This window comes from Ostrinia furnacalis, unplaced genomic scaffold (genome assembly GCF_004193835.3).
Source record: "Ostrinia furnacalis isolate ACB-3 unplaced genomic scaffold, ASM419383v2 OfSCF5257, whole genome shotgun sequence".
NCBI lineage: Eukaryota > Metazoa > Arthropoda > Insecta > Lepidoptera > Crambidae > Ostrinia > Ostrinia furnacalis.
In genome coordinates this window covers 33,596-177,774 of record NW_021135496.1, presented here as the reverse complement: position 1 = coordinate 177,774, position 144,179 = coordinate 33,596, and the positions used below count along the sequence as shown (strand labels likewise).

Genomic DNA, 144,179 nt, shown 5'->3' with positions numbered 1-144,179 from the left:
AGAAAGTAGAGAACCTTGGGCCTATGGCGGGAGACAAAAATGTGTAGTGCTCTTCTAAAAGCTGATGATTATGAAATTATGATGATGATTAGAATTAGATTATGGTAATGCCACGATGGGATAAAAAGGGGGTGTTTGGTAGAGTCCCAAAGATTTTTTTTAATGAAATAAAATGTATGTCTCAAGCAGTAGGCGGTCTGGTCGTAGGTTTTAGACCATTGACCACCCAACCTAACAGTGACGTCACCCCCATTGACTCCAAGGCGGAAACCATCAGTATTCTGCCCACACGGCCAGTTTTGGACGGAGGAAGTGTACTAGCATAGTATGCACGTCTGGTCTAGACACAATGCAGGCAGATTGTTATCACTGTCGTAGCTATAAAAGTAGGCAAATTTTAGTGACAGATAAATCTAAGCAATCAGACTGTAAATTTTGTAAATACGACTTTTTTCTGGGATATTGATTGATTTTGATTGATTGGCAATATGATTGATTCATTTTCAAAAATAATGTGTTTAGTTAAATTTGAATGAAAAATTATTGTAAGTACCTAATTTACCACTTAGGCTGAGTTCCACCAACTTACTTTGAACGTAACTTTAACAACGACCGGTACTTTTTTATGAAGTTTGACAGATATTTGGCGTTTGTTAAAGTCAAAATAAGATGGTGCAACTCAGCCTTAGTGTTCGTAAACGTGCATGAGTGTAAGCAAATGAAACAAAACAGTACATTACGTCTTCATATAAATAAATAAATAAAATCATTTATTTGCCAGAATACGGTTACAAATGGTTATAGAGAAAGAAGTGCATATTCTCTAATGTCCTCGTGTGTCAGCAAAATGCCACACATTTACTAAAACTAAAGAACATCTGTTATTTATTGTATTATTTGAATTCATTACATTATTCAATCTAATGAAGCCAATCAAAATATCAATTACCTTTTAAAGGTTTCATATTTTTTTTACTAATTTTGTATCGTCCTCAAACCAGCCTACTTTCAAATATGGAATCTCCGTTACGTGAAAATTAACCCTAAAACGCGGACGGCGGGTAAGAAATACCCGAACCCGTCAGATCCAGCGAGTGCGCCAGACGGGGGTGACAAGCGTGAACCCATCTCCACTAATGAGTTGTATGGGAATAGACCGAGAGGGATTTGAATTATTTATAGAGGGAAGCCAATAGAACATAATTATTCGCTTTGTTACAACGCTTCCGCAATTATTATGATAGATTGCAGATTCTTATAAAATGGCATCTCTCGCTGTGTCAGTACTGTACTTTGTGGCGGATATGATATAGTAAATCGCTAATTAAAACTTCCCATTCTTAATTAACATAACTAACTAANCGGAATCCAATTGGGCCAACTCCAATTCCGCTTTGGCAACTTCCAGTTCCTGGCGGGCCACTCTTAACTTGGCCTCTAATTCTGCCCTTCTTCTTGATGAGCGGACGGAGCGCGTGTCTTGATTCACTCTTGACAGTCGCGGCGTTTGTCTATGCACTTGCGGCGTGGGCGGCGCGTACTGTCCTTCAACATTCAGCACGGTGGTCACCGTAGTCGCGGGAGTCGCAGCCGCAGCGGTGGCGGCAGCGACGGAGGCGGCGGCCACATTGGCCGCGGTGGGCGTGGAGGCGGCGGCGGCGGCGGCTGCGGCGGCGGCGGCACATCTCTTCTCTGCTTCCGCGATACGGGCCCTTAGTGCTTCGTGTGGCTTCGTGACGTCGGCGGTTATCTCCTCTGTGTAGGAGCGCGGTGCTAGTTCCCCTCTTCCTAAATGCACGCCGGGCTCTCCCATAACCCGGGTGCTAACAGCCGGCGCGGCGTGGTCCCTGGCGATGCGCGGTGAGGACGCGCCCCCGGCGGGATACGGGGTCAGCGTTGATGAAGTATCCGTGGTTTCCATCGGAGTACTTCCTCCATGAACCGGCGGCGACGTAATTTTCCCTGCGGCGGCGGCGTTAGCCNTACGGACTAGATAACGGCGGCGGCCGGGTGGCGGGGAGCGCGCAGCGGTATAAAAGCACGTGAGTCTTTTAACCAATCAACGTGCACCTTGCCTTTGTCGGATGATTTAACGGCAAGACGCCGTAAATTAATCAACTTACTAAAATACATACGTTAAATAGTACATTTCAAATGCCGTTTATTATTTTCCGAGAGTTGATCAACTACCTAGAAAATTGATCAACTTACGAGTCTTGTTATTTTCCGGTGACACATACATTACATAGGAAGATGTACCGGTATTTAGTATTAATTTATTGCTTAAGGGCTAACATGCGCTTGCGACTGCACTACCACTGCTGTAAGTATGTCATGTTTATTGTTATTTAAATATTTTAAGCAACGGTCAAAGAAAAAAAAAGAAAAAAAAGGAAAAAAGAATAAAAAAAATTGTGAATACGCCTGAAAAGGCAGAATTTGGAGCGTTTCTATAATTAAGCCATGTATCTGCTATTGTTTACCTGAATTCACATTCACAATAAAGTTCATTTCATCATTTCATTTCATGTTTAATAATTGTTGTAATGCCACTGTTATAAGTAAGTCATGTTTATAGGTACCTATTTAAATGTTTTAAACAACGGTCAAATAAAAAAAAGTTAAAAAAATGTGTTGGCATTTTTTCGATTGTATGTACTCGTTGCTATGTGAAAAGAAGATAATAAATAACTTTTGAGTAAGGATTTTATGTTTCCACGCAATTACGTTTACCTCGATACAAGTAATTATATGGAACACGTAGCAAAGAAATAATAAGCCTTGTCTTTGGTTAATTACTCGACAGCGAAAAAGAGGGGGAATATTTTTTTATTCAAATAATTGTTGATAAGAAATCAATGCGTTGGATGCTTTTTATTTGACCTAGAATTGGAGAAGATTAAACATAATTATTTTAAATTAGATAACATGCCTTTTTATATTTTAAGTTGTCTCATAACATCACAGAAGATCTCGTAAAAATTGATAACTATCAATAACACAGTCAAAAAAGCAAATAATAATAAATTACCACAATTATTGAACATTATGGATGCAAATTAAATATTGTAAAAATTATTTAAATATTGTAAACCACACAAAACATTTAGCATAAATGATTTTACAAATCAAGCTGATTTGGTATGTATTCGAAACCCCAGGTGGCGGATGCGGAGTATAATATAAATCAAAAAATGACATTAGCTAACTGTATAATAGCTGTATAAGTATAATAGCGCTTGTATTAACTTGATTTGATTGAACTTAAACTTTGTGTAAGTGACGCCTTTTACAGGTTGCTCTGCTTTATTAGTTTACACGTGCCCAACTTTTTGAGACAACTTTGGTAAAAGTTCTCTTAGTTATTCGTTGGTGGCATTTAACGTGTTAATAATTATTTGATAAACTGCTATTACGAAAATTGGTTGTCGAAATCATCATCGTTAATAACTTATTATTGTTTATTTGGATAAATTTTTCACCAGAATTAATCTGCATGTTTTAAATTAAAATAAATCTTCTTATTTATCAACTACACACATTTCACACATGTTCCATTATCATAATTACTCAACACGTTCTCAAAATTTTCATCATCATCATCTCAGCCATAAGACTTCCACTGCTGAACATAGGCCTCCCCCAATGCTTTCCATGTTGCCCGGTTGGTAGTGGCCTGCGTCCAAAATTTTACCATCCAAAAAGTCTCAGCTATCTTCTGGAGGTCTTCGGTCCATCAAGCAAAGGAACACTTTTTTAGTTCTAGCTACGTGTAGGACAGCCTGTATAGGTAAAAATATAAACAGACAAACATGTATTTTTCTGAGGTCACGACCTCAAGTTAGTTTGACAAATAGATGACATAAATGTCAGAGAGTCGCATAAATCCGATGCAAATTGCGTTAACAATCCGTTAATGGGAATCGTTGAGCTTTATAAATAATCTTTATATGATGTAAGAAATGTTATAATAGGAAATAATAATAAATAATGAGGTTTCGTCTGTTTATGGACACAATGGCTATTGGGAAACACGTTTAGACGAATTCGTCTTCAAACTCTCACATATTAAGGCCGAGTTGCACCACCTAACTTTAACCGTAACTATAACGATAACCGGTGCTTTTTGTATGGAGTTTGATAGATTTTTGACGTTTGTCAAAGTTAAAGTAAAAGGGTGCAACCCAGCCTAAATATTACTGGGGATCACAAATAAAGTTTCTGTCAGATTGTGTCATTCTATCAAGACTTTAAAAACTGTCTTTTACAAATAAATATTGCAAAAAATTCTTCAATGTTCTCTACATTTTGTTGCATATTAGCACCTGTTAAGTATTATTAATAGATGTCTCAGTGCCTAACTAGATTTATTGTCTGTATCTAACCTCACTTTGACCGTCTGTCTAAGAAACGAGTGAATAGATATTTACTGAGTACCTAAGTGTGCTACTTAGACCTCAAACTCAGTTACAATTCCTCATCCCGACTTTGTGGCGTGGCGTGGATTTTATCGATGTAAGAAATCTAGATCTTCAAGCATTTGAGAAAAAAGTAATAAGGAATAGCATTAGTTTTGGATCTTCAGTTACTTTCTGGACTAAGTCTCCAGAAAACACAATTCAGCAACTGCTAGCTAGGATTTTTTTCGTCCTCTGGATGCATACTCAACCTTCACTGGTTGGTTTCCGGCAACTGTAGATCCTGGCTATACAGGAGTTGCACTGGTGGGAAGAAGAGGTGAGATTAGTCATGTTAGGACCTCAAAAAGAGAAACATGACTAAGAGCCAAATATGCATAAGATCAAACTCATAAAGGTAACCCTTAAGCATGTTTGACTTTTGAGATATGGACCTTATGCTAGTAATTTCTTCGTGGTTCCATCAAGCAGGTGTCGTCTTACACAACGTTTCGTGGTCTCTACGAAAAGTCGAGAACTGATGTCGTCAAATTTCGTGCTTATAAAAAGGATACTAAGTACCTTATAAGTGACGGTAGTATGTTTCGGAAGCGCCAAATCGATATTTAAATTAATTACTTGGCGACAATGGGTCTGCCAGCTACCATTCAATGATGTGCTTAGTATAGATTATGGAATATTAAATCGTATAGACTAGTTGTTTGTCGTTATTTTGATTGTCTCATGAATGCTTTTCAGCAGGCATTGCAGAAAAATAGATTTGTACTGTTGTTAGGTCAAGTAAAAGTTGCAATTGGGCTTGATGAAATCTGGTGGACTGATGACCTGATAAAGGTTGCGAGAAGCTGCTGGACGTAAGAACTAGAGTCGCTTGGTGTAGAGAGAAATAATATGTGCCTCGCTTAATGTGGCGTGTGAAAGACAAAATAATGTGCCTTTTAAAAGCTAATGATTAGCATTATCATCATCATTTCAGCCATAGGACGTCCACTGCTGAACATAGGCCTCCCCCAAAGATTTCCATGTTGACCGGTTGTTAGCTACCTGCGTCCAGCGCCTTCCTGCTACCTTTATGATGTCGTCGGTCCACCTTGTGGGTAGATGATTATTAGAATTGGATTTATTTCATTGGATTTATGTCACATGTCTATTACATCGATTATTGTAATGACCTTAGGTTTTAGACCATTGACCACCCAACCTAACAGTGACGTCACCCCATTGACTCCAAGGCGGAAACCATCAGTATTCTGCCCACACGGCCAGTTTTGGACGGAGGAAGTGTACTAGCATAGTATGCACGTCTGGTCTAGACACAATGCAGGCAGATTGTTATCACTGTCGTAGCTATAAAAGTAGTGACAGATAAATCTAAGCAATCAGACTGTAAATTTTTCAAATACGACTTTTTTCTGGTATATTATTGATTGATTTTGATTAATTGACAATATAATTGATTCATTTTCAAAAATAATGTGTTTCGTTGAATTTTAATATGAATTGTAAGTAATTTACTACTTAGGCTGGGTTGCACCATCTTACTTTAACTTTGACAAACGTCAAAAATCTGTCAAACTCCATACAAAAAACACCCGTTATCGTTATAGTTATGGTCAAAGTTAGGTGGTGCAACTCAGCATAAGTGTTCGTGAATGTGCATGAGTGTAGGAAAATGACACAAAACAGTGTAACGTAGTGTCAGTGAAGTTGGTGAAGTGCTATAAATCTTTACTGAAATTCCACCAATTATTCATCTAAAATATTGTTCGAATAGTTTCAAAAGATTTTCATAATTTTTTACTAATTTTGTATCGTCCTCAAACCAGCTTATTTCCAAATTTTGGAACGTCAGTTTTTACGTGAAAATTAACCCTAAAACGCGGACGGCGGGCAAGAAATACCCGAACCCGTCAGATCCAGCGAGTGCGCCAGACGGGGGTGACAAGCGTGAACCCATCTTCACTAATGAGTTGTATGGGAATAGACCGAGAGGGATTTGAATTATTTATAGAGGGAAGCCAATAGAACATAATTATTCGCTTTGTTACAACGCTTCCGCAATTATTATGATAGATTGCAGATTCTTATAAAATGGCATCTCTCGCTGTGTCAGTACTGTACTTTATGGCGGATATGATATAGTAAATCGCTAATTAAAACTTCTCATTCTTAATTAACATANCTAACTAACTTTAGAGGCTAACTAATAATTCTATTTAGTTTATTTATAAAGTTTAGTTGTTAATTAATTTAAAGTTTTTGAATTTCTTATAAGTAATATAGTTCATCCTAATAAATACTCTATTTTACTTTATATTGAGACATAAATTGTGTGCGAATTGATAAAACGTGTTTTGTGCAAGAAAAAAGTCATTACCATTATCAGTTTTATTTTAAGACATTTTTATTGCCTTACTGCACGAAATATTAGTGTCCACGTGGACTTAATGCCGCATATTGAATAATACATAGAACGAAAGGCGAACTCATTCCACTAACATATTCCTACTAATTGCTAAAATCATGTCTTACCTTATCACCATCGTTAATGTTTCAAAATTGACAAATGGACGCATCAGCCCTAATTTAAAACAGCACGAGCGAAATTCACAACACAAAAACTTGTCGTGCAACATTTTAAGCGTGCGAAACTAAACTAAAACTAGGGTCTTCACCCTCACCTGAAGATGTCGCGTGCGTGCTTTAACGGGGAATGCATTTTTTATCACTCGAACCACTGCCCCTGACACTGACATGAACCGGTGAGCTTTCTGAATGAGACGTCAAAAAGGGCAATTTGGTTGTTACATGAATTTTATTAAGCGTTTCATATTTGGGGCGGTATTCGAGGGTTATGTGAGAATTTATGGGTTGATTGCCAGTCGATTAGTTTGGGGTTTGGGAGTGCGATTCGTTTGAAATGATTTGCATTTTGAAGATAATTAAAAAAATATCTACAGTGAAAAAGTTAATGGTCACTTTTACACTCAAAGCATCAAGAAGGTTCATTTTTTGTTAGACAGTTTAATTCCGTTTTATCCCTATTCTTTATGTTATTTTCTTTATTAAAATTTTAGTTACCTATCTAAATTGTTGTCCTCGTTTACGTTCAGTTTCAAGATTTTTGATGCTGACTATCCAATGTCATAACTCGTTAAAACCACCGAACCGCATATTTTCAATCAACCATTTTAAACCGTGCTATTACTGAGCCACTAATCATTAATATCATTGTCTTACATCCAATCAAGTGGCGCGTTTCATTCCATTGTGCGGCTCTAATGGCGCCAAATAGAATTGCGCCCGACAGATGGCCCACCGTGGCCCGCGGACCGATGACAAATTCGCGATATTACATGCGGATTAATGTCGCTGCCATTTTTTAGGGTTAAATTGTCTTTTGAGAATCACCCTTCAAACTTCGCTATCCACCTACAAACCAATTTCAACTTAGCACTCATAAATTTAAAGTCCAAAATGTTTATTGTCGGGAGAAGAGTAATTCTCTTTTGTTTCGAGCGCGATGTCGAGATCGCAAGGGTGATTCCCCAGCTAGATGCCATCCGATGGTTATCATAATCCCTGCATTGACATGATGTGATGACACATGTCGTGTAGTCGTGCTCTAAAATGTCTTTTTAAAATGTTACCAAATGCCAGTGACGTCGCCCTTGTGTTTAAAAAAATAAAGCCCATTTTTGAAGTGTGTATTTCCAAAAGGACTTTTAGGCCCTGGGAAGGCGTAGTATGGCCAGTTCACAATGCAGATCGCTGTTTGAATATGAAGATCAGTGTAGACTCATCATGGGTGTATTTGTTTATCTGTATTTGTGCAAACGTCAAGAGCGAATTTGTTGTGCCAGGCGTAGAACGTAATTGATTTTTTATTTGCGTTAGTGATGCTAGCGAAAAATAATAATTTTAAGACAAAATGTGACCTGAAGGTGAACTAAATTAAAAATAATTTGAATAAAAAATACAATAACGTAGTTTATTTCTGTTTAAACATTTTAGATTATGCACAGTGGACCACCAACTAATTGTAAGAAAAAAAATCTCGATAGAAATTTAAAAAATCGATAACTACACACGAGCATTGATTAAAAAAACGCCAACAAAAGAGAATTCCAAATTAATATTCTCTGCGTAATTACGATAAACAGGGGCAAACTGCAGAATCATAGAAAATTACAGGACTCAAACAAATGGCACAATGGCACCCCTCTGGCAGGAATACCTAGTCGAAACTAATGGGGACAAATTTTTAATATGGGGTGCATTCATGGATTTACAACACAAGTGGATTGATGTGTGTTTGCTCTGACATTACTTTTTATAAGTAAATAATTTTAGTTTCAAAAAAATAATGTTTTTGGAAATAAAAAAGAAAATATTTCGGTAGCAATAAGTTCGCTCATCCACTGCGCATACAATTTGACACACAGTGCACAAAAAGTCAAAAGATCTTAACAATCTTCCACTATCACGGGCGAACATTCATACAAAGAACCATTTCATAATTCGAGGACATTCACGTACCTACTGCACAGTGGATCGCTACACGACCGTAAAAAATATAAAAAGTAAAATAATCGTACGCGAAGCCCTTGCGACAAATGAACATCGGAGCTTGGAGAGGTCATTAAAATGAGGCTCGATCTAAAAATGAGGGGGCAGGGAGGGACTTTTGAGAACTCCGTAATTGGACCAGGGAGGGATTCAAATCGTATTCGAACCAGTACAGGCGGAAAGACGGCTGAACCGAGCATAATTAACAACAAATATGGGTGAATCGATTTTTTTCCACGCTCCCGAGTACCGACCGTTAGGTTATTTCGCGATGTAAGCAATTACCCATACAATAACCATTAAAATATTAACGTGCAAACTCCCATTTTTGTGGGAAAACTTAGCTTGTTTAACAACTGCGCGGGGGTAATCGTGTGTTGTTTTCTTTCACATTTACAATGTTCGAGCGTCGCTTTTTATTTTCTTTGCCTTGTGTACGTAATTGAGTATTTTGCGAGCAAACGAATGGGGGTTGTAATCGTTTCTGGAATTTCTTTTGGTATAAAAATGTTTTTGTTGTCATTTCGATGTCAATAGCATTATGAAGTTTGTTGCCGGTAAAAATGATTATACGACTAATACTGTTTCACGTCGTGACATAATTTCTTGAAACCAGTCATCGGTTCGTCGAACAAAAAAGTTGACGAGAGACCACACAGTGCGTCAGAGGCGTGAAAAAAAGTAATAGACAAAAACCTAAACAAGGGAATCGCGTAACCACATTATGTTAATAGACGAGATATGACAACATCGGGAGTAATCCGCTTTGTCCGGAGGACATTAGTGTCCACTGGGACTTTGGGAGCCTTTGATTTTGGATTCGATGGAAATTAATACACTCGCCGATGTACCTAAGGGTACATATTTAATGGTATATTGGTACAGGATGGACGAAACGGGATATTCTGAAATAACGATTTTTCTACAGACGCATTAATATGTATGATTAATAGATACGCTCAAGCCGCTCAACGGCTTTTCAAGGTAAAAGCTAGTTTTTATTATGCATAACAAGGCAGGTATTTGACCACAATCGCACCTGATGTTAAGTGGGATGCAGTCTAGGATGGTACATCTTTATGTAGTAGTAGTATCTTATGAAGGTATTGTTAAAGGTGCTATTGCATCAAAATGTGTAATTTTATGAGCAGTCAACTGTACATAATTATGAAATTAATTGATTATGTTTATATCTGCAGCTGACTCTTTAAAAAGTATAATATGTATGATTTTCATTGACCCCATTAAACAATGCATTCATTAATACAAACTGAAGCGGAAATAACTTTACTCTCAGTTACATTCACGTCATTATCGTTTAAATTACTTTAAATCAATTTAAAACAAATATCATGAACCAATTACGCATAAAATAAATCAGCATATCCAAAAACCGCATCAAACATCGAGCCACTGGTTAATCAGTGCAATCATTATAATTCGCTGCCAGGTAAACACTAAACAAACATTATAAAAGCGCCATTATAGCAAGATGGCGCGTAATTATAGGCTATCTCATTGTTGCCGCACGCGATTCGAAAAGGCGTCAAATTGCTCGTTAGGGCCCCTCACAAATAGAAATATTCCATAACATAATCCCCGTTTATAATAGATTTAACCTGCCATAAAATCATATTCATTTTTTTCCAAGCAAATAAGCGGGGTGGCTCACTGTGCGTATTTATAACCGTCCTCGATTAGCGGCGCACAATGGGCAAGAGGTTATAATAGTTATAATTCGTGTTATTTTTCGAGAGGATAATCGGGGTTTCGAGTGTGGGGTAGTTTGTAAATTGGATTTAATATTTTCATTTTTGGCAACACTTGGTGTGAAATTGAACGCTCATTTAAGGGTTATTGGATAGGGTTAATCCGGCTTTAGTGGGTAGGGTTATGCTTATTGGTAGTGCAATTGCTTTATAAGTGCCCATTTTAAATATTCAATACACTTAGCGGTTGTTTGTTGGATTTTAGATATATACTTTTCGAATAAGAGCTATTTATTTTTTTAACAGTTCTTTAATTTATAGCGTTCTGAGTGGTTTCAAAAGTTAGACGCGGAAAAAATGTACCATCGAAAAAAATAAAACCGTTGATTGTGGTGATTAATTATATTAATTATTTACACATAATTAATCTATAGTTTATAGTCGACATATTACAAGCTCTTCTGTTTAGTTTGGAGCCCGTTAATTGGTGTGCTAATTACTACAAATGCATTTATTTACAAATCTTATAATGGCATGTATATCGCTGTTATTCGAATAGTGAAAAAAAAATCGTAAATCATACGAATATTTATTTTTAACATTTCTCTACTTAAACTAGCAACACATCACTACGTCCAATGACGTCCGCGCCAGTATAATAATCTTGTTAATAATACGGCCGAATAGCAGTAATAATAAAGAAGTTTTTGGTAACAAAAAATAATGATACAAGAACTGGAACATAGCTCTACATATTCGAAGATTTTTTTTATCATAATTCGTAATTATCTTATTTACAAAACATTTTAAATCTATTGGCTGGCACGAATTAATATACAATATGTACCTATCTGTATAATAACTATCTGTGTCTGTATCATAACTATTATGTAACTTTTTTAATTAAGTATGAGAAGTTGATCAAAAAAGTAACTTACATAAAATCGAATTTTGAGTAATTAATTACTCTTTTATTTATCAATATTTTTTTTTAACAAAATTGGCCCATGATCTCCTTTTAGTAACAAATTGTGACTAAGATAATAAATTTTGAGATTGGGCCAATTTTGTTAAAAAAGAAAAAATAAATGTATTTTTAAATAAAAATCCGAATTTCAAAATTTAAAACAAAAGAACATCCCTGAGTCTTCTTTCAGCATTTTCCGCTATTTCATCCCGTATAGGACCAACTGCATACTCCCAACTAGATTAGGTCTCGAATAACATCTCGAATCTAGAGCAGACGGGGCGAAATGGGACAGGGGGGCGAATGGGAAAGGGGGCGGACGGGACAGGGGGGAGAATGGGACTTCTAGGCAATTACCAGCCGGCGAGATGCGGCGTTGCGATGACGTTGGATTGAAGGAACTAATATTCCGGTAGTATACACGGAGAAAAAGTTATATTATGATTATTTTACGTTACGTTGGGTTCAATGTATTTATTAAAACAATTTTAATAATGTATGTACCAATTAATTGGACAATATGTGGTGACACGTGTATTTTTAACAAACTTCAGTAAATATTTGTTTTAATAAATGCATATTATTAATCAATCTCCACACTAACTATGCAGAAGTTAGCTGAATATCGGGTATTTAGACAGTGCCTACCTGGAAAAGGTGTTTTATGAATAAAAACTAGAATTTCGGTTGATCGATGTAAAAATCTAAATTATTATTCTCTGTTAAGAAATACTAGGGACATCATTGAAAAACTCTTAAATTGTCTCTACATTACAAGTCATAGTATTCAAATGATTAAAATAAGGCTGTTTGTTTCTATAATAAAGATAAATAAATTAAATATGTAAATGATCTTTTAAGGCTTTTTTTCAAATGAAACCGTCACCCAAAATTTTGCTTGTCGACTGTACTTACAAGAGATAGCCGAGGGGTGCCAACGCTTTTAAAAGTATTACGACCACCCCCACCCGTGACAACCCTTGCACACTTTGATTTTAACTCACTTTTGCTATTCTCAGATATGTCAGTGATATAGCATACTCATCTTTTATCACGTTGATAAAACATGGGTCAGTGGCATGCCTTAGCCTTATTTAGTGGTAGGCAAATTAAATAGGTATCCATAATTCCATACTAGAAATATAAAATATCGGACACGTATTTTTTTAATTTTTATTTGTCAATCATACAAGTAATTACGAAGTTATGATGCGTTGAAGTTCCGCGTGACGTCACAAAGTGATACACTTTTAAGCACGCCTTGACGTCACGGGCCTTTTTTTTAACTTTGGCGCGCTTTATTTCTTTCAATTTCCATTAGCCTAGGCGCAGACCACCGATTTTTAGTCGGCCGATAGTTGGGCCCGATTCTAATCTGTATAAAGAATCAATCTGTGTAATGTACGCACTTCCATAGCCTTTTTTTTTCGCACTTCCATAGCCTAGGCTTATATTGAAAAAGTGAAAAATACGTGTCGAGTATTTTTTGATAAGTTAACTGACGGATTACAAGAATTCAAACTATTGCTTTTTTACCCAGGAAACATCCCATTGTCTGTTACCTTTTTACTCTTAAACCACTACTGAGACTATCAGACAAAACTTGGTACTAGAGAGAGCTTGGGACATAGGGAAAAACATAGGGTAGTTTTCCGAACTTCAAGCAAACAAAACCGCAAGTAAAGCTAGTCGCTTATATTGTCGTTTTCTATAGGTCTTTAAGTCTAAACTAGATGAAAAAGAACGTAAGTACGAACATTTCCATCGCTTTACTAAATTAAGGGGGTCTTTTGTCTACACCCCAGCGCTGGGGTGTACCTTGCGGATTGATTTTGTGATTCTCTTTAGGCATCTCAAAAAAATGCATTCGTTTTGTTTTCAATTTGTCTGGGGCTTAAATAAAATGTAGAGATGGACTTTCACGATCCAAAGGTCTTAGGTTCAATTCCCTGATGGGACACAAGATCTGAAAAATAACTTTATAATGTCCGTTATTGATTCCATGCTTCAGAAGGCATGTAAAGCTAGAAATATCTATGGTATTTTATAGACCTACGACAGGATTTCTACGGCAGTTATCTCGGTAGAGTCATATTTTATTCAATAGAAATGTAATATTTGTAGAAAGCTAAGTATTATTAGATGTAATTAATTTACAATTTGGTCCTGTCCGGGAATATCAATGCCTAAGGATTCAAAGGCATTGATCATCTTAATTGAATATCAACAAATACGTCCCATTGTCAAAACTAAACAGTCTAAAGTATACTAAAACCTGCCTAAAAAGTATACTTTATTAGATTGTTTAGTTTAACAAACAGTTACAAGCTACTTAACCTTTAGTCTAAAGGTTAGGTAGCTTTATTTAATAAACAATTCTATAGTTTATAATAACTCGTCGCCATTAAAAACACATAAACAATACGATAGCGATCGCGGCGCGCGCAAAGCCACTACGTGCTCCAACTAAATGAGCCGACAAAGGCTTGGTATGTAATTCATACTTCCGATTTGGTGGCTGGTGGGAGCAAGGCATGGGAGGTAGCGGGAGCGGGCGCGGAATCGGTAGTTTATACGACCAGTCAACTGCCATACTTAATAAGCTGTCAAAAAGCAATCTCTTCAGTGTGCCTACCATGAGTTTACGTTAGGTGTGCTCGCTAGCGACTGCGTAAAAAAATGACATTTAAATGTATGACATATTGTGCAGCGCCCCTAGCGGCTACTTTCAAGAAATAAAATCTTCATAAAATTTTTTGACGTATTCGCTAGCGAGCTCACCTAACGTAAACTCATGGTAGGCACACTGAACCCTACACAAAGTAACATTCATGACAGTTTTAACTCTGAATTCGCTTCATAGAAACGAATAACGCCGAAGCGATTTCGGATTCGTACCTTTGTGATGATTATTTAAATTCTCCAACTTAAAAAACTACCTATTAAAAACTAATATTAAATAACAATGCAAAATTTATTAGGTATTCAGGGCTAAATCCGGGTAGAAACGAGTGTTACAAAAGGAAGAGTCAAAATCAAGACTTGTAAAATTGTTCAAGGTAATCTCATCTGTTTTTCATCAAGCTATACTCAGTGGTATTTTATGTAGTTGTGATAGATAGAGTATTTACATCAAAACTGTAGTTAAATACGGCTGAAGTACTTCACAAAGACGTACATACAAAACGCTACCTCTTCTCCCAACTAAAAACGCTCTCGTTTATAACTCGCGGTAGCAACACCACACATTGTTCGGTTCAAGGACAGCCAAACCCGGAGAGTGTGGCCTAGCTTCCGCAGGATTTGACAGCTCTGATCGGAATACTTATTTATGGATACAATAGCTTTTTGAATTTCCGAGAAATGTAACATATACAATGCCTTTTAATATACGATTTTGAAATTTTTAACTAATTTTTAGGGTTCCGTTGCCAAAGGGTACGGGACCCTATTACTAAGACTTCGCTGTCTGTCACCAGCCTGTCGCCCGTATTTACAAACATACACAAACCATTCCCAGAGCTCTATTCAACGCTGTGCGTTCGATTTGCTGCTTCACTTAAGCAAGCATCGTTTGTGAATACGGGTGTGTATCTCATGAACTGTGATAGCTTGATAGTTGTTGTCCATAGCTAGGGATTTATATATACTATAGAGTGACTACTATATCAGGTATTGATAGAGCTAGTAATGGTGTAGAGTTCTCATAAGATCTCATGAGATTCTTCAGACTTTACTAAAGGAGCTTTCCCAAAAAAGTCACAGAATCTAGGCACAGAACTTGTACAGTTACCAAAAGATAGGCTACCTATAATACTTATTATCCAATTTCTTTACACTAGGTACGCTGTTATTTTAGTTACTATCCATATCTATTGCTCGAGTTACTTTAGTTTTTTAAGTTTGTGGATCGACAAAGTAATATGTACCTATATTCTTCGCTTTTGTCCTAAAACNCCTAAAATAGATTGAAATATCTTACCTAATCTCATAAAGTGAAACCTAGACAAATATCAAACGAACCAATTCATTTAGAAGCTTCACAAAACGACCAATCAGCTGGAAACTCAAAAAGAACAATCCGAGTCGACTTCACAATGCGAAAATCCACCGCCATATTACAACGGATAAAAAGTATATCCCCGAAAATGCGGACTACTTCATACAAAATACTTTAAGCGGAAACCCTACACGCACCAAGACTCAACAATAGACGTATCTCAGTAATAAAACGAGCCCACATTAAAATCTTATCCCTTTCTTAAATAAAAAATTCACGAAAATATAAGAGGGGGAAAATCTACCTATTATACTGAAAAGCCCCACCTTATACTCCGCAAGGCTCACAATGAAGCCCGCTCGGAAAACCTTCTGCAATCGAAACTAAACTTTTGGCGTTGGTAATAGAGTTGCTGTTTGGGGTGTAGGCTAATGTATCGGTTGAGGAAAAGAAAGCCGTATTTTGATGAAGTTAGACCAGCTTTTCCATCGACGTTCTAACGGTCAGCGTTATGCGATAGGGAGCGAACGGCATTTGAAAATGAGATGCAATGGGAGGCAGGGGGATGGTGGCACTCGAAATCCGAATTACCGAGCCGTGTGTAATGATTTTCCCGGAATTATGGCCATTGGAGACGGGATGGTCTTTTTGGGATTATTGGCTACAGTATGAAGAACTTGCTAATGATGCCTCAATTTTCAGTATTTTTCATTTTCTTGCTACATACTTAATAAATTCGGATTTTCTGCTCATCATTATTTTGAATTGTTAGTGGTTATGATTGTATTGTGTCGTCCCTATTGTGATAATGTACAGTCACTCGCACATACTACTACATTATGAAGTATAATTTTGTTGGAAAATAATACTTACTTATTATATGTAATTAATATGCCAGTGTTAAGCTTTTTGTGTCGTCGTCGTTACAAGTTTTTCTTCTTTCAGAATACAATTATAGTCTCACACCATTGCTTTCATAGATTGTTTTTTTTAGAATCTATAACAAAAGTTCTGGTTCAATGTTTGTATGTATCAAGATTATCTTGCAACGCCACCTATGGAATGGTCCTGTTAGTATCTTGAAGCTTTTTCTTTGGACAAGTGACTTTTTGAAAGATTGCCTTTTATAGTCCAACGATTTTGAAACGTCAAGTGGCAAAATCAAAAACTAACAACCCAGTATTGATATTAGCGCCCTCCGGTAATGTCATATTATATGGCAATAGTCGGAACTAATAATCCAGCATAGATAGCAGCGCCCTGCTGACAATTTCATAGCTGGTACGGTTCAGTGTAAGGTCATCTACAGTGAATAACACTGGCCATATTTCCGTGACGTCAACTTGTATTTTAAACTTTTGAATAAAGAACTTGTCAAAACTCATTCTTAATTCAAAAAGTCCCAACAACCGTTACAACATACAGGGTGCGCGTGCGCTCGATACGTCGTGAGATAAACTACATCAAGATAGACGGGACGTTTTTATTTTTTTGTTTCCGTATCGCGATTGTTTTCGGCCAGTTTTTTTGGAAAATCTTGTCTTTTTCTGTTCTAAGTTGTGGCACGCGAAGTTATTATTAAACTTTGTGCTATTTTTTTACAGTAGAAATATGACAAACATGATTAAAAGATTTCTTACTTATAAATCACTTTATTCATCTTATAATAGCATAACGATTCCTAAACGGAAGTCAGAAACTGTTATTAATTTGATAAATGTCAAAACTTAATGAGCAATATCAACTTCATGACAGCCTGTCTACACATCTAGACTTATTTGGGCGTAAACTATAAATTAGTCGATTTCTTCAGTCACTCTGTCTGATCCAGCATTTCGCAATTACCAAGATTTGGCACTGAAAGACGAAGATGAATCGACCATTAAATATAATTAGTTCATTATAATTTACGATCGCATAATAAAACAGTGTGGGTAAACAAAACGATAAAATTATGATAGAAATTCTTAAGAAAATCCAATACGTACGAGTACTTTTTGCAAAAAACTACTTATTCTATCTTATTAATAACATTCAAACGCAATCGCCATAAAACGTGCGCTATTTCTGTCCAGTGATTTATAAATAACTTGATTATAATTAAATACATGTATAATAATTATGTATAATACTGCACAGTGCACACTAATGGGAAATTGTTTTATTACAACGCCGATAGCGCACTTGACAATAACAATCGTTCAATTAATTAACCTTATCAAATACCACACAGCTGCAAGTGCAAATGTTTTGTAAACATTATTATAAAAGCAAAATTCAGTAAGTAAACTTATCCCAAAAGAAAGATACTTTCCAAAAATTCTAAGGCTTTATATTCACATCGCCTTCGCCTCAATAATAAAAGAAAATTTGTCTCATCTAAAAGCGTTACTTTTAAAAATAAAGCATTCGATTTTCAAATCCCGAGACGGAACGCAAGCGACCCCGAAATTGCTGGCCGCATTCACCCAGACAAAAGCCCTAAAACACACCCCGCGAGCAAAAAGAAAAGCATTTCCATCGTATCCCCTCCTTCATTTAAATTTCCCGCCCTACAGCGGGGGCGGCGACGTAGGGGCGGCTTCCGCAGAACAGAGACGAAACTTAAAACCTCGTAGAAAAGAATGAGACGGTCGTATGTCCACCTGTTGCGTTTAGTGGCATATTTTCGCGGCGGGTTCTTTTTTCGTTTCTTACCGCGTTCCAAAGGATTTGAATGGCGCGCGCCGTGCATGCGTACTGGCTTAGGTATTGAACGTATCGATGCGACGGCGTTCGATTTTCAACTGCTCGTTCTAAATTCAAATTCGGCAGGGGACTTTTTAAATTAATCCTCGAGTTCTTTTTTTAAAATGGCAGTTCCGCGTATATTGCCAGCCAGTATTTTTTCTTACAACAATGTCTTCTTTATCCATGGTTGGTAGCATTGCGTATTGATTGAAGTAATTTTACTCCAACATTGAATCTTATTGAAAATAGAATAGAACTTACAATCAAACGGGATTAAGTTAGGCGATGCGTTAAGAAAATGTACAATTTAATTACTGAACCCCTGTAAGGTTGCAGACGTAGGGTGGTGTTTACTTCTGTCGACGCAAACATTTTAGAATATTGCAAGCAATCTTTTTTAGACGATGCCTATCTACAGTTGTATTCTATAAAGTTAAGTAAAAACAAAGAGGTTCAAAAGTTCCTTGTATCATTATTCAGCTATTTTTAGTGTTCCGTAGTCCTGACAAGGAACCCTTATTTTAACTTGAGTTATTCGGGTGTTTGAGCCAAAGCTTGACTTTTTGAAAAGTTGTCAACTACAGTAGAGACAATAATTCAAATATTATTTTTTTTATACATGCAGATATTTTTCAAATGAACACACTTTTCTACAAGGAGTCTTCTAATGACTTGGCTCACTTTTAGCTTGGTCCACGGGCCAAGTCGCTGGTTTGAATTTTTAAATAGTTCCAGTAACCCAGTCACTGGAAGTAAAAAAATTTAAAAATGCCTCTAACATTAACCCAACCATCATTCCTCTAAGACAGTGGTTCTTAACCTTTAAGTCATGAGGGACAATTTCACCAAATTTCTGTCTTGTCAGGGACCACCTCATAATCGGTCAAAACCAGTTTGACTGCAAAAATCAGTTAAAAGTGGTTTTGACCAAGGTGTGCAAGTGCACTTCGTGGATCACTTGGAATGCCTCCAGGGACCACCAGTGGTCCGCGGACCACCGGTTAAAAACAACTGCTCTAAGACAATCCCACCTCTAAGATTGAAGAGTAGATTTTGGTTGATCTGGTGTATAATTTATTAATAAAACATTGAAAGTTCACTGGAAGAAAAACTATTTAAAAATTCGAACCACCGACTTGGCCCGTGGACCAAGCTAAAAGTGGGCCAAGTCACTGAAAAACTATTTACAAGTTTAACATATTTAAAAACAGATACAACTAACATATTGATACCACCTCAACCATAAACAAAATTAATGATACCAAAATCAAATTCAAATCCGTTCAATCCACACATCATCGGATGCAGGATGAAGACAAAAATAAAAAGTGTTTATGTTCCCGTTTCCGGTGCGGGTTCGAATCCCGGCGCCGACACGTGGGGTTATTACGGGGAAATGTACCAATAAAAATAGTATCTCGCTAGATTGGAATACGAGTGTGACCAGTTGACTTCGGTATGTATAGATAGAGATTCAAATCAAATCAAAATCTTTATTATGAAGGCCATCTTCAAGGCACTTATGAGTACGTCTCAAATATAGCTTTATCATGTTTTCATCCTCCTCACAAAGTCAAAGTCAAAATTTCTTTATTTGTTTAGACTAATAAATAGTTCTTACAAATCTTCATTTTGCTCTTATGGAGCCTCTACATGTCTCATAATCTTTTTACCCTACCAGCGCTTCGAGACCAACATTTGGCAAGTGCTGAGAAGAAGCGCCGCAACAAACTCAGTCACCACTGTCTGCCGGTTAATATAAATAAATAGAAATAGCAGTACTAGTAGGTACATTCGATTCAGGAGCAGTTCACTGAATACTTTCACATAAAATGATGCTTTTGTATTCGTTTAAAGTTACTAAACTTTAACAAGCATTGAATATGGGTAGCGATTGAGCTCTCACTACCACACTAGTCAGGGATTCGATTCCTAAAACATTTGGAAATATTTACAAGTTTTCAAATAGGTATAATATCTATTATTGTCTTAGAAGGCCTACGTTACAAGTTTTGGATTGGTACTAATTTAAAATTAAGAAACTTCGAAAAGCACTACAATTCAATCGTCACATTAAAATTGTAATAACTAAATCATAGGACGTTATTATGTCATCATAATATTATTTATTTTTCATAGCATCATAAATACTTATCTGGTTGACTTTATTTATGACGAACATCATTAAAATTTTATTTTTCAGCGAACTTTCAATAAAATTCGTAGATTCCTATTTATTTCTTTGCATTAGTTTTTATAGACCAATAGATTATGATACAGAACTGCCATAAACCGAATCAGTAATTTTTTTCTCTTTCATGTCAGTCAGAGGTTTTTACTATTAACCCCTTTTTTCCTCATTAGAAGCAAATATAAAGGAAAGCGCAGCGTAGGACGTCCATAAGATGGACTGACGACCTCATAAAGGTAGCAGGAAGGCGCTGGCTGGATGCAGGCCGCTACCAACCGACCAGGAAATCATTGGGGGAGGCCTATGTTCAGCAGTGGACGTCCTGTAGCTGCAATGATGATGATGAAATAATGGTTATAACTTATAAGAATTCCCATTTAAGAATTGAACCCTGAACCGCAAGTCATACTCTCTAACCTTATATTTATTTTACCAATGGTCCGTGACCCTCACTCGGCATGGGGCACACTGAAAACCAGGGCCGTGGCCTTCGTCACCGTGGGCCACGGCATAATATGCTGAGTGGGGTCCCGTTGCAGTGGGCATCTTGTTGGTGAAAGGGTGGCACTGCTCAGTTTACTCTTGTTTTTATTATTTTTTTCTTATCCCATTAATATGTGTCACTGTCATGTCTATGTTCGTTCGTTCGTTTCAGCCAAATGACGTCCACTGCTGGACAAAGGCCTTCCCCAATTATGCCTATGTAATTGCCTGTATTTGTGTGATGCCCATTGTAATAAATGTATCTTTCTTTCTTTCTAACCACTGAACTAAAACTTTAACTAAAATAATTTTAATACCCTACACGAGTCTATTTCTTAATCTAAATCTATGACTTACTAAAATCAGTAACAGTACAAGCAAAATTATACGTCGATCACACTTCTACTGATAAGTTATCTGTCAGATATCTTTAGATAACGGTAATCTTTGCCACAATCTGGTTCAAAGATATTGAGTGAAGTTCTGACAGAATGTATGTCGTTTTTGACGTTTTGATGATCTAACAAACCTTAGCTATTTTTGGCAGTTCGTAGATTTATGATTGGGCTAAAGTGTAGTTTCAACAGTTAGCAAGGAAGCGCTGGACGCAGGCCGCTACCGATCGATCAACATGGAAAGCATTGGGGGAGGCCTATGTTCAGCAGTGGACGTCCTATGGCTGAAATGATGATGATGATGAAAGTGTAGTTAGTATATGCGAACATCAAGCCTTCTTATACCTGTCCGGACAAATAGAAAAATTAGGTCGAATCCTCTATGCATCATGTCATTTGGTCTCCACTGCACAGGAGCAACCCTCTCTAATTTACCAGAGGCAAACAGAGGATTTGGCCTACACTCTCCACCCTGGCAAGACGGGTTGAAGAGACCTGATGTTTCCATATTTGTCCCTTAGTCGCCGTTACGACCTCAACGGGAAGAGTGACAGGGACTATTCCCACCTCTCGTTACCTCCTAACTCTTCCCAAATCTAGTCCCCACCTTTGCAACATATGTGTAGCTGTGTATGCATAGTGTGAGCTTGGCAGTCACTAAAATCAGGGGAGTAGCAGCAAAATTCATCATCATCATTTCAGCCAAAGGGCGTCCACTGATGAACATCGGCCTCCCCCAATGGTTTCCATATTAACCGGTTGGTAGTGGTAGCAATCCCGTCAGTAATAATAAAATTACGGTTGGTAGCGGTCAGCATCCATCGCCTTTTTGCTACCTACTACTCGTCTGTCCACCTTGTGTGAAGTTAGATAAAGATGAATACTTACCATTGAGACGGGGAGTGGATGGGCCCCACCGTTGGGGTAAGGGTAGGGAGCCATCAGGTAGCCCATGTTGAAACTTGCCGCTGGGTGTGGCTCGAATTTACCTGGAGACAGAGAAAATTAATTAGAACATACAACATATTAGAAGCAAAAGGTGTGTACGTCGTCGATAAAACGGTATGTTCTTTCTAAGCTAGTCTAGTTGTTGGGCATGGTACTGCCCATAAGAATTTGATTCGTTGATTCATGTTCAGAATTATGTCAAAATATTATAAACTAGCTTTTGCCCGCGGCTTCACCCGCGCGAAATTTCGTTTGTCACAGATCGTCATAAATTATAGCCTATAGCCCTATATGTTATTCCGGGTTATAAACAACTAGCTGACCCGGCGAACTTTGTTCCGCCCTAATGGCAATAAATAAACAGACTTTTTTTTAAANGGTACATTCGATTCAGGAGCAGTTCACTGAATACTTTCACATAAAATGATGCTTTTGTATTAGTTTAAAGTTACTAAACTTTAACAAGCATTGAATATGGGTAGCGATTGAGCTCTCACTACCACACTAGTCAGGGATTCGATTCCTAAAACATTTGGAAATATTTACAAGTTTTCAAATAGGTAGGTACAATATCTTTTATTGTCTTAGAAGGCCTACGTTACAAGTTTTGGTTTTTTTTATGTGATAGGAGGCAAACGAGCAGACGGATCATCGGTTTGGGACTAATTTAAAATTAAGAAACTTCGAAAAGCACCACAATTCAATCGTCACGTTAAAATTGTAACTAAATCATAGGTACGTTAATATGTCATCATAATATTATTTATTTTTCATAGCATCATAAATACTTATCTGGTTGACTTTATTTATGACGAACATCATTAAAATTTTATTTTTCAGCGAACTTTCAATAGAATTCGTAGATTCCTATTTATTTCTTTGCATTAGCTTTTATAGACCAATAGATTATGTTACAGAACTGCTATAAACCGAATCAGTTCTTTTTTCTCTTTCGTGTCAGAGGTATTTACTATTGACCCCTCTTTTCCTCATTAGAAGCAAATACATAACGGAAACCGCAGTGTAGGACGTCCACCCACAAGATGGACTGACGACCTCATAAAGGTAGCAGGAAGGCGCTGGATGCAGGCCGCTACCAACCGGCCATTGTGGAAATCATTGGGGGAGGCCTATGTTCAGAAGTAAACGTCCTATGGCTGAAATGATGATGATGAAATAATGGTTATTAAATATTACTCTCCAACTGCTGAACTAAAACGATTTTAATACCCTACACGAGTCTATTTTGTAATCTAAATCTATGACTTACTAAAATCAGTAACAGTACAAGCAAAATTATACGTCGATCACACTTCTACTGATAAGCAGTTATCTGCCAGATATCTTTAGATAACGCTAATCTTTGTCACAATCTGGTACAAAGATATTGTAGTGAAGTTCTGACAGAAAGAATGTAGTTTTTGACGTTTTGATGATTATGCTAAGGTTTGTCCTTAGCTATTTTTGGCAGTTCGTAGATTTATGATTAGACTAAAGTCTAGTATATGCGAATATCAAGCCTTCCTTATATTTTAAAGACTGAGTTTCTTGCGCTGCTTCTTCTCAGCACCGGCCCATTTCTTGTCCCAGTGAGCAGTGGTAGGGTTAATACTGGGACGTGTTAAAGTGCTTTTTAAAAGTATATTTGCAAATAAATGAGTTTTATGACTTTTTTTATGAGTTCTTAACTTATACCTCTGACTAAAGAGAAGAATTACGGTCAGATCCTCTTTTCATCAAGTCATTTGGTCTCCACTGCAAGAGCAACCCTCTAAATCAAACCAGACAGGTTTGAAGAGACCTGATGTCTACGTATTATTTGTCCCTTAATCGCCTCTTATGATCTACGGGAAGCACAGGGACTATTCCCATCTTTGCAACATGAGCAACATCTGTGTAGCCAGGATCTACAGCTTGACTGCCAATAAAACTAGGGGCAGTAAAGAGTCATCATCATTTCAGCCAAAGGACGTCCACTGTTGAAGATAGGCCTCCCCCAATGGTTTCCATATTAACAAGTTGGTAGCGGCCTGCATCCAGCACCTTTACGAAGCCGTCTGTCCGCCTTATGTGAAGTTAGATAAAGATAAACACTTACCATTGAGACGGGGAGTGGATGGGCCCCACCGTTGGGGTAAGGGTAGGGAGCCATCAGGTAGCCCATGTTGAAACTTGCCGCTGGGTGTGGCTCGAATTTACCTGGAGACAGAGAAAATTAATTAGAACATACAACATATTAGAAGCAAAAGGTGTGTACGTCGTCGATAAAACGGTATGTTCTTTCTAAGCTAGTCTAGTTGTTGAGCATGGTACTGCCCATAAGAATTTGATTCGTTGATTCATGTTCAGAATTATGTCAAAATATTATAAACTAGCTTTTGCCCGCGGCTTCACCCGCGCGAAATTTCGTTTGTCACAGATCGTCATAAATTATAGCCTATAGCCCTATATGTTATTCCGGGTTATAAACAACTAGCTGACCCGGCGAACTTTGTTCCGCCCTAATGGCAATAAATAAACAGACTTTTTTTTTAATTTCGAACGGGATAAAAAGTATCCTATGTCCTTCTCCTGGCTCTAAACTACCTCCCTGACAATTTTCAGCTAAATCGGTTCAGCCGTTCTTGAGTTATAAGCGAAGTAACTAACACGACTTTCTTTTATATATACAGGGTGTCCCGTAATGTAACGTCAAGCCGGAACTGGGTGTTGAGGCAAGTTGTGCTGGTTATCAGAAAAATATAAAAAAAAATCTATGTGGCATATTTTCAAAATAATAGGCATTTAAAAAAAAACTAAAAATTCTACTCCAGGTGACGGTCCTTTTACTCGTGTTGTCACAAATCTTCACTTTTTCCAAATTTTTTTTTTGTTATGTAACCCTGAATAATGCTTCTCTAAATTGTTATCAAAATTACAAAACCAGCTGCTCCAGCTTGGATGAAAAAAATACATGATTCCCAAAAAAATTTTCAAAATAAAAATTTTGCCTAGTTTAAACTGACTGTACTGAAAAAAAAATGTACTACGCGAATGTGGCAAGTGACGTCATAATTTGGCGCATTTAGTAAGGATTCCAAAATGGTATAACACTTGGTAAATTTTTGCTGTAATTGTCGACAATTTTTGGTTTTTTGGAAATAGTCCCGTTTTTAACTTTATTTACCTTGGTTAAAAATTATTATTCTAATGTTCCCAAAATTCAAGTTTCTGTGACTGACTACCGTACAGTCAGTCACAGAAACTTTTGTCACCATGACAGTAATTAGTAGTTGACATACTGTGACAAAAGTCACCCGTGCGCGCCCGCCTTTACTACCTGCTCTGCCTGCACTTGTACTTGGTAACAGGGATAATAAGGATATGAAGTTTCGGTTAAGGATACGGTTACGGATATTAGAATAATATTATACCGGTTTCGGTTACGGTCACGGATATGAAATCATTTCAGATTATCCGAACGTTTCGGATAATTTCGGTTACGGAATTATTAGAATTTCAAAAATGTAGGTAATACAAATAGCAAGATGCTGCGTGAGCGTGACCCACATAGCTACTTTATGTACCAACTAAGACGACACCTATGTATGATAAAGGTAAAACAGGCTGGCATAATAGATGGTGCCAGCGAATGCCAGACAAGTTGGTAACAAATATTAAGATTTAAGGTACAATTCCAAGACGGGGACGCAGACCGCAAACTGCAAAACTATGAAATCGGCAGCGCGTCATTGCAGTTGCGGCGTGTATACTGCAGATTTCATAGAGTTTTGCAGTTTGGAATTGGACCCTTAGACTCCGCCTTTATCCGAAACTATCCGTAACTTTTGAAAAAATCCGTTTCGGTTACGGTTATGGATCTTTTTTTATTTCGGATATCCGATAGTTTCGGTTACGGTTACGGATATCCATAACATCCCTGCTTTGAAGATTGCCCTCTCCGTCCCGCTCATACCTTTTAAAATGGCTTCTCCACCTCACTTAAGCCAGAAACTTGAATTTTGGGCACATTGGAATAATATTTTTAACCAAGGTAGATAAAGTTAAAAACGGGATTATTTCCAAAAAACAAAAATTGTCTACAATTACAGCAAAAATTTACCAAGTGTTATACCATTTTGGAATCCTTACTAAATGCGCCAAATTATGACGTCACTTGCCACACTCGCGTGGTACATTTTATTTTCAGTACAGTCAGTTTAATCTAGGCAAAATTTTTATTTTGAAAATTTTTTTGGGAATCATGTATTTTTTTCATCCAAGCTGGAGCAGCTGGTTTTGTAATTTTGATAACAATTTAGAGAAGCATTATTCAGGGTTACATAACAAAAAAAAAATTTGGAAAAAGTGAAGATTTGTGGCAACACGAGTAAAAGGACCGTCACCTGGAGTAGAATTTTTAGATTTTTTTTAAATGCCTATTATTTTGAAAATATGCCACATAGATTTTTTTAAATATTTTTCTGATAACCAGCACAATTTGCCTCAACACCCAGTTCCGGCTTGACGTTACATTACGGGACACCCTGTATAGATAATACTGTAAAGTTTCATCAAAATCCGTTCAGCAGTTTTTGCGTGAAAGAGTAACAAACATCCAGACATCCAAACTTTCGCATTTATAATATTAGTAGGATTAGTAGGACTAAGCATGAACATTCATTATTCATATCACGTAAAAAGTTGAAGCAACATTTTGACGGTTGAACCTAAAAGATACTAACTTTAAACCAATTTTACTTTGAATCAACGTTAAAAAGTTTGTTTTTAATACCTACGTAACAATCTACTTAAAAAAAAGGAAATACTTTAAAAATCAGTAGCTATCAGTCAGTTTTCATAACGACCTATTTCAAAATCTAATTGTTTACCTTTATTAAGTGCAAAATCACGGAGATTATCGGATTACAAAAATCGATCAATCTGTTTACAAATTTTCCAATCGATAATGGTGTCCTTCAGTAAATTTGTCGATTAGATTGCTAATTGTAAAGAAATGGTAATTAATTAAGGTCAAATTAGTTTTGTTGGTGCTTTTAAAGTCTGGTTAAGTTTTCAACAGGCTGTCAATTTTAGAGGACGCTAGTTAGATTAGACGCTAACAGAAGTATAATTTACGTATTTAACTTAGCTCGAGAGAAGACTTCGTCTAAAAACATCCACCTGAATTCTTTTAAAATCTGTAGCAAACAGACGATTCTTTATAAAATAAAGAATAATTTCAATTTCAATAGTAATCATTAGAAAAGTTCTCGAGTGGCGACCACGAGCCGGAAGATGTAGTGTGGGCAGGCCTCCCACTAGGTGGACCGACGATCTGGTGAAGGTCGCGGGAGGTGCCTGGATGCGGGCAGCGCAGGACCGGTATTTGTGGAAATCCTTGGGGGAGGCCTTTGTCCAGCAGTGGACGTCTTTCGGCTGAAACGAAAGAACGAAGTAATAATTAATTTCAATTGAAATACACAGTGCCACCTGACAGTAAGTGATCGCCACCACAATTTGACAGAACCAAAAATAATAAAGTGCTTGTGACAAAAAGTACAGTCGGAGTAATAAATCGCTCTGATTTCTCGAAGTACTAAAGTACAGTCGGGATAGGAGACGGAGGAGGGGCGCAGACGAGAAAATTATACCGGAGCGAGTCATTTGCTAGCGTAATTGCGCGCGGTAGTCACTGCCACAGTACGAGGGATAACGGCCAGCTCATTTTAATTGAAGTGAAGGTGACGGAGGTGATCAAAATTAAAAGATTTTGTGTTTTTGACGGGTGTAGAAAATAGATGTTTTGATTATTTTTTGTTATTAAAACGACACTGAGTTACATCCAGGTTTTATTATCATTATCCCACCATAAAATAAAATTTACTTGATAGACATTTAGATAATTTCTCGTAAGTTATTGCAGGAAGCAGGATACAACATACACGAAAGAGAACCTGATTTTTTTGATTAATTTTCGTCTTGATGTAAATAAACTTCCTACCAAATAAAAGGGATAACTCAACAAACATTTTTAAATTATTTTCTGTTAATACTTATCAATTAGTAAATTTTTATTAAGTCTAGTTCATTCATACTCGATACTTTTCTGTTTTGTGCTTTGAGTATGAACTACTAGACTCAAGAAAGCTGGCTGATCTATTCGGAGTGTGACCGAACTGTCGAATACGTCTATCGAGGGTTGATGAACTTCATTCAACGAAAGGGTAAGATTTACATGCTTTGTGTTTTTCATGGGGAGGCAATACGCTAAGCATGCCAATTTGATACCCACTACTGCCTCGATTGACAGTTAAAAAATACCTAAAGGTATACTATACAAAATTAAACGGATTAAGCTTTTGACCATAATTCTCATCCGAAAACAAACCAACATCACCATCAAAAATGCTTCTTACTAAACATGTAAATAAGTATTATTATATTTGAAATGTTTTTTCCCTTTCACACCTTTGCTCTTTGCGTTTCACACAATCTTTTCCTATACTTTACTTATTTGATACATAATTCATACGGTCTTCTTTTATTGCCAATAGAAACTTTCATAGGCTCTATAATAAACCTTAAAATAAAGAACAGAACAGAACAGAACGTATTTCAGTATTTCATATCAGAACGAGAACGAATTTTACGCGGGCGAAGCTAGTCTAGTAGATGTTTTAACAAATCACCGGATCCACAGCTCCTAGAGTAAATAACGTGACATGTGACGTCTGCCGATAACTTGTGTGCTATTATGTAGACAAGATGGTCGTCTGTTATCTTGGTCGTCAGGTAACTGGATTAGGGCTGGCGATTATGTTTTGAGGGTAATTTTATTATTTCCTATCCTGAGATCGTTCTACATCGTTCTAGATTAAAGAAGAATTCCTGGAAGATACTTTCATTGTCATTAAAAAAAAAACAATGTCTACACCAAAAATATGCGGTGTGACAATGAAAAAGATCTCTGAAAATAAAAATAAAATCGAAAAACTTGCTCAACATAGTTTCACGAAAATTAATAAATAAATAAATCTAACCTGTACTGTACATAGCGTTGTTTTGCGCTATGCAATGTTAAAAAAAATATTTTGACTAACAACCGACACGCAAAAAACATTCATATTTAATGAGAGGTGACAGCCCTAGCTATCCAAACAACACTGACAGCATCGATAAAACCTGTGATAAAACCTTTAAATATTCGCGAAGGTCGATAATCTCGATGTTATTGTCACACTCGATGCGTGGGACCGGCTACGGGTTACATATTTCATGGATTATTTTGGGCTTAAACATACGGATTTTGATTTAAGCATCTTCAATTTAAGGCAATTTGTCATCTTCGGACGCAGATTGGCCGTGGTAAGGACAATCTGGTCAGGTGGGGATTCTTGGACGGCTTAAACATGGAGTGCAGGTGCGGTTTTGTTCCCCAGTCGATGAAGCACCTGATGTCGTCGTGCCCTGAGTGCCCAAGCAACTGCACTAGGAGGATTTGATGAGTGCTACTGACAACGCCACTCTTGTGGCGGAGTTTTGGGCTGACACTGTGTAGGTTTGTTGTCGACACGAAAAGCAGAAGAAGAAGAAGGTAATTTGTTAAAATTACGATTAGGCTTTCTAGCTAAATGAATATTTTCACCTTCACCGTTCAGCTATCGTGGCTTCAAATTATAATTCGATTGACAGTGGCAATCATAGCTATATTTGCTACAGAACCGATGAAAAGTCGAGAAAAAGAGTGAAGAACTGAAGATTACGTCTACGTCCCGAGATTTCAAGTTGCGACTGCGACATCTTCATGATCGTCATCGCTCCTTTGGGGAGAGACGGCCAATAGTGGGCTACCATTGGGTGACGATATAATATAGAAATGATAACGACGTATACGAGGTAGCTCGTTTAGGAACATACAACATACGTGTGATGAATTGTCCGACTGACTAAAAAAAACCCCAAATTTCACCTATAAACTGTCTCTATTCACTCAACTGGAGTCTTATCTCTCGATATAATTAAATTATGTTCCATAGCATAGCTACATCAACAGTAAAACAAAACCTGTAGACTCCAAAGTATTACAATATCCTCAAGACAATCTGCCTATCCTTAATACAGTCTCAAAGGCGCGGGAGCGATTTCAATTTGTCCGCAATTTGGTCGGAGGGAAATTATTGAGCGGACGCCGCCCGCCGTAATGGGTTTGCACTTTGTTTTAGCGATTACACGGTTATTGTAAACAACACTATTTTTTGCCTTTACTCATAGAAGGTCATTTTGATAGGGTTAATTTGATTTACCAATAAACATGATGTTTAAGAAAGTTTACAAGTCTTGCGTCTGCATAATCACTGATATACTATGGCCTATATTGTCAAAGTATCATAGATTAAATCCAGCCACTGCAAGCTATCTTCATGAGGTCGTCGGTCTATCGAGCAGGGCGTCCTACACTATGTATATTTGCAGAGATGTCTTGGCCCGCTGACTACACCTAAGTGAGCAATGCAATATTACACCTGTGACCAAAATAAATAAAATAAAACAAATTACATACTGATATTCTTTAAAAAATACATAAAAGGGTGGATACTCAGGCTGATTTTTAAAAGATATAAAAACCAAAGGTATTCCAAAACCCATCGCTACAGTTATCTAAGTCCGCTGATATTGCACTAATTTCGCTGGCGTCAGTTATTATCGTATACTAATAAATTCTCTAATTACCTTATCAATAAGCTTATCAGACCAAACAAGAGCTACTGGACACTTATCTCGTTTAGCTTAATTAAAAATATTATAGCAGAAACTAATAATAACAAAAATGAGTTTAATTTTATCACAAACAAAACGACTTACAGTTTGCATATAAAAATATGAGTTACAACGAAAATGGTATGTAGATATTTGTTAGATGATGACCTGACCACTCTACATTAGCTTTTACTATGATTCTACTCCGTATAACTACCATTTTCGAATTTCCTAATAAAGTTTAAACTATTGTTGTGTAGTACGCAGAACTGACGGCCGATGTGGCAGCAAGGTTCTGGAGTAGAGGCCGCGTACTGGAAAACTCAACGTGGGATGTCCAACCATAAGGTGGAACGACGACATCGTAAAGGTAGCAGGAAGACGCTGGACGCAGGCCGCTACCAATCAATCAACATGGAAATCATTGGGGGAGGCCTATGTTCAGCAGTGGACGTCCTATGGCTGAAATGATAATGATGAATTTGTGATAGATGCTAATGTTGGAGGCATAAAGTAAGTATTAGAAGAATAAGAATATAGGAAATAAACTTTTAAAAAAATATGCCGTATTACTCATACAAAACATTATTTTTGATTCCAATTAAACCCAACACCTTTTCGGAATTTTAATTTGGGGATGTCAATCAACGGTTTTTTCTAAATTGTCAGTTATCTAAAAGTTAATGGTAGTTTTTGTTCTTCAGATAATTAATCATATTGATTGTGGAATTGCTTTTCGAAGGAATTTGGGATAAATATACAATGTATTGTTTTTTCTTGAAATAATAATCCAAAGTTTGAACTGCGAAATTTAAATTAAGTTAATGAACAACGAAATGGTTTCAATTTAATTAAACAGAATGTTATTTCAATTCCTTTATGATAAAATGGATAACATTATTTAATACAAAGGCTTTGAAATGTGTAGTAGGTACACGTAGTATTTAGAGATAGGTATTTCAACTAATACTCTTTTAATTTACTTTGTGTAGGAATTTTGTGACTTTATTTGTATGTAGTAAATTGAAATTTGTCTGTATACAAATCTATATTAAGTAAAAGTAATTCTGAAATTATATCCTCAGCAGTATTAGCTATTAAAAAAACTATTTTTTGCATTGAATGTATTAGGCTGGGTTGCACCATCTTAATTTGACTGTAACAAACGTCAAAAATTTGTCAAACTCCATACAAAAAACGCCGGTTATCATTACAGTTAAGGTCAAAATTAGGCGGTGCAACCCAGCCTCAATCTTTCTATTCTAATATTTCTAATTATCCTGAAGCTTAACATTGGTTTAAATAAGACGTAGACCTTTTTAAAAGCTTAATTTTAAAATGACTTTATAAGTAATAATAATAATAATAAAATAATAAAAACGTTTATTTGAACCAAAAGTTACATTATGCATGTATTACTATGCAAAAGTTACAAAAAGTGGCATGATAATCGGGGGTCCCATGACTACTAAACTAGGTTACAACCTGTATCTTAGTAGCCAGTGACTTTTATTTAATACAAAGGCTTTGAAATGTGTAGTAGGTACACGTAGTATTTAGAGATAGGTATTTCAACTAATACTCTTTTAATTTACTTTGTGTAGGAATTTTGTGATTTTATTTGTATGTAGTAAATTGAAATTTGTCTGTATACAAATCTATATTAAGTAAAAGTAATTCTGAAATTATATCCTCAGCAGTATTAGCTATTAAAAAAACTATTTTTTGCATTGAATGTATTAGGCTGGGTTGCACCATCTTAATTTGACTGTAACAAACGTCAAAAATTTGTCAAACTCCATACAAAAAACGCCGGTTATCATTACAGTTAAGGTCAAAATTAGGTGGTGCAACCCAGCCTTAATCTTTCTATTCTAATATTTCTAATTATCCTGAAGCTTAACATTGGTTTAAATAAGACGTAGACCTTTTTAAAAGCTTAATTTTAAAATGACTTTATAAGTAATAATAATAAAATAATAAAAACGTTTATTTGAACCAAAAGTTACATTATGCATGTATTACTATGCAAAAGTTACAAAAAGTGGCATGATAATCGGGGGTCCCATGACTACTAAACTAGGTTACAACCTGTATCTTAGTAGCCAGTGACTTTATGTAGAAGATTGTTAGGTATTCTGATTCATCTAACCAAAGATCTTTATTGGACATAGGCCTGTTTATATGTTTTTATTTTTGCATAATAATATTAGTTTCTCTACGTAATTTCTAGTATGTTATTATAGATAATAAAACCACCCAGGGTCGAAGAATTCCTCAAAGCCCCAAGAACCATTTCTGGGAACACCTCCACGGTGGGCCGAGTGACCTTAACAAATATTGACTTAACACAATCCAGGGGAGCTAGGGTTGCCACATATAGGGCTCTGTCTAGGCGGAAAATGAAAAAAAAGTATTAATATATTTGAATCTGTGGGTTTCACATTATAAACAAGTACTTATCAAATACAAAAGTAACAGAAAATATGATTTTAAAGAATTCTTAAGCTTAGGCTTTTCTTAGGCATAAAGGCCAACTCCCTTATCACATAATTTTGTCATTGTTCTTGTATAAGTATTTTATTTAATAATGTTGTTAAGGATATCTCACAGTCAGTTCTACTCCAATACATATTTAAATAATTTACATTTTTAATAATCTTTTTCCTATAAGTTTGAGGTTGTCAGTCATAATAAAGTTTGTTAGCAATGCAAATTAAAAACCAAAAATAAACTTAGTTATACGCTGCTACATTGCGAATGTACATCATTTATGCGAATTTGTGTCCAATACCTAACAATATAGAACAGACAGGTCAAAAATAGATTATTAAGACCATTGTGAATTCTAAAGTTGTCTAGGTGAGGTGGCAACCCTACTGCCCCCATGTATGGACAAACATTTTGTGTGTATGGCCGTGTATGAGTGAAAGTTACACGACAGAACGCTACCCGTTTTTGTAATTAACGATTGTTATGCTCAATTTAATTAGTGATGAATGTAAGGAATGCCAGCGATTTAATTGTCTACGGTGGGTTTAATTTAAACTTGTATTTTCTCGTTCATTTATATTATTAAAGGATGCGTATAGGCAACAGCACATGAGAGTATACAGTTTTGTTGCGAAATAGCATCTATTTCAACTACATAAGATATCACTGTTTTACAGCGAAGGTCGTTCTCTTATAATGGAGATTTAAATAAAGTAGACGAAATGGGGGTGACATATGAAAAGGCTCTTAAAGGTACCTACCGGGAAGGCGCTGGATGCATGCCGCCACCAACCGGCCATTGTTATCGATTTTTCGCGATAAACCCATACAATTATCGTCTAAAACCATCATAGAGGCGATGCGGAAATAACGAAATCTGATTAGTAATTCCAAACATATCTCATCTCCTTTCCGCTTTGGAAACCAGGTCTAATCTGATGATGATGCCGTTACGACCTCAACGGGAAGAGTGACAGGGACTATTCCCACCTCTCGTTACCTCCTAACTCTTCCCAAATCTAGTCCCCACCTTTGCAACATATGTGTAGCTGTGTATGCATAGTGTGAGCTTGGCAGTCACTAAAATCAGGGGAGTAGCAGCAAAATTCATCATCATCATTTCAGCCAAAGGGCGTCCACTGATGAACATCGGCCTCCCCCAATGGTTTCCATATTAACCGGTTGGTAGTGGTAGCAATCCCGTCAGTAATAATAAAATTACGGTTGGTAGCGGTCAGCATCCATCGCCTTTTTGCTACCTACTACTCGTCTGTCCACCTTGTGTGAAGTTAGATAAAGATGAATACTTACCATTGAGACGGGGAGTGGATGGGCCCCACCGTTGGGGTAAGGGTAGGGAGCCATCAGGTAGCCCATGTTGAAACTTGCCGCTGGGTGTGGCTCGAATTTACCTGGAGACAGAGAAAATTAATTAGAACATACAACATATTAGAAGCAAAAGGTGTGTACGTCGTCGATAAAACGGTATGTTCTTTCTAAGCTAGTCTAGTTGTTGGGCATGGTACTGCCCATAAGAATTTGATTCGTTGATTCATGTTCAGAATTATGTCAAAATATTATAAACTAGCTTTTGCCCGCGGCTTCACCCGCGCGAAATTTCGTTTGTCACAGATCGTCATAAATTATAGCCTATAGCCCTATATGTTATTCCGGGTTATAAACAACTAGCTGACCCGGCGAACTTTGTTCCGCCCTAATGGCAATAAATAAACAGACTTTTTTTTAAATTTCGAACGGGATAAAAAGTATCCTATGTCCTTCTCCTGGCTCTAAACTACCTCCCTGACAATTTTCAGCTAAATCGGTTCAGCCGTTCTTGAGTTATAAGTGGTGTAACTAACACGACTTTCTTTTATATAAACAATAATACTGTAAAGTTTCGTCAAAATCCGTTCAGTAGTTTTTGCGTGAAAGAGTAACAAACATCCAGACATCCAAACTTTCGCATTTATAATATTAGTAGGATTAGTAGGACTAAGCATGAACATTCATTATTCATATCACGTAAAAAGTTGAAGCAACATTTTGACGGTTGAACCTAAAAGATACTAACTTTAAAAGTTTAAACCAATTTTACTTTGAATCAACGTTAAAAGGTTTAAGATTTTAAATAACAATCTACTTAAAAAAAAGGTAGTTATCAGTCAGTTTTCATAACGATCTATTTCAAAATCTTATTGTTTACTTTTTATTAAATGCAAAATCACGGAGATTATCGGATTACAAAAATCGATCAATCTGTTTACAAATTTTCCAATCGATAATGGTGTCCTTCAGTAAATTTGTCGATTAGATTGCTAATTGTAAAGAAATGGTAATTAATTAAGGCCAAATTAGTTTTGACGGTGCTTTTAAAGTCTGGTTAAGTTTTCAACAGGCTGTCAATTTTAGAGGACGCTAGTTAGATTAAACGCTAACAGAAGTATAATTTACGTATTTAACTTAGCTCGAGAGAAGACTTCGTCTAAAAACATCCACCTGAATTCTTTTAAAAATCTGTAGCAAACAGACGATTCTTTATAAAATAAAGAATAATTTCAATTTCAATAGTAATCATTAGAAAAGTTCTCGAGTGGCGACCACGAGCCGGAAGACGTAGTGTGGGCAGGCCTCCCACTAGGTGGACCGACGATCTGGTGAAGGTCGCGGGAGGTGCCTGGATGCGGGCAGCGCAGGACCGGTCTTTGTGGAAAACCTTGGGGGAGGCCTTTGTCCAGCAGTCCCGAACGAACGAACGAAGTAATAATAATTAATTACAATTGAAATACACAGTGCCACCTGACGGTAAACGATCGCCACCACAATTTGACAGAACCAAAAATAATTAAAGTGCTCGTGACAAAAAGTACAGTCGGAGTAATAAATCGCTCTGATTTCTCGAAGTACTAAAGTACAGTCGGGATAGGAGACGGAGGAGGGGCGCAGACGAGAAAATTATACCGGAGCGAGTCATTTGCCAGCGTAATTGCGCGCGGTAGTCACTGCCACAGTACGAGGGATAACGGCCAGCTCATTTTCATCGAATTGAAGGTGAAGGTTGATAGAATTTAAAGATTTTAGAGTGTTATTAATGGTTGCAAAAAATCAATATCATACAAGTATCTAATTATAAAATACAATATGAAGACCACATTGAGATGTTTATGATAACTCTACATATTTTGAGGTGTGTTATATTTATTGCAGGACTATCACGAAAAAGCCTGAAGATTAAAAAAAAATGTAATTACTAAAAAACTAAAATCGTGGAATTATGTTACAATAAGTACAACATTTTCTTTTTCAACTTGCCGTATAGAGTTATATTAATTTATTAATTTATAGTACCCGAATATGGCCATTACGAGCATCAACTACTGTCGAAAACCGATAAAAGCCTGTGATTGATCTAAATTTTGAAATCAACCAAAGGTTTAAAAAGATTTGAGGGTTATTTCGCATAGCTCAAGTTTATACATAGAGTTGCTGTAAGCTGGCCTTTCTATTTGGCGTGTGCCCGAACTGTCGAATACGTCTATCGAGGGTTGATGAACTTCATTCAACGAAAGGGTAAGATTTACATGCTTTGTGTTTTTCATGGGGAGGCAATACGCTAAGCATGCCAATTTGAAACCCACTACTACCTCTAATGACAGTTAAAAATACCTAAAGGTATATACAAAATTAAACGGATTAAGCTTTTGACCATAATTCTCATCCGAAAACAAACTCATCATCACCAAGGCTGTTAAAAATATGTACTTCTTACTAAACATGTAAATAACTATTATTATAAAATTTTAAATGTTTTTTCCCTTTCACACCTTTGCCCTTTGCGTTTCACACAATCTTTTCCTATACTTTACTTATTTGATACATAATTCATACGGTCTTCTTTTTTTTTGCCAATAGAAACATTCATAGGCTCTATAATAAACCTTAAAATAAAGAACAGAACAGAACGTATTTCAGTATTTCATATCAGAACGAGAACGAATTTTACGCGGGCGAAGTCGCAGGCAAAAGCTAGTCTAGTAGATGTGTTAACAAATCACCGGATCCACAGCTCCTAAAGTAAATAACGTGACATGTGTACGTCTGCCGATAACTTGTGTGCTATTATGTAGACAAGATGGTCGTCTGTTATCTTGGTCGTCAGGTAACTGGATTAGGGCTGGCGATTATGTTTTGAGGGTATTTTGTTATTTCCTATCCTGAGATCGTTCTAGATATAGATGAAAGAAGAATAACAAGATGGTTGTCGTAATCTTAGTCGTCAGGGAACTGGAATAGGGCTGGCGATTATGTTTTGAGGGTATTTTGTTATTTCCTATTCTGGGATCGTTCAAAATTAAAGAAGAATTGCTCGAAGATACTTTCATTGACATGAAAACAAAAAAAAACAATGTCTACACCAAGAATATGCGGTGTGACAATGAAATAGATCTCTGAAAATGAAAAAGAATTCGTAAAACTTGCCCGACATAGTTTCACGAAAATTATAAAATAAATAAATAAAACTAACCTGTACTGTACATAGCGTTATTTTGCTACATGCAACATTAAAAAAATATTTTGACTAACAACCGAGACGTAAAAACATCCATATTTAACGAGAGGTGACAGCCCTAGCTATCCAAACAACACTGACAGCATCGATAAAACCTTAAAATATTCGCGAAGCTCGATAATCTCGATGTTATTGTCACACTCGATGCGTGGGACCGACGATCGATTGGATATTTTGGATTTTAGCATATTTTATTTTAGTGTAATCTGTTAAAAATGACGGTTAGGTTTTCTTAGTTATTTGCATTTTTCATTGTTACCTTAACTTAATATTTAATACCCCATGTACACAAAGTGGCAACGCGCCGACCATATACATAGATCTGTCGCAGAACCGATGAAAAGTGAAGAAAAAGAGTTCTCGAGTGTCCAGGCAAATGTAGTGTAGGATAGGTGCTCTATGAACCAAATATCACAAAAATGATAGCTACGTAGCTATACTCGTATGTATAGCTTACATAGCTGGGCATTAACTCGTTAATCCGTTAATCGTTAATTAACGAAGTTAACATTTCTATTAACGGATTAACTTTTAAGTTAACTTTAAAAAATGTTAACGGACTCGTTAACTTCCGTTAAATTATCCTAAGTCCGTTAATCGTTAATCCAGTACCTACTATTTACCAAAAAGATACAGCAGGCACGCTGAAAAACGCGCTCTGACAAGTACGTTCGGGCTTCCAGAACTTCCAGAACCCAAAACAACAGTTTTTGTAACCAGATCACTAACGACACTCTTGTTAGTATGTGTGGGATAACTCTTGCAACTGAATTTAAGACCAGTTTTCCTCAACCGATTGAGCTGAAATTTGGTATACCTACTTATGTAAGTACAATGATAATGCAATGTTACGGTACCATTGAGCTGGTCTGATGATGGAGTCATAAGGTGGCCATAGAAACTCCTAAATGAAACGGCGCGGCATCGCATCGAATTTGGGTTCGTTGGATTTGTCTTTTCGAGCTCTTTAGTACTAGATGATGTCCAGGGTCCTGATGATGGAGTCAGGAGGTGGCCATATGAATTCCTAAACGAAACGGTGGAAACTTATCGAATTTGGGTTTGCTGGATTTGTCTTTTCGAGCACTTTAGTGCTAAATTGTATTGTAATTGAACCAAGGCTCTGAGATTGAGATACTACTAAAAACCGGCCAAGTGCGTGTCGGACTCACGCACAAAGGGTTCCGTACCATTGATTTATGAAATTAATTTTTTTTTTTTTTAATTTAAGTTATTTGTATGAAAGATTACGCGGTAATAAGCGGTTTACGATTTGCGAGGTATTAAAAAACTACTTACTAGATCTCGTTCAAAACAATTTTCGTTGGTAGTTTTTATAGTAATGTACATTGTACATCATATGTTTTTTTTAGATTTTTCATTTTCTTATTTTAGAAGTTAGAGGGGGGACCAACTTTTTTCCACTTTGGAAGCGTCTGTCACGCAAACTATTCGGTTTAGAAAAAAAATATTTTACAAACCTCGATATCATTTTTGGAGACCTATCCATAGATACCCCACACGAATGTTTGATGAAAAAAAATTTTTTGAGTTTCAGTTCTAAGTATATGGGAGCCCCCAATATTTATTATTATTTTTTATTTTTGCATCAAAATCTTAATGCGGTTCACAGAATACATCTACCTACCAAGTTTCAACAGTATAACTCTTATAGTTTCAGAAAAAAATGGCTGTGACATACGGACGGACAAACGGACAGACAGACATGACGAATCTATAAGGGTTCCGTTTTTTGCCATTTGGCTACAGAACCCTAAAAAGTGTAAAATAAAATTATAATAATTAAAAAAACTTTAAAAACTAGCTTTTATTCTGAAATGCAGTTGTACTAAAACGAAAAAAATAATTGTACTTATGCAAGGTTCAAATAATTTCGAAAGCTTGTAGCGCAAACATAAAAGAGGAATAAATTCCATGCGCGATACAAGCTTTTGAAATTATTTGAACCTTGCATACAATTATTTTTTTTTTGTTTTATTATCATGCGTTAACGGATTAACGATTAACGTTAACTTGCGTTAAATCTTGCGAAATGTAACGTTTTAACGTTTAACGAAGTTAATTTTTTTATTAACGGTTTAACGATTAACGAAGTTAACTATTTGATTAACGGTGCCCAGCTATGATAGCTTAATGAAAAAAGAGATACTTCGTGGTGCCCTTTTGAGGAGTTACGCCCAGAAATGGACTGTCAAGGCTGATATGGTAAGGACTCCAGGTTTCGTACTAAGGATATTATGAGTGTGAACTGTCAAGACTATAAAAATCCACCAAATACCCCAATGAAATATCTTCATAAAATCCCGTAGAAAAAACTTGACATATATTTTTTCACAAAAGTCATTGTTTTCTTCTTTTCGATTTTTTTTTAAAGAAACCAGGCTAAACTTGATCAAAAGTTCGATAATTATCCTCAACATATCGATTACTTTAACAACAACGCTACATTATTACTTTATGAAACAAAAGATATACTACAACGTATTACAATATCCTCAAGACAATCTGCCTATCCTTAATACAGTCTCAAAGGCGCGGGAGCGATTTCAATTTGTCCGCAATTTGGTCGGAGGGAAATTATTGAGCGGACGCCGCTCGCTCGTAATGGGTTTGCACTTTGTTGTAGCGATTACACGGTTATTGTAAACAACACTATTTTTTGCCTTTACTCATAGAAGGTCATTTTGATAGGGTTAATTTGATTTACCAATAAACACGATGTTTAAGAAAGTTTACAAGTCTTGCGTCTGCATAATCACTGATATACTATGGCCTATATTGTCAAAGGATCATAGATTAAATCCAGTCACTGCAAGCTATCTTCATGAGGTCGTCGGTCTATCGAGCAGGGCGTCCTACACTATGTATATTTGCAGAGATGTCTTGGCCCGCTGACTACACCTAAGTGAGCCATGCAATATTACACCTCAGTGACCAAAATAAATAAAATAAAACAAATTACTGATATTCTTTAAAAAATACATAAAAGGGTGGATACTCAGGTTAATTTTTAAAAGATATAAAAACCAAAGGTATTCCAAAACCCATCGATAAAGTTATCTAAGTCCGCTGATATTGCACTAATTTCGCTGGCGTCAGTTATTATCGTATACTAATAAATTCTCCAATTACCTTATCAATAAGCTTATCAGGCCAAACAAGAGCTACTGGACACTTATCTCGGTTAGGTTTAATTAAAAATATTATAGCAGTAACGAATAATAACAAGAATGGGTTTAATTTTATCACAAACGAAACGAGTTACGTTTGCATATAAAATATGAGTTACAACGAAAATGATATGTAGATATTATGTATTTGTTAGATGTCAATATGACCACTCTACATTAGCTTTTACTATGATTCTACTCCGTATAACTTTTTTTTTTCGAATTTCCTAATAAAGTTTAAACTATTGTTGTGTAGTACGCAGAACTGACAGCCGTTGGGGCAGCAAGGTTCTGGAATGGAGGCCGCGGACCGGAAAACGCAGCGTGGGACATCCAACCACAAGGTGGACCGACGACATCATAAAGGTAGCAGGAAGACGCTGGACAAAGGCCGCTACCAATCAATCAACATGGAAATCATTGGGGGAGGCCTATGTTCAGCAGTGGACGTCCTATGGCTGAAATGATGATGATGATACTGAAATGATGATGTTGGAGGCATAAAGTAAGTATTAGAAGAACATAGGAAATAAATTTTAAAAACATATTCCGTATTACTCATACATACATAATTTTGATTCCAATTAAACCCAACACCTTTTCGGAATTTTAATTTGGGGATGTCAATCAACGGTTTTTTCTAAACTGTCAGTTATCTAAAAGTTAATGGTAGTTTTTGTTCTTCAGATAATTAATCATATTGATTGTGGAATTGCTTTTCGAAGGAATTTAGGATAAATATGTATTGTTTTTTCTTGAAATAATAATCCAAAGTTTGAACTGCGAAATTTTAATTTAAGTTAATGAACAACGAAATGGTTTCAATTTAATTAAACAGAATGTTATTTCAATTCCTTTATGTTAAAATGAATAGCATTATTTAGTAGGGGAGCGAGGGGCTTGTTGTAACAGGGGTAAGTAGTAACAGGCTCTTTTCACTGGGATCTTAAACGCAATTGACGTATGTCTTTGACTCGATTTAACCTATAAACCGCGCCGTATCATGTTGCCATAGCTAGTGTCCCACCGGCCGGCGCAGTTAGCGGAAGTGTGCACGTGCTTCATTTTTGCCAGGTAATATAAAATTGTACTGTCGTAAAATTTCGGTTTGCGTTATTATTACTGACTAATTTCAAATGTTCTATATCTTATTTCCATTCAAATTTATCTATCTCTGATAATATGTAACAGTTTTTATGATTGCTATATTGTTTAAATAGTTATCTTGATAAATGTTAAAAATCATACCATGGGGTTAGTTGTAACAAAATGCGGGGGCTTGTTGTAACATGTTACAAGTAGTGTTTAACTAAATAAGACTGCTTATTACTTAATTTTTAGGTGTTGCTTACTAAAAAATTGTATCTTCATTTTAGTTATTTTGATTTTCAATTAAAAAGTGTATCTTCATTTTAGTTATTTTAATTTAAAATTGATATCTTCATTTTAGTTATTTTAATTTTCATACAAATCGGATTTTATAAAATTTATTTTGTATGAAAATTAAAAAAATTAAAATGATGATGTCAAATTTCTGACTTCACCATACCATTTATATGCCCATGTTAACATGGGCTAGTGTCGGCTCATAAACCCATTTACCTAACACCCTGTATAATACTTACTTTTAAAAGATGTGAATTTTATTAAAAAACAAGCAAAGAATAAATGATTAAAGGTATTATTGTCGTTTTTTTTGGCGTTACTACTTGCCCCGGTAGATGTTACAACTTGCCCCAAGCACGAGGTAAGTTGTAACACCGCACTTCTTCTAGAAAATAATTGATTGTAAAATAATGACCAATATTTATGGTATTATTTTTACTTGATTTGGTACAGAAAGAGTTACAGCATCCATCCATCTTTATTTAGTAGACATTTAATCAATAGATCTCAAGATATATTCGTTTTAATGAAAACTGTTACAACAAGCCCCTCGCTCCCCTACCTACAAAGGCTTTCAAATGTGTAGGTACAAATAGTATTTAGAGATAGGTATTTCAACGAATACTCTTTTAATTTACTTTGTGTAGGAATTTTGTGACTTTATTTGTATGTAGTAAATTGAAATTTGTCTGTATACAAATCTATATTAAGTAAAAGTAATTCTGAAATTATATCCTCAGCAGTATTAGCTATTAAAAAACTATTTTTTGCATTGAATGTATTAGGCTGGGTTGCACCATCTTAATTTGACTGTAACAAACGTCAAAAATCTGTCAAACTCCATACAAAAAACACCGGTTATCTTAGGCCCAGAACAGACGGTGAAACGCAACTGCAACGAAACTGCAACTGCTAGTTACTTTTGAGTTGCTAAGTTTCTGCCATAGCGTCCGTTGAGAGACCACACATGACGCGACCAGTTTGAAACTTTCAGTTTCATTTTCATTCATAAGAATCATCAGAAACTGCAAGTTTCGTTGCAGTTGCGTTTCACCGTCTGTTCTGGGCCTTACAGTTACGGTCAAAGCCAAGTTGGTGGTGCAACCCAGCCTTAATATTTCTATTCTAATTATCCTGAAGCTTAACATTGGTTTAAATAAGACGTATTTTAGACCTTTTTAAAAGTTTAATTTTAAAATGACTTTATAATTAGAAGATTGTTAGGTATTCTGATTCATCTAACCAAAGATCTTTATTGGACATTGGCTAGTTTAACCACATGCTTTTATTTTTGCATAATAATATTAGTTTCTCTACGTAATTTCTAGTATGTTATTATAGATAATAAAACCACCCAGGGTCGAAGAATTCCTCAAAGCCCCAAGAACCATTTCTGGGAACACCTCCACGGTGGGCCGAGTGACCTTAACAAATATTGACTTAACACAATCCAGGGGAGCTAGGGTTGCCACATATAGGGCTCTGTCTAGGCGGAAAATGAAAAAAAAGTATTAATATATTTGAATCTGTGGGTTTCACATTATAAACAAGTACTTATCAAATACAAAAGTAACAGAAAATATGATTTTAAAGAATTCTTAAGCTTAGGCTTTTCTTAGGCATAAAGGCCAACTCCCTTATCACATAATTTTGTCATTGTTCTTGTATAAGTATTTTATTTAATAATGTTGTTAAGGATATCTCACAGTCAGTTCTACTCCAATACATATTTAAATAATTTACATTTTTAATAATCTTTTTCCTATAAGTTTGAGGTTGTCAGTCATAATAAAGTTTGTTAGCAATGCAAATTAAAAACCAAAAATAAACTTAGTTATACGCTGCTACATTGCGAATGTACATCATTTATGCGAATTTGTGTCCAATACCTAACAATATAGAACAGACAGGTCAAAAATAGATTATTAAGACCATTGTGAATTCTAAAGTTGTCTAGGTGAGGTGGCAACCCTACTGCCCCCATGTATGGACAAACATTTTGTGTGTATGGCCGTGTATGAGTGAAAGTTACACGACAGAACGCTACCCGTTTTTGTAATTAACGATTGTTATGCTCAATTTAATTAGTGATGAATGTAAGGAATGCCAGCGATTTAATTGTCTACGGTGGGTTTAATTTAAACTTGTATTTTCTCGTTCATTTATATTATTAAAGGATGCGTATAGGCAACAGCACATGAGAGTATACAGTTTTGTTGCGAAATAGCATCTATTTCAACTACATAAGATATCACTGTTTTACAGCGAAGGTCGTTCTCTTATAATGGAGATTTAAATAAAGTAGACGAAATGGGGGTGACATATGAAAAGGCTCTTAAAGGTACCTACCGGGAAGGCGCTGGATGCATGCCGCCACCAACCGGCCATTGTTATCGATTTTTCGCGATAAACCCATACAATTATCGTCTAAAACCATCATAGAGGCGATGCGGAAATAACGAAATCTGATTAGTAATTCCAAACATATCTCATCTCCTTTCCGCTTTGGAAACCAGGTCTAATCTGATGATGATGTATTTTTTGCCTCAATAAATTCTATAAAATATCGACCGTTAAAACCAGCAGAACCTTTGCTCCTTAAACTTTTTGCATTCAAGTTGCTATTAAACCAAAACAAATAACCTACTCTTCACGCCAGCGTCCAAGGCTAACAATTTAAGTATGAATCATAGCAAATAAAGCATGTTCACGGCTGTTTGGACCCTCATTTGTTTGCGGTCACAAAATTCTTGGAATCCGAAGAAATATCTGTGAAATCCAATTTAGAGATCTTGTTAAATACAGCCTTGGTTTTAGAAGAATCCCACGATTAATATATTATTAAGATAGACTGTGAGTTTAAATCATAAAAAATATTTTTATTAACAAGGTGAGCAGAGCAACAGAGCAAAACCTTCAGTGGTGGGGATTCTCAGAGGGTTCAAACTTGGAGTGCAATTGTGGTTGTGTTCTCCAGTCGATGAAGCACACATGATGTCGTGTCCTGCGTGCCCAAACAACTGCACGACTGTAAGATTTAATGAAGGCTACTGAAAACGCCACTCTTGTAGCAGAGTTTTGGGCTAACAGTGTGTAGGTTTCTTTCTTGTCGCCAAGACAAGAAGATGATTCAACCTCTAATTAAAAATCTTGAATCAAAAATCTATTCAGGACTCAAATCTCGTATTTAGTTGTTATGTAATTTCCGTCAGATCTTTTGACTTAACCTAAAATTACCCTGATCGCAAAACTCTACATTCTAAAACCTTTTCCGACTCCTTTTAAAGAAAAACTTCGACTGAGATCCACACCTAAAAGCTAGATTAGAATATTAGAATACATTTTTACAACCACTCCTCCACCTAATATTGCCCCATGTTTGACTGGTAGATAATGTTGGCATTAAGTCCTCTTTTATCTATATTTTTAATAACTCGACTACTTAAGCCGAAGACTCGTTAATTCGTTAACGAGATGCGATTGGGAATATCGAGTTCTAATTACTTGACGCTATAACTGTATTAAGTGACACCTTATTACAAGTGGTTAAGGTCGAAAATGAGATAAATTATTCCGGGTTGGATACTAAGGGTCAAATCACATGGAGAAAGCGTGTTTATAATAAAATATGAAGGATCATGTTCATAGAAGTTTCTAATTTTGAAAAGTTTAATGAGTAAAAAGCAAAAATAATATTTTAGATTTGGCCTGACCGTTAAAATCTTCTCTACATAGTATTTTTCATCATCATCATCATCATTTCAGCCATAGGACATCCACTGCTGAACATAGGCCTCCCCCAATGCTTTCCATGTTGCCCGGTTGGTAGCTGCCTACCACAGTATATTTTTGCGTCTACATAAAATTGTTAACCCTTGAAAAAGCTGACAAAAATGACTTTATTAAATAAATACCGGAATGCGTCACAGCATAGTTATATTTGTTGGAATTTTTGTCGGGAAACTGAAGCGTCATGTTTAGTAGTTTTATGTGACAGGCCAAATTATGCCAAATTACAAAAAATAATGGACTCAAAATACCCGTTAGTGTATCCAAGGCTTAACCGTCTCTGGTCCGATTGCTACAGAATTGACACACATTATTCAATTGTTTCTACTCTCTGTATAACAGAACAGTGAATTTTACTGTGACTCCCACCTTTACATTTGCAAATCGTGCAAATAAGACAGTGAAAGAAATCTCCCAAGTATGACAGAGACGCGAGATAGTACAGGTTTCATACGTGACACCATGCAGACGACATTTTGAATGCAAAACAATGATTTGAAGGAAAAAATGTCGGTTCGTAAATACGGCCTATAAAAATACGTGAGCAAGCCTGTTATGGGACAAAGGAATTTTAAGTCTATATTGAGGCAATTTGTGCTAACTGCAGAAAGGAGGGTGACGGTTAAAATGACAGCATAAACGAGAGTTAATTAATAGCGAAAAATAAATAATGATTTTTCATTTCGATGTTACATTTAAAAGCTTCGCGCGAGGGTAGCTTATGTGTATTTAATTAATACACAGACAATACTACGTCAAATGCGCTATTTTCACGATGCAAATAAAAGCCATAAAAAGCTTTTAACATAAATACAAGGATTTATTTAAAAATAAGGGACATTTGATACGGATAATGCACCTAGAAGTAGAAAAATATGGGTTAAAACTTTAACTTCACATTTTGTCTTAAACGCCAGAGATTATTAGAAGTAATACAAAATCAAGCACCATTTTTGCGGTCTCGTCGCTAAGAAGCGATCTCTCCCATACAACCTGTAGAGAGGGTAGGTTTAAAATAAACAGTTTTTAATTAGTCTGGCTTATTATGGCTATTATCCGTCCATTATAAGCGAGTCCTAGACAGCTAATTCGAATTAACTGGCGAGTGCTTTCCATATTGACCCACTAAAAGTACAATGAACGGCACGTTAAGCTAAACACCGTAGGACCTTATACAGTTGTAATAGAGGCGAATATGCAACAAAAATGTTTAGTCTGATTTGTCGCCGTCTGTACATTATAACCAACTCTAATATAGCCCAATAAGGTACACTTTTCAGAACAGGGCTTTCCCAATTTTGCTGCAAATAAACAATTATTTATTTTAATCATATTACTGCGTATTCCAGCCCATTCCCGCCATTTCCAGGAACTGCGCACGTTTTACCAGGAATTCGGATTTTGCATTAAAATTCGCATTTACCAAAACAAATTGTGGAACACGTTACCGTTTTTCTTTGTTTGATAGTTTATTTTAACGTTTGAATTTATTGGGACGGTTAAGCTTTTTCAATTAAAATTTTATTGACGATTCAGATTTAAAACGATAAAATTAAATGTGTTCGGATTAAAGGAGCCGATAATTGGTAATTACAGTATTACACATTTTTGAGATACCAAAGAGTTAAGTTAAATATTAACCCGATTTCTAAACTATAAAGATTCAAAAATAGTTGACTTATTATTCGAAGACTATTTCTGGTAAAAATGGGTTTTACTATTATGCAGAAAAAACGTCAATCGACATAAGAAAATATGGATAACAAAAGTTCTCATGTAGATACCATAGATAGGAAGGCTCAGAATGGGTAATGTTCATGCCTGGTGGACCGATGACCTAGTTAGTTAAGGTTGCTGGAATCCGCTGGATGCAAACGGTGGGCGCTTTGATTTAGCTTCTAGCTTAATGTCCAACTGTGGGCTTTTCAATGTTCATGATGACATATTTACGGGACTATTCCCACCACTGCAACTGTGTAGCCAGGATCTACAGCTTGACCGCCAATAATATAATAACCCAACCAGTGATGTGAAGTTAGTACCGGCGGAAATTTAATCTGTCATTGGACCCGCAACGAAATTAATCAGAGGAACAAAGGCGTTGGAAGTTAAGGAGTACAAACAAAAGTATTAAGCGACAGTAGCTGAACGGTGAAGGTGTCGGACTGGCCGCGAGTTCGATTCCCGCCGCACTGGACTATTGTGGTAAACCCACTTGTAACACAAGCATATTTAGCTCAGCAATAGGGGTTAACGGGATTATTAAATTGTGCAATACATTTCTTATAAACTTAAAACCTTTCAGAAAAGATATAAGTACTCCAAGGACACACAGACCTACTGTAACTATTTCTATTACCACAATCTTTCCCCACATCACAGCCCATTCGAGTCGTGTCCGACTGATCAGATTAACTCGAACCGGTCCTCGAATCCCGGACTAAAAAGCACAAAAAACAAGCTAATAACAACAAATAACGAGGCGTCGGGCGCGTAGTGACGTGTGAACGTCGATAGGACCGTGTGAAAAATTATCGATATCCACAGATCATGTTAACGGCTATTCTAGGTGTTATGATGCCATTAACATTAATCAGCTCCTATTATGATCGGAGAGATATTAATCTGAGATTTTAAAAGGTGTAAAACAGCGAATTAAAGATTTTTACACGGCTAGAAGGCTGACATGGACTAACGTGATAATGACGGCCTCAGGTTCTAGATAATAGATGTTAATTAATATTGAACACCATTTAACAACTGTTTTAAAGGAAATAGATTTGAAATATGAACTTTTTGCTATTTCACGAGATACTTGACATTAAAGTGTAAGTACGTCCATTCATACTTTAACTGTAAACATGTGTTAACGTTAAGTGATAACCATTTCTTACACATGTTATAACATAGGAGTTTAAAGTCCACAACTTATCAGCGTCACATTAACAAGTCGTCCTGGCATTTAAAAGCTCACTAATCGATATTTATCCATCGACACCCACCACAACACTGGTAGGCGTAACCCATATGAAATTATACGAAAATATTGTAACCATAGTGACAGATAATTATAAGTCAGCGAGAAAACACACATAATTCTGGGGCAACCGCCGAGAGCGGTGATAATTCCGGTCGGAATCAATTATACATCACTAGCCTGTTATCGAGTGATCGATTGGAGTCGTGATCTCGAGAAATTTTAAGGATTACATATTTTGTGACGTCCTTTTTGTGACTGTTGCTTGCAAACACTACGTAGATTCGTGGTAGAGTTTTAGGTTGTCATATTTTAACCTTGACCATAACCATAACCGATGTTTTTGTATGAAGTTTGACAACTTTTGCCGTTTGTTAAAGTTAAAGTATGATGGTGCAACCCAGTCACTTTTAATTGTTTACTAACTGGTTTTTATAATGTTTACAATTTAATATTTCCGAATGAGCAAACAGGGTGTGCAATACTCTACTTTTAAATACAAGCAATAGTTCTGAATTATATCAATAGTGTAGTTGTTAAATTTTAAGACCTATGGTTTTGCTTAAGGATGAGTGTCTTCCAGAGCGGTGGATTTTGTGCCAAAATGTAAAATAATATCAAATCAAATACTACCCCAAAGCCTTCCTCGACTGAACAGGTACCTTATTGGCATATCATTTCTATTATTATGTTAGATAGATCGCATCTGCGCCCCTGGGGTGAGATTGTTATCAAGATCACGCCTAAAAGTATTTTTAGATAACAATCCTAAATTCTTTCTATTCATTTCATAACACTTACCGAAAACAGGACTTAAATCCGACTTCACCGAAAGTTTACCGGAGTAAGGCTCGCCAGACTTTTCCTGTAACAAAACAAATTAAAACATTAGAGGCCGCACAAATGTCAACTTTACAAGGGAATTTCAAACAAATGTAGTAACTTCCATCTATTTTTCACTTTTTCACTTAAAGGATTTGAGTCTTCCAACGACTTTGATTTTTTTGTGAAATTTGAGTTCTCCACGGGCCATGGTCACCGGAATGATTTTTTAAATATTTTTTCTTCCAGCAACTGGGTCCACTCTAAGATTCTAGCTAGAGTAGATTTTTGTTGATTTGTTGTCAGAAGTTGCCGGTGGAAAAAATATTAAAAATAACTAAAATTTTTGGACCAAGTTGTTAGAAGACTCGATGCGTTACCGTTTGCCACATTTATACTACTGCATCTATGGATAGAGCAGAATTTTTGGAGATATTAATGTATTTTTGAACAACTTGAAAGTTGGCGTTTTAATCACATTTTGTTTTAAGGTAATAAATTAAAAACCGGAACTTAAGTCATATGTTTTGACTCATTACCGGTTTTTAGACAAAAGATTGTATGGAATGTGAATTAAAAAGTTAATATGTCAACGTCAATACTTTCTTTTTCCATTCCGTAGTTTAATCAATGGCATATTTTGATTATTTCTGACTGATTACTACTGTTAGAGATATTCATATGAGTGACTTCTATTCGTGAATTGATAAATTACGCTTTTGAGGATTCTTTTGCGAATTCGAATGGTTCAAAGATACTAAAAACATAGCAGTAGGTTCGCTAAAATGATAGTTAAACTTTACGTTTTTAATTAATGGCATCATGTGATCATTCCATTAAATTTTTATGTAGAGCTCCCAATAATTTATGATAATTAATTCTATTATTATTGCTTATTAATACTGTATATTGTTAATGCTATTTTATACAAATAATTAGTTATTAAATAGTTCATTTATTTCCAAATTAAAGTCATATAGGGTTATTAGCCATTTCAACCGCAGTTATGGCCAACAAATAATTAAAATGCAGATTGAATAGGCACATTTACTATTAAAACCTATTTTTATACAATACATAAGCGAATAAATACTTTCGAGTACAATTTTAATTACAGAATATAAAAATAGCCCACCCACGTTTCGACCATAAAATATTTCGAAAAAACTTTCAATTTTACACCTTGGCCGTAACTGCTCCAGGAATTTAAAAAGTAAAGTAAAGTGAGGCGATAAATATATTTTATGTCTAATAGCTAGCTAATACACCCCTCGGTGGACATACGACATACTAGACGCCATATTAGGGCGTGTTACGAGCGAAGACAGGTGTGGCAAAAGTCAGCCTTTTTTTAAAGTTCCAGGTTGACGTTTCGCATGTTTTTTGAAAATGACAGTTTTTATCGAGCGGGTTGTAAACAAGTGACTTCGCAGCCTTAGTGTCAGAGTTAATGACCGGTACAGCATCGTCTTATGTCGATAAAGTAAGGGAGGAAATAAGTGAACATCAGGCCTCTTCATCCCGATGTTTTTTTTAAAATGACAGTTTTTACCGAGCGGGTTGTAAACAAGTGACTTCGCAGCCCTAGTTTTAGAGTTAATGACTGACAAGTATCGTATTATGTCGATGAAGGCAACCAAGGGAGGAAATAAGGCATCAGGCCTCTTCAGCCCGTCTGGCCAGCGTGGGGACTGTAGGCCAAATCCTCCATTTGCCTCTGGTAAATTAGGGATCAGTAGTGTTCCCGATCACATCCCCAAGCAGGCTCTGGATTGGAACCCCCAAGGAAAACGCAAACGTGGTCGCCCCAGGCAAACTGTGGCAGACAAGGCGAAGAAAATCGGCAAGACTTGGAGCGAGATCAAACGCGAAGCTCAAGACCGAACGCGATGGAGGAATGTTGTGGACGCCCTCTGCCCCATCTAGGGGACATAGGACCTTAAGTCAAGAGTTTGTGCAGTGGAGACTAAATGACCTAATGATGATGAGACATCTGACATGGGTTATATGATCTGACACAAAGCAGACCAGACACCAATAATAATGATACTAAATTGAAGTAATGTCGTTTACTACTTGTCATTCGTGGTTGGAATTAAAGAATAGCGGTTATACCTACTCGTAGTGCGAGAGTGATATTTGGAAAGATTTAGAATGTCACTAGCTTTCCGCCCGCGGCTTCGCCCGCGTGGAATTTCGTTTGTTAAATTTTCCTGAATTTTCTTTGCTATAAACCTCACGGAGCCCGAGACCTTTCCAACGAATGCAAAACCGTGGAAATCGGTTCGTGCGTTCTGGAGTTATAGCGTCAGGGAGGAAAACCCGACTTATTTTTATATAGTAGATTATCGTAGGAAAGAAAGACTAATACTGATGTCATTATTACTGGAGTCTAGAAGCCTTTGGGGCTTCGATTTCACTCGATTTTTTTCCCACAACAATTTTAATGTAACCTTGCGCCATTTTAACGTAACCGAAACTCAAATCCATAACCGGTCAAAGATCTTGTATTAAACTGGAATTACTCTAATAAAAGCCGTAAAACCAATCTCGGAACGTTTAGAGTTAACTTCCGCCGAGTTTAACCCAAATAGGGATGCTCTATCAGTGCTATTACGGAACCAACCGCCCGTTCGAATCTCGACACCTTATAGATATCGAAGGGTGTATTATGGTGTCGCTCGCAAGATCGATTGATTATTTTCGATCGATTACTTTTATGTACTTGGTGCCAAATAAACATTTTTCTTTCTTTCTTATTGGTTTGGTGGAACCATTAGGAGAAAAACGGTCAGATCTGCTATCTGTTGATACATTTTATATTTAATATCGTATATCAAATTATGTAATGTACTTATGCATAATACTTATCTATCACATTTCACAATAAGTAGATGAAAAAGATGCCAATTTGAAACGCAATTCAAAATATTGATTTGATTCCAGCATTTTGTTTTGATTGTAAGTAGGTACCTATACATGTCAAAACAGGCGACAGTTATGCAGTCTCGACACCGACCGTCACAGTTCTGCAAAGTGGCTCTTATTTGGTGTGTAGTAAAGGCGATTTCAAGGCCAACGTGTTACGTGTAACGTGCTGCGAGCACTTGTTATGCACTGATGATAATCATTAACATGACAGGGCAGGCTGTTATCGATATCATTGATCCCTGAATCTGATATTTTGTTATCAAAGGCTAAATATATGTAGGCGAGATAAGGTTAGATCAATATTCTCACTTTTAGTACGTCGATAAAATCATAATGTTGATGTGGTGTTTTATTTAACAGGATGTATAGCTACTTGTTTTGGTTTGACTGAATAAATCAGATAAAAATCGCGATAGGTAAATTCGTGCCGTGAACTTGCGATCTATCATCAGTTTCTCATAACAAGCGTAAAATACATAAATTAATAGATTTTCTATCATTACCATTCTCGAGTAGTTCCAGAATAGGCGCCCAATATTATCTTGCGTCAGTAGGAGGGGAGTAATTGGATGAGTCCGAATCAGTTTACCCCACTCGGACGTGTTTACCCCAAATCAATGGTAACAGATTTCCCCAATTTGTAGGTAATTTTTCCAGCGATTACAAGAATGCGGGCGGCGCGTGCCAAAGGACGTTTATGTTTGCCCAGCGGAATTCCTATGGAGTTGGTATTAAATTTTTGGACGAGGTTTGAATTTATATTGTGACAGTGACACGCGAAATATTTTATATTTTTTAGTTTGAATTTTTTTTATGGCATGTTAAAAAATTAAAAATACTAAAAGAATGAAATGCGACATCGTTACTGAATATACAAAATCCTTTAAGCTCTGATACAGTTACATAAACAAAGGCTTGGAAGCTTATTTTCCAAGCATTAGAATTCAAATTCGCACAGGAATCCTATTGGTTAAAAAATAGTCATCCATTGCAGGTATACTCTTCAACAAAAACAAGTAAGTAATAATTTATTTTTAGTACCCATTCCATACTAAAATGAAAGCATCCCAAGTTAAAATCGAATTCCCCGGATGTCGCCAGCCCACTAAAATTAACTAATTAAATAAATCAACTGCATCACCAAAACTTATATTCTACGTGCACCCACCATTTATAACGGTAAAATCAATTTAACAATTTCAATACGTTTCCCAACTAAAAGGCAGTGCGCACGCGTGAAAAAACGTCCGAGTCTCTCCCGTAATCACAGAGCTCGGCCCACGGATGCGTACGCGCAGGGCTGCCTCTTACAACTTAGGGGATTCGATCCAAATTCCAGACATAGTGATATTTGCATTAAAGAACAAATAATATTAAAACTTGAAAAAACGAATTGCCTTTGAGCCTCCTACCCTATTAGATGTTCTGGCCGCTGACTACAGAGATATAGGAAAAACCCCCTGAAATACTCAAATGCAGGTGATCAAATTCTTCAAGTTTTTTTTTATCCACAACGAGGAAGCTCCTGGCCTGTATCTCACCTGATGCTGATGGTATAAGTTTATCTTGCAACTTGAAAAAAGTTAGGTACTTATTTCATAGAGTTTTCACGAATTCGGATCGGATGCAAGACTTGCGTGATTCTTGTAATATTCGATTTTAGAGTATATTTTTATGTAAGGTTCGTTAACGTTGCTACTAATAATTCTATTATGGAGACATTGCCGATTTGCCAATTTGGTATTTGCTAGGATTTTCAGTCTAACAATGAGGATCTCGCGATAATACAAGTAGCATTTATAAGGAATTCTAAGGCACTGTTCCGAGGAAAAATACTAATCTATAAATCTCACTTATTGATGTCTCTGTTAAAATTATTACTCAGCTACAATTCCGCTCGGCGAAGCAGAAAAATGCTAACAATGATAAATCTCAACAAAACTTAGTAAATCAATCTCTCACGGATTGATGTATCACTGAAGTTTTTATCGTGTTAATAAAGATACTAATATAACTATAATGTCGACCGTTTATATTCCGTTTAAAAAATGAAGAAAAGAAACTGTAGCAACATCGAAGGTAATTTAGTACGATGAAATATTAATGATAGATCTGTCTGCGAAATTAAACGAAAACATGCATATAGTGATTTTTTTTCTCTATTTTTTGCGTTTACGGTAGTCAGCCACCCCTTAATCTGAAGATTCTGAAGCAAGCAGAGCAGCCTGGGGCGGCCAATTACAGTGCCCTTCGTGGAAGTTCGATTCTTCGATTACGCTCTTTAGAAGTGACAACCCTAGCTCGTTGTCAGATGATTATATTTCTTTTACGGTTTTTTATCGATGTCGATGATTTAATACTGTGTCATAACACTTTCGGTTAATTAGAAGTGTGGAGTATTGTTTATGGTTGGGTAGCTGGTTAGCCAGTATTGTTCGAGTTGATGTAGAGCTTTGTGAAGCATGTTTCTGAGTCTAGTTATCTTTCTTTCTTGGTTGTTATTATAACTTTAAACTTGGCATGGCTGTTACGCCAAAATACATTTCGTTTTATAATTTCGTGACTATAGAAATAGCAATCAACAATACTAGTAGTAAGAGATGTCTTTTTCTTTATAACATTAACCATGTAGATTAAACTTATTTCACTGGATTGCACTTACTTTAACTATAACAAACGTTAATAACCTGTCAAAATCCATACAAAAATCACCGGCTATCTTTATAGTTATGGTTAAAGTTAGGGTGCAACTCAGCCTTTAGTCGTAGAATGACAAACTATTCGATAAAGGCTGACTTAACACCATTACACAAAGCTTAAGAATTATTTCTGTAATAAAGCTCATAATCGTTTGTAATCTAAACAGCTTACGGAAGGAACAATTTAGTCCGGTTTAAACGTTCTCGATAAGACGCATTAATTATAGTAACACCTTTGGCACAAAACCTTTCTATTTGCACAATCAACATATTCATATGACTAATGAAGCACACCTGACAGAGTTAATGGTAAATTAAAAATGGGACGAAAATACGTCTTTAGTTGGTTGCCATAAGACAATAATAGATAGAAGGACCATATCTAAGGTCGCGTGTGTCTCTACGCTACTGTGGCGTTAGATTTGCCTTGAAGATTGCGGTCAAATTAATAATTATGCATTACAGCATAAAAGACGCGTGCCTATCGTGATTTACGAAGCACAGAATCTTACTTCTTTCCGACTGGTAACAAAATTATAGTTATTTTTTAATTTGTGTCTCTCATGGGATTCTAGGACTTTCAGTTCAGAAGACCGATTTAGGTCTCGGTCAGTCTATCGATTAAATGTTGCTTAAAGCCTGTATGTTGACCGGAATCCACATTGTGTTGTATTATCTATATTTATTCCCAGGAATTGATCTCAGGATCTCTGAGCAAGAGCAAATCTCTAAGACCATAGAAGATCATCATCATTATTAATTAAATTATAATGTATGTTTTCCAAATAAAGACAATAAAATAAATTATTTCAGCCTATGTCAGTCCACTACTGAATATAAGGTTACATGGAACGCGACAACACACGATTTCCCGCCTTTTTCATTTAGTAATACAAGTGAAGTAGTGCTACTGAATTCGTTTATACTGTGGCAAGTCTGACATATATCTAGATGGCATGATAAGCGCAATTAAGCTTCAACAGAACATTAATTGATGTATCGCAAGTTCGATGTCGGGTCCGAGCAAAAAAATGTCGATTGTATAAATACTCCTTGAATATACATGGGATATAACACGCAATACATTATGAAGATTATTTATTTTTAAAGATGTTTATTATAGTGATTATCGTTTATTCAGTTCTATGAATATGGATCAACTGACAGTTAAGTAAATATTTAACCTTTCAGCAGATATTTAACGTGTTAAAATAGTAATTAAATCAACTTTTTTTATGGCGGATCAACTGTGAAAAAAATCTTAAGAAAAAATATCGAAAGGCCTTTCCACTTAAGTAGGATTATAATTATTACCCATTAAATATGGTGGTTAAAGTAAACACATTTCTGTGAATGTCCAATAGGTACTTTTTTTGTCTCTGTCCCACATATACGTACTTAACACCTTTTATCCTGCTCACGCGTGATGGGCAATTTGCTAATACTACAATTTAATTGTCACATTTAATTATCAGTAGCAATGACACTTGTTTAAATAGCAGATAAGAAGTCGCGAAAAATGTGCTAACTGCTAGATATAGAAAAAAAAACTGGTACAAAAAGAACATTGAAGAACCATCTGCCAATAAGTTGACATAAATGACATCATAGGGTAGTGTAAGTCTAGTTTGCACCAACTAACTTTAACCGCAACTATGACGCTAGTGTTTTTAGTTTAGGAGTTTGACGTCTGTAAAAAAAACTAAAAATCAAACTCGGGCAAACAACAATAACCTCAAATGTTCCTGCGAAAGTTGTCAGCAAACAAACTGATAGTACTTATCTAAATCCAAGTTGAAAATGATTGATACATCCAACGTGTACATGTGACAACGATACTACGATGCACGTACGTATCTGTGTCTCGAATCGAAAAGTGTCTGGTAAAGTTCCAGATAAAAAACGCTATTTAATAACAATAAGTTCCTATCCTATATTATGCCTAGACAGCATTGCGCTTAGCACCAGGTGCGATTGCGGTCAAATACCTGCATTGTTCTGCATAAAAAAAATTTGCAGGTCACCTTTCCTAAATGTCTCTGAAACTGAAAGTTTAAGTTTATCTGGCAGATAAGTTCCTGATAGACTATCAGGAACTTTATTAGCAAGTGCCGAAAGAAGCCTTTTGTAAAGTTAGCGTTTATTAAAACCAAAAAGGGTTTACCACAGATTTACCAATTTGTTACGACTTCTCTAGTTTAGATTTCTTTCTAAGGGCAAATCTTACATCGAAACGTTTAACTGTAGTAATTTTATGAAAAAACGCTTTAGTAGAGAGAACGAGAAAGTTTTCGGCTATAAAACAGAATATCTTTTTCGGTTAGATATCACTTTTATATTATTATTAATATAGCCTTTTTGCAATATTCTGCAAAAAATCGTCTTTTGGTCCATATCAGAGAGCAGTGGGTGATGGTCATGTGTGTCACTTACTTTAGTTATTAAAATAAACCAGTCAAGTGCACGCTGCTTTTAGGGTTCCGTTTAGGGTTGCCAGGTGTCCGGCTTTAGCCTTACATGTTTGGCTTTTTACGGTCTTGTCCGGCCTGTCCGGCTTTTGTTAGGCTTTTATTTGACTGCCGCTCCAGGCCAAAGTCGAGCCACAGAACAATATGAAGCGCACGCATCAGGACGTTGGGCAACCACTTTAGTGTTTTTGGACCTGGCAACCCTAGTTCCGTTGAAAATAAAGATTTTATTTCCACGGTACCCTAAAAGAAATCACAGAATCTCAGGCATGTCCGAATTCGAAGTTATCAGATGTCTGAATACTTGCTTTNCTTCAATACGTTTCCCAACTAAAAGGCAGTGCAGTGCGCACGCGTGAAAAAACGTCCGAGTCTCTCCCGTAATCACAGTCCGGCCCACCGATGCGTACGCGCAGGGCTGCCTCTTACAACTTAGGGGATTCGATCCAATTTCCAGACATAGTGATATTTGCATTAAAGAACAAATAATATAAAAACTTGAAAAAACGAATTGCCTTTGAGCCTCCTACCCTATTAGATGTTCTGACCGCTGACTACAGAGATATAGGAAAAACCCCCTGAAATACTCAAATGCAGGTGATCAAATTCTTCAAGTTTTTTTATCCACAACGAGGAAGCTCCTGGCCTGTATCCCACCTGATGCTGATGGTATAAGTTGATCTTGCAACTTGAAAAAAGTTAGGTACTTATTTCAAGAGTTTTTACGAATTCGGATCGGATGACTTGCGTGATTCTTGTAATATTCGATTTTAGAGTATATTTTTATGTAAGGTTTGTTAACGCTGCAACTAATAATTCTATTATGGAGACATTGCCGATTTGCCAATTTGGCATTTGCTAGGATTTTCAGTCTAACAATGACGATCTCGCGATAATACAAGTAGCATTTATAAGGAATTCTAAGGCACTGTTCCGAGGAAAAATACTAATCTATAAAACTCACTTATTGATGTCTCTGTTAAAATTATTACTCGGCTACAATTCCGCTCGGCGAAGCACAAAAATGCTAACAATGATAAATCTCAACAAAACTTAGTAAATCAATCTCTCACGGATTGGTATCACTGAAGTTTTTATCGTGTTAATAAAGATACTAATTAATCATATTCATCTTTACTATAGTACTATTGATTGTACATGACTGTATGTTGCCTTAAATAAATTTAAAAAAAAAAAAAAATGTCGACCGTTTATATTCCGTTTAAAAAATGAAGAAAAGAAACTGTAGCAACATCGAAGGTAATTTAGTACGATGAAATATTAATGATAGATCTGTCTGCGAAATTAAACGAAAACATGCATATAGTGATTTTTTTTTCTCTATTTTTTGCGTTTACGGTAGTCAGCCATCCCTTAATCTGAAGCGAGCAGTGCTCTGCTCGCTTGCCCCGCAGCCTGGGGCGACCAATTACAAGTGCTGCCCTTCTTGGAAGTTCGATTCTTCGATTACGCTCTTTAGAAGTGACACCCCTAGCTCGTTGTCAGATGATTATTATATTTCTTTTTCGGTTTTTTACCGATGTCGATGATTTAATACTGTGTCATAACACTTTTGGTTAATTAGAAGTGTGGAGTATTGTTTATGGTTGGGTAGCTGGTTAGTCAGTATTGTTTGAGTTGATGTAGAACTTTGTGAAGCATGTTTCTGAGGCTAGTTATCTTTCTTTTTGGGTTGTTATTATAACTTTAAACTTGGCATGGCTGTTACGCCAAAATACATTTCATTTTATAAGTTCGTGACTATAGAAATAGCAATCAACAATGCTAGTAGTAAGAGAGTGTCTTTTTCTTTATAACATTAACCATGTAGATTAAACTTATTTCACTGGATTGCACTTACTTTAACTATAACAAACGTCAAAAACCTGTCAAAATCCATACAAAAATCACCGGCTATCTTTATAGTTATGGTTAAAGTTAGGGTGCAACTCAGCCTTTAGTCGTAGAATGACAAACTATTCGATAAAGGCTGACTTAACACCATTACACAAAGCTTAAGAATTATTTCTGCAATAAAGCTCATAATCGTTTGTAATCTAAACAGCTTACGGAAGGAACAATTTAGTCCGGTTTAAACGTTCTCGATAAGACGCATTAATTATAGTAACACCTTTGGCACAAAACCTTTCTATTTGCACAATCAACATATTCATATGACTAATGAACTACACCTGACAGAGTTAATGGTAAATTAAAAATGGGACGAAAATACGTCTTGAGTTGGTTGCCATAAGGCATTAATATGCAGAAGGATCGCATCCACAAACATTTGGTCATTACTCTAACGTCAGATTTCATCGGTCACCATAACCATGGGTGTCTGACGACAGCTTTATGTACCTTACGAAGCACGGAGTCATATTTCTTCCGTACCGTCACTTTGATCCAAACCTAATCATAATCGATAAAAATATCATAATCTAACTCTTGCTGGAAACAAATTAGTTAGTACCTGGCATACGGGAATATTCCCACTTCTTTAACTCCTGTGTAGCCAGGATCTACAGCTTGACCGCCTACAAAAACCCAACCAGTGAAGGTCAAGTTTATCCCCGGGAGAAGTTAAACCGTTATTGGACCCGCAACGAAATCAATCAGAAGAATGACCTATGACGTATGTCAGTTCACTACTAGACTACTAGTCTAATGTAAGGTTCTCACATAGAAAGCCATAACACACGATCTCCCGCCTTTTTTATTTAGTAATGCAACTCATAGGATTCTAATTGAAGTTCGTTTGTTTCAGCCAAATGACGTCCACTGCTGGATAAAGGCATTCCCCAAGGATTTCCTGCATCCAGGTATTGAAGTAGAGCTACTGAAATTATTTTATATTATGGCAAGTCTGACATTCATCTAGATTGCATGATAAGCGCAATTAAGCTTCAACAGAACATTAATTGTAGTATCGCAAGTTCGATGTCGGGTCCGAGCAAAAAATTGTCGATTGTATAAATACTCCTTGAATATAACATGGGATATAACACGCAATACATTATGAAGATTATTTATTTTTAAAGATGTTTATTATAGTGATTATCGTTTATTCAGTTCTATGAATATGGATCAACTGACAGTTAAGTAAATATTTAACCTTTCAGCAGATATTTAACGTGTTAAAATAGTAATTAAATCAACTTTTTTATGGCGGATCAACTGTGAAAAAAATCTTAAGAAAAAATATCGAAAGGCCTTTCCACTTAAGTACGATTATAATTATTACCCATTAAATATGATGGGTAAAGTAAACACATTTCTGTGAATGTCCAATAGTTTTTTTTTGTCTCTGTCCCACATGTGTGTACTTAACACCTTTTATCCTGTTCACGCGTGATGGGCAATTTGCTAATATTTAATTGTCACATTTAATTATCAGTAGCAATGACAGTTGTTTAAATGGCAGATAAGAAGTCGCAAGAAATGTGCTAACTGCTACATATATGTATTTAAAAAAAATTGGAACAAAAATAACATTGAAGAACCATCTGCCAATAAGTTGACTTACATGACGTCATAGGGTAGTGTAAGTCTGATCTGCACCAACTAACTCTAACCGTAACTATGACGATAACTAGTTAACCGGCAGACAGTAGTGACTGAGTTTGTTGCGGCGCTTCTTCTCAGCACTTGCCAAATGTTTGTCTCGAAGCGCTGGTAGGGCAAAAAAAGAATGAGACATGTATAGGCTCCTTAAGAGCATTTGACGATTTGCAAGTACTAATTTAATTAGTCTAAACAAATAAAGATAATTTTGATTTTTTTTGAGTGTTTTTAGTTTAGGAGTTTGACGTCTGTTACAGTTATAATAAGATTGATGCAACCCAGCTTAAATAGTATTGATATACTATTATGTCATCCGTTTTGCAATGGAGGGAAATCGAACCTTAACTTCGAACTCCTCCTATGTTTTTCTGATTTATTTCCTTGAGGGTGCAATGACAGTGTAACTTTTACCCGGGATAAACATGACCTTTACTGGTTTGGTTTTTTTTTGGTGGTCAAGCTGTAGATCCTGGCTACACAGGAGTTGCAGCGGTGGGAACGAGAGGTGGGAATAGTCCCGTATAATGTCTAGACTCTAGCTAGAGTCTAGACATTATTGTGACTCTATGTGAAATACTAAAAAAAAATCAAACTCGGGCAAACAACAATAACCTCAAATGTTCCTGCGAAAGTTGTCAGCAAACAAACTGATAGTACTTATCTAAATCCAAGTCTAAAATGATTGATGCATCCAACGTGTACATGTGACAACGATACTACGATGCACGTACGTATCTATGTCTCGATCGAAAAGTGTCTGGTAAAGTTCCAGATAAAAAACGCTATTTAATAACAATAAGTTCCTGTCCTATATTATGCCTAGACAGCATTGCGCTTAGCATCAGGTGCGATTGCGGTCAAATACCTGCATTGTTCTGCATAAACAAAAGTTGCAGGTTCCCTTTTAAAAATGTCTCCTCTGAAACTAAATCTTTTAGTTTATCTGGCAGATAAGTTCTTGATAGACTATCAGGGACTTTATTAGCAAGTGCCGAAAGAAGTCTTTTGTAAAGTTAGCGTTTATTAAAACCAGAAAGAGTTTACCACAGATTTACCAATTTGTTACTTCTCTAGTTTAGATTTGTTTCTATTAGGGCAAATCTTACATCGAAACGTTTAACTGTAGTAATTTTATGAAAAAACGCTATAGTAGAGAGAACGAGAAAGTTTTCGGCTATAAAACAGAATATCTTTTTCGGTTAGATATCACTTTTATAGCTTTTTTGCAATATTCTGCAAAAACTCGTCTTTTGATCCATATCAGAGAGCAGTGGGTGATGGTCATTGGTCATGTGTGTCACTTACTATAATTATTAAAATAAACCAGTCAAGTGCACGTTGCTTTTAGGGTTCCGTAGGGTTGCCAGGTGTCCGGCTTTAGCCTTACATGTTTGGCTTTTTACGGCCTTGTCCGGCCTGTCCGGCTTTTGTTAGGCTTTTATTTGACTGCCGCTCCAGGCCAAAGTCGAGCCACAGAACAATATGAAGCGCACGCATCAGGACGTTGGGCAACCACTCACTCGCTTTTGTGTTTTTGGACTTGGCAACCCTAGTTCCGTTGAAAATAAAGAATCTATTTCTACGGTACCCTGAAAGAAATCATAAGAATCTCAGGCATGTCCGAATTCGAAGTTATCAGATGTCTGAATACTTGCTTTATCATATCCAGTGCAGCAGTGACGTACACAAGTGGTCAATGAATGACATTGATGTATGAGTGTGTTATGTTATTTTTGTAACAGATAGGACTATTTATCTGGAGGTATCTCAGTGTGTGATAATATCATAAACAAGCATATGAAGATTATACATAGGTAAGTAGGTATACTTTAATATTGTTTTTTTAATCCTCAACGAGGGTTAAACCACCCATAAGGTAGACCGACGTCCTCGTAAAGGTGGCAGGAAGGCGCTGGATGCAGGACGCTACCAATCGGGCGATGTGGAAATCATTAGGGGAGGCCTATGTTCAGCAGTGGACGTCCTGTGGCTGAAATGATGACGATGATGATAAATCCTCAATGAGAAAGCTCTTGGCCTATATTTCATCTGATGGAAAGTGATAAAGCCGAAGGTGGTAGCGAGCCTCACCCGGAATACTCAACCACAGAACAACTGGCTATCTTACCTCCAACTGCCAGAACACAACAATGCTGTTAACATTGTTGTTATGGCGATAGACTAGATAAAATGGTGGCAGCTAGCTAGGCAAGCTCAGAACACAAGCCCTACCACGAAACAAATCTGCCCCCACTGGGAATCGAACCCTTGAGACTGAAGCACGCGGTCTTACCCCGAGAACACAAAGGTGGTTTGAACACCGTCGACTATTATGGATTGTGGTGATCTTCTCCTAACACAAGCACTTATGCCCAAGAGGAGGCCTTTGTCCAGCAGTAGACGTCATATGGCTGAAACGAACGAACTAACGGAAGGGTTAAGGACTTGGGCCTAGTGCGTAGACAGCATGAACAGGGATATTTGGACAAAATACTGGTAAATATTTTTTCTACATATATCAAAATCGTATATTTGTATAAAGGGAGCATAACCTCAATAAAAATAACATCGAAAACAGATAAAAACAGCCATTTATAAATGAGCACTGATAACGCCAATATCTTATCAACGGAATTATGTGTATTAAGGAATGCTAATCGACAGATAGCGGGTGTAGTACACGAGTAAATCACATCCTCTTTGATATCCCATAAGTCCCTGTAATACTTTAATAGGTACCTACAGGTTCGGATTTATATCGATTTGGTATAGCAAATATTTTGTATGATACTAGCTTTAGAACGCGACTATGCTTTTATTGATATTGATAAATGTTTCATAAAAATCCATCCAATAGCTTTTGCATAATCATCCATCGTCACAAAACGAATTCGGAAGTACTATAACTACATTATGTAACTAACGAGTAAGCAGCCATCTTAGACAAGACGGCAACCGTAGTGTCGCCATGCTCGATAGACGGACGACCCGACTAGTCGTGGGAGGAATTTGATCCTGCACTTTGCATCGTTTTTGTCGTGGAAAGCCTTCAAAAGTCATGATATGAGTATATTTATTAGTCAAACTGACATCTACAGAGTACGTCACAAGAGTCAAAAGAGACCATTTGTTAGTAAAGAGCTTTTAAACCCTACGGAACCCCAAAACACCAATACCGATTTCACACAATATAACCTCAATAAACTTCTCGTTATGAAATTAAACAGTGCGGTTTTTATCGCTTATGATAATTGGGTACCAAAATCGGTATCAGTAAATTGCTGGTACCTAATTGCTGGAACGAAGACAGGGTAATCGCAGTTGTTGAAACGATACCGAGTAATGTCCACAGCGTAAATTGAAGCAACAACTCACGGGGCAGAGCTTAAAATCTAAATTGGACGTGTTTTTTTTTAAAGTAGGCGAGAGAATGTTTGCAACGTAAATAAAGAACTGATAAAGCTCGTAGGAGCCAGACAGAATAAATATCCGAAATAAATTCTTCGGGCTCAGGCTAACGTAGTAAAAATTTTAATGATAAAATAGCTATTGGTTTTGAGTGGTAACTAGATGAGTTATCTTGATTATTTCTGTAGTATTTAAAACACTTATTAAATACATTTTACTAGATCAGCTTTAACAAAATCACTCTACATTGTCACCTACAGATACTCCAAAATCACGCTACATTGTCACCTACAGAAACTCTTAACTTTTCCTACGTAACTTAAATCCCTAGGTTATTTTTGTTGTCACTATCCGCTTTCTGCTTTACTCGTGTAACAGTAAAATTGAGCTTTTTATCGATTTATCAGATTTTGGTCTTAATGCTTATTTTAAATTGAGATGGCTCTTCAGTTTTAGCTGGGTAGTGTTCGAATTTTAATGGAGATTATCTTTATTGAAGTTTTTAGATCACCTTTCCGAAAAGATTTGATAACGGCTACTTTAGACATTTTATTGTTATTCCTCGATGTGTGAATGGACTTGAAGTGTTTGCTTTTTTATAGCACTTAAATAGTTAAATATTTAATAGTTGTGGGAATAATTAACTAAAAACGAATGATAAGTTCATGGGTGTTAATTTTCAAATTATCTTTATGGATTATGTTAATCTAAAAAATTATCATACAGAAGTTTTTTAATCTAATTAGCTTCTCTAATACATTACGTAAACTTTAAAACATGCATGTCCCTAAAAAAATACATCTAATATTTTAAAGGTCATTTAAAAGTACTAAAAAAAGATCGAACACTTTACATTTTTCAATTGAACTTGCACTTCACGGGAACTCTTAAAATTATAATGATACCGGAATAATCTTCACAATTTCGTTGTTTAATATCGCCTTGCGTTCTGCATTAAAACTACTTGATTTTAACGCCCTTATTGTAAAGCAGATAAGGTCGGGAATGTTTTCGCATTTTTGGTACCCAGGGTGTAATAAATGGGGATACTAACAACTAACAAGACGTATTCTTGGAACGGACGAGCATTTGCGTTCTTTTTTTTCAACTCCCGTCTCGTTTTTCGGTCACGAATATCGGTAAGAAGATAAATAGTGGTAGTTTTGGGTGACGTCATTAAATATTTAATTGGTCACTGTCATCGTTGCTTTGCTATTTTAGTTGTTCTAAAAACAAAATTTAAGAAAAGTGTTTTGACACTGGCTGGTTACGAAAAAAAAAGAAACATTTCAAAAAAAGAATACCGATTTTTTTAAACAAGCGCATCCCTATCGGTATCGTAAACGTTTTATAAATACCGCGATTTATAACTTACGACAAATTAGTAGCCTCCAACTAAATAGGTATTATCACGTCGTTTGTTTGTTCGCACGCAATTAGAACCCCTGTCTCATTAGCGCGCCGAGTGAGCTGAGAGACATACACCTGTCCCTTACACACCTGTGGAACCTGTTTCGCTGTCTCGCTCTACTTGATTGAGGATGTCGATTGTCTAGTCTAGCCGTTTGATTCTGTATACGATTGGTGTTTGAAGTTTGTTTTGGCCGTGGCCCATTCGCAGGCGGTCGCAGAGTATTTGCTGATTTGACTGAGCGTGTCGTGCTTCTGATTCATCTGGATCATCTCATTAGTTTGTGGTATGCTAATTATGTGACTAGCGAGCTACTGTGACTTTATTCAATATCCTTATTCACAGTTAGATAGAATGGAAATTTAAAAAAAACAAATTTTAAAGACTAGGTTTAGTCTGTCTAAAAAGTTAAAAACCTATCATATCGTTTTATACTACCATTTTGACTTTAAAAAATGTTTTTCGTTTTCAATTTCCTAAGAATAGTTTCAGAAAGAACATTGATTAAACAAGGTCTGTAGATTTTTATTACGTTAATGTAGAGAATGATGGATTTCCACTTTACACCATACAAAACCCATTAGCAACGCTTGTTCAAAATCATCGCATTTCATGCATTTCGGGCTAATCCCGCTAACACGGTGTCCCGACCGCGGTGGACACTAAAATTTTCCCATTAGACCGCGTCCGAACGAATTTCAATAAGCCGAACGACGATAATTTACAGTTATTATCCTCGATGACCCCGCAAAACACCACCGAACAGCGCCTGCACCAATGCTGTCAGAAAAAACAACTAAAAAAAACACCAAAATCTGGTATGACCAGAAAAAACTCGGACAACACCACCCAAATTTGAACTTCACCACACTAAAAATAAGGCCGAGAACGCCCCGCGGCAAATACTACACGGTTAAGAGTAACAAATCCGAAAAAGGAGCTCTATTTCAGAAGCGAGAAAGCACAAAGTGAATTATGGTTGTGCTGTTCCACGTGCCCTGTTTGAATTCCGAACGTGTCTCGCCGGTTTAAAGTTCAAAATGGCGGGCGGGTTATGTCATTTTTTAAAAAAGGAACCATCTCGTTTGGCGGGCGTACCTGCGCCCGCGCCGAGAAGCCCTGTATTTATGGCGCCTCGTCCGTATGTCTAGTGATGTCAAAAAGGAAATCGGTAAATACCACTGTCAATAACGTAATCCTTCCAACGATAATAAAAAAAACGATTAATCACTGCAATGTTGTAATTCTTTGACTTAATAGGGTAAATAACAATACAAACTCTACTATTGCATATTCGTTTTACAACAATGCTTACAAAGCTTAAAAGTTTTAAAAATTGTGGCACGCTGACCGCATTTATTATATCATTTCAATAGCTTTTACACATTTTTTAAAAATAAAAATTGTATTTCACTTCTATTACCAATATTTTTTCCTCCTGATCCGATGTTTATTTTTATTCCAATCGTGTTATCATACAGTTCTATCCATAACTTAAAACTAAAAATAACTCCACCAACCGGTTTCGTTAAATCGGTATCAGCTTCCGGATCCTTGCGCATCCCTCGGCTTGGGTACCGGACCACGTGGTCGGTACCGGTACCAAAATCCTTGTTAGTATAACTGTTAGTTTCCCATCATCAACTGCTTAGGATTTACATGATTACTCCGAATAAAAATGTAGGGACTATAATTTCAGAAAATCCTTTTTTTGACGCAATAAATGCTTCCGTTGTTTACATTGTATCACAAATTGTTTGGTTGTTTCAATAAAATGTTGACTTTATAACTTTAATTCGACGGTTTAGTTCGATCAGCACATTTAAAAGAACTCTGTCAAAAAAGAGATAAATTTTAACTTGTTTTATTACTAATTAACTGACTGAGAGTTATGCAACATCTTCATCCTTCTGGTTTAGATAAGGTATTAAATTAAGCAAACAATTAACAAAAAAAAAATTGAAAATCAATGAGCAAAGGCGATTATTTACAACTATTTTGCTGCTATTTTTATTAAATGAGTCACTTTTAGACTAACTTTAGCGAGTTAATTGACCACTTCTACTTTTTTTAAACAAATTCTACAGTTTTTTTGCGTTGAAAGAACTTTTTGTGTTCTAACAAAAAACAATACTTTTAGGCACATCTCGGGGACGGAAACACGGCTTATTAATTAAGGGTAGTTGTCCAATGATTTATCGTTCTACGCCACACGCCCTGATTTTGGACATGATTGGTCAACGTTATTTTGGGACAACTGGTCAACATAAATTGATTTTGAAAGCAAGGTTTTTTTGAGCTCTTGGTCTGCATCTCACCTGATGAAAGTGATGATTAGGCCAAAGGTGGAGGCGAGCTTCACCCGGAATCCTCAACCACAGAGGAACTGGCTATCTTGCTATCTTGACCTTTCCTCTAACTGCTGTTCAAATAGTTCTTGACTAAGTAAGAAAGTTCTGGTATAAATATAAACTTCTATCTACGAACCAAAAGTGAATTTTTATGATTTTGGAGTAAAAATGTTCATAGAAATACAAAGCCAAATTCGCATAATATTAAGAAGACTCTTAAGTAGCTTTTTGGAAGTTTTTTTTTTTTGCCGTCTGACAAATGACGATCCGTCGCAGCGAATTCATTTTTCTTTAAAAAATAATTTGACTGGTTAATAACTTTCTACTTGTTATGAATCATCCTATGGTAAAACCGTACTTCAAAATTGTCCTTTCGCCAAAAAAATAATCTCCTGAGACATCAGGAATTATCACAAAGACTCCGGATGGGGGCATTTTGTTTTGTTTACCTTTGTTTGCCCAAAATATTGGACAAAAAATACCCGCAAGATACATAGATAAGGCTTTGAAATACAACGAATAAGCTCTTGTGGTTTCCTAAGAGACAGGTAATATATTGAGCATTTAAAGCTTGGTACACGCAGATAATATATTTTTGAAGGAAGTTTTTTTTCGGTTACGACAATACCACACAACGTCACGCGCGGTATCGAAACTCGAGCAGTTTTATTAGTACTTAGACTGGGTTGCACCATCTTACTTTAACTTTGAAAAACGTCCAAAATCTGTCAAACTCCATACAAAAACACCGGTTACTGTTAAAGTTACGGTAACCGGTGTTACCGTAACTTTACAGCCTTAATCTTCATCAATTTTTTTTTCAAGTAAGCAATTTCCCTACTCTGATGTACGACTACGAGTAAACTACGTACCTACTGCAAAAAGTAAGTATTTATGTTACAAAGTTAATTTTTAAGCACATTTAGCTAAACATCGTGGCATCTGTATTTCAAATATGCGATTATGCAAGAAAAAACAGATACTGTCGACATTGTAGAGATACTCATAGTAGAATTCATAGTGTAATAGTGTATATTGATATGCCGCTCTTCTTTTGACTGCTTAACCACTTCAGCATTACTTGATGCAAAAAGTCAGCCATATCTAATCGCAAGCCGAAGCCGAGTGCCCAAACATTGTGTCTGACATCGGGGCTGTGGGCGATAAGCCCAGATTGTGGGCAAAAAACTCTGGGCACATTATCTTAATCCATACTTGGGGTAGGGTCTTAAAATATTTGACGTGGACATAAGACAGAAATGTGAGAAAGGTAAAAAAGACAACTAAACATCCGATAGTATTATATTTAGGGCTAATTTTTCAATCGTCGGATAACTTTTAACTGAAGAATAAGTTTGGCACATTGACAGTATTATTATGGGAAATATGTCAAAATGACAAGGTTATTCTTCAGTTAAAAGTTATCCAGTTGGCACATTGACAGTATTATTATGGGAAATATGTCAAAATGACAAGGTTATTCTTCAGTTAAAAGTTATCCAGTTGGCACATTGACAGTATTATTATGGGAAATATGTCAAAATGACAAGGTTATTCTTCAGTTAAAAGATATTTGACGATTGAAAAATCAGCCCTTAAAAGAAAGAAAGAAAAGATTTGTCACCAAATTACGTGAACTTTGAAGTATTTTTGAATGTTTCGACGATAGATCGTTCGTCTTAGTTAATTAAAAGCCGTCCATTGCTGGACAAAGGCCTTCTCCAAGGATTTCCCCAACGACCGGTCCTGCGCTGCCCGCATCCAGTACCTCTAGTACGAAAAACTTTCGAGTTTGTTTCGTTGCGTAATCAAAGTGTCATCGAAATATTTTGTATGAAAAATTAAACAGCGCCCCCTAGGGCGGCTATAATATAGGGGGCGCTGTTTAATTTTTCATACAAAATTTTTCGATGACACTTTGAATACGCAACGAAACGAACTCGAAAGTTTTTCCTACTAGAGGTACAGGTGCTTCCACGTTATCGTTTATAACCACGATAGCCGAACGGTGAAGAGGTCGGTGTGGCCGACTCGAGATACGAGGAACGCGGGTTCGAATCCCACCGCCGCTCGACTATTGTGGTGAGCCCACTCGTAACACAAGCTTATTTAGCTTATCACGAGGGGCTAATGGGACTATTAGTAATTTGGGCAACACAAATTGGTAATAATCTTTTAAAAAAAAAAAAATGATCAGGCCGAAGGTGGAAGCGAACTACACCCGGAATCCTCAACCACGGAGGAACTGGCTATCTTACCTCTAACTGCCGAAACACAACAATGCTGTTATCAGTTGAAATTAGCTTAGGTTTTTGCTTAGAAACTATCTTTTCCAGACAACTCAAGCAGACAGTTGTCTTCACTTGTAAACATAGAGTAATATTTTATTTTTTGCAGTCAGAGTCAAATAGTTGGTGACACCCAAAGTAGCCAAAAAATTCGCAACACGTCTTTGTTACAATCGGAATAGGGTAGTGTTGTGAACTTTTTGGCCACTTTGGGTGTCACGAACTCTTTGACGTGACTGTGCCTTCAACGAGGTTTCCGGCGACTGGGACCGCAATTAAGTAGGACCGCGGTCCCTTTATTAAATAATTAAATAACTTTCTTTCATCGTAAAGGCGACGACACGGTAAAGGTAGCAGGGAAGCGCTGGACGCAGGCCGCTACCAATCGATCATTGGGGGAGGCCTATGTTCAGCAGTGGACGTCCTATGGCTGAAATGATGATGATGATGAACTTTCTTTCAGCGACTGGGATCTGGGACCACTCATAAATGTTAGTACTGTACCGATTTTGGCTTGAATAACATATTTTTTATAATTATCTATGAGTGATCCTAGTCGCTCGAAGAAAAATATTAAAATTTTATGGATCCAGCGACCGGGACCGGGTCCCAGTAGCCGGAAAAACGTCCCTTCAACGTGGTATAAACTTTCAATTACTAATTTATACAGATTATTTATTTATTTATTTATTTATTTTATAGAAACCAACAGCGATACATTGAAAATATTAGTTATAAGATTTAGACTGATAGTATAGCCAATGAAAGGTTTCCCTTTTTATAAAAGAACATTGTTGTTGGGAAAAAATATGAATAAAAGATGTTAAAAAATAATAATAATTAAAAATAACAATTATTTAAATAAAAACCTTTTTTATTACTGAATGAGTTAAGATACGTAACAGCCCAGCCATTAGGACTAAGTGCAGTATGAGGGGCAAATTACTAAAGCCCACTTGTGAGCAATTTGGCAGCCGTGGGCACCACTTAAACAAACCCTACGAGTTTTAAAATTGAGGACTGGGGTACTGCTTGTACTACAAAAAACGGGAGCGGTTTTAAGTCCGTCACAAATTAGTACGAATATCAATTCAGCTTCAGTCTCATTCTTAGTCTTATTTTGATCTAATTTGAAGCAAAAACTTTTAAATTTTCAATCTCGAATGAAATTGAATATAATTTTGAGCCTGATTCTGTAGCATCTTCATCATCATCATCACATCTCAGCCATAAAACGTCCACTGCTGAACATAGGCCTCACCCAGTGCTTTCCATGTTGCCCGGTTGGTAGCGGCCTGCATCCATCTGTACCATCGCGGATACGAAATAAACCTCAGTTGAGGACTGGGAGAGTACCGACTGCTAGTACATACCTACGAGTAGGTATTAAAGGGAACAGTTTTAGACGTATGATTATTACAGAACATCGCTTAGAATCGATTCAATTTTAGTCTTAGATTTTGTCGTGATTGACCTAGATATTTTATATCTATCTATGCTTGAAATTGTGAAGCGATTTTTCAACCAAAATTGAAGTATCTTATGCAGTTGTAATAGGGTTGAATTTGCAATAAAAATGCATAGTCTAATGTGCTAGCAGTCTGTGCATGTAATGGTTCGTAAAGTTAGAAGAAATGCGAATCCTTTCTAGAATTTTATTAGAGTTGAAATAATTACACGTACTACGCGTTATAATGAAAATTTAATTGATTTTAATTGTTTTGCTGCCATTACCCTAGTCGACATAAAATGCGTTATGGCACGGTAAAGGTACGTTCACACTAGAACGCGCACTTTGCAGACTGCAGTGTAAAAGCTCTTTCCCATAGAGTCATCCCGTTTTTTACAGGAACTGTTTTTTACGGGATCTCGATTTGTAGTAAGTGTATTCTTTTATTATTATTTCAAGTATACGTGAAGTGTGTGTTGAAATGTCCGGCAAAAAACCAATCCGTTCGACTTTGAAATCCTTATTTCTCCTCCACTTTTCAGGGGTCCCTGAAAACTGGATTGGAAAAGGCCCTTAGATGCTCTTGCGTTGTAATTCATGTTCTAAAGCCGTTCTGAGCTTACCACGCCACGTAGTAACGTTGAATAATTCACAATGTTCGTCTGTTGCGGCGCAGTGTGAGCGCACCTTTACAAAGCGCTACGACACGATAAAAGTAATGACAGTAATTCGAAGCAATAAAAAATGATTTTTCAAGTGTTTATGAATGGCGCTTTATATTTTAGATCACACGTCTCTGGTTTAATTTTAATTGAAAAGTGTGTAATAATAAGTTTTTGTAATGAAGTATTATTATGCTGTGTTTAATCTCGAATCTTACACTCTGGACATCATAAAGTCTCTGGTAATTTGTTGGGAAATCTATTTTTTTGTGGAAGTAGAATAATTATTAGTTAGACTGTACTACTTTTTATGTACCTACCTGTTCTTCTGATTAATTCGTTGCAGATCCATTGACAGTTTAACTTTCCACCGGGACAAAGTTACCTTCACTGGTTTGGTTTTTATTGGCGGTCAAGCTGTAGATCCTGGCTACACAGGAGTTGCAGCGGTGGGAACGAGTGGTAGGAATAGTATACGGGATACTACTTTTTATTGTAATCTACGCAGACGAAGTCGCTGGCAGAAGCGAGTCTACTATTCTATAAAACAAATGATTGTTCCTATTTTGTAGTATTTCGCACCCTCAAGTAATATTTGGGGGCCAAAGAAACCTGCAACATAAAAGAAAACGAAGTCCTACCAAAACAGTCCGTGAAAAACAAACAACACGATATTATACGTACGTACGAGTATACAGGGTGTGTCAGAGAATTTGATACTTAACCGTACGGAGATAGAGTTGATAATGTTGATGTAGTATACAGGGTGTGTCAGGGAATTTGGTGCTTAAGAGTATGGTGGTAGGGTTGATAATATGAATGTGCTGTGTGGTACATAAAAAGCTTGCTCTGATGTTCGTTAGGGGGCATGACTGGCAATCGGATAACATCACGACGAGGATCTGAAATGAGATGAGTTTTTTTGGATGTGGCATTTTATATCGTTTAGCATTCGTATTGATAAAGACGTAGCCATTGTACTTAAATATGTAGAATAACATTGATTTCTTTTCACATTATCTGCAACTAATTGTTTTAGAAATTTTCTCTTAAATGTTATTTTCAATTTACTAAGTTTAACTTTGTTTTGTCTCTAAAACTATAATTTTATGATTTTGCCCTATACCGAATAATTTTTGCAATTTGTAAATTCTCCATTAAGTTTCTAGTAAATTAGGTATAAGAGGGTCATCCTTTTGCAATGAAGACTAAACGACTCTATGGATTCTAATTTAATCTTTCTTGCAATTTTGGATCAATGATAATCATGGCTTAAATAATGCCATGTCAACAAATTTGTTGTTCCCTGACGCCTTACACTGACTGATGTGAATGTAAAAAAAACATAATACCTACTTTTTCATCCGTCCACAGCTTGGTACTTATCCTGTGTCAATGAGTAATGTTTCAAATGCCTTTGATAGTGCTTTATCATCAGATATTACTGATTTGGGACATAGTATAGTCCTGTGGGATCTAACATGCCTTTTGTCAATATTACAAAGTGTGATGTTTGTCAAACCATCCAGTATTTGACATTTTTTTTTATCTGTCAAAATTTGCTTCCAATGAAAATGTACTCCAATTGTTAAAACCATTATCACTTTAATGGTAAGAGGAAAACAATAAATTGTACAGGAAATAAAAAAGAAATGAACACAAAAATGCCGCTTTAGATTGCGAGAAAAAGACCAATGAAATCGAATAAGGGACAGGGGTTCATCACTGTTAAAAGATTTTTTTAACACCCTATATGACCATAAGGTTCATTCATTACGATTACAAAAAGGATTACTTTGACACCCTGTATGTCCTACTACAAGGCTACCATAGGTAACTTGTTTCGAAGCAAGGAATCATGTTTCTTATCGGGTAATCATGTTGTGGGAACTTTAAAGTAATTTCTAAACCACTTTTACTCCACGTGGGAATCGAACCTACGATTTGTATGTCGAAAATCTAACAAATATGTTAAGGAAAATTGTTAATCAGACATCTACCTTCAGATGACTCTAATCCAGCGATGCTCAAACTGGTTATCCAAGGAATTTATGTAAGGTAAAAAATAGGAAAGGAGGGTCTTAAACCAAAATGGTCTAATACCAAAAATATCGAAAACGTCTATATGTAATAGATCAATCAATACTTAAATAAAGAATACATAAGCTATGACAGAGAGAGAGAAAGACTGTCTTTATTATTATTATGCTGGCAAGGGATCACAAACTAAATTATGCATCCACTGCAAGAGACAAGCTTTAAATCTTTAACACCTCGGATTGTCTGGGTCACAGTGCGAATCACCGATGTCCTTTTCAACCTTTCGCCCACTTACGCGTGATTCACCCACTTTCTTTTACTTGCGAATTTAGTATTTGTTATTTCATCAGTAGTCCGAATACTCCGAATCACCAGCAAAAGCTGTGTAAGATTATCCAAATGCGACTCTATTACCTTTTAAGTTAGTTGAAATTGGAAATTAGTCGACATTAGTATCGCTTGAAGGCGCTAGATGTAGGCTGCTACCTCAGATCATAGAAGGGAATAGATGTGAAACGGGGGCGTGGCGCGTGTCTCCGCGATATGCCCAGAAACGAACATCGGCCGCGTAGCTAGGTTAGTCGCGATTCAGTCGTACTAAAGAAATGTTCTCCGATATTTTGGATAATGCGTCGTTACGTGCAATAAAACAAGTGAAACGAAGAACTAAAGGAACAATGGAGTCATTTACTACANAGTTGTTCAAAAACAATATTTTGAAAAAACTTTTTCTTCGCACTGACACTGGTGACTGGCTGGTTACGAAAAAAAAAGAAACATTTCAAAAAAAGAATACCGACTTTTTTGAAACAAGCGCATCCCTATCGGTATCGTAAACGTTTTATAAATACCGCGATTTATAACTTACGACAAATTAGTAGCCTCCAACTAAATAGGTATTATCACGTCGTTTGTTTGTTCGCACGCAATTAGAACCCCTGTCTCATTAGCGCGCCGAGCGAGCTGAGAGACATACACCTGTCCCTTACACACCTGTGGAACCTGTTTCGCTGTCTCGCTCTACTTGATTGAGGATGTCGATTGTCTAGTCTAGCCGTTTGATTCTGTATACGATTGGTGTTTGAAGTTTGTTTTGGCCGTGGCCCATTCGCAGGCGGTCGCAGAGTATTTGCTGATTTGACAGAACGTGTCGTGCTTCTGATTCATCTGGATCATCTCATTAGTTTGTGGTATGCTAATTATGTGACTAGCAAGCTACTGTGACTTTATTCAATATCCTTATTCACAGTTAGATAGAATGGAAATTAAAAAAAATCCAATTTTAAAGACTAGGTCAACCAGTTTAGTCTGTCTAAGAACCTATCATATTGTTTTATACTACCATTTTGACTTTAAAAAATGTTTTTCGTTTTCAATTTCCTAAGAATAGTTCCAGAAAGAACATTGATTAAACAAGGTCTGTAGATTTTTATTACGTTAATGTAGAGAATGATGGATTTCCACTTTACACCATACAAAACCCATTAGCAACGCTTGTTCAAAATCATCGCATTTCATGCATTTCGGGCTAATCCCGCTAACACGGTGTCCCGACCGCGGTGGACACTAAAATTTTCCCATTAGACCGCGTCCGAACGAATTTCAATAAGCCGAACGACGATAATTTACAGTTATTATCCTCGATGACCCCGCAAAACACCACCGAACAGCGCCTGCACCTATGCTGTCAGAAAAAACAACTAAAAAAAAAACACCAAAATCTGGTATGACCAGAAAAAACTCGGACAACACCATCCAAATTTGAACTTCACCACACTAAAAATAAAGCCGAAAACGCCCCGCGGCAAATACTACACGGTTAAGAGTAACAAATCCGAAAAAGGAGCTCTATTTCAGAAGCGAGAAAGCACAAAGTGAATTATGGTTGTGCTGTTCCACGTGGCCTGTTTGAATTCCGAACGTGTCTCGCCGGTTTAAAGTTCAAAATGGCGGGCGGGTTATGTCATTTTTTAAAAAAGGAACCATCTCGTTTGGCGGGCGTACCTGCGCCCGCGCCGAGAAGCCCTGTATTTATGGCGCCTCGTCCGTATGTCTAGTGATGTCAAAAAGGAAACCGGTAAATACCACTGTCAATAACGTAACCCTTGAAACGATAACCGATAAAAAACGTTTAATCACTGCAATGTTGTAATTCTGTGACTTAATAGGGTAAATAAACAAAGTGTAATTGTAGTACAAACTCTAATATTACACAATCATTAAGTTTTGCACCAATGCTTTCAGTTTTAAAGTTTTAAGAATGCATGCTGACCGCATTAATTTGTACCATTTATATTTTATTTTCTATTTCTTCTTTTACACATTTTTAAAATAAAAATTGTATTTCACTTATATTACCTACCAACTAGCTTTCCGCCCGCGGCTTCGCCCGGTTGGAATTTTGTCTGTCACAGAAAAACAATATCGCGCGCGTATTTACTCACCGTTTAGACCTACCCTGGACTACGACAAACATTTTAAAACCAAAATCAGCTCAATCGGCCCAGCCGTTCTCGAGTTATAATCAGACTAACGAACATCAATTCATTTTTATTTATATAGATAGATATAGTTTTCCTGCTGATCCGATGTTTATTTTTAATTCCAACCTGTTATTTATACATCCATTTAACTTAATACTAAAAATAACTCCACCAACCGGTTTCGTTAAATCGGTATCAGCTTCCGGATCCTTGCGCATCCCTCAGCTTGGGTACCGGACCACGTGGTCGGTACCGGTACCAAAATCCTTGTTAGTATAACTGTTGGTTTCCCATCATCAACTGCTTAGGATTTACATGATTACTCCGAATAAAAATGTAGGGACTATAATTTCAGAAGATCCTTTTTTTGACGCAATAAATGCTTCCGTTGTTTACATTGTAGTACAAATTGTTTGGTTGTTTCAATAAAATGTTGACTTTATAACTTTAATTCGACGGTTTAGTTCGATCAGCACATTTAAGAGAACTCTGTCAAAAAAGAGATAAATAGGTAATAACTTTTTTAGAGTCGTTATTTTAACTCGTTGTCATTTGAGGTCACACAATGGACATTTCAGTTGTGTCACATGTCATAATGTCAGTCAACTGACTGAGAGAGTCTTTATACAATATCTTCATCCTTCTGGTTCAATTGAAAATCAATTAGCAATGGCCATTATTTACAACTTACGTACAAATTGCTGCTATTTTTATTAAATGAGTCACTTTTAGACTTACGTTTGTAAGTTAATTGACTACTTTTTTGAAACAAAAAAAAAACAAATTCTACAGTTTTTTTTTTGCGTTGAAAGAACTTTTTGTGTTCTAACAAAAAACAATACTTTTAGGCACATCTCGGGGACGGAAACACGGCTTATTAATTAAGGGTAGTTGTCCAATGATTTATCGTTCCACGCCACACGCCCTGATTTTGGACATGATTGGTCAACGTCATTTTGGGACAACTGGTCAACATCAAAGCGGGATTGGTTTTGAAAGCAAGGTTTTTTTGAGCTCTTGGCCTGTATCTCACCTGATGAAAAGTGATGATCAGGCCGAAGGTGGAACCGAGCTTCACCCGGAATCCTCAACCACAGATGAACTGGCTATCCTTCCTATAACTGCTGTTCAAATATGTATGTAGTTCTTGACTAAGAAAGAAAGTCGTCTGGTACAAATCTAAACTTCTATCTGCTTATTTTATTATTAATGATTTTGGAGTAAAAATGATCTAAAAAGGACGGTTCTGGATTTTTTGTGAATAGCTTGAAAAAATCATTTGACTGCTTAATAACTTTCTACTTGTTATGAATCATCCGATGGTAAAACCGTACTTCAAAATTGTCCTTTACGCCAAAAAAATATATCTCCTTGAGACATCAGGAATTATCACAAAGACTCCGGATGGGGGCATTTTGTTTTGTTTACCTTTGTTTGCCCAAAATATTGGGCAAAAAATACCCGCAAGATACATAGATAAGGCTTTGAAATACAACGAATAAGCTCTTGTGGTTTCCTAAGAGACAGGTAATATATTGAGCATTTGGAGCTTGGTACACGCTGATAATATTTTTTTTGAAGGAAGTTTTTTTTCGGCTACGACAATACCACACAACGTCACGCGCGGTATCGAAACTCGAGCAGTTTTATTAGTACTTAGACTGGGTTGCACCATCTTACTTTAACTTTGACAAACGTCTAAAATCTGTCAAACTTCATACAAAAAACACCGGTTACCATAAAAGTTACGGTCAAAGTTAGGTGGTGCAATTCAGCCTTAATCTTCATCAATTTTTTTCCAAGTAAGCAATTTTCCAACTCTGATGTAAAACTACACCTACTTACTACAAAAAAGTAGTTAATTTTAATGTTACAACGTTAATTTTTTAAGCACATTTAGCTAAACATTGTGGCATCTGTATTTCAAATATGCAATTATGCAAGAAAAAACAGATACTCTCGACATTGTAGAGATACTCATAGTAGAGTTCATAGTGTATATTGATATGCCGCTCTTCTTTTAACTGCTTAACCACTTCAGCATTAGATACTTGATGCAAAAAAGTCAGTCATATCTAATCGCCAAGCTGAAGCCGAGTGCCCAAACATTGTGTCTGACATCGGGGCTGCCAGCGATAACGCCAGAATATGGGCAAAAAACTCTGGGCACATTATCTTAATCCATACTTGGGGTAGGGTCTTAAAATATTTGACGTGGACATAAGACAGAAATGTGAGAAAGGTAAAAACAACTAAATAATCGATGGATATCTCTACACTTATATAAAGAGGAAGGGGCAGATATGTACCATCCTAGACAGCATCTCACTTAACATCAGGTGCGATTGCGGTCAAATATCTTCCTTATTCTGCATAAAAAAAAGATTTTATTGTTTGTTTATAATGAATAGGCTTCGAAACTACTGGACCGATTTGAAAAATTCTTTCACCATTAGAATTCTACATTATTTCTGATGAACATAGGCGGTACGAAGTTCGCCGGGTCAGCTAGTATGAGGTATTTCTTAAGTGACCGTTTCGTTCATTTATCCACTGCTGGACAAAGGCCTTCCCCAAGGATTTCCTCAACGACCGGTCCAGCGCTGCCCGCATCCAGGTGCTTCCCGCAACTTTACCGGATCGTCGGTCTTCCAAGTGGGAGACCTCCTACACCTCGGCAATCGATAGATACTATCCCCCGTATTCACAAACGATGCTTACTCAAAGTGAAGCAGCAAATCGAACGCACAGCGTTGAATAGAGCTCTGTGATTGATTCGTGTGTGACCCTGTGCGTCCATGCGCACTGTGAGACCTCATAGTAATGTTTGTGAATACGGGCGTATGTTTCTATAAACAATGCCCTTTCTTGACTTTTTTCTGACCTTAAGGGGCGTAAATTTGGAAAATAGTAAAATAGATCTAAAGCTTTCTGTTTTTCTCAATATTGTTTTTGTACACAACTGTTACAACATTATGCGTAAACAAAATATATTTTGTTACCGTCTTTCTGTTTGAGTTTTATTTGTTCTAGTATTTAATGTAACAGAGTACTTTATTTACCACACTGATAAATAAAAGAAATACCAAATTGAAATGGAACAATTTAGGCGTTTAAAAAAAGTTAGCTTAATGAGGGCTATCGTTTTTATACTTAACAGTTGGCACCCCTGGCGATTGACAGGACCTTACTCTACAGTGGCGCCATCTTGATGAGTGCAAATGCGATAGTCCTCCTACCACTTTAGCGCTCACCAATTGGTGCCACTGTCTTCGCTACTAGCAAGTGACAGGACCTTACTCTACAGTAGCGCTAACTGGTGAGCGCTAAAACGATAGCCCTCATTAGCTTAGCTTTTTGCTTAGAAACTATCTTTTCCAGACAACTCAAGCAGACAGTTGTCTTCACTTGTAAACATAGAGTAATATTTTATTTTTTGCAGTCAGAGTCAAATAGTTCGTGACACCCAAAGTAGCCAAAAAGATCGCAACACGTCTTTGTTACTATCGGAATAAGGTAGTGTTGTGAACTTTTTGGCCACTTTGGGTGTCACAAACTATTTGACGTGACTGTGCCTTCAACGAGGTTTCCGGCGACTGGGACCGCTATTAACTAGGACCGCGGTCCCTTTATTAAATAATTAAATAATTTTCTTCCGGCGACTGGGACCTTATGGGAAACTTTAGTACTGTACCGATTTTGGCTTGAATAATATATTTTTAAATAGACAGTTTGCCACCATACCCCAATAATTCGAAACCACAACTTTTTTAAAAAGACCCTTAATTTTGGTCTTAAAAACTTAATTAATTTTAAATTACCTGTAAATTACGATTTTTGTTCGCATTGTAATTGAAAAAAGTAGTTTGATTGAGTTGACAAAATAGTGACGTCACTTGCTTGTGGTGCCATACAAAATCTATGGGAGAGCTTCGTTTTGACAGTTTTAAAAAGTACGTTAATTGATTGGTGGTGTCAACATGTCTATTATCTATGAGTGGTCCTAGTCGCTGGACGAAAAATATTGCTGTCTTTCCCGAAAACTATAATCCGGGCCTCTTCAAGGCGACAGTGAATTAGCACTTACAGGGCAGATATGTACCATCCTAGACTGCATCCCACTTAACATCAGGTGCGATTGTGGTCAAATACCTGCCTTGTTATGCATAAAAAAAAATATATATTTTTTATGGATCCAGCGACTGGGACCACGGTCCCAGTAGCCGGAAAACCTCCTTCAACGTGGTATTAACTTTCAATTACTAATTTATACAGATTATTTAAATAAAAACCTTTTTTATTACTGAATGAGTTAAGATACGTAACAGCCCAGCCATTAGGACTAAGTGCAGTATGAGGGGCAAATTACTAAAGCCCACTTGTGAGCAATTTGGCAGCCGTGGGCACCACTTAAACAAACCCTACGAGGTTTTAAAATTGAGGACTGGGGTACTGCTGGTACTACAAAAAACGGGAGCAGTTTTAGGTCCGTTACAAAACAAGTTCAAAAAATCAAAACTTGATTCAATATCAGTCGATGAAGCACCTGATGTCGTGCCCTGAGTGCCCAAGCTACTGTACTCAGGAGGACTTGATGAGTGCTGCTGACAACGCCACTCTTGTGGCGGAGTTTTGGGCTGACACTATGTAGGTTTGTTGTCGACACGAAAAGAAGAAGAATATCAGTCTTAGATTCTGTGATTGATCTAAATATTAAAATTTGAAGCAGAAGCTTTCAATGTATGAATGAAATTGAGGCTGATTCAGTAGCATTTTAACACGAAATTAACCGTAGTACTGATAATGTACGCAAGCTAAACATATTATCATCTTATGTAGTTTGCAATAAGAGCGATTTTGCAACCAAAATGTATATTCCGATGCGCCGTCTACTGCAGACGACAACACAACAAGCGAATCACTGAAGGATCTTATGCAGTTGTGTTAAGGTCGAATTTGCAACAAAAATATCGTCTGAAGTGCTGGACGAGTTACATGTAATGGTTCGTAAAGTTAGAAGAAATGCGAATCCTTTCTAGAATTTTATTAGACTTGAAATAATTACACCTAGTACGCGTTATAATGAAAATTTAATTGATTTTAATTGTTTTGCTGCCATTACCCTAGTCGACATAAAATGCGTTATGGCAGTATAAAGGTACGTTCACACTAGATCGCGAACTTTGCAAACTTTGCAGTGTAAAAGCTCTTTCCCATAGTCATCCCGTTTTTTACAGGAACTGTTTTTTGCGGGATCGCGATTTATAGTAAGTGTAATTTTTTTATTATTATTTCAAGTATACGTGAAGTGTGTGTTGAAATGTCCCGCAAAAAACCAATCCGTTCGACTTTGAAATCCTAATTTCTCCTCCAATTTTCAGGGATCCCTGAAAACTGGATTGGAAAAGGCCCTTAGATGTTCTTGCGTTGTAATTCATGTTCTAAAGCAGTTCTGAGCTTGCCACGTAGTATGTGAACACTTCACAATGTTCGGCCGTTGCGGCGCAGTGTGAGCGCACCTTTACAAAGCGCTACGACACGATAAAAGTAATGACAGTAATTCGTAGCAATAAAAAATGATTTTTCAAGTGTTTATGAATGGCGCTTTATATTTTAGATCACACGTCTCTGGTTTAATTTTAATTGAAAAAAGTGTGTAATAATAAGTTTTTGTAATGCAATATTATTATGCTGTGTTTAATCTCGAATCTTACACTCTAGACGTCATAAAGTCTCTAGTAATTTGTTGGGAAATCTATCTTTTTGTGGAAGTAGAATATCCGTAACGTAGACAATAATTATCAGTTAGACTGTACTACTTTTTGTGTACATGTACCTATGTTCTACTGTTTAATTTCGTTGCAGATCCATTGACAGTTTTACTTTCCCCTGGTCCCCTGACCTTCACTGGTTGGGTTTTTATTGGCGGTCAAGCTGTGGATCCTGGCTACACAGGAGTTGCAATGGTGGGAACGAGTGGTAAGAATAGTATACGGGATACTACTTTTTATTGTAATCTACGCAGACGAAGTTGCAGGCAGAAGCGAGTCTACTATTCTATAAAACAAATGATTGTTCCTATTTTGTAGTATTTCGCACCCTCAAGTACATATTTGGGGGCCAAAGAAACCTGCAACATAAAAGAAAACGAAGTCCTACCAAAACAGTCTGTGAAAAACAAACAACACGATATTATACGTACGTACGAGTATACAGGGTGTGTCAGAGAATTTGGTACTTAACCGTACGGAGATAGAGTTGATAATGTTGATGATGTATACAGGGTGTGTCAGGGAATTTGGTGCTTAAGAGTATGGTGGTAGGGTTGATAATATGAATGTGCTGCGTGGTACATAAAAAGCTTGCTCTGATGTTCGTTAGGGGGCATGACTGGCAATCGGATAACATCACGACGAGGATCTGAAATGAGATGAGTTTTTTTGGATGTGGCATTTTATATCGTTTAGCATTAGTATTGATGAAGACGTTGCCATTGTCCTTAAATATTATGTAGAATAACATTAATTTGTTTTCACATTATCTTCAACAAATTGTTTTAGAATTTTTTTTTTAAATGTTATTTTCAATTTACGAAGTTTAACTTTGTTTTGTCTCTAAAAACTATTCTTTTATGATTTGCCCTTATCGAATATTTTTTGTATATTCTCTATTAAGCTTCTAGTAAATTATAAGAGGGTCATCCTTTTGCAATGAAGACTAAACAACTCTATGGATTCTACTCCACTTTTTAGACAAATTTCATTAGTTAGTCTATGTACAAAAATTATTCTAATTTAATCTTTCTTGCAATTTTGGATCAATCATAACGATGGCTTTAATAATGCTATGTCTACAAATTCGTAGTTCCCTGACGCCTTACACTGACTGATGTGAATGTAAAAAAAGAAAAAACATAATACCTACTTTTTCATCCGTCCACAGCTTGGTACTTATCCTGTGTCAATGAGTAATGTTTCAAATACCTTTAATAGTGCTTTATCATTTTGATTTGGGACTTAAGTATAGTCCTGTAGGATCTAACATGCCTCTCTTTTGTCAATTTTTCAAAGTGTGATGGTTTTAAAATAACTTTAAAATTGAACTGCCTAAGGTGGGAATCGAACCCACGACCTTTCGCTTGCCGGGCGACTGCTTTTCCATCTGAGCACACACCTTAGGCAATTCAATATTTCAAGTTATTTTAAAAATCTAATCGAGAGGCGACTCTTAACGCCAAAAAATTTTGTGAGGTTTTGTCAAACCATCCAACATTTGTTAAAACCACAATCACTTTATTGGTAAGAGGAAAACAATAAATCGGACAAGAAATAAAAGGGAATAAATCGGCTTTCATTTCCAAGAAAAAAGAACAATGAAATCGAATTAGGGCGGTGGTTAATCACTGTTAAAAGATTTTATTTGACACCCTATATGACCACAAGGCTACCATAGGTAGACTTGCTCTTTGAAGCACAGAATCATGTTTCTTATCGGGTAATCAAGTTGTGGGAACCTTAAAGTAAGTTCTAAACCACTTTTACTCCACGTGGGAATCGAACCCACGATCTATATGTCTAAAATCTAATAAATGAGGAAAAATATTAATCAGACATCTTCAGGTGACTCTAGTCTAACGATACTCAAACTGATCCTCTCCAAGGAATCTATGTTAATTAAAAATAAACAGGGGTTAATCTAAAACTTTAGCAAGATAAAAGATTGGTATACTTCTATCTACTTCCAGAAGTTGGTATGTCAATCAATATTGTTATCAAACTGTGCCAGAAGGAGAGTTATTAAATATACGTGTTCAGGAATTGCATACAAAATAACACAACCTTTAAATCTTTTTAACGCCTCGGATTGTCTGGGTTACAGTGCGAATCACCGATGTCCTTTTCAACCTTTCGCCCACTTACGCGTGGTTCATCCACTTTCTTTTACTTGCGAATTTAGTATTTGTTATTTCATCAGTGGTCCGAATCACCCACTGACTGCAAAAGCTGTGTAAGATTATCCAAATGCGACGCTATTACCTTTTCAGGTTAGTTGAAAATTGGAAATTAGTCGACATTAGTATCGCTTGAAGTGATGCAGGCTGCTACCGACCAATCTGAAAAACATTGGTGGAGTCCTATGTTCAGCAGTGGACGTCCTGTAGCTGAAATGATGGGTGATAATCTTTCGAAATAATGAAAATGAATACTTTTATTAAATAAACACTTTACAATAATTACAAGATATGTGCCGCTCTCGTATAAGGTTAACCTGTGTAACGAGAGTCAGGCTCCTCCTCAAAAAAAAACATAGACTAAATTAATGTTTAAATTGAATTTTATCTTTTAATTTAAAAAATAATTTAAATAGAAAAACAAAACAAAAATGTGTGTGTGTGATAGTGTGAGTGTGATTTTGTGTGTAAGTGAATAAGTGTGCTAAGAGAAACTAGTATAAACTTTTCTAAAGTGTCGTACGTATATTGTTCCATCCATTTTATCATACGTTTTTTAAACTATAGGCAGGGGGAGATCTAATGATCGATTTAAAAAGATATTTTTTTAAATCGATAGTCCGATCGCACTTGCTCGAGCCACACAGGTTTGTCTAGCCTGTCAATGCGCAGGTAGGGTCAGAGTCAAACATTCTCGGGTACAGTCAACAGAGTGTTTGCTCGCTACCGGTGTTGGCCACACGCGTGTTTGCGCCACTTGCGTGCGCAGGGCAAATATTCTTTTCTCTGGATTTTTGGAGTAGGGTCAGCAGAAAAATCTAAAATGTTAAGCTATTTTTGATTTGTACAGTAACATTGTGAATTGCCTTTTTTTTAGGTATTGCTCGTATTTATGTGTGATACTTTCTTTCTAAATAACGATATTCTCACAACCGTTACATAAAGAAAGATTTATCAAGGTCCGCTAACTAAGAAGGATCTTTTCCTTTATCATTTTCTCTTTTTGTTTTTGGCGAGTAAAATGCATGTACATTTTGCTCGATGTAGAAAGAATCAGCAGATTTGTTAGAAACATTTTGAAAAATGAATCCAAACTTCTTCTATCGTGTGAGTCACGTTGTAACTGAGGTCACCCCAGTGTCAGATTTCGTCGACATAAGCGTCTGACATGATTAACCAACTGCAATAACAAGTTAACAAAAGCGTAGGTACAAAACGCAGTAAACTTTCATATTTAGCAAACAAAAGTGTGTTTTCACGTTGTAATTACTGTGAAAGACACGTGACATCCAACACCACTTGTAATGCGAGCTCTTAAAGGGAAAAACAAATTGCAATTCATTAAAATACTTTTACTATCAAACTAACTTTACCCGCGACTTCGTACGCGTGAAAATAGTTTTAATATTTCCCGTTCTCGCAACATTTTTCTTTACTGCTCCGCCCCTATTCGCTGTAGGGTGATGTTATAGCATAAAGCCTTCCTCGATAAATAGGCTATCCAACACCAAAATGATTTTCAAATCGAACAAGTGCCCTGACGTGTATAAGTGCCCTGGAAAGGGCCTATGCACTGAATAAACTATTTGAATTTGGATCAGTAGTTCATGAGATTAGCGCGTCCAAGCAAACAAACAAACTCTTCAGCTTTATAATATTAGTAAGTATAGATGACGCAAAACTATTACATTTCATACACAACTGTTATGCAGAAATTACAATACTTCACCATATAATTTATCGGAATTGTGACACAGTTACTGCAAACTGTGTATTATTTTATGCTATCTATAAAATCGCGAGATTGGCGTAACTGATACATTTTATCATGTTGGATTAAAGGTAGGGAATGCCAAAACACGTCAAGTATTTATAGTGATACGATCACTGTTAACTTATAGTATATCAGATGTCACATTTTTGGTGCAAAATAGTAGTTTTTTGGCAATGCATGTAAGGTGCCACACACTTTCATTTATGTTACATTGATTGACTGATTTCGGATTCTTCCTATGTTCTTCTGATTAATTTCGTTGCGGGTCCGAAGACAGTTTAACTTTCCCCGGCACAAACTTGACCTTCACTGGTTGGGTTTTTATTGACGGTCAAGTTGTAGATCATGGCTACACAGGAGTTGCAGCGGTGGGAACGAGAGGTGGGTATAGTCCCGTTTTGATTGACTGATTAAACGAATTGTCATTTATGTGCCATAATTAATACATAGTTAAAGACCGAAAACTGTGTTATCTTTTGTTTAAATTCTTCAAAATAATGTTGCCTAATTTAGAATATAGGGTGTATTTTACTTCTGTAAGACGCCTCTATCTACTCGATGCAGCCTCATACAAATGACAGGTCATGGTTGACTGAATTTGCACGAACGAAGTCGCAGGCACAGCTAGTAGGCAATATAATATTCAACGAGCAAGGAATTAATTATCAAAATTACTGATATTAAGGTCTCTAATGAATAAAACATCAATATTTTGATGCAAAGCTATAATATGTTATTGCCTTTTATGGCGTTAATTTATGATTATATTTATCACAATAAAATGCAACAGAGATTAGATTCGAGACGATAAAGTTATATTGTAATGCTCATTTATTTGTAATCAACAGCAGATCAACTTACCACAATTTCCTCAATGGATTTTGAACTTTGTATCTTAAGGTTAAGGTTCAAATTGTTTAAAGGTAGGCGACGGTTCCTTCAATTATAAGCTACAGCTTAACGGTTAAATTAATAATAAAACATTTAATTAAAAATACATAAGTCATAACTCCATTGTGAAACGGTTGTAAATAATTTCTTGTACTTGCTTTGTGACTGACCTTTTTGATGCTAATTATCATTAAATTGTGTTAAACGCATCCTACAGTCCCGTTAATGACGATACAAATCTTTGGCGGCTTTTGGAAACAATATTAATTTGACTGTACGCGTTTTTTGTCAAATAAAAGGTCAGAGGGTTTAATTCGAAAACATAAATATTTAAGGAAAATGGAAGCTTTTTGATTTACTTTAAATGTGTTTTCAATAACAATAATAGCTTTAATGATTTTTTAAATATTTTTTCATCCAGCAACTGGGCCCATTCTAAGATTTTAGAATAGAGTTTTGTTGATTTGGTGTTCAATAAAACCTTGAAGGTGCTGGAAGAAAAAAATTAAAAATTCAAATCAGTGACTTTACCCGTCGATTAAGCTAAAAGTGAGCCAAGTCGCTGAAAGACTCTTTTGGTTGAACCGAAAAAATAAATGGAAAGAAAGTCCTTGGAGTATGTACTATGTAATTAAATCTATTACTTATAATAAATCTGTAGAGAGGTCAATTCTGTACATGAAATATATTTTCAAAATAACTATCAGAGGGTGATTAGTGATCGATACTGATGCCAAAAATGCAATCAGTAAAATTTTTGTCTGTCTGTCTGTCTGTATGTTCCTTATAGAAACAAAAACCACTTGACGGATTTTAACGAAACTTGGTACAATTATTCTTCATACTCCTGGGCAGGTTATAGGATACTTAGGAATTCCCACGGGAACGGGAATTAGCGGGAAAATCCTTTTGTACGAAAAATCTAAACCGCTTAAGTTAGACGCTTGAAATTTGGCATGCAGGTACCTTAGTAAACTTAAAGCTTAGTTACAACAGGATATTGCAAAATTGCCATGGGAACGGGAGTTAGTGGGAAAAAACATTTGTATGAAAAAATCTAAACCGCGTAAGATACTCTTGAAATTTGGCATTCAGGTACCTTAGTAAACTTAAAGCTTAGTTACAACAGGATATTGCAAAAATCTCACGGGAACGGGAGTTAGCGGGAAAAAACATTTGTATGAAAAAATCTGAACCGCGTAAGATAGATGAAGGGGGGGTAAAACGAGATCCACGCGCACGAAGTCGCGGGCGGCCGCTAGTTAAGAATATTTTTGTCTACTAACCAAAGATATAAGTAATACTAACATTAAAAAATGTAATTGACAATGTGAGCGCTTTGAATATACTCGTNGAAAGTTCAACGTGCATTATTAATACATTATGCGAGACTTTAAATACTATGTTTGTATTATCGGCTGTTTGGTGTAGTGGTTCGAAACGGACTACTATTCCGGAGGTAGCGGGTTCGATTCCCGCACAGTACAAACATTTGTGTGCAAGCACGTATTTGTTTGTATTGGACTGGGTGTTTTTTATGTATAGTAAGTATGTATTTACAAAAAAAAAGTATTTAAGTATGTATGTTTAATACTTAGTATTATGTACAAGCTTTGCTTAGTTTGGGACTAGAAGCGCAGTGTAAAATGTCTAAGGATATTTGTTTATTATTTATTTTATTTATTAAGTTTTATCTCAAGAACAAAATAATTTTGACATATTTCCATACCTACATAATTCTTAATTTAAGAGTTATTCGAGAATTGGTGAAAATTAAATATCAGCCCCAAAACAAATATCTTTTCTATGGCAGAATACGTGTCGAAAGATGATTCAATGTTTAAAGTAGACACGCAGATATGAATTAATATGTAATAGAAAGAGAGGTCAATAAGACAAAATGACTAGCATGAAACTACTCGCGTATAAATTGTAATCACGCACTTATTACAATACATACATGATTAGTCCGTATGCGTACTGGCGATGTATATTTTGGAGTAAGATAATTGACCTAAGTCACTACAAAGTATACGCGAGCAGTACGCAGCATATGCGTACTGGTCGTGTATAGTTTGGAGGAGCTTAGTAAAAAAAGTCATCTCCAAACTATACTCGATTAGTTTCACACCCTTGCGTTCTGGCTATGTATAGAACGGAAAGACGCTGACCCGTGGACTAAGCTAAAAGTGAGCCAAGCCGCTGGAAAACTTTTGGTTGAACCGAAAAAATGGAGAGAAAGTTCTTGGAGTACTTTGTAATTAAATTAAGATTGTTTTTGGTTAACTGACCATAAATAGATATTAAGTAATTACTAACATTGAATGTAATTTCAAATTGGCAATGTGAGCGCTTTAGATCCATCTGTAAGCCACCGCATTTAAATTAAATAAATATTTTTTTCTGGCTTTTTCTGCTGTCGCTACATGCGCCCGCGCAGCCCGCGGCCATTTTTGTGTGGATCACGCGCTTTTATTTTCCCTGTTAGCGTCCGACTTGTTAGTCCGTCCGTCGCTAAGTTCTTATTAGTAGACCCCCCTATTAGCAGTCGGGTAGACGACGCCACTTCCTAAAACCTGCTGGTTCTATAAAGCCCTGGTCCCCCTTAATTGATATTTTTAGTCCGTGGTGCACAATCTTTTCTTAAAGGTTTTAAACCTTTGTTTGTCCCCTGTCATCCGCTTTGCAATGGAGGGAAGTCGAACCTTAATTTCGAACTCTGATTAATTTCGTTGCGGGTACAATGACAGTTCAACTTTCCCCCGGGACAAACTTGACCTTCATTGGTTGGGTTTTTGTGGCGGTCAAGTTGTAGATCCTGGCTACACAGGAGTTGCAGTGGTGGGAACGAGAGGTGGGAATAGTCCCGTATAGGTCTTAGCGCTTAACTCTGTCAGTACCTGAGGTATGAGAGCGGCACCGGTGGGCAATTTTGTGACGGTCAAACGTCAGCGAGACTTCAGATTTGTATGCCCTGTCAAGTCATAATATGTCAATGTCACCCCTCCCGTGTCATACCCCAGGCACTGACTGAGTTAAGTTTACCTATATCAACTAGGTTTGTTTTTACATAAACAGCAAATAACTCTACTTCTTAATAAAGCTAATGCTAGTCACTAATTACTGCAATAATTTAATGTTCTTTAATAATACTAAGCTTGTCTATTTATTAATGATAGCTGTTGATTATCATTTAATTTTCTCCCAATGGCAAAGTTAACAAGGTAGAAGCTTATTGACTATTTTAATACTGATTTTAAATTAGCCCTCTTTATCTCAATAACATCTAAAGGACCCCAAAAGCTCTTTCTTTNTCTTCTATGGAAACATTTCATAATGTCAAAAATATTTTATGTGCAATAAAGTGTAACATAGAACCATTTAACTATAAAATAAATGTTCAAAGACCACCCACGATTATTTGGACGACGCACCCCTACACGTTAGTTTAGTTGTCCTATCTTAGAAAAGGCTGAAAAATCGTTGTACAATACACCTTCATTGACAGTGACGTTTCCATTCAATTTAGAAGTTATCGTATTTTTGTTTGAAGTTCCATATCATCAGTTCATTCTACAATTTCTAGAGAGTTCACTCTACTAAGCACGTGTATGTTATCAGCATCATTCCCTTTAAATGTAAGAAAGTCTGTCTATAGGAAAGTTATGGGAAAATTATGAGTATTATAAAAGGACAATAACCCATCTCAGCTTAAATCTCTATCAATCCTCATTACCGTCACAGATTGTCAATTGTTATGAATGATTGTTAACTCAAAAAACCACCCCTTAGTACAGTTACCCTAAAATATCGCAACACCCCAACTATTAGTAAAGTATTATCCGAAACTGGTAACACTAATCGTTCATTAGCGAGTTCCGGCCACACGCCAATGGGGTTACCCACTCAAAAAATCACCCTCCGTGCACAATCGCTGTGTGAACAATTACAATTTTTATCCCCATAAATGCCTTAAAAAAATTAGAATAAAATTAACATTTAAAGAAAGAACTATGATGAAATGAAACAAAAAATCGTTTAAGAAAAGAACATCAATGAGTTTAACATGCAAATTCGAGCAATAAAATGTGTATAAATCGTAACAAAACACTGGTCGTAATGGTACAAAATTCATTGGAAACAATTAAAAATCGAACTCGAGTTCCATTTTCAAATTCTCAGGCGATTGGCCGAACAGTGATTCTCGGGGTTGTAATGGGTAATATTATATGGAATGGGCTTTTTTAAACCGATGAAGGGCAAAACAGGTCCTTCGTGCCAGCTTCATTTTATTGGTTTTAGTCGAGGTTTTATTTTAAATTACTTATTACATCGCGACACGTTTGTTGCACGCTCTTAGCGATTTCGGATTCGTATTCGAAATGTAGTTTGTTTAACTCGACAAGTGTCGATGATTTTTAACCGGAGATTTTTAAATACGTAAGCGAAGGACATAGTTCACTCCCGTACAAGGCCACCGTAACAATACGTCATAAAAGTCTTTACCAGAGCAAAGGAGAGCCTGTAATGAGTTGCCCAATACCCACAGTCGTTCAAACTAATGGACCAGCCTCAGGTTGGGTTATAGAGAAAAAAAAAATCATATTTAAAAGCTATGGCAGTCCGCCGTAAAATTAAAAAGACAAATTATTGGACGTCTTCGTGGAAGCAAGCCTTTGTTATCTCACAAGTGTTTTTCAAGAGTTTTGTTTATCATCCACCCCGCTCTCACCAACAAAAACTGGATCCATTCATCTCTGTCTATCTTGTTAGCGGGTAGGGCGTTCTATCAGGGCGTAACTGACGCTTCCACGGTTACGTAATTCTGACACTTTTACCTTTCATAACAAGGTCTTGTTTTGTGTACTGAACGTAGTACGGTGTCTCGAGACGAATCCTTTAAGGGCGTAACAGTTATTTCTTGTGTAGCGTGATATCGATTTAATGCACACGGAATAAGCGTTCATTTGGCTTAATTGGCGCCCAGTCTGATATCTGGTTGGTTTCGACACGCTTTGGTTTTTTTTTTCTGAGCCTTCACGCCTCCGCGGGACAAATCAATTGTTTCCTTGATACCTGAACTTACAGTTCAAAGTTGAACGGTGACAGGTTTTCGAATTTAGAAGCATTAACATAATGATCGTCGTTCGTATTGATGGAGCAGGTGTTGTGTATATCAGTTTATTCTCGGTTTTTATTATAAAATCTCGTTATGACACAAAAAGTATCGTATATCTCGAGTTTATGAGATTACGCGAGTTCGGGTGGAGTTTGTTAATTAAAATTTGGAAACAAATGACAGGCGTTATTAAGATTTTAATTATACTACGAGGATATTTATATTGACGAGTTGGTATAAATTTACTGGGAGGTAGAATAATTAATGTTAAAAGTTTAACACAACTTTTGGGTGAAGTATCATCATAATATCTAAGTCATACTCAGCCATTAGGCAATGAAAATCATAGGTATCAATAGAAATCGAACCTACAGTCTCACGTATTGTAGTTTCATCCAATAAGCCACCGCGGAAAAATTAAACGAGCCGATATTACGTATCGATGTTAAGCCCCATTCATAATTACTATTTCTTAATTGCTCATAATTTGGAGCTTCAATTTTCATCGCTCAAATGAATTTCTTTATGGACTACTTACTCCAATAAAATCCCATTAATTGTAGAATTCATTAAGCAGATGGGTTCAATTAAGTACCCAGTTTCGATGAAGTCGAAAAAAAGGTAACAACACTAACAACTTTTATAATTATTTATCTGGGTACACGTTATTAAATTACAATTATTTCAAGTATCTGAGATAGAGTAATGGGCTTTACTGTTACGAACCATTTTTTCACGAAACAAAAAATAGCGGTTAACTGTCCAGTGCGTTTTTATACAACGTGTNTTTTGATTAACTTTTGTGTAAAAACTACAAGGATTCTGAGGGTTTTAAGAATTGGGGTGGACAGCAGCACTACTTAAGTTGCCGATACAAACAAAAAAAATGAAGTATTTGAAAAATTGTAGTCGTGGTAATGTAAAATATCATTAGGGGTGTCAATTTTCGACGAATTTCATAATTTATTGTGTAACTTAAAAAATAATTGAGATAGATTTTTTTTCTTATTTTTCCTAAAGCAGTCATGACTATGTCCACCCTGCGGCGCCGGCTTATCCTTGAATTTTGGGACACGTTGTATAAATCACTTTTAACAATCGAACTTTTTTCAAATTTCAAAAATGGAACGACGAACGTTCGAAATTCGAATGATAAGGCGATAAACTCGAGTGATGTAAAACTTAACGTACATGTAACGTCATGTTTCTATCGTGTGTACACGGCTTATTTGATCGATCAATCTTATTGACAAACGTGGAAACTAACTTCGGACCTTTCATTACATTAACGAAATGAAAAAGATTTAAATTAAAGAAATATAAGAAAACGTCTTAATTCTTTATTACAGCAAATTCTAGTAAGGTCACTGACCTTTTTCGTCGACTCCTAAAGCTAAAAACGATTAGCAATTTTATAAGAGGTTTTTATCAAGTTTCTTTCTTTTCCTCATATACTTTGTATTTAACGAATACACACCAGTTACCTAGCAAAATAAGAAGAGCTTGACATAGAAAATACATAATGGGTTACTGTAAATGGTAATGTTCATTCATCAACTATTTGAACCCCCTGGGATTCAAACCAGCAAACAGCTCTAATTCTTCACAATCTTTTTAGTAAAAATAGAGTAAACTCCGAAAACCGAAATCTTCCATCACTAGCAGAAGATAGGCTTTCCAACTTACTATAATAGTTGATTGATGAAAAATAAGAAAAGAAACAAAAAAGAAAAAGAACCAACCAAGGAAGAGTCAGACAAAAACAAATTTATTTTCAAGCACCCAAAGAAACTTGTTACTGCTTAAGTGGTAATAATTTTATAATTTCTTTTAATGAACCTTAATAATGATTATTAGTAATCAATTTAATTAATCACAAGAAACGCGTTTGATCGAATGCCTTGCAACATATAGAATGAATCATAGCGACACATTACAGATTGATGGTTGAAATAAACACGAAAAATGCGTCGAAATAATGATCGCTGAAATTGTGGTTTTACTACTTAATATTATTAATTAGTGCTGAAAAACTGCACGGAATCTTGTAAGCAGATTTGATTAAAAAAAAGATTTGAAAATATACGAGATGAAGAGAATATTGTTAATGTTTTATGAATAGGAGTAGACAATAAGATACACATCACTGTAAAACATCCAAAAGCTGTCAAAGTGTAAGAAATAGAAAGGTTGGAATGGTACAATTCAGGCATTAATGTTCCATATGAAGTGAGCTCTACTAAACATATAAGTACTAAAAACTTTTTATTTTATTACTAATATTAAGCAAAACGAGGAAAAGATAGTTATTTCCAATGAAAAGGTACCAATTAATAAGTCAGCGGAATTAGCAAGTTTGATTAAAACATCTGGAAGTACTGCTACCATTTCAAGAATTGATTTGGACATAGAAAATTACTATAATAATATGTATACCATAACCAAAAATAGTTAAATTGAGAAACAAATCACACTACAGAACTACTAAAACAATAAATTCTTTGTTGCTATAGATAAATTCTGTGACTAACAATAAATCGATTTATTTCTTATCTCAAATATTTGGATTTTTTCTTTATCTTTACATAGTTAATTAATTTTGTGTGTAACTTTAAAACACAAACACTTTTTATGAACTCTACGTCAAGTTTTTTGCTGGTCTGAAAAGAGTTGTCAAATGACATCACTATCAGTTGTCACTTCTGACAACGTCAAATCATCATTATATTTCGCGCGTTTACTGTTTACGATAGTCGCCATTTAGCAAATAATTATGTATAATGAAACAACGCGCTAACCAGTAATTAACTAAGCTAGTTAATTTATTTATTTATTGAATTTCGTGTAGATTAAATTAAAATTTCGCTGAAAATCAATGTCAACATTTTAAAAGTGAAGAATTCTAGTCAGGCGAGAGGTATCCCATCCACAGAAATAAGTGGCTAGTGTAACTTGGTCCCTGGAGGATTGAGTCGTTCCGTTTCAAGAGTTCTGGGACTTACAGTCTGTGGGGGGTGGGGTAGGTCTTGGTGGCTGGCCGGTACATTCGGCGCGGTGATATGAAGAAACAAACAAAAGAAGACAGATAACATTTGTCGAGTTCGAGAACATGACTCATGGGGTTAGATGTTCGTTACAACGTTCCTTATTCGAATTTGTATTTGTGACGAGTCCGAGTGGGATTCTTTCGATTGATCAATCGATTACTTAATTCATATGCATTGATGGAGCTTTCTTGACGTATGATTTTTTTAAATCATGATTTTAAAATAACATTAAACTTGTTTCTTACTTGAACTCATCTTTGCTTGTATTATTTAACTAATATTATAAATGCGAAAGTTACTCTGTCTGTCTGTCTCGCTTTCACGCCTAAACCACTGAAGCGATTTTGATGACATTTGGCATAGAGATAGTTTGAGTCCCGGGAAAGGACATAGGATAGTTTTTATCCCGGTTTTTGACACAGGGACGCGTGCGATAGTTTTTCTGTGACAGACAAAATTCCACGCGAGCGAAGCCGCGGGCGGAAAGCTAGTTATTATATGTACCTATTGTGGTTAATTAAATTTCAACATCACGATTATTAATAAACACTTAATAATAGATTCGAGCTAATAATTTGGTCTAAATATTGAAATTCAACCAATCAAGGGATTAAATCTAGGCTTTAATCTTTAAATCGAATTTCGAATAGAATAAGCTTAAAATCGCTTTACATGCAAATGAGTGTAATTTAAGTCATGCCCATTACTCGACAAAATATTTAGTAAAAACTGTAATTTTTAATTATTGTTCTCGTAATAAGTCAAAATGACAGTTTTAGGCTGAGTTGCACCACCTAACTTTGACAGTAAATTTAACGATAACCGGTGTTTTTGTATGGAGTTTGACAGATTTTTGACGTTTGTCAAAGTTAAAGTAAGATGGTGCAACCCAGCTTAAAGCTAAATATTTTTTTCTAACGTTCTAATTAGACATGGCATCAAAATGCTTTGTTTTTACTCGACTGCGCCAGAAGGAGGGTTATTTAAGCTTAGCCTTTTGTAAGATATCTTAAGTGACATATACACAGGAGAACGATAACACAGGTATCCGGGAACATAAAAATGCCACCGCCATATGCCGGGATTACTCATGGGAGCTAATATTTGTAGAATTTAACTCGTAAGTTTGTAAGTTGTAACGCCAGATAGTAAGTATTTAGATAAAAAGCTTGCGACACCTAAGCCTTTTTAGACGGTCCGTAGGTTTAACGGCGCCTGTACACTATAGTGTAAACACGAACTTCGGTTAGTTTCGCCGAACGTCGTCCATACTTCGGTGTGATGCTCGCGCTTCGTCTCGGTCAATTTCCCGCATAGTGTACTAGCGCCATCACGTAAACGAGCCAAACTAGCATTAATTGTAGGCTATAAAATCTTTACCGATCAGAAATGTGAACAGGTTTAGCCAGACGCTGTGGCACCTTATCTAGTGATTTTAAAACAGTGTTACAACGAACACTAATGCTGGAAATGCTGGAATGCTAATTTGTAATTAATTAATTATCTTAGAGAGGGACATAAAAACAATGGGACTAATCCCATCTCTTTTTCCCATCACTGCAACTCCTGTTTAGCCAGGATCTACAGTTTAGCCTTCAATGAAACACAACCAGTAAAGGTTGAGTAGTTACAGAAGATAGTTTACAACTTGGATGTTGTCAAACGTATCACAGTACTGCAACTCCTGTATAGCCAGGATCTATAGTTAGGCTTGCAATGAAACCCAAACAGTAAAGGAAGGTTAAGTAGGTACTTGGTAAGTAAGGCCGCTACCAATCGATCAACATGGAAAGCATTGGGGGAGGCCTATGTTCAGCAGTGGACGTCCTAAAATGATGATGATGATGATGATGAAGTACTTGGTTTCAGGGGATAGCTTAGTGTCTTGGAACCTGCAACGAATCTAATCAGTTGAATATGGGACGTTTTCGAAACAATATTGACGATAGAGAAGGCTTGTATTACAATAAAAATAATATCATATTATTGCTATGAAAATTAAAAGTATTTACAAAAATGTTATGCGACTTATTCCCAAATCAATAGCAAAATTCTAAAGACCATTCTATTCCCGTCCACAAATTCATCAAAGGAACAGAGCGTGAATGAGAAAAAATCCACGTCATCCACACGAATCGTCGGGACTCAATTACGCGCGCTATTTCGGGACGTTTAATTGCTGTGCCATGCGCGGGCGCCGAGCTGATCTCTGCAGGAGTTCTGTTACTTTAACTCATGGTTCCATATTGATAAATATTCGAAACATTTATCTATCTATCTAAAAAGCGAATGGTCACTGACTGACTCACTCACTCATCACGAAATCTCAGAAACTATAGTCTGGTCACTGAGCACGTAGAATTTTGTCCAATGACCCCGAGCTACCCATCCTTATCGCTCGCGCATAATTATATTGCTGTCGCGACTGTGCGAAGGGCGCCCGCAGTGAGTGTGCGAGCGCTGAGTGTTGGACAAAACTCTACGTGCTCGGAGACCGGGCTTTACAAGTGCTAGGAGTCTCAAATTTTGCATTGGGGTTCTTTTTAGAACGTAGGTGCTCAATAAGACGGGATTTTGCAAAATTCAACCTCTAAAGGGGTAAAACGGGATCCACGCGTACGTCAAACAAAAATCTGTCAAATTCCGTACAAAAAGCACCGGTTTTTTATCTGTTTTATTAAAGTCTAGCTTTCTAATTAAACAGGAACTAATGCTGACCAGAAATCAGAAAAGATACTATTTCTTTGAACATCAAAATCCCAGTAAAATGTATCATTAAACCAACATCAGTTAACCGTGTGATAGTTTATTTATACAAATCGAATGTTTTTCGTGAAAATCGATTAGCCCAATCGATTTAACGGCTTAATCGAGTCGGCGTGCAGTTGAAACGATTTGTTTTTCTCTAACTTTATGATGTCTGTGACTCAGAGTTTTTGTGTCGAGAAAGTCGTTTCCGTGGTTTTATTTACGATAGAAAATAAACGGTTTTTTATTTTCCGATTTTTACAACAAACAACATTTTTACACCTTAATTAAGCAAGTTAGTAAAGTAAGCAATAAGTCCCACTGCTGGGCACAGGTCATAATAATCCACCTGCCAGGCCCAGTAAGAATATTTGGAGGGGTATAGGTGTCACCCGGGACAAACTTGACCTTTACTGGTTGGGTTATTATTGGCGGTCAAGCTGTAGATCCTGGCTACACAGGAGTTGCAGCGGTGGGAACGAGAGGTGGGAATAGTCCCTTAGATATCAAGGCTAAGCTAAACGACTAAATGAACTTGGCAGTTGCATTTAACTTTTAACGTGCCTTCCGAAACACGCACATGCTTGTTGCACGTCCCTAAAATCCTAAATATCGTCGAAATGGTCACCCATCCATTACCAACCACGGCGTAGGTTGCTTGCTTAAGGGTTCGGCCAAACCAATGCGATCACAGCGCGATCAGCCGGCGTGCAGCGATGGCGACCAGACCTAAATGCATTGATCGCCATCGCTGCACGCCGGTTGATCGCGTTGGTTTGGCCGAACCTTAACTTTGATGATAGACCAAAGCGCTACTGAACCACTAAAGTTTAGAATAAAAAAAAGGCCACAGAAACCAGAATTTATCGAACTACACTCGACAGCAAATAAATCGCACCACCCGCGACAAGCACTTTCAAACGTATGCATCCCCACTTCACACCAATATTGGTACCATTCAAAAGCCTAGTTCTAAACTTCATTTCATTATAGGAAAGGTTTTTACCCCAAAAATGTTTCTTTAGAAGGATCCAGAGTCACTTCTTCAAAAAATAGATAGTTACGCTTGAGCCAACTTTTATGACTATAAAACTGTTAAGTTGGGATTAATCGCTATCCATCTGTTAAAGAGGACACGTCTGATCATTATTTGGTTTTATAACCATAAAATTTGGTCTAATTGATCCCAGAGGTGAGCCCAAAGTGAGGTCTTTTTTCAAGTCACATTTATGGTATATGTTAATCATTTATTAAGAAACTAGCTTTCCGCCCGCGGCTTCGCCCGCGTGGAATTTTGTCTGTCACAGAAAAACTTTATCGCGCGCGTCCCTGTTTCAAAAACCGGGATAAAAACTATCCTATGTTCTTTCCCGGGACTCAAACTATCTCTATGCCAAATTTCATCAAAATCGGTTGCGAGGTTTAAGCGGGAAAGCGTAACAGACAGACAGACAGACAGACAGACAGACAGAGTTACTTTCGCATTTATAATATTAGTTGGGATTAAATGTGTTTTTCTTTAAGGATATTTATTGGGCTTTCAAATAACACCAATATTGTTGGGGCACCATTATTGTGTCAAAAGAAAATCTTTAAAGTTCGCGTCGCGGGTGGTGCGATTTATTTGCTGTCGAGTGTATTTGTCCAAACAAAACACATAGACATTACCAACTTTACACACAGTAATTTGGATTTAATGAGTTTCTGTTTAAAGCGGCTGCATCATTAGGCAATATAAACTCTTTTAGAGTACAATAAAATTGTTTTTACGTTACAACGCACCGGATTTACGAGGTTAAAAATACCCCGGTTTTTTTCTTCTAACTTACTGACTGTACATCGAGCAACATGCATCAGGGAGCTTCCAGACGAGCGACAGTATATCGGCGACTGCTTGCGATAGTAGTAGACGACGGTGACTATCGGCGCCTTTCGCTGTCATGACTCATGTTGAAACTCTGACTATAGGTTAGTGACTGCTTTACCTCCCTAATGGAGCTCAAAGACGATCGATATCGGTGACTGCTTGCGACCTAAGTCGGCGACAGGATATTCGCCGACGACAGATATTCAAATTAGACGACTGTCGTCGACGCATCGCGACTTCGAACAGAGAGTCACTATCCAGTTATTCATTCACTAAAGTATAGTCAGAGTCAACATGTCATGACAGCGAAAGGCGCGAGTCGGAGACATTCGCCGACAGTCACCTACACAGGCTACTACAGTCGCTGACCGTCGCCTACCACTATCGCAAGCATTCGCCGACATAAAGTCGCTCGTCTGTAGCTCTCTTATGTCGGTGAAATAGACTTGATTTTGCATCGAAAATGTAGTTTTATATGCTAGAAAAAGTAGCTATGTTTACTGAGATTTTTAAAGGAAATTGGCAGAGATTTAGATCCGAAGAACATCCATATTTTATTATTACGTCTGATTTAGTTTCCTCGTATAATTGAAATAATTATGAACACTATGAACAGTCAATCAATAACTCTCAGCAATTATTTTTTATAGTTATAAATTTCAGGAAAAAATCCGGTTTTGCTCAACAATAGATAGTTTTAACTGGATGATGAATTTTCAAGTAAGTATGTAATGTAATACGAAAATAATAGTAACACTAATTAGTTTTTCTGGTCTTTAGCTTTGTGTAGTTTTAGATATATGGCTTAAATGATTATATTGTATTCGCGTTTATTATTATATTCGTATTTAGTGCTCGTTCATCCATTAGTGAAAGAACTGTACAGTTGTGCACACAATAGTTTGCATTTTTATTGCAAAATCGCACTTAACACAACGACATAAGAGCCAGTGTTTAGCTAAATGTACCGTCTGTACAATGTGAAAAATCACTTCGTGTTTTAAAGAGTTAAATTGAGCATTTTATTAAAATTATTGTTCCAACTATCATACCAATTTAGCCTCAAACTACTCGTAGCTTGTAAGGCGACGGCACATCTTAAAAACGTCCAAGATCATCACACTAATATTTGCCTCCGATGGGATTCGAACCCGAAACCCGAGCTGGCGTATCTATAGTACGCTACGCAAATCACCATACCATGCAATTGCATACTTGATTGTTAATAAAAAAACTTAATTTTCTCGAAGTCGCTTAAACGGACAAAGGCCTCCCCCAAGGTTTTCCACAATGAACGGTCCTGCGCTGCCCGCATCCAGGCTCTTCCCACGACCTTTACCAGATCGTCGGTCCACCTAATAGGTGGCCTGCCCACGCTACGTCTTCCAGCAGTGGACGTCATGTGGCTGAAACGAACGAACGAACGAACGCTTAAACGACTCCTGTCTCTTAGACTTAGGACATGTTATATTTTTAACCGATTTACAAAAAGGAGGTTCTCAATCCGGTTGGTATGTTCTCCCGTGTTCCAATAAAGCGTTATCGTCCAAAAATCAAATAAACTTACACACTGTTATCTACACGGGTTGGTAGCTGATACGATGTTACATCGACGCCATTATGCCCAATAATCCCGGAACGCTGACAGGCCAAGTTGTGATAACGTTATCGATAAATACCGAGTACCTTTAGCATTACTATACTGTTTAACGCTAACGCTGATAGCTATTCCCACCTCTCGTTCCCGCTGAAACTCCTGTGTAGCCAGGATCTACAGCTTGACCGCCAATAAAAACCCAACCAGTGAAGGTCAAGTTTGTGGCGAAAAGTTAAACTGTCATTGGACCCGCAATGAATTTAATCAGAAGAACTTAGGACGCTAAAAAGTGTTTAATACAGTCATCGCCTCTCATGAATGTCACTGATTTGTAAACCTACGAGCATTTAGTTTTGTTTCAGTCAATCTCGAAATCAGTGGGGGATGACTATGTTCAGCAATGGACTGTGGCTGAAATGATGATGGTGATTTAGTTTGTTTAGGTAGGTATGTCATTACGTCTTATCATCAGATTATGTGACTAATGCTGGATTTCTATATTCAATCTTAATCCAAATTGGACGGATTTGGATTGTCAACTGTCAAATTTTAAAATGTTTTTGGCCAAAATATCTGCGGTTTTTGATGCTTTTACATTTTTATATTGTTTATAAGACTATTTAAACAATATTAAAGTGTAAATGCGTCGAACATTTTGGAAATATAATCTAAAACTGAATTCAATTTGACAGTTGTAATCCGGATTTGGACAAGGATTGAATATAGGAATCGGGCGTAAGTCTACAGATAGACATAGGTAGACCCCATCTTTAGAATAATCTCTTCAAAGTTCAAATGTACTCGTACTAAACCTTAAAATAGAAGACTTGAACAAATTAGGGAAACGCTTCATTGTTAAGAACTGTTTATATTTTGTGAACAACTTTATTTTGTCATCGAAAAGTGCTACCCAATTCTCACAAACGTTTTCTACAAATCTGTGATTCGTAGGAGCGTTCTATCGTTTCTACTCTCGTTAACGCGTACAAAAACAGTCGCGTCTAGCACTGTATTATCCCAATACCACATGCAAGACAACCGCCCATAACCCACGTCCAAAACCCCCAGCTGTCCAAACTAGCTACTGTTCACTGCTGCTCTGTGGCACGTGTTCATGGCGACTGATAAGTGTTATCGCCGATATTCGATAGTACATTATTGATTCGCTGATAAAAACACGCTTTCTATGCGCGTAGAGATTTTTATTTGACTTGTTTTTGGCTGTTTTACGATGGCCATAAAGTTGTAGGTTTTTTGAGCGAATACAGTTTTTTTGTTTATGGTTATAATTTCAGCCACAGGACGTCCACTGCTGAAAATAGGTCTTCCCTAATGATTGCCAGATTGGCCGGTTCGAAGCAGCTTCCTTCTACCTTTATAAGGTCGTCTGTCCATGTCCATATCATGGTCGATGTAGAGAAGCTGTATGTTAACAATGGTTCACACTACGTATCTTGCTCTATGTTGCACTAATGGTGAATTTAACCTTCACAGAGCTGTGGCTGTTGCTAAGTTTAGGTCAAGTTCATATAGAAGTCCATTGTAGCAAATAAGTTGAAACAATAATGTTGTATCTTGAAATAATTAACATAATTTACTTAAAGTTTAATAAACAAATACTAACCGAATTGAGAACCTCCTCCTTTTGTTGAAGTCGGTTAATAAAATGATAGTAATTTCATTCGAATTTCTGGGACGCTAGAACTAGGGAAATTCTAACAGCAATTTTACATTAGTTTCTTATTATAGATCATTTTATCGATCGCAATGCGTACCACGATAAGATCTTTTACATCATAATGTTATCCGATTTCTTATCTAAACATGTTTTTCAATGTAACTAGTGGGTATAATAGAGCAAGGAAACGATTAAGTGATAAACGTACTCAATTGAAAATTAATATGCATAGCTCTTTATAAATACTAAAATTATAACATTTATTTAATGGCGCAGTTATACTATGGAAATTGATCGAGGCACATAGTGTAAACACGCACATTAGTACGAGCTTCGCCGTGCGTCGCCAATACTTCGGTGTGCGTGCTCGCGATTCTGTTCGATCAATTTCCCGCATAGTGTAACTGCACCATAAGTGTTAGTAAAAATATATAAAAGTTTTTATGGGAGTTTCAACCTTATTATAATAAGCATAGTGTAAAACATATTTATGCTCGTGACTAGAAAACAATAAAATATTTCACTATCTCTAGGGCTGTCTTTCAAGATAGTAAGACGCATTATTTAGAGTGCTAGCAGAAATATGAAAGTTTTACTATTATTGATACATATAAGTTTATGTAATCGTCTATAAGCAAGCGATGCTTTGATCCTATAATTTTGCATTTATAGTGCTAAATATCTCATAATATTTATCTTAAAATCAGCTACCTCAAGCGGGAATCGAACCTACGACTGCCGGGCGACTGGTTTTATTTTAACACGTACCAAGATAACACAAAATTAAGATAGTAGGTATCTACTCCAGAAATCTTTACCAATATTATAAATGCGAAAGTAACTCTGTCTGTCTGTCTTGCTTTTACGCCTAAACCACTGAACCGATTTTGATGAAATTTTGCATAGAGATAGTTTGAGTCCCGGGAAAGGACATAGGATAGTTTTTATCCCGGTTTTTGAAACAGGGACGCGCGCGATAAAGTTTTTCTGTGACAGACAAAATTCCACGCGGGCGAAGCCGCGGGCGGAAAGCTAGTATTCCAATAACTTAATTTTTAATCACCAATTTTGTCCTGACCCTGACCAACAAATCCAGAACTTTCCAAGCAGTCGTGTTCAGCTAATCTAACACAATTCAATCGCCAATTAAAGTTAAGCATGCAAATTCCTCGGGATCGAACCTTGGACAGCGATTAGCATATTCAATGCCAGTAACGGAAACAAGTAGCGACAAATGGTCGCAGATGCACTAACTTGCATAAGTAATGCATTGTGAAGGTGACGGATCGGGTTGCTGGAAGCGGCAGATTATAATATGAATCTATACTAATTATTATAAATGCGAAAGTAGCTCTGTCTGTCTGTCTTTCTTTCACGCCTAAACCATTGAACCGATTTTGATGAAATTTGGCATAGAGATAGTTTGAGTCCCGGGAAAGGACATAGGATAATTTTAATCCCGGTTTTTGAAACAGGGACGCGCGCGATAAAGTTTTTCTGTGACAGACAAGATTCCAAGCGGACGAAGCGGCGGGCGGAAAGCTAGTAATATTATAAAGCTGAGCAGTTTGTTTGCTTTAACGCGCTAATCTAAATTATTTTTGTATTGGATAGCCCATTTATCGAGGAAGGCTTTAGGCTATGTAACATCACCCTACAGCTAAAGCCAATAGCAGTAAAGAAAAATGTTGCAAAAACGGAAAATATTATTTAAACTATTTTCACGGGTACGAAGTTAAGAATAATAATCTAAAGTAAGTATGACTTTTTCTCCTTACTTCACCTGGGTTATCTGAAAGAGATCGCTTCTATCGGGTAAGACCGCCTAAATTGTGCTTTTTCGAACTTGTACATATTTCTTATGCCAGTCCTCTCCCAATCTACCCTTTACCCTCGCTATGACCACATCAACCTGCTCATTCGGGGTACTTTGGTTCTTGATTCAATAATCAACTAATGGCATTTTATAATTAATATTAAACATCCTGATGTAGCAAGGATTCTATCAAAAAGTCAATAATATCCTGTTTAATCAAAATTTAATGACAGCGCTCTGTTTACACAAATTCTTTAGCTATCTTGAAGGAAGATTTCGGTTCTATCTCTTTCTTTCTTTCACTCAAGACCGCAGATAAGAGGAACAGAAATCGCTTGTGTTTATTATAAGATATACACAAAAATGGAAAAGAGCTGATAAGCTTCTAAAGGATGAGTTACCTTTCCCCCGGGACAAACTGGTTAGGTTTTATTGGCGGTCAAGCTGGTAGATCCTGGCTACACAGGAGTTGCAGTGGTGGGAACGAGAGGTGGGAATAGTCCCGTTAAAAAAAAGTATCCAAGTAACTTCAATCAAACCCAGGTGCAACAAAGCTTTGCCTGACCACTTCCAGTGCATTCTGCAAATCCAATACAGGCCAATGCAACTGCCCACATAAACCCTATCATAGGAAGTATGTTGCGCCCACGCACCTCTCAATATGGCCCGTGAAATTAATAACTAACACTGAACGCATTGAATTGTAAATGAGCTCAATCATACCTCAAGTTCTGTAACTCAGTTCGCTATCTACGAATTATCATAAATGTCAAACAGTGCATTATTTTGCATAAATATGGCGTAATGAGTTAACGCACATGTTCTAAGGTAATTATTGTTTTAATGAAAAAAGTTTCCAGTCGAAACGTTTACCAGTGTACTACCATGTTAGGGAGTGATAGCTGATAGCTTGAAGAATGTTTTTTATCTAGAACCTTGCTGAAATATGTGACTCATTGAAGAGACTAGCATCCTCTTAGATTTATTTTTTCATAAAATCTTTTGGATGAAAACATAGTAACTTACAGACTGGCACATCCAAATTAAACGCTGGGGAATCATATTTATGTTTGTAATAAATGCTATTTAAAAACAAATAACTGCACATTTTGTTGTTTGAAATTTCGTATCGAGAACATGCATTCCTATTAAAAAAAATCTCTTTGTTCGATAAGCAATTTAAAATTCGAAAAAGGAATATTCGTGATTTTTCTTTTTTTTTGGATAAGGAATTTATAATTTGAAAAAAGAACTTTATGCTTACCAGTTTATTCTATACAGTTACTTATTTGTTTTTCTATCAAGTCTCATAATGATATGGTCAGTCAGCTAAAAGGTACTTGACAATCTTCACCATCAAGGTATATTTTTATGGGAAAATCACACCTATTCCAACCACACAAGATACCGTATTTAGCTTGATCTGCTATTAAGAAAAATGGTAGTATATTAGCAATATATTGCAAACTGGTAATTGGCTACAAGGATCATGTAATTATTATAATGGGGTCGCATAACTGACTGGACTGAAGATAACTAGAAAACTTATCTTATTACTTGACCCGACAAGATCGCAGTATTAGAAATTGTTGATTATAATATTTAGAAGTTAAATTGTTTTTAGGAAAGTAGAGATTAGGATTTTACTTTATTGATCGAAAAGCGAAATTTAAGCCCTTTCAAAATTTGAGCAAAAAGCATAGTTTTTCTATTTTTAAACAGGTAAGAGAGTTACATATTGGTCCACCCAATGATAAGTAATCATCACCACATTGACAGCTGGCTCAAAAAAGCCTTTAGCCATTTTATTGCCTCAATGTAATAAAAAATCCTTCTTTGAAAACGGCTAAAATAAATAAACTGTCATTTTAGTTAGCCTGTCATTTGTTTCAATTTTAGGCAATAAGACAGTCTACCGTTTTGTAACTCAACTGCCTACCTCTTAACCATTATGGACCCGCTCGTCTGCTCGATATTTTCATTTTTCGATGAGAAACCCGCATGATTACGTGGTCTAAGATATTATTAATGCTAATTACTTACTGTAACTCTCGGCTCTGGTAATTGGTTCTCTATTATCATAATTGGTAATTATGTCGTTACCTCCCCCCTACCCCCTACTGGACCAGCGTCCTTGTAGCTAAGTGCTAGTTTGTCACACTGAGATTCAAGTGGGTAGTCATCTTAGTATGTTCGATTGATTTTTTTATTATAGACGTATAATAACTAGCTTTTGACTGAGGCTTCGCGTGAAATTTTGTCTGTTACTGTCACAGAAACTTTATCGCGCGCGTCTCAAAAATCGGGATAAAAACTGTCTTATGTCCCTTCCCGAGACTCAAACTATTCAAAGTATTCAACTGTTCAAAGGTTTAGGTGTGAGAGCGTAACAGACAGACAAGAGTTACTTTCGAATTTATAATATTGGTATTGGTAATTAACTAAGAAATCACTCGTATCAGAGTAACTTGAATGATTACGAATTAAAAGCTAGAGTTAATTGCATCAAGCAGTTAGGTAATTAATTACTTTTATCTATTTCAAGTAGGTAGTGGTTAACACTACAGTACACGCGCCCCTTTTTTTACACCAATACACGCGCGGCCTACTCTGGTAAGCCAATTTAAAATCACTGTAAATCAGCTTGTAAGCAATTTATGAATAAAATTACTATGTAAATAATAAAAGTGTTTATTATAGTTATTTTATAATCAAATTTTCTTTATAATACTATTTGGGATCAAACATTATAAACGGATTTAAAATTTGTAATTTTTTGGACCAAAATTGCACTCTGAAATCCATGTTAGAAAAAAAATTATTTACTGAAAAAATATGATTTGTTTTTTATCTTTCATAGTATTCAAGACTTTCTACTACCTGGTACACGGGGTAAATCCATTTTTTGAAAGTCTTCCATATTTTTTTTGTCGAGTGATTTCGGGCTTTTGAGTAGACCTGCAGTTTTGACGGCCTATTTTAGAAAAATGCGCAGATGCTAGCGACCCAAGCTTTACTGGCTTATTGACAAATTTAGTAAAAAAGGCTTTCCTGGAATGCCAGCTCTCTGGCGCAAGTTTTTAAAAAGTTATAGCGTAAAATGTTACCCTGGTCTACTATAGTAGGCCACGCGTGTACTCTAGTGTTAATGGACCTGACACATTTTTTTAAATTTCTTCTCCGACCGATATTCCTCGCTGAGCATACTCGTAATCTCGTATAAGCGTTAATAAATACTAATTACCTAAATATGCGAACAAGGTCGAACTAATAAGGATTTGGAGTTAAGACACAATAAAGTTGATGTCAGTAGTTCCATGGAGCATGGTATGCTTGGGACTGAGTTTGTGTCTTATTGTTTGTAAAACCATCCAAAAATAAGCTCTCCGCCACTCTTGTGATACCATTGGTTAAAATACAGTGTGAGTCACGTTAAAGTGTACATATGAAAATAGATAAAACTAGACCTGTTTTTATCGACAAAAAAGAGGTCAAATTTTTTTTGAGATTTTTTTTTAATTTTTTATAGAATTTTTTTTCTTCCAATTACTTATTGTAAAGAAAACGTAATAACTTTTAAACTAAGCGGTATATCCTAATAAAATAAAAACAGTAATAATGCTAAATAACAGGCGATACTAAAAAAACACATAAAATACACAAAAAAGGCCAAAAAATAATAAAAAATTATACTTTTTGAAAAAAATCTGCGTAAAAATTCGTGTTTTTTTTGGTTATTTGATAAATTTCTCCAAAAAATGCCCCTATAACCGGTGGTTTTTATTACTTTGTATTGTTCTCTATCGTATCACCTTGTAAAAACAAAAATCGCATGTCTCTATCCCTATCACAACATTTGCTATGATCGTTTGAACAAAGGCCTGCCACAACATTATTCTCCGCTACAGGTAGAGACAATTTTAATTTTCACTAAAATGCTTATTTTACTTCGAAATCTTTTGTTTTTATTTGAAATCTAACTTGTCTTTATCAAAATTACAAATCTAGAGCCATTTTCAGTTTTGTTGTTAACGAAGCGTTGAATGGCGCGCTCGGAGAGGCTTAGTTCAAATGAACATTGCAAACGTTGTGATAGGGATAGAGACATGCGATTTTTGGTTTTACGAAGGTAATACGATAGAGAATAATACAAAGTAATAAAAATCACCAGTTATAGGGGCATTTTTTGGAGAAATTTATCAAATAACCAAAAAAACACGAATTTTTAAGCAGTTTTTTTTTCAAAAATTATAATTTTTTGTTATTTGTTGGCCTTTTTTGTGTATTTTATGTATTTTTTTAGTATTGCCTGTTATTTAGAATTATTACTGTTTTTATTTTATCAGGATATACCGCTTAGTTTAAAAGTTATTACGTTTTCTTTACAATAAGTAATTGGAAGAAAAAAAATTCTATAAAAAATTAAAAAAAAATCTCAAAATCTTTTTGACCTCTTTTTTGTCGATAAAAACAGGTCTAGTTTTATCTATTTCAATATGTACACTTTAACGTGACTCACACTGTATATCCACGCTCGTAGCAAATGTAACGAGACATGTAAGAAAAACAATTATTTTGATATACTTGATAATATCAGGATTAGTCAATAGACTTCCAGTTCTTATGATAAACCTGATATAATGCTAATGCCACATTTATCCGAGGATATTCCAAGACCAGAACTGTGAATAAAACCGGTTTCATTCCGAAGTGAGCTTGCTGAATCTCCCCATATTGCTGCAAGAACCCATCAAGAGTCCAGTTTATAGAGTTATAAATTTTAATTTCGCACCGCATGCCTTTTCATGGGGACGTAATACAGTATCGCCATCGGTCCATTGAGAATGTACGGGATTAGGGATCAGGGATGAATGGTTCTTGCTAACCAGGCTGGGATTCAAGGAAATGTATCTGGAACATCTAGATAAGATTAATCTTTTACGAGCTGGATCGGATCTGTTGAAAATGTCCTTTTAGTTAGACATAGATGACTGAATTTATGTCTTTTTATATCCAGTGCCACTGATGAGATATTAGTAAACCTTTTAAAACTGTCCCATGAATCAAATACGATACACGACTCTGCTCCTGGCCAGAAGATTGATTGATCAAAGACGGTTGTATTTTTTAATGTAACTGTATAATACATAATAATATTTGTTTGCACGAGAACAGTAAGCCCAATTATTGTTCAACAATTAATTTGACCAACCATGCCATTACCAGATGAAAAAATACGTCCGCAATTAGGCGTATTTTTTCAACTGGTAATACTACATATGTAGTATCGTTCTTTTCTGTTTTCTTAACTGTGTGCCTAAGAAACAAGTTTGAAATCATGTCGAGCGGAAACAGAGACAAGAGCGCGTTTGTTTTCTAAATATAGAATCGACGACTCGCGCGCAGATGCTGCTTCGTTTGGAGGGAAACGTCATTAATGTCAAACTTAGTTCTATTTTGGGCCGGTGGAGGCGCTGTTTTGTGTCCTTGTATGTAATTGTAAGTTAGATGGACATCCAAGTGTATTTGGGACTTATTAATAGTATTTCAAAATTTTAATCGAGCCTACCAAAACCAAATCCTTTTCGTTTCCACCACTTCTGCAACTCCTGTGTTGCCCATAAGCCACTTTGGCACCTTAAAGTTAGAAACTTTAAAATAGGCTGTTAAACCTGTTTTTATTCACAGCTGGTTATACATTTTCAGATCTAACCTGCTGGATTATTGTAATATCAAAAGATTTTATCATTCCAATCATGTTTGAAATTAACCAATTAAAAGCCAAACCGTAAACCAAAGTTCGAATTAATTCTAATTGTGCTTCATACAATGGACATTCAAGCTTATTCTATTCTCGGCACAAAATGGCATAATAAACCGTTTCCACGAATCCTGTCTGCCCCTGGTTCCGACACAATCGACATTTATTTCGAACTAAGCATTTGGTATCTGTGGGCGAGTTAGCGAAAGTGACAACTATAGCGAACGTGTAGACAGTAGATTCGGCTGAAACAAAACCTTTTTTAGTCTGTTTCTCGCTTACGAACAAACTTGCTTACGGAGTTTTAAACCTACTATGTACATATTTTACTCTAGTTTCTACGGACTCATCTGTTGGAATTGTATTTTGTGACCTAATAAAGCAATAAAAGAACACCAATATACTATTGGGTAGTGTTGGGGCTGTGCTTGAATCAGTAACGATATAGTGAGCGTTTAAAGTTCCGAAGTTAACTACATATTAATAAAACCATTTAGTTTTTCAACCGACTTCAAAAAAAAAGGAGGAGGTTCTCAATTCGACCCGTATGTTTTTTTTTTTTTTTCTATGTTTGTTACGCGATAACTCCGCCAATTATGAACCGATTTTCAAAATTCTTTTTTTGTTCGATAGGGTACACTTCTGAGGTGGTCCCATTGTCACCAAGTCAGGATCTGATGATGGGATCCTAGGGAAATCGAGAGCAACCCTCAAATTTTATAGGCACGTATATCGTTTTTCAAACTTTTTCTTAAGTTATTCATATATTTGCTCCTGGAAATCATCATCTCATATTGATGAGCTGATGATAGAAGGTAAAACTCCTTAATGCTTAGGAGTTGGAGGATAATTCTTTAAATATTATAAGTACAAATAGACCAACAGTTGTATTCTTTCATGTTTTTAAGGTGGGCTGACGGTTTAAGGTCTTTTTAGGTTTCCTATATGGTAACCTGAATTTTGTAGGGAATATTATTTTACACTAGACATGAAGAGTATGGTCTCAATGTACTGCCTACCTTCAGTGGTAACATCAAGGTAATAATTAGTTAACTAAAAAGCAATAAATAAGTAAAATTTTATAAAAAAAAACGACTCCAGAAGTATCAATCATGGTATACCTACATAAATATTAATTCGTCCTAATAAATAAGTAGGTTATTAGTAATTATTTTTCTACTTTTTAATGTAGGTTTTTTGGAGTCGGTTTTATTTTTTTTTATAAAATTTTACTTATAGGTGTCCCTTTTCTAACCATGAGTTGATCTAAACGTACTTACTGACTACATTTCTACTGTGCGACAACCGTGACAATAGTAAATACTAGTTTTACACTTTATTACATCAAACTCGGACTTTATTGAGCAAATCACAATAGTAACATAATAACCGTTTCGATTTGATCTAACCGGTCTGTGCTAAGTGTTCTTTGGCGAAGCAAAAACTCGACGACAAATTGCGATAGTTACCATAGAGACTCAACGAGAAACTTCGCAATTTAGTCTATGGTACTCGTCATACAGGCTCTGACCACAACGGAAATCGCCAAGCCATTGACTTTTTCTAGACCAACCGTAGTCAATGGAATCTTGATATTCAGCCTCATGAAGCATCTACAATCTACATGGTAAGGGCCCTTTCCTTTTTGCTTTACACATAAATGGAACAACAAAAAAAACTAGTTTACTCTCTAAACACACAAAGGTTTCCAAAAAAAGATTAAAATGCAACCGTGACCTCTTCACAAATTCCTCGTATCAAATTGAAAATTACTGGCCACATAGAAAGAAACCCGTGTTCCTTTTTCAAAGTAAACACTTCCAATTTAAATGGCCGAAGCAGCCAAAGGCATCAAAACACACGGCATAATAAAACCTGCGCGTTGGACATATCTAAAAACCGCGCGCGCGTAAAAATTTCGACACGGATCAAATCCAATTCACGACTGAACGGAAACTGTAATCGAAAAGAAATCGAAACTCAGAAAATTGTACGTACAAAGCGTATTGTAATGGTATCACGTACGATAATCGATGCTATTATGACATGTACGGGAGAATCGCGCCTAAGTATAATCCAATATTTATCTCTAACTTCATTGCTCGGATTCAGATGTTTCTTTCATTCCGCACACTGAGCCTTTGTTGCGAGCGAAAGGGACAACTGACTTAGGTGTTGTTTGCAATCGCTTCAACGCGACAGGTAAATTCGTCCACAAAAGATGTGGGAGTTTGTTTATTAGAAATACCTTCGCGCAGGTAGAGGTTCATTGTGGCACATCCCTATCGAATAATAGAATTTTCGGAAATAATACAATGCGTAATTTATGTAGGTTGAAATACAATATTTCATGTAAAAACTTCGGAAACGTTGGTACCTGTGTGGAGTTTTTTGGCGCCATTTTGTTACGAATGTTTTGGGTTCGTTTAGCTTCGGTTCCTGTGGTATTGTTTGTTTGTTTTACGGGCAATTTGCTTGGATAAAGACATGTCTATGGCCCAGATGTTATCTCGCGTTATTTGTGGCGAAGTTAATTGAGTGGTTGACTCATTACGAAAGTGTGATGTTAATCTGCGCCGGATTATACATAATGAGGTCATTTACCGCATTGCCTTATGAATATTTAAATACCTCGACACATATTCGGTGGTGTAAAAAAATTTGGTCTGTTTTATGATCTTTTTATTGTCCAGAACGGGGTCTTATCAAACTGTTGGAAAACATTTCGAACAGTGAACGCGTAATTTTTTACGATAACTATAAATAAAAATTAAATTATTCGAATTCGTTGTGAATAACTACAATTTGGAATTGGGGCGTATCTTTATTCTTGTTTGGGAGTGTGAAATTTTGTAAATACATGAAACGGAACGCAATTTGTAATATTATAAACAGTATTTCCGACCTTATTCTTTAGTTTATAAAACGTGCTATCGCTTGCTGGTAAATTCTGTGATGCAGTAAATTTGCTCAAAGGCGATTGCGATTCAATATATTGTGATCTCATCGAGTTATTCAAGTACAAATACGGGGAATACGTTCAATAGGCCGCGTAGAATGGACCTACCTGGGTTTGACACCTGCTGTTTGTCTACGGCCGGCCACAGAGCATAAATCGAAGCGCCGCGTGAAGTCATTTGTAGGTTGGTAGGCTTGATCTTTGTCTATGGCCCACATTTTTTTAAACTCACAAAATTATAGTGCTGTCATTTGTTTAGTAGTGACGTGGCGTAGTTAAAAAATGCCACACATATAGTTATAATTAACTGTAATTTGAAATATTTGTGGGAAAAACGCTTTTATTGTGAGACTATTTTACAATAGACGAACAGATTTCTACGTGTTTTTGCTTATTTATATTTGTTGTAAAGAGCAATTACGATTAAAGCGAAGCGTTTGTTAGGTGTAATAACTCCGAAGAATTTTAATTAGACGAGTTAATGATATAAGTAGTTGATACTTCAATAGGCCACGAACGATCGCGTTCTCCCAGAGAAAAAGTTGCAATACATTTTTATAATTAAATTAATTAACGTTTTTTTAACCTTTTTAACAAATAATCCACGTATTTTATATCGTAAACTTTCGGTGTTGTTCCTTAATTTTTTAATTTGGAATTCAACAAAAAGTAGCGTTGAATTTCTAATAATCGCAATTTATTATTATAATGAGGTATTTACTGGTTATTATTGGTATTAAATGCGATATATAATTAACATACATTTAGCAATTAGTTGTAAGCAGTAATTAGTAATATTGGCGCCAATCTTAATGGGTACCCGCTCACTGAACCTATAAATAAGGGGGCGTCCATAAATTACGTGAGACTTTTAGGGGGGGGAGGGGGACAACAAAAACCTCACTAAATGTCACGTGGGAGAGAGGGGGGGTCTCGGGAAATATCACGTATTTTTTCCACAAGAAATAGAGAAATAGAGTTTGCCAGAAAACTGGGTTAAATCTTAAGTAAAAAAATTGGCTAAGTTCGTGTCGTGCCACGCGCAGTGTAGGGTTCCGTAGTTGTCCGTCGTTATCACAATATATTTCAGAAGTGAGCAATTACTTAATCTAAAGCACAGAATAAGTAATAGTACAGGTACAGAAGGATTACTCCGCAAGACGATTTAAATAAATGCGAGACTTGCTACGACGCGATACAGTGGAATTCAGCTCGCACAGCACTACGTACCTACAATTTTATTCACCTACAAGTTTTGTCTCTTTCTATCGCGTGCCTCTGAACTCTTCTTACGCTGTTAGGGTTGCTGTCTAGTAGTTTCTAGTAAAAAAAAAATTAATCTACTTCTTTGTAATGAGGTACGTATTAGGTAAGTACGCATTCATTATGGAAAACCTTGGGAGAGCCCTTTGTCCAGCAGTGGACGTCATTAATTGGCTGAAACGAACGAACGCATTCTGAGCAGTAGTCATGGTAGGTTAGGTTCCTATAGTATCCTAAGAATTATTGATTACCTACATGGCCAACATACCTTTCAGCATCTTTGGGAAGCGAAAAAAAAGATAAATCCGGTAGATTTCTTTTCGAATTTAAACACCCGAACGCCGCACAATAATATTTCTTTCTCATTATGTCCATTTTTAAATAATACTTCGATCATAGAATTAGGTACTACAACGCACGCCAGCGTCCTGACGGGCGCGCGCGTGACACTCGACTGATATAATACCCGCCGGCGGGGCGCTTCGCTGTAGGTAATTATCGGATGTACCGCGCAGAGTGAGCCAGGCCTGTCTAAAGTCACTTTTAATATTTTCTTCTAAGGAATTTTTATTAGGCATGAAATTTTATAATACATGAGTAAAACGACTATTACTCTTGAACTAACTGATCTATCTTAACCTCTATAGTGTTCCTTGAAAGTTCATAAAAAGCACTATAATCTTGAATTTTTCCAGATTTATCAAGCCAACAGTTTAGTTTTTAGCGGGGGGGACCCCTACTCGGACAAAAATTGGCACTTTAAACTAAAAAATGTTAAACATTTTGCAAACGGATCCCTAAATCGAAAAATGGTCTTAGAAACCCCTAAGCCATTTAAAAAGACCTATCCAAAGATACCCCACACGATGGGGTAGAAGACGAAAAAAAAATCATCCCCACTTTACATGTAGGGGAGCTACCCTAAAAAAATTTTTTTTTCTAAATTTTATTCTACCGTTTTGTCGGCGTGATTAATATACATACCTCTACAAAATTACAGCTCCATAGTGCCAATAGTTTCCAAGCAAAACCTCGGACAGACAGACAGCCAGACATATCGAAACTATAAGGGTTCCTTGTCAGGACTAAAAAATGATATTTGTATGATGATAATGTCATTTTATTCTATACAATCTAAAAACAAATAAAACTAAAAATGCTTCCGTCTGCATGTGTGAATACTAAAATGCAGATAAATGACGAAATTAAGAAAACTATAAAACAAGTTCTCTTTTTATCAAAATCTATTTTGCTAGATTATTAGTGATTTTATAGAAAGGAACAATGTGACCCTAGTACTAACCGCTGTCACTACACATGTTTTCTGGATCTATTCGTAATCAGTGGGCTCAGTGCGACTTTACATCAATCGTCATCCGCTAGCGACTGCGTAAAAAATGATTGTACAGCGTCCCTAGCAGATACTTTCAAGAACTAAAATCTTCAACTTTATAGATCTTTTTGATGCACTCGTTAGCGACAACGTTAAAGCACACAAAAAAAATGTTTCTCAGTTATATTACTCCAAAACTATTAAATTTCGGTTTTTTTAATATCACGTGAGATTTGGGGGTGGGGGAGGGGGTTAGGCAAAATCTCACCAAATCTCACCAAGGGGGGCGGGGGGGTTGAAAAATAGCCAAAATTGTCTCACGTAATTTATGGACGCCCCCTAAAGGTAGAAGTGAACTATCTTCAGACCAGTCAAAGATTGGTGTTTTTTATTCGAAAATTACGTAATTTGAACATGGAAATAAAAAAATACTTGTTACAACCGATTAATGAACTAACTAAAAAGTTTCATCCACTTTTTACTAATAAATTACACTACTAAACTAGCGATTCAAAGATTTATCACATGTTCAAATATTATTACATATCATGTAATTTAAACGTGAAATTAATAAACAAACTTATTAAAATGATAATTAGCTAATGATAAATAAGTGTCTGTTTTAATTAATGTTATACTTTTTGCATAACAATATACTGAGATAGTGACCTACATCATAAAAATGACGCGAGGACAACGACCGATCGCTAATTAAAAAACAAGTGACGATAAAAAAGCGCTTATTAATATTGCCGCCATATGTCTTGATCTTCAAATGTCTATGTCACAATATTGAACAGTGAATCCGTCAACAAAATTATTGTAGCTTCATCAAATTCAATATTTTTTTCAACTACAAATAGACACCGATAAATACAATTTTAAATGATAACTCAAAATTAGCTTTAATTCCCAACGGTATGGGATGATGAAATCTATAATTAGACATTGACACCTATGCGTGTATGAAAAACGCTAAAAACATCATTTCGTACGTCAACAACATGTCAATTATGAATGGATGGTCACTAATTCACGTAACGTATAGATCGTTTCATCCACGAAGACGCGCCCCACCATTCTTCCGCTAATGTTTTAGTGTTATCGGCACTCGCTAAATTATCCATGAGTGTGCACGCACACTACAATAATGACGCTCGGATTGCTCGGATCAAACTCTCCGCACACCGCGCTTCCCTCGACAAAAAATTGGTGGAGCGCGTCTTCGTGGATAACAGTAACATACCAGAAAACAGGTCAATTAAAGGCAAACAAATTAACTAAATTAGTAATAATGACAAAAACACTTACCTCACTCTCAGTCCAATCGATAAGACTAGACTTCTCTTCCAGAAGGTTCTCGGAGCTTCTCTTCTCGTCCTCTCCGTCGCCTTCGTCCTTAAACACTTTGACCTCATCAGTGGAGCCCAGGTCGTCACCGCCAGAGCTCGCTGCGGAGCTCGAGTGCGCATGCGGCATTTTCATATACTAGCCCCAGCTCCCATTATCCCATCCCAAACACCCAAACTATCTGTCATCCATCACAAACACTACGCCCCCATTTCGTGTGCCACTACGAAAATGGTCCTTCGAGCCGGATCACCATAAGTCTACAGTTTCGACGCTTAGGCTACTTAGGCGATTGTCTTAACTACTGAGATCACAGATAACTTTCAGGTCGAACTTAAGCTAATGGTGAGGTGTTCCGTTTGATTTCGTGCCGGGATGTATCTGAAAAGAAAGGGAGCGGATTAGTTTTTGTGAGACATCTTATTATCTGAGGGTTATGGGTCAGAATCGGTTACACAATATTTTAGGTCAAGCCCCTTTCGAGCCATACGTCAACAGCCACTTTTGGCGGGGAGCCAAGATATAGTATCTTTGGATATATTTTACGCGGACCGGTAAAGGAGATGGACTAATTTATGTTATTTTTTAAGAGAACCACTTAAACACGTTTCGATTTGCACTGTGTACTTTATTCTTCGTCGAATAAACAAAGGCGTCGAAGATTAAAGAGATATCAATTGTTCCCTTTTTGTTTCCGACGTTTAATAAGGAAATCGCTTGGATCCGTAATTAGTTTCTCCTTGTTTGCAGAAGTCGATTGAAAATGATATCGATTTATGGGCCATTTGGTGGAGCTAACGGAAAGTGCTAATCGTAAGAAATATTATTTAAAATGCCTTTCATTTCAATACATTATAGAAGTCATATTTCTTTCTTACAAATGAATCTATTACTGGAAAATGGTATTTAAAGTCCGTTCCTATACATATTATAGTTCTTGCAACTCACGAAGGCGACAAATATGGTTTAAAATGCCTTTCATTTCAATACATTATAGAAGTCATATTTCTTTCTTACAAATGAATCTATTACTAGAAAATGGTATTTAAAGTCCGTTCCTATACATAATTATTATAGTTCTTGCAACTCACGAAGGCGAGTGAGCTTTATTTGTGTATGTACGTGTACATGCACATTACGATAGTGTAATATATCAAAACTGTAACAGAAAACGAACAGTAACGAGCTACCACATATGTAAAGCTCACTCGCCTTCGTGAATTGCAACAACTTTTATTGTCATTTTAGTGCATGTACAGGAAACAGTTTTACAAGTCAAGCGAGCCTAAAGCATTCCACATACATTTCCTCGCGTACGACAATCATACCATCAAATGGAGCATAACCTTACAGGATACAAGTTGCGCGGGCGCACAGAATGTCAAAGCTGGTATGTCACTGAGGTGCGATCGCATGAATAATGACGGCACGCCTGGTGAGAGCTATGCATGTCAATCAGGGAAGATTTAAAAACGTTTAGAACTGAAATTATGGTCCTTCGAGCCAGATTTTTTAAATATAAATACTTTCAAAGTTAATAAAATAAGTACATATTAGAACTTTGGTGTGGGAATATGAGTCTATTGAAAACAGCTTTTTTTCAGATTATGGAATTAATTATGTGCGTTGAGTATAATTCTATTATTACCTAAATGTTATCAAATCATAAATAATCTTTTTGGATGTTGAGAAAATGAAATAATCTGTATTTATAAGGCTTTGAATCGTCAAAATAATCCCAACGTTAAATATAAAAAGTCCTAACAACCCACACGCATTGAATGAAAGAAAAATTCCAAAAGATGTAGAAATGACGTCGTTATGTAAACAGATTTAAAAATAGCCCTCTATCTTACATTTTATTAAAGACGTTTGCACGTAAACATACAATATTTGATTACGATTATTAATCAAATCACAGAAACTACGAGTAAATAGAAATTCGATGCAGGAAACGGGTCGTTTCCTCTACACATGTTATAGATAATGTTATCATTGCCGTCTTACTTCGATTAGGGCATAGTCTTGGAAATTGTTGCAACGATAACCCTTATTGCGATGGCATTAGATACAGTTTTCATTTATTTACGAGTAACATTAAGCAATATTCGCAATAAATGTTTACAATCATAAAATACATTTCGAGTTTGATGCCTTTGCTTTAATTCATAAAATGAAAAAAAAAATTAAAAGTGCGACGTAATGCTGCATGTTGCTGGTTGCCTTTGCTATTAAAGTATTTAAAAAAAGTTAAAAGTGCGAGTTAAGTGCGCCCAATAAAATTTTATCAATTCGCCACGCATTAAAACGTTGCTGGCCAGCACTACGTAGTATCGATATCGGCAGCCTAATCGCATTCTTTCCGTTTCTAATCGATTTCCAACTCGATACTATCGCTGGGACGATTATCGGCCCGCCCGACACCTAACTCGAATATATTACAGTCGCGGAACTGTATCGAACACGGCTCATGATACTGTAACAATATCGCACTATTGCTATAGGCATTAAGTTCAAAATCGTATTGTATTAAAACCCATGAGATGTTTGTTGATGTGAACATTGTGGGCAAACATAACATCAATATAGTGATGTAACACACACCTTACTGCCATCTGTTTACAGTTCAAATTCGACTGTTGAGTTAGCCAAGTAGAATAAATTAAAAGAGTTCAAAGATATGAAAGTTTCGTAACGATGGCAACTAAGATTCTTGTCGCTTGTACAATATAAACATAATTATTCATCTCGCCTCGCATTAAACAGGTGCAATTAACAAGTTAGGTGTAACTACCTCCGATCTGGTTATGGTTATGGTCAAACAATAAAGGTCTTGTTACTTCTCCGTTAACTAGTGTCTGTTTAAATTTATACAAATTTGGTCATTATGATTTTGTATTTGAAGTATCCCTCTTGTATTTTAAAACAGTAGGAGCTTAGGAAACCGTCTTAAGTAATGGCAAATTGTAAATTGTAAGGCTTGAGTGTGTCAGTTAACTTTATAGTTAAGAACCAAGGACTCAAAACGCGTAAAGCTCAGGCACACTTATTTTATACCTTTGCCTGTAACACTAAAAACAATAACGCAAACGTCAAATTATAAAATTGCAAAACCCGTCCCCATTCTAGGTTATACCCTGAGCACTAAAAACTGTTGAACAGTAAAACAGAATGGTGATGCCTTCTTGTAATGGGATCTTGGGTAGGTATCAATTTTATGGGTTTTTTACGACCTGCTATGTGAGGCCTGACTGTGGGTGTGGCGATGCGAATCGACTGTAGGTATTAAAGGATGGCAAATTGTCCCTTTGACCCTTCTGGAACATTCATCTTTGCTACTTTTATCCCAACTAATATTATAAATGCGAAAGTAACTCTGTCTGTCTGTCTGTCTGTCTGTTACGCTTTCCCGCTTAAACCTCGCAACCGATTTTGATGAAATTTGGCATAGAGATAGTTTGAGTCCCGGGAAAGAACATAGGATAGTTTTTATCCCGGTTTTTGAAACAGGGACGCGCGCGATAAAGTTTTTCTGTGACAGACAAAATTCCACGCGGGCGAAGCCGCGGGCGGAAAGCTAGTAAACAATAAAACCTTTCCATAACATGTTGATGCAAATTGCAAACTAAGCATGATATGAATTTTGAACATAATATTGTGAAACTTAACTCTCATTCATTGGAACATTCTAAATCAAGTTAGATAAGCATAAACTTCAGCGTATGATAGCTTGAATTTTCATTTAGTTAAGACCAATCATAGGCTACGGAATCTATTCTTAAGTTTCTAAAGACTCTTTAAAAACTCATGAAACCCACAAGGTATTGATGTTTTGTAAACAGTAAAACTTCAACAATTTCCAATATCATTTATAGAGCTTCATTTCTTTCGCAAATCGCTAATTCCCGATAAACTTTTCTCAATTTCCTCATCTGGAAAGTTGATACCCGTTGCACAATCCTCGACGCTATTTGCTAAGGTTCATGGCCCATAATGGCCTGCTCATTTGCCGACTGACATATCAGGTTACCACCCCATCCTAGGGCCAAGGGAATACACAAATAGCCTAACCCTAGAGTACTTTGCATGCAAATGATGTCCTCAAACGTACTGAAAGCTTGGGTAGAATCGAATTAGTGTTTTTATGGACTCATCTCGTTTGTTTTTTTTACGTTTATATTGTCTACTAGCTTTTGCCCGCGGCTTCACCCGCGTGAAATTTCGTTTGTCACAGATCGTCATAAATTATAGCTTATGTTATTCTGGGTTATAAACAATAATACTGTAAAGTTTCATCAAAATCCGTTCAGTAGTTTTTGCGTGAAAGAGTAACAAACATCCAGACATCCAAACTTTCGCATTTATAATATTAGTAGGATAGTAGGATGAAACATGACTCAAACATTTAAAGTTTTCCTGCGTCATGAGAGACGTTATTTTTATTGCAAATCGCATAAGTATGACACTGTTTTTTAATAAGTAATTTAATAATGAAGTGTTTTTTTATTGCTAAAAGTTTGTCTCATATTCTAATTAATGACTTGTTTAGGATTATTGGAATGGAACTGGGAAATAGTAGGTACAGAATTTGTCCTAAACGCTAAATGTTAAGAAAGTTTTAGTATTAGTTCTCTTCTCACTTAAAAACGGTCTAAAAAAACAATCAAGACATACGTAATTGAAACGTCACTAACAATAGGTATTCTGAATAACAATACCAATTATATTATACCATTTCATTAAAAATTCTTGACAATATTCGTCTACCAACATTTCAGTGGATATGACATTATTTTGCTATGGTTTTAACAAATCTGATAATGATTCTTTATTTATACGTATTATTTGTACGTATTCATTATAATGACACATTGACAATCGAGTCTTTATATTTACAATGGGCTTGTACGATGAACATGTGTGCTTAATAAGAGTTTACACCAAACATCACCGCTAGCGACAGCGTAAAAAATTACAAGAAATGTATGACAGACTGTACAGCGTCTCTAGCGGATCTTTCAAGAACTAAAGTCTTCATAATTTTTTTTGACGCACTCGCGACGTGCGACCACGTTCAATGTAAACTTGCACTAAGCACACAGACTATTCATATATTTTGTTGTTTATAATTGATTGACATTGTAAAGTTTCGGTCTATTTCCAACATCTTACATCTTCTATACAACATAATGTCTATTGAATTACCAGGAAGGAAGACAGACTACTGTGGGACGTCTACCTCAGCCCGCTGTTAAGATGCAAATGAGCCTTTATTCTTATTGCATTCATCTTGTGCATAGAGAAATGTTGGTGGTGTGTTAGTGTTAAGTTTTGTCTATGGTGACACAAGTTAGATTTTAATTTGTGAAATAAATTATGTTATTTTTTTTTTGAGAATTGAGAACTTTTGTGACAAAACAGTTGTTTTATTTAACTAATATTGTAAATGCAAAAGTAACTGTCTGTTTTTTTCTGTTTGCGACGAAACTACTGATCTGATTTAGGTGAAATTTTGTATAGAGACATTAGGTTTTTTTTGTTTAAGACCCAGTAAAGGATAGTTTTTATCCTGGTTCATTAAAATAATATGCGCGATAAAGTATTTCTGAGAAAGGCCAAAATTCACGCTGAAAAAGCTAACGATTTCACTGAATTATACGTATTTTTTTAACAATAAAATAATAACAAAATTTCAGTAAAGTTTATAGTACACTTAAACAAAAACCCTACATTATTCAGAAAATTAACCTTGTAAATAACTTCCTATCACGAAGAAAGTTAATGCTCGTCTTCATGTCTCATTTCAAACCCAAAATTCCGAAAAAGTACACAAAAACTTACATTATTTAAATTGTACTTCGAAACCAAAGACAAGACGGAGAACACGTGTTATTTTTTTTAATAGGAGACGTTTACACAGCATGCCTTCCGTGTCATATTACGGATTCGTCACATTCCTGAACTTGGGTTTATGTTTGGGCAACTTTGAACTTTATTGTTTACGGATTAAAGGTGACGATGGTGTTGTTAATAATGCGGTCATTATAGCCCCAATTTCGTAACTGGTAGCGTGTATTGTATTACCAGTGCAGGTCACGTTGGTGATAAGCGTTGTTTAGTTGAAACATTTGAAGAATTGTTTGTTAAGATGTACAGTCGCGGACGAAAGTGTTGATGGTACTTATTGTAAAGGCAGTAAGGTCGAAAACTGAGGAGGAAGTCAGTTTGTCTTTGTGGACCACCAGGGTAAAAATAACTTATCAGTAACATAAGTAAATTAATTTTTAATCACTTAAATGAATGTTACATACTACAAGAAAAGTCACTTATGCCCGTTTTCACCATCAATCCATAATTTTTAAGTGACCCCTATGTCAATAAAATTCCTGTTATTTGTCACTATAGGGGTCACCTAAAAATTAAGGATTGATGGTGAAAACGGGCATTAATGTTTCACCTAGTCAGAGTTTTTCTTTTCATTGACCCGAGCGAGAATCGAACTCTAGAATACCTCGCGCCATCATCCATTACTTTGTCATTATCGCTGGCAATATCATTCGAAACTACAAAATGAAACTGCATTAAACAAGACCAAAAAGCTCAATAAAATAAACACGTATGTTTACATAACTAAGTGGACGCTTACATTGGCGATGATTTAATTACAAACAATCAAACAAGTTTCGCGTCGACGAACATGTTTGCCAACAAATTCGCAAACATATTCGGTAAATGAGACTATTTTTTTGTTTCAAAATCACCCCTATTTTTTTATCCACAACGAGGAAGCTCTTGGCCTGTATCTCACTTGATAGTAAGTGATGGAGGCTTCCGGCGACTGGGACCGCAATTAACTAGGACCGCGGTCCCAGTCGCCGGATCCATAAATAAATAATAATTTTCTTCCGACGACTGGGACCACTCATAGATAACTTTAAAGAAAATATTATTCAATCCAAAATCGGTACAGTACTAAATCCATGAGTGGTCCCAGTCGCCGGAAGAAAATTATTTAATTTTTACGCATCCGGCGACTGGGACCGCGGTCCCAGTTAATTGCGGTCCCAGTTGACGGAATCCTCAGTGATGATCAGGCCGAAGGTCATCCGTAGATCGTCAATCGTTTTAAGTTTAAAATTCGAATTTTGCATGAAAGTTTTTTTTTCTTGGCTTTTGCGGTTTGCGTTTAGCCACAAAAATGTTTTTTACTTTGATTGAATTAATTTTGAAATTCGAATTTACATAAAGCAACAGCAATTTGGATTAAAAGAAAATGTTACTATTGCACTACTAAATAAGGTTCCAAATACTTTATTGTGTCATTGTCAGTTTACTACTTCTCAAAATAAAACAAATGCCAATCCCTCATCGATCTAACTGTACATTCTGGCAGTAAAGAAGTTATTGGCAAGAATTCTTTCTCTTTTTTTGAGTGAAAAAAAAAAAGTAATTTTAAAGCAAGGAGCTTTGTCCCGTAAATGAGGAATTATTATCATCGCCATTTTTAACAGCTTTTAAGGTATCTTCCGAGCTTAAATCGAGGCTTTAACTAAAAGCACGGTATCAAACGCAATTTTAATGTACTTTATTACTTTCATCATTTCTCCGCTTCATCGGTTCACTCAAAAACCGATAAAAAAAACGGGAAGCAGTCACAGTCCAGTAGTAAACAGCAATGCGTTTTAATTGCAATAATTTTTATGCCAATTACTCTCATAGATCAATGCAGAAGACCGATTGACGTTGGTGATAGTGCGGATGAGGGCAGTAGGATCAAAGTGGACTCTAGGCAACACTTTGGTGACCTATGGATATGATCCACCTATGACCTAGGTGATTAAAGCGGACTTCATCCATGAATGATCATCTGGGTGATCTAATCTAGGTGATCAAAGTGGAATGGACTGATTTGAAGGGTCGTAGCCGTGGATTCAAGTTCCGATAGGGTCATTAGAAAAGTGTATTCTGTGTGTTATTATCTTTTTCCTAGCACTAAGGAACATGGTAAGTATTGTGTTTATGGCTTTCTAATTTATTGTTTAATACCTCTGCAGTACAGACAACCGCACATAGCGTTAGGTAGGTACTTCATTTTGCAAGATAAACGTATAATAGTCTGATTGATTTGCTGTCTACAGCACATACATAAAACTATACTATACCTTACCTTTTTATGTTACTTATTAGTTACTTACTCCTTTTTATGTCAAGAAAAACAGAAACCGATTCAGAAAAAATCAAAGAAAATATTTTTTTTTACATATCCAGCAAAACTTTACTTCCCTATCAAGTATCTACTGAACGAACTGATATTATAATTGCATGTACTTGTACATATTTGATTAACTAACGTTTTTCCTCATACCTACACTGTTATGTCATAATCGCCATAGGAATAGAGTTGAATTTCCCACGGCAGGATTTCCCGAGAAAAAAGACCGCCTCAGAGGTGGTTTTGCCATAGAGGCGAATATGGCGCCGCCTGGGATACCACCATTTAGGGTTGCCAGGTCCAAACACACAAAAGCCGGACTCTGTGCTTCATTTGGCCGGACATTTTACCCTAAAAGCCGGACATGTGACGGGGAGGGGGGGAGCCATACACCTGCCAACCCTACTACTGACAGAGCGCGAGTCGTGTATCTGGCGACGAGCCGCGAGGGCTTTTTGCAAAATGTAAAAGGCCTAACAAAAGCCGGACACCGGTTATTTTGGCCGGACACGCAATCAAAAAGCCTAACTATGTCCGGCTTTATCCGGACGCCTGGCAACCCTACCACCATTGGTGGTCAATCGCTGCGTAGACCGCTCGCTCCGCTTAACTTAGCTATGTTCGCTTAACTGAACCCGACTACCGCTTTTTCTATTAACTTCGACCGAAGCAAAAATAACTACGCATTTCTAATTGCTTTACGCGCTGCTAATCAAATGTAAGGAATATTTTAAAGGGATACAGTATGTGCCTTTGAATTATTGATGGGTCTGGAAATGGCTATCATTTGTAGATTAACTATACGAGACGTGTGTTGACTGGTCTCAGTTAATTAAGTTTAATTTACATCTTTCTTCATATGGAATCAGTTAAACTCTGGTTTAAAATGTCGTTCTAATCTGTCAGTTAGTTTGTGTAATATAGTTTTTCGTAAATCAAAACAGCCCCCCTAGACAAAACGCACTTTTTGATCGAATCGAAAATCGAATCCGTCAAAACTCCATACAAAAAAGGGGCTTTTCGACCACTTTTCGACTGGTTTGCGATTATAATTTGCACTTTGTCTAGACCCACAGATCTAGATTCTGAATTTAAAAAGAAATGGCGAAAATAAGGAGACGTAAGTGAGGATTACCTATAGACCCTGTATTCCAAATTTGAAATTTAAATTTCGTTTTTCTGGGACTGGCCGAAAATATTTAAATAAAACATTATATTCGACGATGAAACATATTTTTTGTTCTTAACTTTACAGCTGTGGTGCATCATGGTGCATGTGATGAAATGACTTTACACATTACTAAATACGTTAAATGTCTGAGTAAAGGTAAAATATACGACGTTATGTTTTGGGTTATAATAATAGCGTTAACAAGGGAACCACTGTGTTCTCTCAGCTCGTGATATTATAACGTGCAAATCCTGGAAGTAATTTTCAATAAACTACCATTTATACTGTTCCATTATCGTATCTCATCACATCCTAATCCTAAATTAGGATTTTGGCGCCAAAGTTCCCTTCGATCACCCANTTCGATCACCAATTTACAGTTAAATCCCAAGGCTTCATACCGTTCAATACTTCCAATATCTTTTTAAACTTTAGAATTAGAACAAAAGGTTATAAATTTTAATGGCGTCCAGAGAAACAATGCTGGCCGCTTTGTTTTTTTTAACGTCCTTGTGGCCCGTTAAGTCATAGGTCCAGGTAGATTTGCCTTCAATGGAGTCTGTGGGGAGTTGAAATAAATGAAATAAAAATGTCAGCCTTTAAAAGGCGTTGAGAAAAGTTTGTCATCAGTTGGAAATGACTCGATTCTATATTTAAATTTAACGTCTGGTTGATTGATTGGCGGTGCTGGCTGAATATAATATTTTCCTTGGTCAAAAATGGTCAGCTTCTAGTCTGTCCTGGTTATCCTGTGGTCCTTGTGGCTGTGAATTTAAGGTACAAGTTGGAATAACACATTGAATGATACTGGCCAGCAGTAACCGGTTGCGAGTGTTGTTGAAAGGATTATTATTATATTCGGTGTGAGGCGACGGAATCCGTAGGGCCGGCCTAGTAGGCCGAACAAGGCTATAATTGGCACTGGGCCAGTTATCGCGCTATTGTTTTAGGCTTTCGCAAACTGGGTGAGTGAGAAATGAATAATAATAATCATTAGTATGAATTAATGAGAGGTTCTTTCAGCTTTTGTCAGAGTTATAATGGCATCATAAAGTCGAAAATTGAGTATGAAAGCAAAATATCTATTATCAGAATCGATTGCGGCTACCAATTTAATGATTCCAGTTACCAATCGACATTGAAAGTGGTGCTTACTGGAAATCACATGTAATCGGAGAAAAAAAAGACAAGAGGCCTGACGACCGCGGATCGAGTTACAAAAGGCGCGCAAAAAGCAAGCAGTCGACATTGGGAATTTGAGATGACTTGCTCAAGAAAGTGCAGGTTGGGATGGTGAAAGAATAAAGATATTAATTATTATTTAAGTGGGTTTTAATTTAATAATACAGTTTTTTGTCTTTAGAAAAAAAATTTTTTTTTTCAACCTTTGGAAACGAACTGACACTGAAATCTTGACAAAATAAATTGTGTTACAATATAAATTGTTAAGACATTGCCTTGTTTTTTTACACACGCAAACTGGTCTACATTTGCTACCTAAGCTTACCAACTGGTTCCGTACTATNGGCGCGCAAAAAGCAAGCAGTCGACATTGGGAATTTGAGATGACTTGCTCAAGAAAGTGCAGGTTGGGATGGTGAAAGAATAAAGATATTAATTATTTAAGTAGGTTTTATAATACACAGTTCTTTGTAGGTAATCTTTAGAACGATTTTTATTTTTTTTAAGATTCGGAAACGAACTGCTACTCAAAACTTGACAAATGGTGTTGCAAAATAAATTGTTAAGACATCGTCTTGTTATTTTTACACACACCCAAGCTGGTCTACATTTGCTACCTAAGCTTACCAACTGGTTCCATGTCAGGTCGAAGACTTATTTATTTAAAACATCGAAACGAGAAAAAAATAAGGTATTTGGCCCTAATATGCATAAAACATCCCAAATTATCCGAGGAGGACATTCTGCGGTGTCGAAAGATTCCATAAAATTTTATTATGAAGTTTATCTGGCAGATAATTTATACTGTAACCCGGCCGGGTGCACTGTACACCAGCGCTAATTATTATTATTGCCCATGTGGTTTTGTGTTTAACATCCACCATTAAAACCATTTGTATGGGTGCTTGTGACGGTGTGTATGAGAACGTGTATGTCAGGTTAAGTGAAGGCATTCGTAGTTCGCTAAAATAAGCTTTTTCAAAATGTAGGTATGTCATTCGAAACAGAAAAAGGCCTCTATACATTGAGCAAGTACCTATGTTAACTTACCTAGTACCTTAATTAAATTAATCTAATCTAAATGAATAGAACGCGTCCAAGCTTTAGTAATGTGGTAGGTACCTTATTTTTGTAAAATAAACTATTTTACACTTGATTTATGGTACATGTCATGTTTTAAATCGTAAACGACAGTTTACTTTCACAGTTTTGCGTGTAAAAAACAATAATATATTTAAAAACTTTAATATTATAGAATTCTTTTGCATATCATGTTTTAATTAAGTATTAAATTTAAAAGGTTCATCTCATTAATTTCCATAAATAAGTTAATTAATTTTAACACACCTATGACACGCTATAATTTTAAAAAACCTGTCCAGTGTTAGGGAAAATGTTGATTTGTTAATATTATGCTAGATAGGCGAAAGATAAATATTTAAAAAATTTAAATACACAGCCTATGAGGTTAACCTTTGATTTAGAGATTTCACAATTAATTTAAAGTCTACACTCGTCGATCTTATGTGTGCATTAATTGGCAGCCTATACTGACATTTAATTAAGCAGAAAAACTTCTTATCATTAAAAAAATGGCGGGAAAATTTCATCTTTATTTGTAAAACTTGGTGCCACTAACGAAAATATTTGTTGCAAAATCGAATCTATTACTTAAAACTTCTTATGCTTAGGATCTTATTTGTACTCTCTACAGTACATTTTATTTTGACCTCTGTACAGTACATTTCTTTGTTCTTTTATTTGTAACATCACCTTAATGTTCTCATAATCTCATCAGGTGCGATTGTGGTCAAATACCTGCCTTGTTATGCATAAAAAAAATAGTCATCATTACTTATCGTCGTTCATATTGCAATTTGTTCTATGTCAAAAATGACAAGTTTACAGGAGAGTAAAAAAACAGCGTAGGTACGGGAAAAAATCTTTTAGGACACCAAAATGTTTTTAACTAATGTTTCCTAAGCAGTTTGTTCTTTTAATATAAATATAAAAGTCTCCATAAATAATTTATATGTATTTTGTTAGAATTTTTTTGTCATTGAACAAATTGCAATATGAACGACGTTATTTCGAGACGAACGGTTCAATAATAACAAACAAATTCAAATTATATGTTCAGTGGAATTTCATTAATATTATATTTGATATAATTTCTGAAGAAGAACTGAATGGAAGATGCACGCACTACTTTAAACATTGTTTTAAAACATTTGGCATGAAATTGTAGTAGAAAAAATATGAGCAGTCATCGTGCTGTCACACACACATGTTAAGACATTAGAGTAGTATAATATAATATTATATCTCTGTAGAAAACTTTCAGCTCCATGCCAAAGTGATTAGGACTGGGAAGGTCGTCTGAAAAGAGTCTGTCATGATCATTATAAATAATTAAGTGCAGGGAAAGTACCTATTTTAATGCATTTTATTTTTCACTAGAATTTAGCCAAAAATGCTATAACTTGCAAGCAAAAGAGACGCTAAAAGAATGGCGTTTGGATTCTCTAATTTTTAGGTGTTTAAGAAACACAAAAATATTTTTTATTCATTGACTTAAAAGCTACTTAGCATAATGCAACAAAGATACAACATTATCTTAAGGATATCTTAGCGTTTGTTAGGCTCTAATTTTGCAGTAATTTTTAAGAAACACAAAAATAACATAAATATTTGAATTCACCTTTTTGTGTTTTTAACATTTTAATAATCCAAGATAGTTTCTGTAGAAGCTTGTCAAATAATTCACTCACAGTTGGTCACTTCAAAAGAGCAACCATAGACAATCCAAAATCCGTATTTACTTTCGTTGTTTTTTTTCGGGCTGTGCCCGTGAAATCGCACTCTTCTAGGAAGTTGTTCATTACGGGCGAAACGAAATTTATGTCGCCAGCATTTTAAATGATTTGTGGACATTTATTTATGTTTAATTATTGCACAGTTCATTTGCTTGCATAATTGTGTGCTGTTGTTATTTATAATTAAGATTTTTAAATAATAGCATGAATTAAAATGAATCCTACATTTAAGTTTATTATGTGGTGGCAATTTGAAATTAACGACAAGATAAAAACCAGTAACCGGTTTAAAAGTTAAAGATATTTGAATGTTAGGGCTCAAAACCGATTAATAATTTCTTTTGAATCAGTTAAATATACGAGGAGTGCAGCTGTTTATTCACAATTTTCTGGAAGCTTCTTAGAAAAATACACTTAGGTAGATTGTTTCTACCGGAATAAATTTTCATTGAACCGCCCGAGATTATAATTAAAACAGATAAAAGAAGTGCAATAGATCAAAATAAAACACAGATCAAAGACAATCTAAACTTTCGCAATCTAGATGTCGGTTGAAATCGTTTCCATGTGGCATTAACACACGTCGCCCAGTATTTATGTGACATAACCTACGACCGAACAACAAAGACGCACATTAACAATTTCAATACGTGCCCGGTATGGTAATCAGAGGCAGATTACCACGACAACTCGAGGGCAAGACGACGAGGTATCCAATGCATTTGATTCGGTGACAATACGTTCTTGTATCTTTCGATAAGAAGCAAATCAGTAACAGTGCATCAATCTTAATCTCAAAATTGGCGGGAACAATTCAAGAATAACCCCCTTTTTGCTCACCTATTTACTTTTTATTCGACAGAAAAAGTAATTGAAAGATTGGCCGCTAACAAAATTAAAAAGAAAATAAGTTTGTAAAATCAAAATGACAGCAGAAAAAAATGAGAACAACAAAGTGGGTTTATTGACCGAAACTGTATTCCATTTTCAAAACTGACACTAAATTCTGTGGCGCGCAAATCGAATGACAAAAACAATCGATACATCAAACCTCAATAACGACAATTCGAAATGGAGACTGTGTTATTGCTTATCGTAAACCTTTACTAGTTGAGTTTCTCCGAGTTTATATGACTGTAAAAGATCCTGTATTTTAGTGGACGGTTAAAACTAAGTAGGTTATTGCGAACCGAGTCCGCATCGCCTACATGGTATTCAATAATAAATAAAAGCGAGCTAATGGCGAAATGCAAAAACCAATAACCTTTAACTTTAAAAATCCTACGTAACTGACAAAGGGTTGCCATAAAATCTCAAACTAAACTTTTACATTTTGGAACAGTACCTACAAAAGAAAATTATAAGCAAATCCGTCTACAGACATGTTAAAAAAACTTTTTTCTCACTGCAGAACATAAAATTCCGCCACACATTAGTTGCACAGTGCATTTTGAGAGCGCATTGGGTATGCTGCGTGTGCGCACAGAACACACGAGCGCATTAACATTCTCGGCTCTCGCGAGGGTTCTCATAGTGCCGCATTATATCTAGGGCTGGCTGGACGACATATTTCTTTTCATTTTTAAATTGGGTTGACACAATAATCAAGGATTCCGAGGGCACTTCCCTAAAAAAATATGACTGGAGAAAAAAAACTCTTCATCTCAAGTAAGTGACTATTTTAATCTAGAATTCCGTAGCAACTTCTTTTAAAACACTTCACTTTACGCCTAAAAAACACTATCCATTTTTCATGAACTAACATTTTTAGTAATTTACCTACTGAATTATAAAATTCATAAATCTCTTCATAACAAAATCTATGGAGTATTCACGCTTTGACAACACATAAAAAGTATGTCAATTGATTAGTGTCAACTACCTAAATATCCATGTGGCTGATTTGGCGCTTCGGGCGGCATATCCGGGATCCGGTTGAGCCGTTTACGGCATTCACGGCTTATAACAACTGATGCTAAATTAATCTTTATGTTTAACAGTAAATAGGTACTATAATTTATTATTTTTTACTATATCCTGACTCTTGAGTCTTTTTATCTCTTTATTTCTCTTATATCGATCGGTTAGTTTTATTTTATTTCTATGTGGAACACAGATAAAATAATTTGAATGTCGAATTCATCGTTTATAATTTTACTTTGATATTTTTAAAAATATTTAACCCTAAAAGTAGATTATTTAGATTACTCATCGTTGTATTATTTTTAGACCCTCACTTTGTAATTTTACTGTGAATAGAAAAAACTTTATCTTGATCTTTTTATTACTTTGACAACCCTAGTTTATATCTGTCCCCATAAATACGAAAAACTTTAGCTTTTTCATTTCTGTTGACTTTTATTTTTGATTACACTATCCATAAAAAGTGATTAACAAAAGACTGTTGAACTCGTTAAATTTTAACAGATTTTTTATGCAAAATGCTCAAGTAAAAAAATGCTTAGTTTCCTCCTACCTTGTTAGAGCAACAATATAGTCATTATGTTACACAGGCGTAACTAATGTCTACTTTTTGACGGCTTAAGATCTTAATAATGTACGCATAATGGCTCGTAATACGAATTAAGAGCAAATCAAGTTAATTAGATACAGAAATACCTACAGAGCGTAGGAAATTCGATTAATATCATGAATAATTCACCTCGGATAACAACCAAATAAAACGATTGTTCGCTTCTGAGAACAACGTGTTTAGATTTCAACTTTTGGATACCTACTTGCCGGCGGCTTTTTTAAGCAAAAAAACTATGTGTTATCTTCCATCTTTTCAAGTTATATGATCATGGACAGGGGGTTAATAACATTCAAAACGTAATATCTTTGAACGGTTAACTGTAATTTAATTTGAAATTCGAAAATTATAGGCATTTCTGTAACACACGGCCTATAAAATCAGTCTTAAAAAAATTGTACTCAATGTTTTCCATAGACAAAAAATACCTAACACGTTTCAGTGTTGCATTCCGAAACGAAATCGCACGTAAAAAGCCTTCCAAAACTCGGTTTTCGAACTGGCCACTCGTGACCCCGCTTGTCGCATTTTACTGCGCCATAAAAAAAAGAAAATAATTTTTGAAATATATTTTTTCTTTAAAAAGAATAAGGGGTTATAAATATTCCCTTTTTTTGCTCCGCGACGGTCACCTCATTGAAAAATGGCCGTCTCAAGATTTCGAATAAGAAAAGGAATTTGTACAGTATCCCTTTTTCGAATGTAAGTTTTTGTTATATCGCGGACCATAATTTATTTAGGTTTGATGATGTGCTAAATAAGGAACAATATTACATGATTTTAGTTGAAAAAATACATTAATGTCGTCGTCCATAATCTTCAGTTCATTTTGGTCTTTTTAGAAATGGTTTTATGGCTCTATTTTTGGGTCATTTTGATTCAAATAGATGTTCACTGTTCACTTTCTGTGAATCTTGCATCACCTGTGTACAGCCTAACGTATCATTACAATTATAATGAAACCATTAATTTTTGTAAGGACATCCCAGCTTTTTCACAAAGCAGGTGCATTGAGCACATTGATGGGGCAAATAGCGTTATGTCCAAGGGGTCGTAATAAAAAATAAATGGCATTACAATTATCAACATTGTCCTTGTCGCTAGTGCTCCGCCGATGAACATTTCAATTATTCCGGACATTTAGTTAATTAAAATTTCTATGAAAGAATTATTGCATTCGTACCATTTTAGATGTCCTTACTTACTGGAATTGAAGTTAACGTTTTCTGTGTAAAGTACGCCTACGTACGCTACTTTTTGCCCATTTTGTCTATTTACGAACTTACATCCGTTTACAAGGCATGCTTGGTACTAAAAAGGACATTTCGTTGCCTGTGCGTGAGTATTTCAAATGATTGTGCAGCTTTCTTTTTTTAAATTCTATCGAACGTGGGTTTGAAATAGGAATAAAATAATAAAAAAACAAAACGCACAAAATAAACATCACTTTGTTTGTTACCTAACTTTTTAACACGTGCCAATGTTTGGGTGTTTGGGTTCGAAACAAAAGTGGTTCTAGTTTTAAAATTTGAAAGAAACTTTTTTCTAAATGTGGCCAGTTATCTTTTGTTTTAAACTTCGAACTCAANATGCTTGGTAGGTACTATAAAGGACATTTCGATGCCTGTGCGTGAGTATTTCAAATGATTGTGCAGCTTTCTTTTTTAATTCAATCGAACATGGGTTTAGAATAGGGATAAAAAAACAAAACACACAAAATAAACTCACTTTGTTTGTTACCTAACTTTATAACACGTGCCAATGTTTGGGTTTGGTTTTGAACTAAAGTGGTTCTAGTTTTAAAATTCGAAAGAAACTTTTTTCTAAATGTGGCCAGTAATCTTTTGTTTTAAACTTCGAACTCGCTTCGTCGGTGTATAAAAAAGCAATGAACACTTGTTTGTTTCTTTCGCTTCATCATCAAACCGAAGTAATTTGACGCCGTGGTATTTGTTTGAGCGTCTAGAATTACTTTGTTACTGATCAGGCGCAGATCAGACTATTGTCACGTCTTGATTGTAGTAAGTACACAACTTCAACACAGACTTGTTTTGAAAAGCGCAAGTTTGTACTTTACACTCCGTCATATCAGCGACGTAGGTGATGCAAATTGTTCTCGGTCCGTACACGACCCGTTGATAAGCCTATGCTGTACATTACTGAACACATGATACCATGCCGGCTGCTGAACTAACCTTAGTCGTGTCAAACAAAAATACGGGCGAAAACGGCCACCGACCCCAAATGAACATACCTAAAAGAGCGCATGGCGAAAATCCACCAAAACACAATCACAACACGCACGTTACATTATTATCACACACTATGCACTCGCGAAGCTCGTAAAATGTACACTGGTCATTATTTTGATAATCGGAGCGACGTAAATACACCCGACTTGGTCGCGAAGCGCGATTGAACTGCACACTACGAAACGCCGAGCGGGAGCGCACACAGAGGCGGTACGCACACATGGAAGGCGTGCACCGACGGACGCGTTTAAAAAACGAACGATCGGTATGCAGACGTTCGGTTCGGAGCAGGTCCTCGGCTGGCGCTGTTTTGGTCTGCGGTCCGGGGTGCCAAGGAGGTGAGATTATTCTCCACGCTTTCTTAGAACTACGAAGGCATTCTGCGGGGAGATTTACCCCGAAAGTTAGTTTAAAGATTTTGTGGCCGCAGGTGAAACTTTTGTAATTAATTCGACGGTTTGTTAGTCAAAGCCATGAGTTAACTGTAAATTGGGTAGGTACTAGGTACCTAATTAATTTTCCTTAAAAGGAATTATTTGTCAGCTGGAAAAGGTTATTTTTATTTGAGCAAAGCTAAATCAGTGAGTGACACTGTAAAACTTAAGTAAGTAGTACTTAAGTAGGTATATTATTGTATGTAATTGTAGGTAAATATCAGATACTTACTCAATTTAATTCATACTATTAAATTATGTACCTAGGGTACGAGCACAAAACATGTTGTGTTTTGTGACTTACGTGTTAATACTTAGTAGCATAGTAATTTAGGTAAGTTTAAGTCACGCACAATGACGTCAGTTTAATTGATAAATAAGCCCGCTAGGTGGTGTTCGTGATTAAGTCAATACGAGAAAAACACAAAAAATCACTTAAAGAAACCTTACACTAAAAACGTCTTAAGAATTTTCCCCGTCTTCAGGGAGCCCCGCGCCTTGTGGCAACATTAAAAACAAAAGAACGGCAGTCAGCGAACCTTGAGTGGGCAGGCGATACGATTCGAGCCTGCGCCCGAGTCAGCGCGCCATGTTGCCGAGGCGGAAGCGGGACGGCGCGCTACAATCTTATCTCCATCTCGCTCGCACGCTTGTTAGCGTTATTGCGTGCTGTAACTATACTCGTCAGCGAGCACACACCCACACGCACGCATTGTTATCTCACACAAAATTTATAACGAGCAAGTCGGATTTCGTCTCAGCGGACACTCCTAAATTCTTTGCGGAAGGATCTCGTTTTTTTCGTGACGCCTTCGCCCGAGGCGAAATAAAATTATAATGGCGGATAGTTTGTTTTGCGATTCGGTTCGTTATTTTGGCAGCATTGGCTGTTGGGATTGTGAATGAAGTTTATTAGCCGGCGACAGTAGATTTCCGAGTAGGTATATCATTCACTGCGCGTGGGTTATAAGTACCTACGTATCTTGGTTGCGCTTGCGTTTATATTTAACCACGAAGAGAGGTTCAGTAGGGCCAGACGCGAAGTAAGGATCACTACAACTCTACAACCAACAGGTTGACACGCGCTGGCGTTCGCGGTATTTTTGACATTTCACGCATAATAAGGCTATGCGCACACGGGTGACTTTTTTAACCTTTTTGGCACCGAGATATGATCGTATATCTTTCTCTTTTACACTTTTATATTTAATATTTATCGCTGGATTGAATTTTAATTACTTTTTCTTCCATTAACTGCGCCCACTCTAAAATTCTAGAGTAGTTTTTTGTTGATTTGGTGTTTAATTTATTATTTAATTAATAAAACAAACATTGCGTCCTCAAACGTCAACAGCGTCTTGGCCCGCGGACTAAGCTAAAAGTGAACCAAGTCGCTGGAAGACTTGCGTCGAAATTTTGAAACCGCGCGCTCCTAAGACCGAACCTACTAAAAGCATTTCTCTTATAAATTAAACTCCAAGCGCAGTGCATTGTTTTACGTTAATGACTGACACGTTTTATGCGTTTATCTACAACTGTCGTGGCGTGGCGTGGCGTAATGGCCGCCACGACGCTTGGTGTGGTCAGCTCGAGATGGGTGACCGGCAACTTTCTAGCCCTAATGAATGTGACTATTGTTTAATTGTTATTAGTTGTGCAAAGCACAGTCGAGCACATTCTGTACATTTATGTTGTGAAATAGCTTTTATTACAACTCGATACGAACCCACAGTGTTTAGCTTGACGTGCTGTCGTATTGTTAGGCTGAGTTGCACCACCAAACTTTAACTGTAACTATAACGATAACCGGTGCTTTTTATTATGGAGTATGACAGATTTTTGACGTTTGTGAAAGTTAAAGTAAAATGGTGCAACCAAAGCCTAAATATCAATTTAATAGAGCTCAACTAGAGTTTAACTTTTTGTAGTAAGGTTTCCCCTTATTACAAAAAGTTATGTCGTCGTGTCGTCAGATCAGTTAAGCTCTTTAAATCTAGTTTCTAGAGGTTACCGTTTGATTTAATGATTAATGACATTTACCTTAATAAACGACTTGTACAGTAGGGTCATAATTCTGCATAGTTAGTAATTAAATTCAAAATAGATTTCGTATTAATTAGTAAAGTTTAAATGCGCTGATTGTTTACATATTAGGTGTACTATAACATACTTACCGTGTGTGCGTTTTTGAAAGGGCAGGAAAGTTCTCGAGTGGCGACCACGGGCTGGAAGACGTAGCGTGGGCAGGCCTCCTACTAGGTTGACCGACGATCTGGTAAAGGTCGCGGGAGGAGCCTGGATGCGGGCGGCGCAGGACCGTTAATTGTGGAAGGCCTTGGGGGAGGCCTTTGTCCAGCAGTGGACGTCCTTTGGCTGAAACGAACGAACGAACGTGCGTTTTTAAAGAATATTTCATTTCAACAATTTCAAGATCTTTCACTAGAAGATCGCTGATGAAAAAATAATCTACTGTGTACGAAATTATATTATTAGAGATTGCTCTACCACATACTACATGTCATACCGTACCATATGAATAAAACCCTAACTTTGAGTTCCGTTAAGTATCCGGTTAAAACTAAAACTAGTTCTACTCTTACAAAGTAACTAATTAGCTTACTAAGAATAAAGGCAGATCTGTATCGGGACATTATGGCCTCTTCACCAATGTTCTTTACAGTGTTTTTTCTTCGCAGGAGAAATTAATAATAGTTAATCATAAAAGGCGACGACACGTTATGCCATATTCGCTAACCGGCGCAGTGAAGGGCGCGAGCATAGTGCATGGGCGGAAGCGGGTGCGGTAGCGGAATGTTATAATAGAAATGCTATATAATTTATGTTTTTTGTTTTGAAGTTGACTGCGAAAAAATAATGATCTAGGACTATTTGTACTGTTCAGTTGTGAAACCAGCGCGTGTCGTCGTCATTAGACGTAGAATTCTCGTGCAATTTTTTCATAGTATAGTACTTTACCTATCTAATACCAAGTACATCATTCTTCTGTGGTACTACTACTAGTCTTGAGATGAGTGTTATAGAGTCCGATGCAGGTAGGGTTGCCAGGCGTCCGGCTTTAGCCGGACATGTTTGGCTTTTTACGGTCTTGTCCGGCCAAATATTGTCTTGTCCGGCCTGTCCGGCTTTAGTTAGGCCGGACAGGCTGCGCCAGGCGAAAGTTGAGGCACAGAATAATATGAAGCGCACGCATCAGGATGTTATGTTGGGCAACCGATGATACGATGACAGTACTCACTCGTGAGCTATGACGCTAATTGCTTTTAGGGTAAAATGTCAAAATGAAGCACAGAGTCGGGCTTTTTTGATTTTGGACCTGGCAACCCTAGATGCAGGTGCTATTAGATTTCAGAACAAAAAAAAAGATAAATTAAGGCAAAAAATAAAAAGATTTTGTGATCTGTGATCTATGGCTTTCTGAACTAGTTTGAAAAATGTGGAGAAAAATATATTTCTGCTCTGTCTGTCTGCTTCCTTCAATCCCGCTCCGCTCATGCACTATGTTATTGTCCTAAACCTGACGCAGCGCAGCTAAATACCTGCCTACACGATGATTAAATAGCTCCTTAGCGAACTACTCCCTAAGGCTTCCTGCAAACTTGCGATTTTGCGACATTAATTTTAGGCTATCTGGCAGAGGAATGACTTCGCTTGGAATTAAATTAATTTGTTTCATAAGAACAAACTTAAATTTTTACACGAATAAATATATAAAAAAGATACTTGTAGGTCTTTTTATTCAATAACTACTACTGACGAATATAAATCCTGATCCCAGAGCCAGTTTCACCATCCATTGGGATCTTTTCTGTCAGATAAAATTTTATCTGATGCTTACAAACGAAGTCACCAGTAATAAGTAACAATCAGTTAACTGACTGAAACTCTATCAACCACCTGGTACTTCACCAAATTCACCATTTAAACCAGTCTTGGCACTGTCAAAACACCCTGTATAATCTTTCCAACCATTCTTAACTAACAGTAGGTAAGTAACATTAGTTTTTACGATTAGCTCTCTGACCCAATGGTCGGCGCGCACGGAATGTTGTCCCACCCCCAATCTATGCCCTTTCCACCCCCTATCTATTCCTTTCCCACCCTCTGATATAAGAGATGTTTTATTGCTATTTCTCCACGAACTCCATAAATACTGGGATTACAAAGGTTTAGTATGTTCGGTGATAAATAGAGAACTGAAACAGAAATAAAAATGTTTTCTATACAAGTATTGTTGGTACTTTGGCGTGGAAAAATTAACAGCAGCTAGGGACAGAAAATGATTAGACAATATAAACTAGGACAGACTGTTTAGTCTTTATTTAATGGTTTATTTAAATTCCAAATCCTTCATCTAATTTACCTAAAATCCTGGCTACAAAGTAGTTGCCACAGTGGAAACGAGAGATGGGAATAGTCCCGACCGAGTTTTACCTTGCTTGTAGACGTTCTGTTGTCTAGTTTTAGTTATTATCTTGCTGTGTACCTACTTGCATCGAATAAATATTTTTCTTTCTTTCTTTCTTCTTTGTTTCTAATACATAGTCGTCCGTGTGTCTTCTGGCGACTTTTGACGCGTTCTTTTTCTTTCTGCTCCTAGAATTGATATAAATCATTGGCCTACATTCAGTGGTTTGCTGTCGTTCGACCACTATACATTGGGCAGAGTTTAATTTTCTCCCGGGACAAACTTGACCTTCACTGGTTGGGTTTTTATCAGCGGCCAAGCTGTTTAGAACAGTTTTATATATAAACTATATTTTAACACTTTATAAATGTTAAGCCTAACTTGTTAACTAGTTTAAACCAGTTTAAACATGTCCGTCCTATTAAGACCGATGTCATTATTTTTAAGGTAATTGTTCGTATTGGCCGCTGCGATACAAGCTTTCCTGCTTAGTGCAGAGACCGCCAGAATAATTTGTACAATGTGACATCTTTTAGTAATAAATACTTTTTTACTTTACTTTACTTTAAGATCCTGGCTACACAGGAGTTGCAGCGATGGGAACAAGAGGTGGGAATAGTCTCGTATACATTGGCTTTTCACATACCTATTCTTATGCCCGTACATATTCACAAACGATGCTTGTTGAAGTCAAGCAGCAAATCAAACGCACAGCGTTGAATAGAGCTTTGTGATTGATTCGCGTGTGACCCTGTGCGTCCACGCGCACTGTGAGACCTCGTAGTAATATTTGTGAATACGTGCGTTACTCTACTACAAAGTCGTCAGTGTGTAGCCGGACTATGCGATCGGAGACGACGCCCGCGGGCGACACGCCGCGTCGCGTTACATTCATAGACGCGTTCTGGTTTACATAAGTACATCACTGTTTTGTCCTAAGATAGTAAGGCCCTATTCTGCAAAATGATTTTGATATATTCGACGAATATCATCCTCCTCCATCCTCGTCTATGAAAGAAACTGAAAATTAAAATCACTTTTCTGACCACATCAGATTTAGACCGTAGGTTTAAAAAATAAGCATATTGCAGGTTTTGTTTTGAAGTTAATGTCATTTTTTGGGTATGTATTGGGGATTTAGGAAATAAAATGTTCATCATCATCATCATCTTTCAGGTTATTAAGACTGCAGCAGCTCAACGCGACGCTCTCTAATTTACCAATGAGAGGCAAATGAAGAATTTGGACTTCATTCATCCCCAAGCTTTAACATTTACTTGAATCATCATCATCATCATTTCAGCCACAGGACGTCTACTGCTGAACATAAGCCTTCCCCAATGACTTCCACATCGCACGGTTGGTAGCGGCTTGCATCCAGCGCCTTCCTGCTACCTTTATCAGGTCGTCGGTCCACCTTGTAGGTGGACGTCCCACGCTGCACGTTATTTGAATGTCTTCAAGTAATTCGTAATGTTTGCCCTCAAGTGGTTCAGAAACACACAATAATTAGGACCTATAATGGTGTAAGTACGGATGACAGTAGGTACATTAAGCTATCCATTTTTATTGCAAAATAGCCACTATCACAACAACATAAGATGCCACCACAGTGTCCAACTTGATGTGCTAACCGTACAATGTTCAATGCAACCTGCGCCTGCGCTGACAAAGGACCAACATTGTAGTAAATTAGTCCCATTATGCCTAAGCACTCAATTTTGGAGTAACATCTCCCAAAAATTACATGTTCCAATATTACGAATCGACGCGAACTCGGGATGCGTTTTGTCGAAATACACAGAAAGACGCTTAATATTTCTGACGATTATGCATTTTAACAAATACCTATTTTTTAAATTAAAAT

The 144,179-nt window shown here is 36.4% G+C and overlaps 1 protein-coding gene across 1 annotated transcript; it reads right to left on the bottom strand.

Annotated features, from left to right (window-relative positions):
* Positions 1–34,860: 34,860 nt before the first annotated feature.
* LOC114360914 (protein pangolin, isoforms A/H/I/S-like) lies at positions 34,861–137,738 on the bottom strand. Its single transcript, XM_028315778.1, has 4 exons — positions 137,455–137,738; positions 119,248–119,667; positions 50,357–50,420; positions 34,861–35,054 (listed from the first exon to the last, which is right to left on the bottom strand). Exons 2-4 carry the CDS (start codon positions 119,419–119,421, stop codon positions 34,861–34,863), a joined length of 432 nt encoding a protein of 143 aa, XP_028171579.1. The 5' UTR covers positions 119,422–119,667; positions 137,455–137,738.
* Positions 137,739–144,179: the final 6,441 nt, after the last annotated feature.

Bases quoted from the DNA above. Each gene is read 5' to 3' on its own strand.
- LOC114360914 (XM_028315778.1), bottom strand. From the start codon at position 119,421: ATGAAAATGCCGCATGCGCACTCGAGCTCCGCAGCGAGCTCTGGCGGT. The intron at 50,421-119,247 runs GTAAGTGTTTTT...GTTTTGTTACAG, and splicing joins TCGATTGGACTGAGAGTGAG to GAAAAGTCTGGCGAGCCTTA. The intron at 35,055-50,356 runs GTAAGTGTTATG...CTCTGTCTCCAG, and splicing joins GGATTTAAGTCCTGTTTTCG to GTAAATTCGAGCCACACCCA.